General features: G+C 58.8%; 2 protein-coding genes and 1 long non-coding RNA gene across 4 annotated transcripts; all 3 read left to right on the top strand.

Moving 5' to 3' along the window:
* Window positions 1–6316: 6316 nt before the first annotated feature.
* LRRC27 (leucine rich repeat containing 27) lies at window positions 6317–34871 on the top strand. The gene is made up of 12 exons (XM_081268213.1): window positions 6317–6439; window positions 7360–7617; window positions 10485–10615; window positions 14798–14856; window positions 15544–15696; window positions 16981–17091; window positions 19867–20242; window positions 23011–23172; window positions 25090–25186; window positions 30572–30687; window positions 31690–31810; window positions 34615–34871. Exons 2-12 carry the CDS (start codon window positions 7408–7410, stop codon window positions 34741–34743), a joined length of 1665 nt encoding a protein of 554 aa, XP_081124339.1. The 5' UTR covers window positions 6317–6439; window positions 7360–7407; the 3' UTR covers window positions 34744–34871.
* An 11215-nt stretch (window positions 34872–46086) lies between these two features.
* On the top strand, window positions 46087–65208 carry PWWP2B (PWWP domain containing 2B). 2 transcript variants are annotated; one of them, XM_081267560.1, is made up of 3 exons: window positions 46087–46733; window positions 52875–54546; window positions 64272–65208. In XM_081267560.1, the coding sequence occupies exons 1-2, from the start codon at window positions 46609–46611 to the stop codon at window positions 54526–54528; spliced, it is 1779 nt and encodes a 592-aa protein (XP_081123686.1). In that variant the 5' UTR covers window positions 46087–46608; the 3' UTR covers window positions 54529–54546; window positions 64272–65208. The 2 variants fall into 2 exon arrangements, with proteins under 2 accessions (XP_081123686.1, XP_081123687.1); XM_081267561.1 differs by having other exon boundaries at window positions 46093–46733; window positions 52875–54241; window positions 64272–65202.
* Window positions 65209–65836: 628 nt separating this feature from the next.
* On the top strand, window positions 65837–78062 carry LOC308634010. The gene is made up of 4 exons (XR_014018947.1): window positions 65837–69617; window positions 70178–70262; window positions 71162–74776; window positions 74849–78062. It is a non-coding gene; the product is annotated as an uncharacterized lncRNA (long non-coding RNA).
* The last annotated feature ends 46509 nt before the right edge of the window (window positions 78063–124571 follow it).

Genomic DNA, 124571 nt, shown 5'->3' on the forward strand with positions numbered 1-124571 from the left:
GAGTTTTTAATTACCTGACCCCCCTGAGCTCAGCTTGTCTGCCCCCACCCCTTCACTCCTCTGCAGCCCTCTCCCTGCAAATCCAAGCTGAGCTCATGCTGGACTCTTCCTTACAGCAACAGAAACCACAGATTGACCCTGTACTGACCACCACTCTAACCATGCCTGGCCTTGCTCACCTTTGACAACATGAATAAGGGCACACAGCTCAGCCTGTCACACCCACCTGTGCACCCGCTCATCTCTTGCCTTCCCTCTCCTCAGCCTCGGGTTGTCTCCTTGATTTTTTTTTCTTCTTTATTTTTATTTAGTGTGGTCCTGGGGATGGAACCCGGGGCCTTGCATGTGCTAGGCAAGGGCTCTACCACTGAACCACATGTCCTGCCCGATTTTTTCATTTTAGAATTTTACAGTCAGACTTGCAATCTGTCATTTAATTCTGCTTGCCTTTAAACATCACCAAGATGGAGAGGTCTCTTGCAACCCGTCTTACTCTGCTGGTGCTATTTCTAAGATCCCTTCCAGACTGTCACTGCTGGTCACTGTAGGCTGTGAGAGGTGCCATCTTCTGACTGCGTATGGTTTACTTGCCCTTCTTCTTGTCCTAGCCCTTGCAGTTTGGTTTGGTTTTGGTTTTGACCAAAGTGCACAGCCTTGCTGTGGACACTCTTGCACCCATGCGCTAGTACATATCCCCCCGGCCTCTCCAGAAAAGAGTCAGGAGCCCAGTGGGGTCATCACCCCACCCAGGAGTTCCCACGGACCCCCCCTTCCAGCAGAGGGACTGCGGACTCACAGACACATGGGGATCATCGGCCTTCTTGTTTTGCCAAAAGAAAGTAAGCTCATGTCCCACTTTGGATAAAGTCAGATTTTCCTGGTAGCTGGTAAAGTAGAGCATCTATTTATGTATTTATTGGCTATTTCTTTATTTTCCTATTATGAGATTTTGGTTCCTATTTAAACGTATCTGTTATTTGATCATGTTGTAATGATTATAGGAGTTCTTTATATAATATTCTTTACTGGATTATATGTTCTGGATGTTAATCTTCATTGGATATAAGAACTGCCAATACCTGCTCTTGTTCTGGGCTGCCCTCTTCTTACAGCATCTCTTAGGTGAACAGGAGTACTTTTAGTGCAGTGATTTACCATATATGTTTTTAGTTATTGCTTGTACATCTTGTTAAAAAATTCTTTCTTACCCTAAGAACAAAATAAGATTTTCCTATGTTTTATTCCCCAAGAATATTTACAGAATAAGCTCTCATGTTGATGCACAACATGCCTCGTGTTAGACCAGGATGCAAAGAAAAGACCACTGACTCCAATTAAGACAAATTAAAGCAAGCTTATTGTTTCAACCAACCGGCCGGGCTGCCTCTCCCAACAAAAACCGTGGGAACAAGACAGCATTGCATCTTTCTTGCAGCCCAGCTTTAGAGCCCAGAAAGTTACACAAAGGGGGGTTACAGATAACAAAACTCTGAGGAGCATAACACAAAGGCTAGTTTATATTTTTGCTGGCCCCGACATCAGAATTTATGAAGGTCATTAGAGCCTCAGAGAGGGTCGTTATCTGGCCAGGGAAGGCCAAGATTGATGAGGCGTCACTAAAGTTTCAGAGAGGGCTGCTGTCTGGTCAGGCATGGGTGAGTTCAAGGCATGGGCAGGCATTCCAAGCAGGTTCAAAATCTGCAGTAATTTATAGTAAAGCCGAAATTTGCTTTTCATGTCTTTGTGGTGAGATGGCTCCCAATTTTAAGAGGGAATCAGACTGCATCTATCATCTAGAAGAGACTGCAGGCCACTGATGTGTATCTCAAAGGATTCACAGAGGGAATTCCCCTGTGTTACCAGGGGCAGGAGGCAGAGAACTGCCATCAGAGAAGCCCTGGGGACTTCTACACGCCAGCAGGCAGGGAGGGGCCCAGCAGCTGCAAAAGCCCTTCTGCCTGGTATGCAGGGACCTCTGAGCCTCTCTCTAGAGTCCTGGGGGTGGCTCCCAGAGCACCTGCACGACCCAGCCCTGCTGCCCTTGGCTCAGGGCCAGTGGGGCTGTGTACCCCTCTCTTGAACACAGTCACTAAATCCCAAAGAGCCTTCTTAGGAACCAGTGGACCCGTTGTATAGTTCTGGCTATAAAACGTAGTCCCTCTAAAGCACAGAGGCCAGGCAGAAGGCACACCTCTTTCCCAGCTCAAGGGCTACTCCATGTCCAGCTGACCACCCGTTCCTTCTGGGGACTAGGGTTCTTTATTTCCTACCATTTGCCCCTCCTGAACTCATAACTTTTTCAACTGCTTCATTCTGGTTATGTTTGGACCTTAAATGTCCCCCAGAAGCCTGGGCTGCCTGTGGTGGGAAGCAGTCAGCCTTTAAGAGGTGGGGCCCGGAGGGAGGAATTCAGTTCACAGAGGGATCCCCTGCAGGGATTTTGGGATCCCCGCAACTTCCTCTCTCCTTTTGCTTCCTTGGCCACGTGGCCCTGCTATGATGTGCTGTCTCAATGCAGGACCGTGGCTGGAGCCCGACTCTGTGAGCCAGATCCATCTTTCCTGCTTTTCAAGTCTGTGTCCCAGTGATGGAAAGCTAAACCAACGCTGTTCCATTATCCTTGTGGAACCTTTCTTACCCTTACCACAGACTCCACGGGTCATTTTCCACCTGTCAGCTCCTCCTAGCTCAAATGTGTCTAAGTGCAGACCTGACTCAGGTCTGGAAACCGGCCTGGGAGGGTGGTCCTGTTGGGGCACCTGTGCTGGGTTGCTGGGTTTCCTGTGGTGCAGGTGGGGCTGGGCCTCAGGGTTGGCACAGACTTCTTCCTGCTGTCCCCACAGGTAGGCCCACACTACCATCTCAGGCCCTTGCCTCCACTGCCACTGACCAGGGCAACTCCTGGGACAAAAGGAGCTCCTTTCTGAGGGGCAAGGGGACACCAGCTGGAGTGCACAAAATAACTGCTCCTCAGGCTCCATGTTCTGACCCCTCACACTGTGGCTGTCAGGTCACACGTGGCAGAAGGCACTCTGCTCATGTGATTAAGCTAAAGATGCTGGGAAGGAAAGAGAGGGCAAAGGAAATGAAGGCACATGGACATGGCACAGGGCGGGGTGAGAGCGGAGCTACACGGTCTGGCCCCAGTCTCCAGGCAGATGGGGACCAAGATCCGGGTGAATGAAGAGTCGCCCTTGGCAAATGAGTTCACTCTTGGGCTCACCGGAAAGATTTGCACAGTGTTAGCACACTCCTGGGAAGCTTCACCCAGGACACCAAAGCTGCAGCTCCTTTGGCCTTCGTACTCCGCCCACTTCCTGTTTCCTGAAACCACTGGAGTCTGTGCCCAGTCTGAGAGGATGGAAGGACAGACGTCTTTTCACTGGGGTCCTGGCTCTTTCTGAAGGAGGAGACAAAGTGTCCCAGCTGTCCTTCTGTGCCATGTTGGTCACTGTGAGCACAGCAGAGCTGTTTGGGGGGCTTTGACCATCTTCCAAAGAATATTTTCAGGACACACTGAATCTTTGAAATGTATCTAGAGATGCTTATTGTCCTTATGTTCAATTTTCCATAAAGTAGATTGCAAGTTGTTTTTTAATTAGTTGCTCTTTTTTTGATGTAGAAGAGTATTAATTGTTGGGAAAATACCAAGCATGACTACAGTAATTTGCTAAGAGATGTGAAGTGAGAACAGCACAGGTGAGTGAGACCCTTCTTCTCCACGGGGGGGGGGGGGGGGGGGCAGCATAAGAAGCCATGCTCAAGGGCCTTCCCATGGTCCCTCACCCATACAGACAATAGATAATTGTTAAAAACAAACAAACGAACAAAACCCCCCCAAAACAGCAACACTTCTACCAAAAGTAAACTAGAATCATAAAACAGAGGGAGGCCCAAAGGCCTTCAGGGCTCTGCAAATACAGGCAAAGGTGCCAGGGACGCTGTTCCTCAGGAGGGATGAGATCAAGTGCTCCAGGAGGAGCTGGTAACAACAGCCAGGAACTCTGCTCAAAACTAGGCTGGAAAGGAAGCCAAGAAAAAGCAACCTCTGTGCAGTTGCCTGAAGATCAAGCAGAGAAGGACCTCAGCCTAGCCCAGGGCCATGGGTGGGGCATGATTCCCTGCAGCCAGGCTGAGCATCCACCTGACCCTGCAGGGCACCTGCAGGACCTGGCACACAGCCAGGAGCACCCAGGAGGGAGACAATGCCAAACCCTGCCTGCCCTGCAGGCCTGCATTCCACTTGCAATCCTGAGAGGTAGGTAACAGGGCCAGTGGCCAGCAGATGAAATAAGCATAAGGCATCAGAGTTAGGGATGAGTATGTTCAGGAATCTCATGGTGGATAAAGAAAGAAAACATCAACAAAAATTAAAAAGAGATTATAAAATAAAACTGGAGGAGACAAAATAAAAACAAAAAAGAAAATTAGAACTGCAAAATGAGGTCACTAAAAAAACAAAACAAAACCCCAGAACCTCAGTAGATGAAACAAAGTCTGACTGGACACCAGAAGGGATGTTTAGTGAACAGTTCACCCAGAGCACAGACAGATAAGCTTGAGCAAGGTGGCTCTGAGACGCGGAGAACAGAGAGGCGTCCACCAACTTGAGAATCAAGGTCAGGGTGGATAGACGCCATGAAGGAAGGCCGAGAAGGGGCCAGAACTGAGGGCATGGATTCAGAAGGGTCACATCAAGTGCTAAGCAGCATCAAATGAATTTGTACTCAGAAACACTGTAATGAAATTGCAGAACAGGACACAGCAAGGGAAGGCAGATTCCCTGCACAAAAACGTGCAGGGAGCAGCAGCCAGGGACTAATGTCTTAAACGTTCTGATAGACGGTAGCTGTCAACAAGAAACTCTGCACCAGCTAAACAATCACTTAAGAATTAGATCAAAATGAGGACTTGGTACATTCACAAACTTAGAACCACCCACATCACATGTCAAAAGATGGACCAAAGGTGGCATTGCAACTGGAGAAAATGTGAGGACAGAAAATGGCAAAATGTTTCCACCTATAACTAATCATTGATTACAAAATGTCATGTAGTATTCTGTACCATGCCTGTGGGCTCCTTGGCGGACCACCTGGAGCCTGCCCACTTAACTGCAGGAGTCAAATATCTGATAAGTGCCTGTTGGCACAAACTTTGCAAACCTGTAACCAAAATATTCAGGGGTATACAACTGCTAGTATCTCTGCAATGTACATGGGGTGTGGGGAGGAGTGCTGGTAACAGTCAGTTGATCAATCAGTTTGGTAGACACATTCACTGGGTCCCTATGTCCCCAGTTTAGTACTCTCTTGCGTGCCAGTGGACATTGTCTCCTGCTCTGCTTTCCATTCCACAAGTGTCCCTTCAGTTCCGAGAGTTTGGATGCTGTTACTGTCCTGCAGTCCTGGAATTCCCCTCTGCTTCCTTCCGGCAGGCCAGGATCACCTTTGCTTCCACCACCTTACATACGCTGAACCATTGCCCTGAGCATGTTTGTGCGCTGGTCTCAGTATTTGGGCCACTGGTCAGTCTGTTTTCTGTGACCTTCCTGGGACCTGACCATGTGCTCACACTGCCCTGGGTATGACACAGAGCATATGAAGAGCTGTGGAACTTACTTAAGATCTCCAGTGATGTTCCCTTCTTCCTGTGTCCAGGACCATCTCGGTGCCATTGGGATCTGACTGGACCAGCAAGTGGCCTCAGAACATCAACTGAAGCTGTGGTCACTGGTCTCTTGACAGCCTCGCTCAGTAGTAGAGCCTTCTGACGTCTCTGCCAGTTAGGCGGTTGCTCATGCAGGAAAAGTGACCCCTACAGCCATGCTCGGCCTGATGGAATTACCTTTGTTTTTGTGTGTTCAACCTCTCCCGTTTCCCTGGGCGGCGTCCGCAAGGCCTCACCTGCCATCACAGCAGAAACCCGGCCACCGCCCGCAAAGCTGCCAACGCCTGGGGCTCCCGTGGCTGACCCGCTGGCCCTGGACCGGCCCCACCCTCGCCGCGCTGCCCCCACGCCCCCCGCCCTACCTGTCCCTTCAGAGCCCCGCCCCCGCCCCACCCCGGCCCCTCCCCGGCCCCTCCCCCGCCCCACCCCGGCCCCTCCCCCGCCCCGCCCTCCTCCCGAGCCCCGTCCCCGCCCCGCCCTCCTCCCGAGCCCCGCCCCTCCCCGCCCTCCTCCCAAGCCCCGCCCCCTCCCCGCCCTCCTCCCGAGCCCCGCCCCCGCCCCGCCCCGCCCCCCCTCCATCGCCCCTCACCGCCCTGTAGAAGACACGGCACGCGCAAGCGCAATATAGCGCCCTCTGCGGCTCGGCGCCCGCAGGCACCCCGTAGCGCGGCGTCTCCAGGGCGACCGCGGGCCCAAGCCGCCTCCATTGTTGGCGGCGCCCCCTACTCTCAGCGGCCGGGCTGCGGGCGTGCAGCAGCAGGGTCCGCAGGTAGGGCGGGCGCGAGGCGGGCGGGGCTGCAGGACGGGCGGGGCGGGGCGGAGGCCAGGGGACTCCAGACACAGGCGGGAGAAGGCGGGGCCGTCCGCTGCGGGGCGCGGGGTGGCTGCTGAGCGGGGTGTGGCTGCGGGATGTGGGGGGCGAGGGGCGGCTAGGGGCGGCTGCGGGGCGGCTGCGGGGCGGGGCGCGGTGTGCCGATGGGGCGGAGCTGCGGGGCGTGGTGTGCTTGCGGGGCGGGGCTGCGGGAGGTGTGGTGCCTGCGGGGCCGGGCGGGGCTTCTGGGCAGACTTGGGGGGGTTGTGCTGGCAGCGTGGCCTTCCGCAGGGGCTTCGGATAAGGCTGCGCCAGGCCCTGGTCTCCTTTCCTGCAGAGACCTCTTGGGCTGGGAACTTGAGACAATTCTCAACCAGGCCAAATGGGGAAAATAGAGGCGGGGCCATCCTTGCATATTTCAGTTGGGGTGTGGACGTTTTCCCTGTTGGGTCTGTAGCGGGCTGAGGCCTGCCCTTCTCTGCTAATCACCAACCACCTTCTGTGCAAAGGCCAGGATGTCCTGGGGAGCTCCTGTTTACCTTCATGCAGTCCTGGCTCCTCAATATGTGCGCGCCCTTGGGGCGGCTCCTTCACTGACTGGAACCCCTCCTCCTCCCTAAATGGGAGTGACATGAACACGTTTCAGTAACTGGGTCGTCCATTAGATATGCATGTAAGACCCATAAGCATTACAGAGTTGATTATCAATGCTGGACAAAGTGGAGCTGTGCCTCACCGCTGAGATTTGGGTGAGCCACAGTTCTTAAACTTGGTGTTATGCAAAGGTATTGCTGGACAATTAAGATCCAAGGTTCTAATTTCACATTCTGTGTCAGTGTGATTGGTTGTTGCTGGGTCTCCCCTGCCTGTGTTTGCAGGTGACTCCAGACTAAGGAGGATGAGCCGTGGCCGCTGGAGGGCTACAGATGGAGGGAAGCTGCACCTGTGGGGCTCCCGCTGGGGCTGCTGAGGATGCAGAGGAGGGTGCTAATGGAGTCAGTGGTTTGCCTGCCTCCCCTTCCAGAGATGTTCATAGGATTATTGAAGGAATCATCTTTTCTCCCTCACCAAGTTTGGACTTGAGTCAAAGTGGTCTGCATCACATGGGAGAGGTCTTCAAGATCCCCAACCTTCAAGTAAGTGGCAGTTCCTTGGGATGTTGTCACACAGGTGCTGTGCACATAAGTGGAGCACCCAGCCCTGCGCTTGCTTGCTAAGCATCTTGCTGTTTGGAGAATATTCTAGAAAGAGGCAAGGAAGGGTTAATTGGGCTTTCATATTGCTGATCACAACAGAGAGAAATCGAGATATGGGCCATGGCAAGGGCAGTGGTGCATCTGCTCACAAGTGGGAGCCCATCCTGCAGGCCATCACTCGCCACCAAGGCCCCATGGGGGAGGCGAGCACCCAAACATCTTTGGTCTCTTATTTAAAAAGCAAACTCCTCCAAAAACCTGAGCAGTGGAACAGCAGTTCACCCGGTGTCTCCCACTGCTCTCCCTGTTGCTGATGTGACAGCCATGGCCTTGGTGCTGGGCGCCTCCTGAGGGCAGTGCCTGGGAGTGCTTCTGGAACACCGCCTTCTTAGAGCACAGCCTTGATGCAGACCTTGCTCCCCCCAGCAGTGCCAGCCCGGCTGGAGTCACGGAGGGTCCCTGACTCATTTGACTTCATCTGGAGTCTGGGATTATTGTGAAGAGCAGCCATAATGTCCGTGAAGACAGTGGGTGGAACATTGTGATGTGAGTTGACATGCCCGGCGGTTTCATGGAAGCTGCACTTTGGCATTTTAGGTGGCGCCGGCACTGCTGAAGCCTGCTTGCCAGTTTGTGTTTACCTGTTTGCTGCCAGGGCCGGCGCTGCTCTTGCTGTTCTTTATTAGCACTGGCCTCTGAGGGCTTTGCCAGCACAGGGACCCACCTCATCCTGTGATGGGCTCCTGTGTGTGTCACTTGTGATGAAGCAGATGTCGAGCCCCGAGGTTCCCACTGACTCTGTGCCTACAGGAGAGGAGGAAATTCCAAGTCCTTCAGCTTAATAGAGAAGCGTCACGACTGTTTCCCTTTCGTAAGACAGATGATTTTATCGCCATGCCAACAAATCAGTAAGTGAGGTAACCACTCACAGTTGCAGACTCTTAGGGGTTACAGGCCACATTTTGTAGCTATAGAGCAATCCTTGGAATTGTAGGTCGCACTTCCAGAGATACTGGTACTCAGGGGACATGTGAAGAATGCTCCACCTTCACACTCCCAGGACGTTGAGGCAGGGAGAGGCCACACACTCTTCCACCCCACCAGCTTCACGTGGGGTAGTGCCTGCATTTCTGGGGGTGCTGGGAAGGAGTCCTCTTACTGGCCTTCAGGAGGACCTGTGGTTTTGGAGCTGAACACTAGAATTGGCTGGTACCAACAGGGCAAGCACAGACTAGAAGGGTTAATACTCTGCTCCAGCAGCTGACCTGGGAGGGTCCTGAATGGAGGCCTGTGTGTACATGCACAGCTGACCTGGAGGCACATACTGTGCACTGATGGCCACACTGCTTTCCAGAGAGCATGCCAGCTGCCAGCAGGCAGGGACAGGGGTTTTCTAATAGGCATATGATTTTCAATGCATTTATAAGGAGCGTGACTTTTCTAGTCAGTGTCTCGCAGAGGCCTGTAAATGGTTTGGATTTGGGGGCTTGTGGCGCTATGGTATACAAGGAATTGCCTGATTGCCCACTGAGTAGCAGACAGTGTAGTGGTAAAAGGCCAAGGATCACAGGCACTCCCTGATTGGGGCACACCCTGTGAGGTGGGGCCCAGCAGCTGTGGTGAGGACACTGGAACACAGAGGTTCCAGAACTTGGTCAAGGCCATACAGCTGATAGGTTTCAAGACTTAGCTTTGAGCCCATCCGTCTGGCTTCAAGGTCATGCTCTGAGCATCTCTCTCTGCCTCCTCAGTACACCTAGGTACAGGAGGAGATGGGTGTAATAATGCTAATTGCATGATGTTAAAAATTCCTTTCATCTGGCTATTCTGTGATTGTGCAATTAAATACTCCTTATTCCCCCCTTGTCCAGAAATATTAAGTAGAAAATTTGAGGAATAAATAACTCATAAGTTTTAATGACTTTTATGAACTGTACAATATGGCTAGATGGTTCTGTTATTTCTCTCTCTCTTTCTTGTAGTTGTAGATGGACAGATTGCCTTTGTTTTGATTATTCTTATGGGTGCTGAGGATCGAACCAGTGCCCCACACATGCCAGGCAAGCGCTCTCACTGGGCCACAGCCCAGCCCTGCTGTTGCTCTTGGTTGTGGCCCTCTTACATGCCTCTCCATGAGTCCCACCTTTCCTTAGGTGTGTGTGTATTGGGGGATGCACGCAGCACATATGCAGTACTTTTTGATGGTTTCATCCTCCCTGTGGATAGGTGGGGACAGTTGTGTGTAGGTTGTAGGTATACAAGCAGTCTTGCTGCCACCTGGTCTTATCCATGATGGTGACTTGGATGTTTCTGAGCTGATGTGCCACACTGTTCTGAAATGGCTTCTGAAGGGACTTCTGTGCATCCATCTATCATAAATAGTGCCATGGAAGACCCCTATGCCTCTGTCCAGCAGCTTTCCCTTAGCCATGAACTTGGGTGGATCCCCAGGACCCGCTCGTCAAGGGAACAGTTCACTGGGCTACCCAGAGTCATGACGCTGAGTGTGGAGCATAGGAGGGAGAAAATGGTCTGTGAAGTCCTGGGTGAGTTTGGTGTCAAAAGGTACCTCATTGAGAAAGCAAGGTACTTGGCATGGCACACAGAAGTCACTCTCAGCTCTGAAAAGAACTCTGCTCTGATTCTGTGTCAGCTGTTTAAATCTATAAGGGTAAAATGTCTTGTTACTTTTTAATGTGCCACACATGGTAGTTAGTATACTGTCTTTCTGAAAATGCTTTCTTGAATAAACCATGTTTTGAAATTGGGTTGGTTAATGAGACATTTTCTGTTCTTTTCTGTGAAAGCAATTACATCTTCAGAGGAATGCCCTCTGCATGATTCCTAGAGATTTCTTCCAGCTGCTGCCAAACCTGACTTGGCTCGACCTCCGGTACAACAGAATCAAGGCGCTTCCCTCTGGGATTGGCTCTCACAAGTGAGTCAGAGTTCCTGTTGCCATCTCTTTAAGCTGCATCCTGGGTTACTTTAGAATGGAGGTGTTAGATAATTTTAGAGCCAGTTGGAGGTGTGCTGTCCAAATGTGCCACACTCTCCTAGCTGTGACTATAACGCGACGCATGGAGGCCAGTGTGCAAATCAGAGCTGGGGGCGTAGTAAGGTCTGGAGCGTCACTGAGCTTGGAGCCTACAAGGTGGGATCTGGAGTGTCCCAGAGGCTCCTGTGTTGAGGCTTGGTCCCAGGCAGCAATGTCCAGAGGCAGGGCTTTGGGGAGGTAATTGAACCATACAGGCTGACCTTGTCAGTGACCAGCCCATCGATGGGGCATAGCTGAGTGGACACTGGGAGGTGGTAGACACTGTAGGAGGTGGGACCTCGTTGCAGGAAGTGGGCCAGTGGGGGTGTCCCTGGGAGAGTGTCTCCTGTCCCCTGCCCCTTCCTCCCTCTCTGCTTCTTGGATGCCAGGAGGGGAGCCCTTTTCTCCACATGCCCTGCCATCACCGCAGGCCTAAAAGCAATGTGCCAGCCGACTGTGGCCCTCAGCCTTTGACACTGTGAGCCCAAATGCTCCTTTAAATTGTTCTACTCGCGTATGCACCCCACAGTGGGGGCCAGCCCACAGAGCCCCTGTTTTCAACTCTCGGGTTCATTTAGGGAGAGCTGGGAAGTCCCAGGAGGGGTGAGTGCAGAGGAGCAGTGGGACTTGGCCTGAGCCACACCATGAGGGGAGGCTGCAGGGACAAGAGTGGAAGCAGGGGGATGGCTGGGAGGCCACTGCAGGCGTCCATGCCAGAGGCAGCACCTGGCCGCGCTTCGGGTGGGGTGGAGGTGGGGCTGGAGAGGAAGTGTCATGTCCTCCCGACTGAAACACCCAGGGTCACTCCAGGGTGTGAAGTGTCCACACAAGAGACAGACTTTTTTCTTTGAGTTCATGTGACAGCTCCTCTGACCTTAAGGGTCCCCAGAAAGAGAGCGAGCGAGCATGTGCTGAACCCTTTATTGAGGAGAAGCCATTCAAATGAGGCAAGGGGTCAGGTTTCAGGGGGTTGAGTCTTGCTTCCCGATGTCTTCCTGACATCTAGGAAGGTCATGCTCAAAGGCAGAGCAAGAGAAGGGGACACACAAGGGCATTTCCAGGGAACATTCTGTCCCAACAGGGCAAAGGGGTAACATCACAAAGGAACAGGTGAGGGTGGTTCAGTCCATGGGGCGACCGGCCTGCGTCTGAAGGCGTGTCCTCAAGCTTCCAGGACTGCAGCAATGTCCAGTCACTACGAGATGTGGTGAGGGTCAGAGCCTCTCGGGCTCAGGGAAGGAAAACACGAATCATTCAGACTCGCTCCCACAAGGAAGAGGGGCGTCTGGAGGTGACCCGAGTTCCCACACCATTGTGTCCCCAGTGACTGTGTCATGGAGGCTGCGGTGCAGCGCCAGGGTGAGGCTTTTGGAAGTAGTTTAAGGAGTGCTCTTGCTCCATGTGACCCTGAGGAGTGCCCGTCAGTCGCTAGCCCAGTCTGATGACAGGCTAGTACTGAAGCAGGTGGGGACGCCTGGAGCACTGGGGGGCGTCACGGGTGGACCCAAGAGGAGCCAGCATTTGAGGCAAGGCTGCCCAGCAGCCTCATGTGCCTCTGAGCTGGTGGCTTCTGCATTTGGGAAGGCTTCCTGCCTCACATGGCCATCAGCCTCTGTGTTTGGATGAGTGAGTGCTTTTTGTTCATAAATTATCTTAGCCTCAGCACTCAGTTCGGGTGAGTAATTGCTACACAAGAGTAAAAATAAACTAAAGCCTATTCCTACAAGTACACTTCTTCCTAAAATAAGCACACAGAGCTCAGAGTTTGGAATTCTTTGATTTTGCCAGCCAAAGCCTGCTGCTTCTTGTTGTTTAAGGTACACCTTGTTCTGTGATTTATGACCCATTATATGATTAAGATGGGATCAGTTTGCTGAAGAGCTAAGACATGTCAATTAGAAATCTTGAGTGATCGTAGACCTATTAAAAACCTTAGATTTTCCCCTTCTCAGTGACTTGGACATGTGAGTTTTCTAGCAGAGAGAAATTCTTAAAAAATAGATCCCAAGGCAAACAAGTCCAATTTTATATGTAGATTTGTATGTTCAATTGAGAATCATTGAAATGAAGTAATCCATGAGTGAAGGTTGAACTACTAGGACGTAAGGGACTGTGTTACAAGTTAGTCGTTTACAGTGTGTATGAGAACATTCTGGGGCAATGGTACATGGTAGGGGACTCTCCTGTGCTCTTGGGAAGCATCCCACCTCCCAAGAAGGAGCACTGCCGCGAGGGCCGAGCTCCCCGGGGCTTTGGCACTGGAGAAGAGGAGGCGAGCTGCCTCTGTCCTCTGCCGTCCTGGGTGTCTGGGGCCCTACTGGGAGAGACAGACGTCTCACAGGGAGAGACACCATCTTTGCTTCCTGGTAGCTGTGTCTGTGTGATGAGAGTGAAAGGGACCAAAACCAAGCAGCCAAGAGGGCAGCACTGGGATGGTCCACCTTGAGCACTGCAGGGAAGGATTCCCTCAGCAGTTTATTCCTTAAAAACCCCAATAGTAAGGAAGACCCAAGAGGGTAAAAGAAAACTGTCTAATCCTTCGGTAATCGGATTTTCCTCTGGATTGCAATCAGAAAATCCATTTTCATGACATACTGGCAGGAAGCCTCTGTCTTGTACCTGTGTCTTCGTCAGCTGCAATCTGGCCTCAAAAGATCACAGACATGCTGGCTCCCTCGCTGTGTCTTCAGCCTGAGGGTTTGGGGCCCTTCTCAAGGGCACCCTGGGAGAACAGGACTCCTGGTCACTGTCCACTGTCACCTGCTTACGCTGGCTTCACCAAGAGACAGTGCAGGAAGACGGTGCAAGCCCTGCCCTGCTTGGCCTCCCGGGCTGACCTGTAGCCCCGTTGGCCCTCCCTGCAGCAGCTCAGGCGGTGCTGAGCCAGGAGCACGGGCAGCAGGCAGCACCAGCCCCTACTGTGGCAGCATGTGCCTGAAAGAAGCTTGTGCCACGCTTCTGTTTGGGATGACCCTGGCTGGTAGAAGGCTGCACGGCTCCAGTGGCTCCAGCTGGGCAGTGCGGATGTGGCGTGGCTGGGGTGCAAGTCGGTGCAATCCACAGTGGCAGCTCTCCTTCCCTACACAGCTTCTCAGACCACCCCACATGGCAGAGTTGGCCACACTCACTTCCCCTACATGAGGCAGTGCCTGGGGGGGGGGGGGGGCTGTCTGAGTCTCATTTGCCTTGGGGGGTGAAAAAGTTCAGCCCACATCACAGCTGACCAAGATCTCAACGTCTTGAATACATAGTTGCACAGATGGACAGATGATACAGTCCTCAGAAGTAGATGTGAAAAATGAGCAGAAGAAGAAGTGCAAAATAAAGTTTAATGTAAAATACTGATTTTTTCCATCATGATTCAGTCAGTGAATTTTAGAGGCACCTTTTGTATACCCCGTCTGTCTGTGGCACATTTTGTCTTAATGCATGAGCTGTTAATAGGCACTACGTGAGAGAAGGCATCCAAGATCAAACACATCTAGAAGTCCCCTCTGGCCGTGCCTGCCTTGAGACTCCCCAGAAGCCCCGTGTGTGACTGCCTCTGATGGCGTGGGTGTGTCCTGCACAGCTGGGTCTCCAAACACTGCTGAAACTCCTTCTGGAGCCCAGGAAGCACCTGGACTGCTCACAGCGTGCCATGGGATAGGGGTCAAGGCGCAGTCCCGACGGGAAGAGGTGGAAAGCCCAGCGCAGGGCTTCTCGGCTGGTGGGTTTGTCCCAGAAGACTGTTGGCAGTGTCCAGAGACAGTGGGGCTGTCACAGCTGGAGGGAACCACACAGCATCTCTAGGGGGAGGCCCAGGATGCTGCTGAGTGCCCACAGTGCCTGGGCAGCACCCACAGTGCCTAGGCAGCACCCACAGTGGAGAGTGGCCTGGCCCCAGGTACAGGTGGTGCCGGGGCAGAGCCTTACGCTGACTGGGGCTGCCAGTGGCAGGTCAGTGCTGGAATCGGGGTTGGGATCTATGTTGCACTTACTTCTGAAAGAGAAGGAAAATGAAGAGATTTGATGGTATATTTTAGGTGTGGTCATTTTTAATTTTCTGCTTTTTAATTTTTAATTTTATTTTTTGCTTTAAAGGCATTTGAAAACTTTGCTTTTAGAAAGAAATCCTATCAAAGTGTTACCTGTGGAGCTGGGTAAGTGTTAGAACAATAAAACAAAAGATGATTTTAAATGCTGCTCTTTTGGGTTGCTGGAGCCTGTGGATGAACACAGCAGATATGGCTGGAGGGTGGGTGAGGTAGTATTTCCTTTGTTTTGGTATCAGGGATTGAACCCACAGGTGCTTAACCATTGAGTCATATCCCCCTCCCCCCAGCCCATTTTATGTTTTATTTTGAGACAGGGTCTCGCTAAGTTGCAGAGGATGGCTTTGAACTCACGACCCTCCTGCCTCAGCCTTCCAAGTGGCTGGGATTACAGGCGTGCGCCACCATGCCCGGCTGTCATGGCTGCTTTGAAGTCTGTCTGCTGGACCCAGCTTCTGGGACTGCCCAAAGGCAGTTCTGGGTGACTGCCCACTCCCCAAGGGCAGGACACATTTCCCCACCTCTGTGGGTCTGGTGCAGCTTTTATGCAGCAAATGGGTGTTGTGAGTGGTGCATGCAGGTGGCTTTTGCTGCTATTGTTTCATGTAGCCTGTTCTCAAATCTGTGGATTGTGTCTTTCCTGCAGCTTTTAAAGAGCAAGCTCAGGTGTCCTCCTCTGCTCTGACCCCAATACCAACTAGAGTCGTTTTAAATGCAAGACCAGCTGCTTTGATCTCGTCTGTGTCCCTGCAGCAGCATCTTGCAGAGCACTGACGTTTCTCTCCTCCATTGCAGGGAACGTGGCCACGCTGAAGGCACTGAACTTAAGACACTGCCCTCTGGAATTCCCTCCTCAGCTCATTGTGCAGAAAGGAGTGGTGGCCATCCTGACCTTCCTGCGGATCTGTGCGGTGGAGCACTCCTTCCCCAGAGAGTCAGCTGCTTCAGGTTTGTGGGCCGATGGCTGGGGATACAACTGATGACATCGTGCATGGAAGCTGGGGGTCAAGCTTTTCTAAGCCAGGGTGGAGCTCGTTCATCTCTTCTTGATGTCCTCCTGAAGATCTGGGCAGCTGCTGTCCTCTGTGGGTCCCAAGAGGACCAGCCACACCACCTCACTTGGCCTGTGCCCAGTGTGCATTACAGAGCCTATCTGGAGGTCACTGTGGAAACATAATGAAGCCAGCAGAGAGCAGAGGCTCAGGAGGCCCGTGCTCCATTAGAAGACCAAAATAAGCCTGCAGGTACAGGAGAGGAGCAGAGGGGCTCTGCCAGCGTGTTGGTCTTGTCAGCTCTGCAGCAGGCCCTTGCTAAGCTACTCCACCTTGTCAGCACATGACCAGAAGATGTTTTCAGGGCTCATGATCCCATCTGATCTCAAGTGGTCTTGTAGTTACTTACACTTAGAAAAAGTAAAGTGAAATAGAGATGAAGGAGAATCACCATGAAGCTCACCAAAACAGTAAACATTTTGAAACATTAACTTCACCGTGGTTAAAGTTGGACTAAGTCATATACTCTATACATAGGAACATGTGTGCATTTTTAATGATTAGCCAAGAAAGCCACATATATAATGTAAATTGCATATGTAAACAGTTGGCCTGTGGCAGTGACACGTGAGCTTGCACTTGTGGCCCAGGTGGCATGTACTTGGTAACAGCTTCCAGTGATCCCAAGCCCACAGCCGAGCCCGGGACATGCTCCTGAACTCCTTGGTGGAGGTGCCCTGGACAAGGAGACTTGCTTCTGGGCCTGTTGGGAGTTGCCTCCAGGCATGGCCACTGTGACTCTCCTGGGGTCTTCATCCGGTGGGAGCTCTCCAGGGAAGAGGCTGCAGGGCTTTGAAACAACAGAGGAGGAAGAAAAGCCTCTCTCCTTGGTGTGTTCATTGCACTTTATAAACAGAGACTTCCGGAGGGCTGTGGTTTTTGGTTTTCGTTTCTTGTTTGCTTATGTTTGGGGGTTTTTGGCCATTGTGATAAGCTTTCCAGATGCCTTCTAGGGGCTCCTGCAGTGAGTCCCTGCCTACAGCACCCTGTGCAGAGAGGTCTGCTGATGGGCTCAGAGGAGCTGGGCTTGGACTTGGCAGAGACAAGAGGAGCCTGGGGAGAGAGGAAGGAGCAAGAGCTTCATTCTCCTGATGGAATGTAGCATCCAGAAGCTGGTAGAAAAGCCTGGTCCAAGATGACCAGGCCTGTGCTTAATGCATCTGTCCTCGATCCATCGCAGATGGCCCGGATGCCTCGCTTCAGAGTGTTGGTCATACATGTGCCATGTCTAGGTTGAATCCTCGGAAGCAGCTCCAAGATCTGGATGCTCGAGCCAGTGGCTGGCTTGGAGGTGAACCCAGGAAACACTAGTGGAGGGCAGGGTACCATGAGCCAGAGGCTGAGAGCAGCTGGTGAGGACACCAGGTGCCAATCAGAAGACCCTCCAGGAATGTCTGCATAGGAAGACTTACAGAGTGGTAGTGCCAAGCCCAGGAAGCACTGCACCCTGGTGCCCTTGGCTCAGCACAGGGCGTCCCCTGGAGATGGTGTATGCTCTCCAGGCCTGCCATCCTGTGTGAGAGGCATGTGCAGTGGCATCAGAAGCTGCCACGAATCTTGTGACCTGGACTGGGAAAGGCAGATAGCCATTGTGATGCTAGAGACAGGTTGGTCGGGGACAGTGAAAATGGCACCCAGTGGAGGAGTACAAACACATTGACCAAGCTCCAGCTGGCGTCTCCTCCAGGAGGGAGTGCCCTAGCAGAGCGGCTGGCATCTCCTCCAGCCGAGAAAGCACCCAGCTTTTGATCATGTGTGGCGGTCAAGGGTGGGCTGTAATGCAGGAGTGTTTCTCACTGGCCCGATACCCTGGCCTTCAAGAGTGGGCAGTCAGCTTATCCTGGGAACTGCTGTAGTCTCTGTTGGCACTGCCATGCTGCACGGCACCTGACCTTGGCATGCTGAGAGCATGTGGGTGGTGTACTCTTAGCAGGCAGCAGGTCACAGGCCCATAGGTGTCCTTTGGGTTGTCCCCAACAGTCTCGTTCGGTTGGCTGGCTCCTTCTGGGGTGTATGGCAAAAGTGCCTGGCTTTTATGATGCTGATGGGTTGTGGGGAGTGGGAAGAATGAACAGTATGCCCGCGGTGGGGAAGAGTCTGCAAGTTGGGGTCTTGCACACATCTGCACCCCTTGGCTGTCTGACCTGGACTGCACTGTGGAGGGCAGTGGCACCTGGCTGGAGCATCAGGTAGCATGAGCCTGGGATGGCTGAGGAGAGGTAGGCATGAGGGCCTGGACTCTGCAGCTGGGAGGCTGCGTGAGGACAGGGGCCATTGGGCCTACCTGGGGGCCCAAGATGCAGTCTACTCAAGGATAGACCCCACGGACCCCATAGAGGGACATTGCACAGGACAGTCTGCACCCTTCACAAAGGAGCACACCAGGGAAGGGAATGGCCAGCAGGGTCTTTCCAGATTGGAGGAGACCAAAGGAGCAGGAAGCCATGAATGCTTGACCTGTTTGGAGAGAGATGGAAGAGGGCACTGTTGGGACACATAGAGGGTCTGCGGGTGGACAATGAGCCTTCAGTCTGACACCCCAGTTCTCAAGGCCGGGTGGCCCTTGCGGGAGAGTCCATCTGAGGCAGAAGCCATGTCTGAGAGGAAGGGCAGCGTGGACGCAGCTGTGGCCCTGGTGCCAGGTGCAACTCAGGCCCTCCACACCGTTCTTGCACTGTTCTTTAAGTTTGAGGCCATTTCAAACTAAAAAGCCCAAGATACATCAAATAGTTTGTCAAAAATGAATACCTGCTGCTTCTGTGTCTTCCCACGTCAGGGCTGGGCCCCCAGGTGGTTTCCAACGCGCTGTGCATGGTCTCTGGCCTCTCGTCCTTGCTGAGTGTGGCACCATCTTCCTCCAGGGGGCGCTCTCAGGAGTCTGCGTTTTCCACTCTGCCCCTAAATGGATTATCCACAGGCAAACTGGCCAAATGTGCATATTTCCAGTTGCTAAAATTACACCAGGGGAATTTCACAACTAATTAGGACTTTTAAAAGTGTGTCTTTGCCTATTTTGTGAGCCTTTTCTTTAATACTGCAAACCCCCAGCATGTAGCAGTCCGTGAGGTGCAGAGGTGGGGGACATGCTGTCCTGTGCAGTGCGAGTGTGGCACCTGTGTGAGTTCCCACTCGTTCACTGTGGTTTAGGCAGGGAGAGAGCATGTACAGTGATGACAGCTGGGTGGTGCCCCTTGGCACCTGCAGCCCCTTCCACGGAGTGTTTAGAGAAAGGCTCTGCTAAAAGGAGAACAATCTGTAAACTGCTAATTCTGAAAATACTTTTTATAATGAGTGCTTGAGTGTGCAGTTTCATTCAGTGTTCTTTCTCAACTACTTTCCACCCAATTGCAGTTTACGGAGCAGGCTGCAGCTGGAGCTGGGGTGGCCGTGCAGCTGACACGTGGCTGGCAGACAGACAATGGGCTGGACCTGAAAGTCTGACAGTGGTTGTATGCTTTACCAAAGAATAGCTCAGAGTGGTCACAGCTGTTTAAAATTTAAGAACAGAAGGTGCAGCAGTGACTAGAGTGAGACACTCCCTTTGGCCCCCATCCCTTAGCTGCTGCCCAGCCTGGCAGGGCCCCTGCTGCAGCCTCTGTCCTCCCGGCTCACAGTTCTGAGCACCTGTTTCCATCAACAGAAATGCAGTCTGGGTCCCAATTCCAAACACAGTGAGAAACACACCTGGGCTAGTTTTTCTCTTACGTGGCTGATGTGGATCCAAAGTCTCTGATAGTCAGCAGAGGCATGGCCACACAAGAGCAGCAGGCTAGCCTTAAGTTAAGTCAGGGCTCGAGGGCTCGAGGGTGGGAGCAGAGATGCCGACTGCATGTGGAGAGACCCCTCATGTGCACACGTCCTACCCGGGACAGTGACACTTGTGCAAAGAGATCTGGCCTCCTGGAGAGACGTCTGCTCCTGTCTGTGCAGCAGCTGCTGGGCTCTGAAGCAGCCTGCTGCATGGAGGTGAGGGGACGCCCTCCCACCTTCCCGGCATCTGGGCACGCACTGCTCTTGGAGGTGGCATTGATGTTCAGGCTGCTAAAATGGCATTTCCTTCTGTCAGAGGCTCCACCAGTTAAGAAGCTGGACCCGAGTGAGCTTCCAGACCCCCAGCTGGATTTGTCCCAGGACTGCATGCCTAATGAGAAATCCAGGAGCCCTTGGGACCTGAAGGCCACGCTGGGGGGACAGGAGGCGGACTTCTTCCCGCCTGTGGAAGGGCTCCACCTGAGCGAGTTCCGGAGGCCCTCCGACGCCACAGAGCACTGGGCAAGCGAGGAGGAGATCAGGCGCTTCTGGAAGCTGAGACAGGAGATCGTGGAGAACGAGAAGGCTGAGGTCCTGGAGCACCAGCTCCTGCCCATCGAGCTGCCCCCAAATCTCAAGGCAGCATTAAGCAGTAAGGGGAAAGAGCACCTAAAGCCACGGAGCCTACTCAGGTAAGGCTGGAAGCAACTGAAAGTGTTCGCAGAAGTGTGACCACAATTTACAGTGTGTGAGTGCCACGAGTACCACCTGGGTCAGGACCAGAGTGGGCAAGAGCCCCCAGGAGAAGGCGCTCAATGGGAGGTCACTGGAGAGAAGACCAGACATAGTTGGTTGTGTGTGCACCTGTGTGCACGTATGGATGTGTGATGTCACAGGAAGAAGACCAATCACAGGTGGTGTGTGTGTGTGTGCACACATGTGCACCTGTGTGCATATATGGATATGTGAGGTCATAAGGGAAAAGACCAATCACAGGTAGTGTGTGTGTGTGCACCTCTGTGCACATATGGATATGTGAGTTCACAGAGGAGATAGACTAATCACAGGTGGAGTGTGTGTGCACACCTGTGTGCATGTATGGATATGTGAGGTCACAAGGGAGAAGACCAATCACAGGTGATGTGTGTGTGCACACCTGTGTTTATGTATGGATAAGTGAGGTCACAAGGCAGTTAGACCAATCACAGGTGGTGTGTGTGTGCGCACCTATGTGCATGTATGGATATGTGATGTCACAGAGGAGATAGACCAATCACAGTTGGTGTGTGTGTGCACACATGTGTACCTGTGTGCCTGTATGGATATGTGAGGTCACAAGGGAGACAGATCAATCACAGGTGGAGTGTGTGTGCACACCTGTGTTTATGTATGGATAAGTGAGGTTACAAGGCAGTTAGACCAATCACAGGTGGAGTGTGTGTGCCCACCTGTGTGCATGTATGGATATGTGATGTCACAGAGGAGATAGACCAATCACAGGTGGAGTGTGTGTGCCCACCTGTGTGCATGTATGGATATGTGATGTCACAGAGGAGATAGACCAATCACAGGTGGAGTGTGTGTGCACACCTGTGTGCATGTATGGATATGTATGGTCACAGAGGATATAGACTAATCACAGTTGGTGTGTGTGTGTGCACACCTGTGTGCACGTATGGATATGTGAGGTCACAAGGGAGAAGACCAATCACAGGTGGTGTGTGTGTGTGTGCACCTGTGTTTATGTATGGATAAGTGAGGTCACAAGGCAGTTAGACCAATCACAGGTGGCGTGTGTGTGCACACATGTGTACCTGTGTGCATGTATGGATATGTGAGGTCACAGGGAGAAGACCAATCACAGTTGGTGTGTGTGTGCACACATGTGTACCTGTGTGCATGTATGGATATGTGAGGTCACAGGGAGAAGACCAATCACAGGTGGTGTGTGTGTGCCCACCTGTGTGCACATATGGATATGTGAGGTCACAAGGGAGATAGACTAATCACAGGTGGAGTGTGTGTGCCCACCTGTGTGCATGTGGATATGTGAGGTCACAGGGAGAAGACCAATCACAGGTGGTGTGTGTGTGCCCACCTGTGTGCACGTATGGATATGTGAGGTCACAAGGGAGATAGACTAATCACAGGTGGTGTGTGTATGCACCTGTGTGCATGTGGATATGTGAGGTCACAGAGGAGATAGACCAATCCCAGGTGGGGTGTGTGTGTGTACCTGTGTGCACGTATGGATATATGAGGTTACAGGTAGAAGACCAATCACAGAAGGTATGTGTATGCATCTGTGTGCATGTATGGATATGTGAGGTCACAGAGGAGATAGACCAGACACAGGTGGTTTTGTGTGTGTGTGTGTGTGTGTGTGTGTGTGTGTGTGTGTGTGTGTACCTGTGTGCATGTATGGATATGTGAGGTCACAGAGGAGATAGACCAGACACAGGTGGTGTGTGTGTGTGTGCACCTGTGTGCATGTATGGATATGTGAGGTCACAGAGGAGATAGACCAGACACAGGTGATGTGTGTGGACATGTGTATGTCTGTATGCACATATGGATACATGTATAGAGGAAAAATGTGTCAGAATAACAACTGAACCTAGATGATGTGTCCCCCAGAGCATCTCATCGCATCCAAGGGGACATGACTGGATCTTAGAGATGGGAACGTGACAGATATCTGTGGCCCTCCAGAGCCACCCCAGGAGCAGATGCACAGTGCACCTGTGGGGGTGCTGGGCCACATGCGCAGGAGCTGGGTGGCGTGAGGATAGGTGGAGAGGTGTGGGCTGCATGGGAGGGGACTAACGATGGGGGCACTGATCCTTCTCTGTCCTGGAGGTTGAACATTGTAAAGGTGTAGGGACCTTGAGCACTCTGACAGACAGTGACCTTGGCAGTGTGCAGTGGGTTTCCAGCCACAGCAAGGCCTAGGAGGCCCAAGCTCTTAGAGTGTTCTCCATCCCTGGGGATAGCAGTGTAGCCCGCCTCTCCCTCCCTCCTTCCCCTACTGTTAGGAATGATAATGATGCTTTTCCAAGTAAGTCGTGGCAAGCTTGTCCCGTTTAGATCCCAGCTCCAGCTGGGCGTGTGCTTGGCAGCGTGGGGCTGAGGCCGCCCAAGCCTGTGCCTTGACTCAGTCACATGCTGACGCTGCAGCCACTTCTTAGGGTGGTCTGGGGATGTCTTTTCCTGTGACTTCTGCTTCAGTAGCTGGCATTCAGTGGTGGTCAGTGGGGCACAGTGTCCCGCTGCAACCCATCATCCTGGTAACTGCTAAGATGAGCACAGGTCCCTGCTGTGGCTCTGGTGACCACGGTTGGTAGCTATCATGTCTCCCAAGGCAGCTGATTGGCAGGCCCTGCTCTTGGACTTTGAGGTGAGTTCACAATGCTGTCTGTGTGGGTGCGGAATGTGCAGTGGAGTGCACTTTGTGTTGTAGGAGGAAGACTACCTCCTTCAAGAGCATGTTACCCGACCTCTCGTTGCCGTACCAGTCGTCCCTGTACCAGACAGTGGCTCGAGTGAGAAGACTGGAGGAGAGTCAGGTCTTGGCCCTCAGGGACCTCCAGGAGAAGCAGGCTCTGGTGGAGCAGCGGAAAAGGTGTGTCTGCGGTGCAGGCGAGGCTCCCTACTGCTGCCGGGTGTGTGGACTGCGCAGGACTGAGGGCGGCAGCCGAGGAGCCTGGCCTGCTTCCTCCTCCCTGGCCAGGCTGCGGCTCTCTGAAGTGCCTGGCTCTCAATTCACAGCTCCTCGCTGCCTCCTCATGGGGCTGGCACAGGTGTGGCCACGTGTGCTCTTGTGGCCATTCTTGGCACAGTCCCCTGCTTGCCCTCTCACCACACTGCCTGCCTTCGGGTATCTCCCTCATTCCTTACTCTTTCTTGGTCCCTTCCTCCTCCCCTGTCCATCACTGACCCAACATCCTTTTCTGAGGAAGGGCATTTAGACACAGTATGGATGAGTTTACTCTCGTCCCCTGCCCCTGGCTCATGGTGACTGCTTGCTGTTGGCAGACCACCAGGCCCTGTCCTCAGTTTCTGCCCTGCTCTGCCCACCAGTGCTGCTGACCACCCAGTAGCACCCTGCTTCAGGACCAGGAGACTGGCTGGCGTGGACTGTGTCCACAGCCCCTGTGCTCCTTGCCTTCTGCTCAGGTTCACCAGTGAGGGCGCCCAGCAGGTGCTTGGGGAGACGGGGAGAGAAAGGGCAGACTTTCTGTCTCCCTGGCCTCTCCAGCCTCTCCCCAGGCTGGCTACTCCATCCCTGGTGTGCCTGTGGGCCTTGGGGTGACCTGGCCCAGGCAAGCCCAGGTGCCTGCACTGCCCCTGGATTCCTGCTCCCTCCCCTTCAAAGCCTGCTGAAGCTGCCCACAGGGATGCGTTTCTGTCTGCAGCCAAGGGGCGCCCAGCTTCTGCGGTGGTTGGCAGGCCCCACCCAGCACCCAGACCCCTGCACCTGGCTGTCCTCCAGCAGCAACTCAGGCTTTTCTATAAAAAAAAAAAATACCTTGAAGGCAGAAAGCAGGTCAGATCCTTGATGCCCTGCCTGGAGCCCAAGACCTGCGGGCCTCCTTGCTGAGCAGTTCCCAGAGGCCAGCATGTGGTTAGGCTCCATCATACCACCCATGGAGGGAGGTCACCCCCTTGTTTCCCAAGGGGAAAACAGGTCCCTCCTGTACTGTGTGACTGAGAGGCACAGACACTGCCTGGAGTCCCTTGGCTAGGAGATGGGAGGAGGTGGGGGTATTGCCAGCACACTGGGCTGGTCCAAGGTCCATCTAGGCAGGTGGCAGAGCCTCTCGTCACCCAGGAGGAGGTGCCAAGAAACACACAGACCTGTGCCCCGAGGGTAGAAGGCCTGGGGAGCGTGCAGCCAGGCTTGATGCCGCAGGGCCGCTGTGGTGGGCAGAGGGTCAGGAGGAGACGAGAGGCCAGTCTGGGGCATGAGGTGGAGGAGAGCCAACCAGGAACTGCCAGCAGACAGGAGCTGGTTCAGACAGGAAGGTGCACCTTGGGACTGCAGAGGAGGCTTCAGGGTGGATCAGCCCTCGGCTGGTGAGGGCTCTCAGAGGCCCATCCCATCCCCAGCCACAGGGGACAACTCAGAAAGTCTGCACTCCTTAAGGAGCCAAAACCCAGCTGCAGACTCTGGATGGCCTTGCTGGAGCGAGCTCACAGCCCCTTGGCATGGCCCTGCCCCAGGGAGGAGGCACTCTGCCCGAGGCCGGGGGAGACTGGAGGCACTCAGGTTCTAGAGAAAGCCACCTAGTGGGAAGTCTGCTTGTGAGTGGGTGGTCTTTGGAACCTTCATAGGCAAGGCCTGAAGGCTGCTGGCAGACCCTGTGGCTCTGGCTGGGCCCTTCCTGGAGGGCCCATGGGCCCCTGTGCTTCCCCTTGGGGACAGGCAGACAGGAAGAGAAGGCTGTTTGTATGCAGCTAAAAAGACAGAATTCTTTGTGAGCACTGCTTGAAGCTGCCTGTGGCTTGTGACATTGATACCACAACATGTTTTCTCCAGAGAAAAGAGAGCCCTGAAGGAGTGGAGGGAGCAGGCCCAGGTGATGAGGAAGAGGCAGGAGACGCTCAGTCAGCTGCTGCCCCTGCAGAGGAGCATGGTAGGCACAGCGTGGTGGGCAGGGCGGGCAGGGCACCTCCGCCTGGGCCAGCCCTACAGGGCAGGTGGGGCTGCACGTGGTCCCGCACAGCTGGGGCGTGAGACTGCGGGGTGGAGCTGGGCATCCTCTGGCCTGGCCTCTGGGACACCCTCTTAGCTGCTGCCCTGTAAGATCTGTCCAGTGGATCAGGTGCTTGCAGAGGGAAGGAGATAGGAGTTAAGGGGAAAAGGGGAGAAATGAAAATAAAACACCACCAGGTTCCACGTGTTTTCAGGTGTCTTCCTGGGACCCTTACTTTTCATCTCCGCCTCAGAGGCCGGGAAGCGGTGGCCTCAGTGACCTTGTCCTTGGCCCTGGGGTTGCCAGCTCTCAGGCTGGGTGGCATAAGTGCTGTGGGTGTAGCTCCTGTTCCCATATCCCCAAACCACTTGAGGTGCAGGTGACAGGAGGGTGCTGGGAGCCGGCCTCTCCTCCCAGCCTCGTCTGGTGCTCTGCTGTGAGCTGACTGCAGGTGTGCTGCTCCACTGGGCCACCCGGGTCTCTTGTCACTTCTTGAAGAGCTGTTTGTTGCATGATCCCGAGAAGCCAGGTGCCTCTGTGGTGCCCAGCACCACCCCGGGAGGTCCCCGAGGCCTTCGCCTGCACCCCAGCAGCAGCTGCAGTGCTGTGCGGCTGGCATCTTGATTTCACATCACACTGATTTCCGACTCACAGGAAGGTTGCAAAGCAGCACCAGAGTCTCGCACGCTCCTCACCCAGCTGGTGTTGACATCCCGTGTGACCTCAGAGCAGGGCTGGGGACTGATGTCCACGCAGGTGCTGCGCCAGGGCCCAGACAAAGACCACGTCTCACCAGCTTCTCCACCGATGGGTCGCCCTGTTCTGCTCAGGTGTCCCGTGGCTCACTGTCCTCACATCCCCCCAGGGACCTCCAGGAGAGGGTCAGTCTTCCTGTGTCCTTTGTGACCTTGTCGCCTCTGTTGTGCTGATCAGTTACTGTGCAAGCACCTGGGCCAGGACTTACCTGGCACTTCTCCCAGGGAGCCCCAGGTTTTCCACTGGGGGCAGGACCTCAGGAGTGACCTGTGTCTTCCTGGGTGCAGCACTGGTGGTAGTTGGCCTGGCCCCTGTCGCCTGGTCAAGGTGGTGTCTGTCTCTCCCTGTGGCCTCAAGGTCCTCCCCTCTGTAGCTGACCCGGCCTCACCTCCAGGAGACCTGGAGCCTTGCACGTACCTGTGGCTGTGGCTGCAGCTGGCAGGGCCTGTCTGCAGCATCTGGCCTGCTGCTGATGACCCTGGGAATCTCTGGGTTGACTTCTGCTCACCCTTTACCCTGCTGCAATGTCAGTGGGTCGGTACCACTGACCACAGTAGGGCCTTTGGGGCTCTGCTGTGGTTGGGGTCCTGGGTCCTGCCTGATGGTACGGGCTGCCTGCACCTGGCCTGGCACACCATGACAGCTATGCCAACTCCAAGCCGGCCTGCTCACACTCTAGATGGAGAGGTGGCCACATAGTGGGACTGCCTGCCGTTCAAGATGCTTTGGGTCCTCCCTTCAAACAGAACCTGTTGCTTCAAGTCAGAGGCATGTCCTACCCTAGAGATCTTTCTCAGGAGCAGAATCAGCGTTTGGCTTCAAGATGCCCGTGAAGCACTATCTTCTTGGGGGCTCAAAGGTGTCCCAGCCTGAAACCCCACATCTTCCTTTATTGTGGCAGAGTGCTGAGGCCACCGCAGCTGTCACTGTGTGGCTGTCTGTCCTGCTCAGCATTCGTGTCCATTTGCACACACTGAATGTTGTGGATAGACAACATGCTCTTTATTTCCTGACATATTAAAATTTTAGATATATATTACATTGCTTCTAGGATACACACACACAATGACACACCCTTAAGAATGCTTTCAGAGCTTGATTATAGAAAAAAATTGAAAATAACTTAAATGTCAGTAGGTAGATACGACTAAAGAAATGGTTACATCCAAACTATGGGTTATCAGCATAGCGTCAAAAACATTGAGTTAGATCTATTATCTACTGACTTGAAGATATCTTGAAGACAAGGTAAGCCAGGTGTAGTGGCACATACCTGTCATCCTGGTGACTCAGGAGGCTGAGGCAGGAGGATCCCAAATTCCAGCTCATCCTGAGCAACCTAACAAGACCCTGTCTCAAAATAAAAAATGAAAGGGGCAGGATGTAGCTTAGAGGTAGAGTGCCCCGGGTTCAACCCCCAGTATACCCCCCCAACAAAAAAACCCACCAAAATGGCTATAAGTTAAACCAACACGATTGCAGAACATGCACAGATCATATTAGAGCGTGGCTGGTAGTGGAGGAGGAATCAACACTTCAGGGCCCTTGCCAGGCCTGAGTTTGCATGCTTTGATCTTGAAGAAGGGAAAAGTGGGTTCTATAGAACCTCATCAGCGATAGACTGATTCAGACAGCAGGAGCCAGGACACGCCCTGAGCCCTCATCTCCTGCTGCAGCAGCACAGAGACAAGTGAGACGGTGGTGGCCCAGCAGGTCAGGGGCGTAGCGTGCAGGGAAGCAGCAGGCCTGGGGCAGGTGGCTGTTACTACTGGCTTTCCCACAAATCCTGAACCTCAGCATGTGGACATTGTGCCCCTCCCAGACCTGTGCCCACCCAGATACTGGAAAAATGTTTTGTATGGCTCCGAATACTATAATCAAGTCCAGAGATGACAACGTTTGTGACAAGGTGTTGGTATCTACTATGTGAAAATATTTAACAATCAGAGACTCCAAGAGAAGAGTGAGTGGAGGTCCCCACAGCCACACGTGCACACACAGAAACAGCTGCTCAGGAGACTGAGTGTCGCTCAGGTCAGCCCTCCATGGTCTGCGGCAGGACAGGGTGGGGGCTCAGGGAGGGGCTGCCGTCACTGTACAGCAGCTGCCAACATCATGACGGAGTGAAACAGTTAATTGTTGTGCTGGGGACTGCACCAGGGCATGTGCTCTACCACTGAGCTGACACCCAGTCCTTTTGAATTTTTTGAATTTTGAGACAGGTTCTAAGTTACTAAGGCTGGCCTTGAACTTATAGTCCCTTTGCCTCAGCCTCCCAAGTTACTGGGATTACCAGAAAGCCCGGCCTGGAAAATATCTCTTCAAGTTAAGAACAAGTATTTTTGAAAATGTCCAGGAGTCCCTCATGCCGAAGTAAAAGCGGTCGGGTCATGAGGCGAGTCCGCCTGAGTAAGCCCGGCCGTGCTACCTGTGACCAGGAGCTGGCTGCACCCGAGGTCTGTGCAGCAGGGTGAAGACAGCCTCCCAGCCTGTGCCTGCTCCTGCAGTCGGCCAGAGGACGCGAGAGGGCGCCAGGACCCTGCACATGGCCTGCAGCTGCTCCCTGGATCCTGGGCACTCAGCGGGAGTGCCCACGTGCTCGTCCACCTCAGGGGTTCTCAGTGTGCGGCCTGTGCAGGCGTGACAGGCAGGGGCTTGCTGTGGTGGCTGCAGGGAAGACCTCCGGCAGCTGGCAGGTGCTCCTGGATCCTGGCTCTGCCCAGAGCCTTCGTTTCTGTTTTTCAAGGTGCTGCCTTCAGCACCAGTGCCCCCCACACTCCCGCGTGAAAGGGGCCTTGGCGGCCACTGGCAGGCCCGCACCTTGGTCCCGAGTTTCCCACTCAGGTCTTCCCCACTCAGGTCTTCGTCAGAGAATCGGGTACTTTGTAAATATTCTTCCATGTTCGTGGAATGTGCCTGGGTGGGCTTTTTTTCCAAATGCTTTTAATATTTTAAAAAATTAAATTTCTGGCTTCAGAAGGAAAAAAAGCCTCCCGAATGGAGCTTTGTCATCTGTCTGTTGGAGTCACCTGTGAGACACTCCTAGCCAGTGGGCCTGTGCCGGTCCCCCGCCCAAGGCCAAGGCTGCTGTGGGGTGTTCCATGCAGACAGACCAGGTCCTGGCTCTGGCGGTCCACTCAGACGGGGGAACAGACCTCAGTCGGTCCTGCCAGACTGCAGCTGGGGAGCCCCTGGCAGGAAGCTCACCCGCCCATCCTCACACTCAGTACCCACTGCTCTGTCAGCCCTCCAGTCCTGGCACCCGAACAGACACACTCGTGCCTGCGGGCACACGCTCCTGCACACGCAGACCCAGAGGCCCCCCATCAGGCTCCACTGGAGGCCACAGTGAGCAGCGTCCTTGGTGTGTCCACCCCTGGTGTCCAGGTTGCACTCCTGAGTACGGAGGCCCCCAAGTCCCCAGCTCCGGTGCTGACGCTACAGGAGCAGCTCGGGACCCCTGTGTAGAGACACCGTCCCCTGGTCCTGGCAGTGAGCTAGCGGCTGCAGTGCAGGATGTGGGCAGGGACCAGCACAGCGCAGGTTACAGAAGCCAAGAGGAAGCTGGGCCCTGTTGGGCTACAGCCGAGAGAAGCAGAGGTGAGGGCACGGACGGCGGGCAGGGAGCAGAGCAGGACTGCAGGTGTGGAGTCTCGGGAAACCAGTGTGGCCCAGTGTGCCTGCTGGTGGGAGTGGGAGGGGCCGGCGCCCGCCAGGAGTCCAGCCAGCTTCCAGAGGTGACGTGTGGGAGAGGGGTGGGCCAGGGCAGTGGACAGGGAGTCGGGCGTTTTCCTACTGACCAGAGCAGGGTGAGAAAGCCCAGGTGACCTGAAGTCTGAGTGGTGTGTCAGGAAGAGGGAGCGTGGTCCAGTGGCGGTGTGGACCTTTGTGGCCATACACAGGTGTCGTTTCCCTGAGTCCAGCTGGTCTCTTGGTTTACAGACAGCCTGTTGGTCTCTGCCCTAGCTGGGCCACCCCTGCCTGGTCACTGTGCCCCTCTCCACATTCTGCTTCCCTGCCATCTCCCAAGTCCAGTAAAATCAGAAGTCGGTCTGATCCAGCAAAGCAGCCCTGGACTGGGGACTGCCCCTGAAAGCCCGTGGACAGCAGGGGCTGTGGGTGTGTTTGGGCCTAGCCCAGTGCTCCCTAGTGCAGTGAGGACAGCCTCCCAGCCAGGCAGGCCCGTTGGTCCATGTGCTCGGCTGGCGGCCAGCTGGCCTTGCCTCCTGGGCACAGGTGGCTCTGCCCAAGCTTCTGTGTGGAAGCCTGGGGCCCGTTTTGGGCAGCGGACATCATGTTCTCTCAGGTGACAGGATCTCAGGGCGACGGGGGCCAGCCTCGGCAGGCTCAGGGGCCACCCTGGGTCCCTCGCGCCACACCTTTCTCTGCACACACTGGGCCGTCCAGGAAACCTCCAGAAGCTGTCCAAACCCACATCCACGGTGGGGTGAGCCCACCCAAGGCCAGGATGGTGACCACGGGTATACAACACCCCCTGTGGACAGCAGGCCAGGTGCCAGGAGCCGCGTCTTCTCAGGTGCCTGAGAGCGTCTTGTTGCGTTTCCCTAGATGGCATGCAAGCACCCATTCGCCATGGATCTGGTGGACAGTGGGAAAGCCCCACCCAGTCCGTCTGGAAGAAGGAGACTCAGCAAAGAGAGGACGTCACACACAAGTGAGATCAGGTTGGTGACAGCAGCTGTCCTTGGCCCTCGGGGCTGTCTGCTCCTCAGCTGAGGCTGTGGCTCAGCCCACCAGGGGTGTGGGGAGAGCGGACCATCGTGCTGCCGCTCCCAGGGACCTCCTGCAGGCAGCCACAGCCCAGCCACCCCAGGACTGAGGCTCCAGGCCCTCTGCAGAGACTGCTGCCTCGCTGCCGCCCTGTTTGTCCCACTCCTTACAGGCCTAAGCTCTAACTCACTCTGCAGCCCTGGCTTCTTGGGCTGACCCTTGGGCCTCAGCTGCAGGAGACTGATGGCCGTGGGGCTGGGAGGCCGGTGCTAATTCAGGCGGAGGAGCAGCGACCCCAGGAAGGAACCGCTGGGTCAGGAGGCCACAGTGGGAGGCCACCGAGCAATTGTAGGATCTGAGTTTGGCTATGTGGTGGCCAGGCATCTCTCTCCAGGGGCCAGGCCATCTGGGCAACCATCTGGAGCTCAGGAAAGCAGAGAAGATATGGGGACATGTGGGGCCAATGAGGGAGAGGGGAGAGTGGGAACCTCTGGCTGCACCCTTGGGACAGCTTAGGGACAGCATGGTGTCGCAGAGCAAGGGGCTGAGGCTGAGGGACAGGAGGCCCACAGTTAGCAACAGGCCTTGGGCCTCTTCTGCCATCCCGAGTCCTTGTACTGACCATCAGGAATGGGAGTCTCAAGGCACTGCGTTCGGTGCTGATAGAAAGAGGTCTTTTCAAAACCCCGCTTGGTAGGACTTCCCACGGCTCTGTTTAAAGATCCAGCAAAACAAGACGTGCTACTCTCCTCTGTGTGCTCACGTGGTGGGGCGGTGTGCAACAGAGGACTGTCCTGTGGCTTTGGAGCTGGGGGGCCCAGGCACGGACAGTCCCTGCAGGAGGGGACAGGGAGCCAGGGACCACACATGGCCTGGAGAAGAAAGGAAGCTGTCTGGGTGGAGGGAGTGCCAGGACTCCGTGCCCAGGCCACGCTCTGTGGTGCCCTGTGTTCCAGTGGCGGTGCCAGCCTGGAGGAGCTAGTGAAGCCTCAGGAGCGGCCAGTGCGGGCACGCTGCAGCTCCAGAGGCGTAGCGCCACTGCCGGAGCCGAGGACCGCCACCCAGGACCTGGACTCTGTGAGTGTGCGCACACTGGGTCTGCTGAGCACGGGCCCCCAGCACGGTGGAGATGATGTGTCCTTTCAGAAATGTGGGGGGTGTTCCAGGATTGCCCTGGGTCACCCACTGCACGGTGAGCCTGGGTGTGCTGGGACCTGAGGGTGCAGCAGGAGGTGTCTGCCAGCAGCAGCCACAGCCCTGGATGGCAACTGTCCACTCCACACACCTGTCCACTCCACACTGGCCGGGGGGGGCACTGCAGCCAAGGGGGCTTGCCAGTGACCATGTGCCCAGCGTCTGATGCTCATGGGGTCCCCGCGCTTCTTGGGAGCCTCCTGAGCAGACCTGCCCCCAAGCCCCTTCAGAGGCTTTGACTTTTAACCTTGTCCCACCCAGCGCTGCCGGGGGGAGCCGCCCATGCTGAGCTAGTGGCCTGCGGGCACGGCACAGTGACAGGGAGGCCCTTTTCTGCCTGTGTGGCCCAAGGAAACTGCGGCCCTCCCAGCGAGCACCAGGCGCCTGTCCCCACCTTGCTCACCACGGGCCCAGCCTGGTCTCCGGGGGCACCCAAGCCTGACGGTGTCCTGAGCCCCCCTCTTCGTCAGGCTGGTGCTAGGCTGCCACCACACTGTCCAGACAGAAAGTCCCTGCTCCCCGTCCCCAAAGCCCATCTGTGGGCCCTGTCTCCATCATCTTCAGGTGACAGAAGGAAATGTTGAAAGGAAGCAGCCCACAGAGTTGGCCCTTGCAGGCTTCCTCAGGTCAGACCAGGTGCCAGGAGAGGAGGCTTCCCTGCCCTCTGCCCTGATAGAACCCTAAGCTTTAGCTGGGCACAGGCACCTCACAAAAGGCCCATTCCCTCCTTCTCCCACACGTCACTACTCTGGCCAGCAGGGTGAGACAGCTGTGTTCACTCCCCCTGAGCTTTGGCCTTCCCTTCCCCGATGCAGAATGCAAGCATGAGTGCAGGAGCTGGGCAGCCATCATGGGCCCCAGTGAAAGCCTGATGGAGGATACAGAGTAGCAGGCTGTAGGAGTGTCTACTCTCCAGTCCTGGGAGCTGGACCTTGGGCCTAGCAGCTGAGCCTGAATCCTGACACAGTCAAGGCCTTGTGGTTTTGCAAAATAAAAGCCACCTGCAGATGCAGTGTTAAGGGCCTACAGAGACAAATGCCAACAGGATCCAAGGTGGTTTGTTTCACAGAACCCAAAACACACAGGAACACAAACTAGGAACAGTGGGACTGAAAGCTGGGGAGGCCTGGGCTCAAGTGAGACCCAGCCCATTTCCTGGCACCACTTGGTCCACTGGCTCCACAGGCCTCCAGAAGGTTGTTGGGTTCCTCTCTAGAGAATGGAGCAACCTGGCATCGTAGGCGTGGTGACGGTGGCCATGGGCTGCCTTTGTGAATCCTGAGAAGAGATGAGTGCCAGCCTGTCTGGGACATGCCAGGAGCTTTCTCACCCCTCCTGTCCTCTCAGCTGCCAGGATGAGGCTGCAGGCCTTCTGAGTGACCCATGTGAAGGAGAGGCCTTGCAGACCAGGTGGACAGTGAGCTGGGAAACAGACCTCACTGAAGACAAGTAAAAATTACAATCCAGCTTTCCAAATCCTCCAGCAATAAAGAAGACACTGCACCACGAAACACAGCAAGGTGCTCCCCAAACAGGTGCTCGACTCCCAGGGAGGGCTCTTGGAGGTGGAGCAAAGATGTGGCAAAGATTTTAAAAGATTTAAATCAGTGGACGAGCTGAACAAACCCCCCGGGAAGTGAAAGAAGCAAGAGGAGTGGTGGAAATCAGAGAGGGGTGCGGTTTTAAGAGCCAAAGTAGAGGATTGATCCTGAGACTCAGCACCTGCTGTCTAGAGCAGGTGGAAGGAGTAACAGTCCTGAGGTCAGGGAGGACACGGCCAGCTCAGGCCTCTCAGGCTCGCTGCACTCAGATGTGAGATTTGGGGCTCAGCCTCTCTGGGGACCACCACGCAATGCTGGGGGCCAGCACATGTGCCAAGGTCTCTCTGGGGACAGGATTCGGCCAGGAGGAGAGGAGTGTCAAGAGCTGCCCAGTTTGGGAGACTGAATGGCAGGCAGGCATGCAGAAAAGGTGAGACTCCACAGGAGGCCATGGCCATGTCCACAGGGAGATGAAGGCCTGCTGGAGCACAGTGGCCAGTGTGCACTCACGGGGCCAGCAGGCAACAGTGCCTCCCTAGGCCCCACGACGTCCCCCTGGATGACCATCAAACCCACGACTGTGTCGCAGCTGCAGAGGGGAGGGCTGCAGGTGCAGGTCCAGTTGTGCCCCAGGGAGGCCAAAGGGAGGACTCCGGACTGCGTTTCTCAGGGTGGGGAGGTGGAGCACTGCGGGTGCCCCTGCTGCAGTGAGCCAGGACCTCCTCCTGTTGGGCCTTGCTCTGGCCTGCAGGCTGAGCTGGGAGCCTGGGAGCAGGGGTGTCGCTGACCACGGCGGGGGGGGGGGTGGTAAGGGGGTGTTGCAGGCTGGCCTGCTCTGGGTCTGTGGCTGTGGGTCTGCCTCCAACTGCAAGTCAGCAGTTCTCCAGCAAGCAGCCTGGGGGTGCCAGCTTTAGAGGGGCCCTCTGTTCACCCACTCATTCTACAGGACACTGGGTGGGGCCTGCTGGGGACACCAAGATGAGTAGCCCTTGCTATTGGTGTCCTTGCACAGAGGGACAGCACGGGAGCCCCGGGGGGGGGGGGGGAGGCTACACTATGGTGTGGAGGCAAAGCCCGGCTCTGCGGGGCTGCCTGACGGGGCGGGACTGCCCGTCTCACCTCCCCTCTCCTCTTCGCTTCCCAAAGGCCAAGAAGCTGCAGGAGGAAGCCGTGACACTGAGACTGGACTCGAGCTCCAGCAGAGCTCTCTCAGGGAGCCTTGCTCACCCATCAGCATCACAGCCTCAGAATGTATTTTTTAACAGGAAATATTAAGAGCCAGAAGATGTTACCGCACTGATGATGTGGGGAACTGGCTTTTGGCAGGGGGACTAATGTCAGGTGCTGGGTGTTGTCCTTGTGATTTATTTCACAGGCACCTGTTGATTTTAATAAACCTGAGTTTCTTTTCTGAGGCTGTAGGAGGCTTAAATTGCATTAAAAGGAGAGCACTGTGAACACCACGTGTTTTTCATCTCTTCCCTGTGTTTCTGCCAGTCTAGGTGACAGAGTGTTTGACTGGCAGCCAGCTGACACCCTGAGGGCAGCCTAGTGACAAATGTGACCACAGTTTGCAGGAACCTGTCTCCTGGTGGAGGGAAGGGCAGAGTCCCTGCAGTCTGAGCATTCACCCAGGTCCCTGCCCGGCAGAGGTTTGCCTTTGGCCTAGACATTGCCAGTGTGACTGTGGACTGTACATTACTCCTTTTAGTTAGGTTAGTTTTGCTGTATGTATTTTGGAACTGCGTTATTAGATGCCTACAGTTTATGTTGAGCAAACACTGTGGACTTTTCTCTACCTCTCCTTTTTACTCCTTACCTTGAAGTCTGCTTGTCTGATGCTAATATAAGCCTCCCACTGCTATTTTGTTGGCGTAAAACATCTTTCATTGTTCACTTTCAACCTTCCTGTCTTCATGTCTCAGTGCATCTGGTGGAAACCCATAGGGTGGGCCTGGTTTGGGGGATCGGGCCTGCCAATCTCCCTTTTAATTAGAGCAGATTCACTTACATTTAAGGCAGTAGTGAGTGAAGTCCACCATCTTTTTGTATATTATATATATTTTTTTGTATACTGTATGCTTTTGTTCCTTTATTCTCCCTTTACTGCTTTCTAAAAGATTGGTCAACATTTCTCTGACTCTCTCTGGCTCTTCTGTTAGAGAGTTAGTAGCACCTTTTTGTGCTGCTCTTCCTGGTTGGTGATGGTCGTAGCTCGTGTGCTTGGCTCTGGAGTCTCTTGGCTCCACCTTCCAGAAGCTGCATGGCCCTCCGTATTCTTGGAAGTTCGGCTCATGGTCTCTTGACATCTTTTCTTCATGGTCAACTTTATTTTCAAGATTATATATTTTGTCTTCATTGCCTGAAACTCTGTCTTCCATCTGTTGGTGATGCTTTCCGTTGAATTTTTAATTTGGTTTATTGATTCCTTCATTCTGAGAATTTCTTCTTGGGTGTTTTTTTTCAGAACCTCCATCTCTTTATTGAGGTGATCTTTCATGTCCTGCATTTCCTCGGATTTCTCTCCTCACAGCGTCCTTGACCTCGCAGGTGGCCCTGCAGAACCTAGTTGCACCCCACGCCCTGTGCTCTTCTGCGGGGTGTCTTCTTGCTGCGTCCTCTCCACGCTGACCCTGTGGGCTGCCCACTCCTCTTGCATCCTCACTCCAGGCAAGGGTGATTTCCGTTCGTCTACACAACTGAGTTAGCAATTAACTCACTCAGATTTTGTCTGAAAACAAATGCATTTGCCTTCATTTCTGCCGTCCTATCACCCCAGCCCTTTAGCAGTTGTCCCTCTGTCCTCTGTCCCCATGGGTTTGTCGAAACCCAGCTCTTATCCTTATGGTGGCTTCTTTGAAGATGATGTCTTTTTTCTCTGATTTTCTTAAATAATTTTTTATCTTGGTTTTCAGCCATCTGTGTTGTGCTTAGCTGCAGTTTTTACTTATCTTTAGAGAAGACAGAACTTCTTGAACCTGGGAGTCAATATCATTAATCAGTTTTGGGAAATTGTCAGCTTTTTTTCTTTTTTCCTTTTTCAATATTGTTTTCTCTGTTCTCACTCCTCCTTTCTGACCACAGTTCCATGATACCAACCTACCATGGGGCTGTGCCCTACACATATTTCTTGTTCTTTCCACTCTTTATTACTTGGCTATTTCCTGCAGATATAGTTTGAGATTTACTAATTTTGTCTTCTGCTTTGTCCTGCAAAAAACCAATGAGGTTTTTCTTCATCAAAAATACAGCTCAACTCACAATAGTTAAACTAAGGAACAAACCTAGGTGTCCTTCAACAGAAGAATGGATAAAGAAAATGTAGTATACATACACAATGGAATGTTATTCAGCCTTAAAGAAGAATGAGATTGTGGCATTTGCCAGTAAATGGATGGAGCTGGAGAATATCATGCTAAGCAAAGTCAGCCAATTCCCAAAACCCAAAGGCCAAATGTTGTCTCTGATGTGCAGATGCTAACCCACAATGTGGGGTGGAGTGGGGGGGGGGGCGCACTAGGGAAGAATGGAGTTACTTTGGAATAGGCAGAGGGGAGTAAAGGGAAGGGAGGGGGTTATGGAGGTAGGAAGGATAGTGGAATGAATCGGACATTATTACCCTATCTGCATACATGACTACATGACTGGTGTGATTCCACATCATGTACAACCAGTAGAATGAGAAGTTGTACTCCACTTATGTAGGATGTGTCAACGTGCATTCTACTGTCATGTGAACAAATAGAACAAGGAGAAAAATGTGCTACGGTTGGGCGCCCAGGCACAGTGGTGCAGGCCTGTAATCCCAGCAGCTCAGGGGGCTGAGGCAGGAGGATAGTGAGTTCAAAGCCAGCCTCAGCAACTTAGTGAGGCCCTCAACAATTCAGTGAGACCCTGCCTCTAAATAAAATATCAAAACGAGCTGGGATGTGGCTCAGTAGTTAAGGCTCCGGGATTCTATCCCTGGTAGAAAGAAAAGGAGGGAAGGAAGGAAGGAAGGAAGGAAGGAAGGAAGGAAGGAAGGAAAGAGGGAGGGAGGGAGGGGAGAGGGAGGGAAGGAGGGGAAGGAAGGAAGAAAGAAAAAAGAAAGAAAAGTATTCTGCAGGCTGGGGGTCCGCTCAGCAGAGTGTCCTTGTCGGCATGGGCTCTGGCCCCAGTGCTCACCCCTAAGAAAGGATAAAGGGAGGGATGAGTCAGGCCTTCCTGTAGGGAAGGGAGGAGACTCACACAGGCAGATCTGGGGGCAGAGGCCACGGCCCTCTGGGCACTCTGCGCTCTGCGTCCCCTGAGGCCTGCTGCAGTCCCTGGGCTGGCTGTCCCCCTCTCCCACTGGGTCCTCCAACACCGTCGTCATGAGGGTCGAGGGCTGGAGGCTCTAGGGTGTTCGTGGTAGTCGGCCATGGACGCCGTCCCCTGTTGACACCCTTTTCCTTCATCTTCTATAACTCACGCTGGTCTCAGGTTCGGCCTGTTAACTAGCCACCGTGGGGCTGGGCGAGGACATTTCTGGAGGAGGGGCTCCACTGCCCAGCCGGTGAGGGGTGAAGATCACACTGTCCACTTGGCTGGGCTGGTCCCCTGTGGGGAACTCTCCTCCACATGTGGGTGGCAGAGGTCACGCCCTCTTCCCAAGACCCTGCACCCTGAACATCCACGCCACCTGTGGAGCCCAGGTGCCACTCAGCTCACCCAGCCCTTCCCAGGCCTCCCAGCACGGGGGGCTCTGAAGCCCCTGGCTTCCCAGGCCTGGTCCTCGCAGGTGCTTGCCACTCATCCTGCGCAGAACCATCTCTGTTCCCAGGGTGCCTAAAGATCACTTTAAGTGCAGCTCCTACCCTGGCTGTGTTAAAACCACGCACGAGCAGAAGACGCGGCTGCCACTCACTTGGTGTGACCCCTGCCCTGCTCATGCCATGCCCTCCGCCCGTGTGTGTTGTGCTCCACTGCTGCCCCTTCTGTTAGCTCCTCGTCCATGGCAGGTTGCTCTGTTAATAGTTGCAATTCCCTTTCCCTTCCCTCATAACCAGGTGGCGATTCTCTATTACTTTTTTCTTTGGATTGAACTCAGGCACTCGGCCACTGAGCCACATCCACAGCCCCATCTTGTATTGTATTTGGAGACAGGGTCTCACTGAGTGGCTTAGCGCCTTGTCACTGCTGAGGCTGGCTTTGAACTTGTGATCCTCCTGCCTCCGCCTCCCAAACCACTGGGATTACCGAGGTGCACCACGCCCCTGGCTCTCTGTTCCATTGGGAGTCGACCCCCATCTGTTTTCTGAGCTTCCCACCCAACCTTTCACTTCCTTTTCTTCTCCCCAACCTCTCTCTCTGCCCCCCTGCCCCGTCTGGGTTTTCAATTGCCAAGTGACAGACCCCTTGAAAGGTGCTCCCAGCCTGGTTAGGGAGAACACTCTAGAAGCCCTGACCCTGTGACTCAGCCCCCAACCTGGCCTGCTCCCGACGAGGCCTGCGGTCAGCTGCTTTCCCACCTTGACCCCTGTGTCCCTGCATCCTTGGTGGCGAGTCAGGTTGGCAGCCTTGCTCCCTGTTGGCACCCAACAGGTGGCACCTGCTGCTGTGTCTCCTCTAGTGACGATACCAATCTGTCTCTGGTGCCCTGGGGCTTCTGTTTGCTGCCCCTGCTCACACTGTGAATGAGGCCCGTCCAGGGTGAAGGCCAGGACCCCAGCTATCAGCTGTGCTACAGGGGTGGTACCTGGGGTGGTGGCTGCAGCTGGGCCAGCCTCACAACAAGCAGCAGTGGCCAGTCCTTGAACGTATCAAGGGCGATTGGCAGAAAAGGCTGGGGACGAGTGGGTTTGCTGCCCACAGCCGCACTCCCGGACCCAGTTCCCTGTGGTGGCACCTCAAGGCAGGACGCTTGGTGAACCCATGCAGCTGCTGCAAGGGTGAGGAGCACAGGGCCCGAAAGGCAGCTGCCCTGCCCTTCCCCTGGGGACCGCCACACCAGGCCATGACCAGGTGGGCAGCACCTCAGGATGACAAGCATTCACGTGTCCATTCTCCCGACTTGGCCAGGGGAGCATGGCCCTTACCTGATGTCCTCAGGTTCCTCAGAGTCCTGCACTCAACATGAGCACCAGGAAGAAGGGCAGACACCAGCAGCTGTGGGCAGCCCAGCCCGGGGCAGGGCCTCTGGCATCTGTGTACCTTGCTCCACCCAAGTGTCAGAAGGACTCCCAGAGTAGAGCCTGGGTGGCCCTGGGACCTGTGGGTGGGGGTGGAGTCCAGGGTGGAGTTCTCCCCCACGCAGCTTCCCACACCCTGGCCAAGGACACCTTGCTCTTTGGGGGGAGGACCAGATGGGGTCAGGGCCCTCATGCTGACTGGGTGCCCAGTCTGTCTGGGGCAAGGCCCAGGGGCCACAGAGCTCCTGTGCTTCCGTCTCCAGCTGCCAGGCAGAGGCTGGTGCGATGCCGTCCCTGGCAGAGTGTGCACACAGAGTCGGCACAGTGTGAGCACGTCTGCCTGGTGCTTGCCACTCCTCCTGTGCAGAAGCCTGGGCTCAGGCTGCTGCTGCTGGATGCCAGGGGCCTGTGCCGGCCCCAGTGCAGAAAGGCATGTTTTCTGACTGAGAAGAGCCATTGCAGGGCTCCAGGCAGCCTGAGGCCTGGGGGCTGCAGCACTGAGTGGGGAGGCCTTGCCTGGGCATAAGACCACCAGCCTCTAATTTAAGGGCCCCCGCCCCTGTGAAAGGGCTATACCAGTCCTGGCCATGGGCCCCAGCCCTGAGGACCCTCCCTGCCCTGAGTCTGCGTCTTGCAGGAGGTGACTTGGCTTCAGCGGAGCAGCCTGGTGTGGTGGCAAGGTCCCCTGGTGTGAGCAGGCAAAGGAGCATCCCTCTGATGGTGGCAGCCGCCTCCAAGGCAGCCAGCACCCGGCAGGATCTGGCAAGGCCTCCCTGCAGCCGCTGGGTTACAGATAAGACAGGTGCAGAGCCAGCCCCAGGGCAGGAGGACTTAGGGGACCCCCTCCCAGGTAGGGGGACCCTGAGTGTGGACAGAAAGGAGGGTCTGCAGGGAGCCCTCTGGGGTCGTCTGGGCAAGGCTGCCATTCCCTGGCTTTCCACTCAACCTGGGGGAAGAAGCACAGGGTCTTTCCTAGCAACCATGCCCACTGCCCACCTGGCTCCTGGACACTGGCCAGGCGCCTGCTCTGGAAGTGGGAGTGGAGGCTGCGATCCAAGAGCAGGAGGTGACAGCACCCTCCAAAGCTGGAGTGTGGCTGTACTCAGCTGTTCCCAGAAGTGGGTCACAAACTAGTTTAATTGTGAAAGATCACCATGGTTTTAGGAAATGAAAGTCCCACTTTTTAGTATGAGGCTATTTAATACCATCAAGTAAAAAAACAAAACGAAAGTCCCAGGGCTGGGGATGTGGCTCAAGCCGTAGCGCGCTCGCCTGGCATGCGTGCGGCCCGGGTTCGATCCTCAGCACCACATACCGATGGGGATGTTGTGTCCGCCGAGAACTAGAAAATAAATATTAAAAATTCTCTCCTCTCTCACTCTCTCTTAAAAAAAAAAAAAAAGTCCCACATACAAGACTCCCGCCGAAGCCTGAGACATACCATGGAGACTGAGGGCCTCAGAAGGTCCTGGGCCCAGGTGGGTTTCATGCCCAGGTGTGCCCTTTGCTGCAGGAACCCATGCGTCTGGTGTTGCCAGCCGCAGGACTGGCAGGAGCAGGGCTGAGAACTGAAACCCCAACCTGGCCACCTGGGTGGGTGCAGCTCACTCCCAGGGTGAGTTTCGTGAGAATGTGAAACTCAGCTCAGTTGCCTCTTCCCCTTGGCCTCCATCCGTGCTCAGGCTGCCCAGAGCAGTCAGAGAATGCGATTCTCCAGAACTTTCCTTTCATGTATGAAAAGCGTGAGTGCTTGCTATGTTCAAGCACTGAGCCAGGTGCCAGGACCTCGGACTGGCGTCTCCCCCAGGGGTCCTGCTCCTGGTGTCTCCACGCGCACGTCCCACCAGGAGCCCCACAGGTTCTGGCCAAGGCTCATGGGCATTGCCACTAGGTGCCATGACCTCAGGTCTGAGCGGCTGGGTCAGGCGTTCTCCTGAGGAACTGCAGGCTTTGTACTATTGTCCCACCACAGGCCACTTCACACTGTCCTGGAGGTCTTCCCCAGAAATGTCACATTTTCCTCAATTGTTGGCTGTTGCAGCAAAGATCAGTTTCTGGTCAAGCAGACTGGGTCAACACAGGGGATTCCTCCTCTCTCCAATGCTGGGAGGTCAAGGGTTAGCTTCCAACCCAGGAAATAGGAATCTGGGCAGTGCACTGACCCTGGGGACATCTTCAAGAGGAGATTTCAAAATTCCCCCTGGAGTAAAGAAAGTTTTTTATGCCACCTGTCAGTTCTCCATGACCCAAAGCCAGTTTTGGATGCTCTGAGTTATGTTGTCACAGAAAACAGAATTATCTCAAGGAAGAAACAACCAGCTCATTCAAAAAAGAAGTTTAGTTTTGAAACTAAAGCAATAATTCAGGGAAGGGATCCACACCCTCAAAATACTCTTGCTCAGATGTCTGCCGCTGCTGGTCTCTCAGGCAGCCGCCTGTGAACATTCTTGTGCCTGCTGAGAGCCACTCTGGCCATGGGGCTGCCCAGCCACCCTGGTCATGGGGCAGCTCTCTGGAAGCACTCGCCTCCTGGGCTCCACTGCCCTGGCCAACTACCAGCAGGGGGAAATCCTGCACTTCTAGAGCATGTGGGAACACAGTTGGCTTCTCCTGCCCATCCCTGACCACATCCCAGGGCTCCAGGGAAGAACAATGATGGGGTGGTGATGGTGGGGTTGATGCTAGGAGTGGTTGTAGTGATGGTGATGACGGTGGTAGTGGTAATGGCGATAATGATGGTGGGGGTAGGGATGGGGAAGGGGATGGTGACTGTGGTGATGGTGATGATGGTCATGGTTGTAGTAATGGTGATAATGATGGTGGTGATGGTGAAGATGGTGGGGCTGTAATGGTGATGATGGTGGAGATGAGGATAGTGGTGATGATGATGATGGCAGTGATTATAGGGGTAACAATGGAGGTGGTGATGGTGATTATGGTGATAGTGATAAGGGTGAAAATTTTGGTAGTGGTGATGATGGTGATGGTAGTGATAATGATAGTGATGATGGAAAGGGTAGTTGACTCTAGTAGAGTCCCTGCTGGGGTTTGGTGCTCTGCTTGGTACATCATGAAAATCAACTTAATCAGTATTAAATACCTAAGTGGGAGGGAGAATCATTATTCCCATATTACAGAGGTGTACATTGAGCACAGGGAAGGTAGTCCCCAAGGCCCTACAGGTGATTCTGCAGTCTGATGCAGTCTATGCCTTTGCCAGCTCTCTGCACCATCTCCAGTTGAATTCAGACAGGTTCTGCTCCCAGCTGGGCCTTTGGGATGTTTCCTTGTGGGAAGCCCTGTAATAATCTTGATATTCCACAAGGCAGGGGGAGAACTTCAGACCAGATCCTGAATGATGATCAGACAGAACCAAACCAGTCTTGCAGATCCAAACTTCCCCTTCAAGAACTTCCTGACTGGAACAGAGAGAGCAAAACAAGGTTCTGTGACCTGCAGAGAGGTTTGGGTTCTCTGGCTACAAAAACTCCTTTGAGCCCCTGCCTTGGAAGATATCACATGCTGTTGTCCAGGTCAGCCTTGGGGAAGCTGGACTCACCCTAAAATGCCTTGGTGGGGAGGGGAGGGCTCGTGAGCTGATGCTCCCCACTCTACCCTGCATCAGATAGCTGCTTAAGAAATTGGACCCCGGGCTGGGGATGTGGCTCAAGCGGTAGCGCGCTCGCCTGGCAAGCGTGCGGCCCGGGTTCGATCCTCAGCACCACATACCAACAAAGATGTTGTGTCTGCCGAGAACTAAAAAAAATAAATATTAAAAAAAATTCTCTCTCTCTCTCTCTCTCTCTCTCTCTCTCCTCTCTCACTCTCTCTTTAAAAAAAAAAAAATTGGACCCCTCCCTCATCACTCTTCTCAACAGCCTCATCCTCTGCCCTCCCTTTCCACAGCTGCCTGAGTGTGAGGCCTGCCCCCAAGGAGACCTAACCCAGGCATCAGGACCCACCCCCTCTGACCTCTAGAAGCCAGCTTGAGAGGAATCTGTAGTCTCTGATGCACAGCTGTGGCCTGCACAGCCTCCACCAGAGCAGGCTCCTTTGATCCATATCAGAAGAGCCTGTTCTGACAAAGCCAGGCCATGCTACAGGAGACCAACCAGCTGGCCAGGGCCAGTGAGCCAGTGAGAAAGAGGAGGTAGAGGCAGGCCCAAGCATGTGATCACCAGCTGCCTGGCCTGGCAACCCTGAGACAGGCCAGTGGCCGTGTCAGCACGGTAAGGCTCAAGGAGAGGCCTCAGTGAGAGTCCTGTCTCCTGGAGAAGACTAAGGCTGACTACGTAGTGCAGTCGGTGAGATCTGAGGACCGTGCTAGGTGGTCTTGACGAGGAGGTCAGAGGCAGGGCCATTTGAGCCAGGGTCTAGGGAAGGGTGAGTCATCATGCAAGACAGAGGGGCAGGCATGGGGCTGGTGGTGGTGGAGGGTGAATGGTGCAGCACAGAGACCAGGACCCAAGGGAGGCGCCTTCAGCCCACTCTCCTCCTCTGCTGCCAACTGAAGTCAGCTCCACTGCCACCACCAAGCCTGCCATCCCTCCTGCCAACTTCGGTTCACCCAAGTGCAGCCCCAGTGAGAGCTCCAGACAGCCTCCTGTCTCCTCTTTACCCTCACTCTGCCTCATCTGACCTGTGGGGCCGGCACTGGGTGGGCCAGGCAAAGGGCTAGAACCTCCTACGCTCTGCCTAGGTGGAGGTGGTGCCTGCTGAAGACTTTAGGGTGTTTAAGGACTCAAGCCTCTTGAAGGCAAAGCCTGAAGACCCAGGGAGCAGTCGGCTCTGGATAGATACACCTGAGGCTTCTTTCTAGCCCCAACTAGGCAGCCCATGGTCAGCACAGCTGGCAACTGCACAAAGCCGGGGTATCCTGCCCCAGGCCTTCTTCCCAGCACCAGACCAACAGAGCAGGGCTTTAGGAATGCTCCCAGCAGGGACTAGGCAGGCCTGGCCAATGCAACTCAGGGTCAGAAAGGAGAACCAACAGGCTAGGTGCCCGCGACAGCTGGCTGAGGAGGCCAGAGGCCATACGCATTTTAATCAGGGACTCTGGTAGTTCCTACAGCCTTCTAGAAACAAGAGGGGGGAACCAGTAGGGAGCAGGTGGGGCACCTGAGACCGTGAAGGGGTGGGGGTATACCCTCCAAAGCCGACACTTAAATTGTAAAGCAATCTGTCTGCTGTCTTTCTGGATATTCCACCCAGTGCAGAACAGGGGTGGAGGTCTTTCAGGTTCACTTCAACATGCACAGTACAAACTGGGCAGGCAGAGGCAGGAGAGGTTCAGGGATGCTGGCTTCTCACTGCTCCCCCCTCTCAACCTGTGAGCAGCCAGCTGCATTCCTCTCCTCTTTGCCCCCATGCCCATCCAGGGCCCTCAGACTCCCACTGCTTCCACCTACCTGGCCCTTCCCAGAGGCAGCAAGTGCTCAGGTATGTCCCTGGCCACACCCCGGTGCTCTTCCTGCTGACACCTGGGAGTGACCAGTAGACTCACATCTTTTGGAGGCATCTTCCCTGTCCTCCCCAAACTCAGCACCTTGTGTTTGCCACCTGGGGCCCCTTTGGGAGGATGCCTGCCTGCTCAAGCAACGCTCTACACTCTTGGGTGGAGACCTCCTCCATATGCAGCCCCTCCCCTGAGTTGGTGGTGGTGCTATGGTCTGTGGTTCTGTGTCCAGTGCCCCAAAAGGCTGTGCCCACCAGGCATCTTCAACAAATGCTCAGTTTGCAGCCTCCAGCCAGTCCCTACCCACTGGAGGAAGCTGGGAAATGTCCTGGTTGCCTGGCATTTTGACTCCAAAGTCATCCTCACCCAGCTCTGGAGAGGTGCAGGTTGGGGAACCCCAGATTCTGGAGGAGAACAGGTGCTCCTAAAGTGCCTGAGGCCCTTAAGAGCTTCAGGACTGCTATGGCTCCCTGCGCCACCAGAGGGTGATGTCAAGCGGCGCCAACTGTCCCCGATGACGCTTGGTGTGTCCACCCCATGCAGGTCCCAGCGGAGTGGGAACACCATTCCAGGGCTGGAGGGTGGGGAACCAGCAGGCGAGTGGCCAGGACAGCTCGCTTCCCCACGCTGCTACGTGTTACAAGTCTGGTTTAAGGTCCCGGACCTTTGTGGACAGGGTCATTGCAACAGGCTGGGCCCTTGGGTGGCGCTTATGAGGTCCGGAGCCGGATGAGGACGCACAAGTGTTTAAGGAAGCCGACCGGCCCGGGGTGGAGGGCCAGGGTCCCTCTGCCACCGCCGAGAACACAAGTCGGCCCTAAGTCGGGCGTGCACCTCCGGTCGCCCAAGGAGGCGCAAGGGTACCCTGGGATGGCCCAGTGCCCCTGCCTCTCCCACGAGGCCAGGGCAACACTAAGCCATTGCCGGGTGCCTGCGGTGCCCTCTCTGTGTCCCGGGTCTCCTCTGTCCCGCCCTACCGGCTTCCTGCGCGCCGCCAGGGACTTCCTCCCTTCAGTGCTCGGCGGCCTCGGGAGCCGTTGCAGGGGCGCTGTCGGAGCCTCGGAGAGTCGGAGACTCGGGCGCAGACCCGAGGCAGGGGATCTCCGTGATACAGGAAAGGGAGGGGCCCAGGGCAGGGCCAAGGTGGGGAGGGCCTCAGGAATAGGACCCGGGGAAAGGGTCTGAGCCCTGCCAAGGGCCAGGCGAGTGTCCTCGTTGCCCCTCAGCTCCTGGCTCTCAGGGCCTCCCGGACCAGGGGACGCTGCTGGCCAGCGTGCGGAGACTATCGAGCCCCCGGCCCGCCCCGCGGGGCTCCGCAATGCGTTCTCAGCCCAGTTCCGCCAGTAGGCGCGGGCAGCCGGGCACACGCTACGGGCGGCTGGCCCGTGCCCGGGAGCCCAGCCCGCGGCCGCGCGCCCCGGCCGGCTCCGCCGTGGCGGCCGGCCGAGCGAGCTTTGTGACGTCAGGCGGCGTCACGCGGGGCTGACCCGGAGGCGGCGGCGGCGGGCGGGGGCGGCCTCGGGACGCGGCGGGAGCATGGAGCCGCGGGCCGGCTGCCGGCTGCCGGTGCGGGTGGAGCAGGTCGTCAACGGCGCGCTGGTGGTCACCGTGAGCTGCGGCGAGCGCAGCTTCGCCGGGATCCTGCTGGACTGCACGAAAAAGTGAGCGGGGCGGGGGCGCGGGCCCGGGACGCCCCGGAGTCCCCGGGGACACTCTATCGCCGGACCCGGGACCCGAGACCGGCTGGGGCGGGGCGGCGGGGCCGGCGCCGGCTTTCGGTTTCCGCCCGGCCAGGGTTTCGGGGCGCGCGAGCTGGCTGCCGCTGGGGGGCGGGGGGCAAAAGTGGCTGTCTCCCAAAGTCGCCGCGACTTTCGGGGCTGGAGAACGCGCGGCCGGGCGGAGGGGTCTGCGGGGCCAGGCCCGCCAGGGCGCACGCGGAGCGGGGCGAACTCCGCAGGTCTGCAGTAATTAACACACTTTTCTTTGTTCAGCCGCACTGTTGAATTTGGCTGTTTGCAGAATTGTAATCCTTCAAGAGGGATCAGTTGTGTGATGGCCTTGCCCGGTCGCTTAGGAGCCCCGGTCTTTGCGTGGGTCCCAAGGCTTGTAGGAGCGGCTGGTGGGGAGCAGCTGTGGCTGTGCCGGGTGTGAAACACTGCCGCGGCTCCCGGAGCCCGCGCGGAGGAGTAGAAGATATAAGTTATGGGGCCAGTGTCCCTGCCAGAGGGGCGGCCTGACTGCACAGGCACCTGTGCACTGGCTGCAGGGACTCCTGAGCACAGAAGAGCCTCCTGAATACCCGTCACGTGGTGGTGCGCTGTCATTGCCAGATAAATGATTAGGCATTAATCATCTCTTCTCTTGCTGGGCTTTATTTTGGAACTAGGAGCAGTGGATGCCCCTGATCTGAAAGGGTCAACTTTTTGCTTCCCCAAAGCCCAGGTCTTTCCAGTGGTGTGAACAGAGCAGAGATGGTCCTTCTTTGACAGTGATCCCGCTGACATTATCTCTTCATTAGATGTGCCAGAAGCCATTTATGCACAAGTCATGTGACTTAACATATGGCCTCCTGTGTGACTGTTGCCCTGCTCTGTGTTGGCTACCACTGGGAGTGCCTGACGAAGGAGTGACACTTAGGGGCTTCAGAACAGCCACCTGAGAGCTGCTATGAGCCAGGGGTTGGGGTGTCTGTGATCCCCCCCCCACCCATGGCTCCTTGTTCTTCTGGGGCCTGCTGCACACTGGTCTTTCCTACCTGGAGAGGGGCATTTGCAGCTGAGGTGCCCCATGAACTGGGCTCCCTGATTAGGAATGAGGTAGGCTGAAACACCCTCAGCTCACAGTGGAGATGTCTTATTGGCTGCAGAGCAGTGGGCGCCCCTCCCTGAGACCTGGGGCTGACTGTTTTACAAATCCATACCCCATCATGGAAAGAAGCAGAGCTGCTGAGGCCAGAACCTGGGAACTGGCAGCTGTAGAATGTGGGGGCATCAGTGCCACAGCCAGAGCCACCTTGAGCCAGGAGCTGGGTCTCAGTGGGTGCAGCTCTGCTCTGCCTGGGCTCTGTCTGATTTTGGCTGCCCCTGCATCTTTGTGGAGAACCCAAGGATAAACCTGGCTTTCCTTGCCCCTCTAGCCCTCCAAGGCTTGGTCCCAACACTGCCCCTGCTTCTGCCTTCCTTGGCCTCCCCTGTTTCTGTTTCCAGTTCTCTACCCACAATATTATGAGTTGCAACACTAATGTTTACCATCCTGCCTGTCAAGCAGGAACCGGATCACAGCTTATAAGCTGGTCCAGATGCTATGGGCAGTGGGGTGCTGTCCTCGTGCTTCAGGGTCCAGGTGCCTGCCCTCCCTGGGTGCCAGTGTCTCCTCAGTGCCTGGCCACTCTGCTATGGAAGCCCAGTTCCTGATCTGAGCTGCTGGTGCTCCAGTGATCCATGTTCACCCTTCTCAGAGGAGCCTGAGGGTCCTGGAGCAGCAAGGTGTCATGCAGGCTGTCTTCAGGGCAGATCACTATTTCTGGGTGCTGATGGTGTTGGTAACTATCAGAGCAGCTTCCCTGGCTCAGATGCTTACCTGGTGGCCTGGTTGATCACTGCATGTCCCCCTTGCTGGAGTTAAATGGTCAGGTGGGACAGGCTTCATTTCCACAGGCTCCTGGGTGGGAGGGCTGAAGCAGGGCCAGCTCGGGCGTTCTCTCCTTTGGTTCTCATCTCCTTTTTGCCGGCTTGGGCTCATGTCTTCACAGTGTGCGTTTGCATTTTGAATCTGCTGTCAGACTACAGTGTGGTCTGCAACAGCTCTCAGTTGCTCTGGGTCTGTCCACGCATTCATGGGTGCTCACTGAGCACCAACTGTGTTCAGGGACTGAGCCCAAGCTGCTCCTGCAGTCTACTTCCTGGCAAATCTGAGGATCCCTTCCACAGCTCTGATGACTGAGTTGTGTCTGAAGGTTGGAGTGGGCTGAGAACCTCAGGTGGTGAGTCCCTAGCTGAGGGGTGGCCTGAGGAGAGCAGATGTTCAGGGTGTGGTCTTATGAACAGAAGATAAAAGGGTTTCTACCCGTGGCCTGGTGACCCAGTGCCTCCAGTCTTGATATCTAAGCTAGTGTGAGTCACACACAGTGGATTGCCACACAGACCCATGGTCCTGTGTGCTGGGAAGATCAAGGTGCCATCCTGAGACTAGGACCCCAACTATTGCCTGTCCCCCATCAGAAGGGCATTGAGTCCTGGCCCATACTCCTCCGCTGTTCAGGACAGAGACTCAGCTGCCAGTGGATGCTCCCAGGATGGAATGCAGTGGTATGGCGATGTTCCCCTACCCCCAGGTAGCCGGAGGGACCGAGCATCAGGACTGGTGTGCAGGGGCCCTGCTGGCATGCTAGTCTTGGTAGCTTCTCCATGGGGTGCTGTCTGAGCAAGCAGGTGAGGAGACGTGGTGATTGAGGAGTGGAGGAGGGCCTCGCTTGTGCTGCTGGGGAGCCCAGAAGACTAGAGAAGGATGCTGATAGGTCTTGGAGTCCAGGATGCAGGGGGCTCCACTTGCTTCCCAGGATCTGCAGGACTTACGTGTTCATAGGGTGGGGCAGGTCCTAGTGTGTACCCTGGGGAAGGAGTTTTTGTGTCCAGGTTGCAGCTTGTCCTGCAAAACTGCTTGCCCCGACTCCCAGAGAAGAGGGGGCCTGGGAGGCCTCGAACTCCCGGCAGGTCTGGGCAGCCTGTCCTGCTTCCTGCAGGGCCTTTCTGCTCCTGGACTCTGTTGTGCCCTGGCCCTGCAGTTCTTTGTCTGCAGGGCTGCAGAAAGATTGTGGGTGCCCAGGTGGGCCTTGGAGTTGGATTCAGGCCATCCTCAGGCTCATGCTCCTGGCACCGCGACTTTGTGAAGGTTTCCATGGGCTCCTCGGCTTTGCACACCCCATGTTTACCGGCCCCTGCAGGCAGCAGGCAGCAGGCAGCAGGCAGCAGCAGGATGGCCTTCCCACAGAGGCTGGGAGGAAGTTCCAGGGCAGACGTGGGGAGAGAAGCAGCGGCTGCCACTAAGGTGTAGCAGCCTGTGTGTCCCGGGTCTGAGGACAGGCAGCGGGACGGGGGCAACCAGATGGAGACGGCCACAGGCTGGGGTACTCTGGAGTTCAGGCAGGCAGCCAGGGCTCTGCTCCTCCTGCCCATGGGCTGGCCTTGGCCTGGGCTATTGTGAGTGGACAGCTGTGCCAAGACCCTCAGGTTGGACCCTAGGGACACAGCTCAGCCATTGGAATCCTGCTGAGGACTTTGGGCCAGGCCACAATACCCCTGGCCTCATCCTTGCGGGACACCCTGCAGAGGGAGAGAACCTTGGTGACCCTAGAGAGCTCTGGGTTTCTTTCCCATTTCTTGCTTTTAGGTCTCTCCCCACTCCCCCAACTTGAGCCTCCTGAGCTTTTTATTCCTGCCTCAGTTTCCCCATCTTCCTCAAAACATGTTTTTCCCTCCCTGACTCTGAGCTGCCCAAGTTTTACTGTCTTGAAGGTTGCTTCTGGGTCCCTGCAGTTTTCTGCATGGAGACACTGGCTAGCCTTGTGTGGGCCCCCACCCTGGTGACTCACCATAGTCCCAGGGCCCCTCCCCATGTGCCTGCTTTCCATCTGAGTGCAGGGCTGTTGCTGTTAGATGGTGGTGTGATTGGGGTCCTCCATGGCTGCATCCACCTGGTGGGCCCTGTGACTCCAGGATGGATCCTGGCAGGCTTGATCTGGTTCCCGGGTGGCCCACTTCTATCACCCTCCAAGGCCTGCAGTGTCATCTGTGGGTACTGCCAGGCCAGGGAGCCTCTGTCCCTGGGACTGGGACAGTGCCAGCCATGCTGGGCCTTGTGGGTAGCCAAAGCTGCAGTGCTTGCTTCTGGGCCCAGGAAAGGCTGGGGTTCTTCCCAGACACCACCTTGTGCCAAGGCTGTCTCCATGCTTTGGAGGCCGTGGGCCCGGAGTCACGGGACCACTCGGCTGGGGCAGATTCTCTGATCAACCTCACTGTCCCATCCATCAACTGGGAATGGAGGCACTGGGCAATCTGTGGGCTGCTGAAGGGCCGAGGGAGCCCAAGTCCCTGTAAGCCAGTGCCGTGAGCTCTGCTGGGCCCCAGGTCTGCTCCAGCCTGGGGGCAGCCCTTCCCACTGTTTATCTGCCAGGCAGGGGTGGGTGTGGCCCTGGCAGGGCAGCAGCTCCAGGAAGGAAGCGTGGCTGCCTGCTGTGCCAGGGTCACTGCCATCTCTGCAGGGCCAGCTTCTCTTGTCCTGGGCTGTTGCTGTCAGATGGTGGTGTGATTTGGGGTCCTCAAGAGGATGGCGTGAGTCCTGGCTGTGGCGTCCCAGGGTGACCTGCTGGAAGGGACCAGCCCCTGGCCTATGTCTGGTAGGCAAGCCTGTGCCTGGGTTGGGGCCTGTGTCTCTGGCCAAGAGCTGTGTGTCCATCCTAAACATGCAGATGCCACCTGAGGGGACTGTGCCATGCATGGGCAGACTCGTAGAGCATGTGAGCTGCAGGGGTGACCCCACCCTGCCCAGCCTGCTGTGCAGATAGCAGGTGAGGAGGCTGCAGAACATGTTTGGGATCCTCCGGGAGAGAAGATGGAGGCCACTGCAGAGAGATGAGCTGGGACTTGGGTGGATGACTGGCCAAGGCTGCCCAGCAGTCGGGCTGTGTATCCCTGGGCCTGACTGGCAGGAAGGCTGCCTCAGAAGGATGGCCTGGGACATAGGCTGGTATTGGGGACCTGTGGGGAGGCTGTGGACAATGGACAGGGAGAACAGATGGGGAGGAGGATACCAGAGGAACCCCCACTTCACAGCCTGGGTGGCTGTGAAAGCCGGCAGGAACTGTGCTTTGGCAGGGGCCCTGGGAAGGACTCTGCCAGCCCTGAGTCCTTGCCCTGCAGCCTGCCTCCCTAGCAGCTGCAGGAACCCTGTTGTCCTAGCACATTCAACCCTGTGTGTTTGGGGTGCCATGCTCCCCACTCCCAGGGAGGGGTCTGCCCAGACTCCTGGGGGCTCACTGCCATCCAGACCTCCCAGAGCTCCCTGAGCCCCCCCACTAGGCTTCTGTTCAGAGCTCTGCTCCATGGGACTAGGGACTCTCACTTCGTCTTTCTCTAACACCCCCCACATTTGCAGCCCTGTGATGAGTTCTAGGGTGAGGGCTGGGGGCAGCAGTTAGGCAGCAAGGTCCTTCTAGGTCATGATGGCCAGGGAGGCTGGGTGACACAGCCCTGATGTCTGGTGGCTGCCGCTGTCCTCTCTGGGCTGCAGAGGCTGGGGCTGCAGCTCTGCACCTGGCCACCTGCAGCTCCCACCCCCCACTCCATGCACATCGGATGCCCAGGGCTTGGTTGCTCCAGGGGACAGGCCTAGGGACTTGGAGGCTGACCTGGGAATCCCCAGCCCCTCTGGAGAGGAGGGAGGGGAGCCAGTGAGCAAGGTCAGGTCAGGCCGTCCACATCTCTGAACACAGACCCTGCTCTGAGGCTTCCTGACAGAGCTCAGCTATGAGCTCTCCTCCCTGGTGGCCACAGCCCAAGATTCAGACGCTCTGATCAGAGAAGCAGCCTCCAGGCCACATGTCATGGGCCTGATGTGCCTGCGTCCACTTGCACACTAGGACAGATAGTTCACAGGGGCCTGCTTCTCAGTCACAGCCCAGGGATGCCACCCGGCGCTTGGCACACGCCGCCACTCAGCCTGCTGAGAGTGGGTCCAGGCAGCAGGGCAAGGGGCAGCTGGAGTCCTTCCCTGCTCACTCTCTCTCTCTCTGTCCCCCCTGCCAGGTCCGGTCTCTTTGGGCTGCCGCCGCTGGCTCCACTGTCCCTGGCTGACAATGCCCCTGAGGAGAGGGATGGAGAGACGATGCAGCTGGGCGCAGGCTCCCCAACTCCTCCCTGCAGGGACCAGCCCTCAGAGGACCAGCTCCCCAGGACGTCCGGCCCCGAGCCGCCCCCACCCCTGGTGCCTCCGCTGCCTGCTGGGAGCCTGCCCCCCTACCCGCCCTACTTTGAAGGCGCCCCCTTCCCTCACCCACTCTGGCTCAGGAACACTTACCAGCAATGGGTGCCACAGCCTCCGCCCAGGACCATCAAGCGGACCCGGCGGCGTCTATCCCGCAACCGTGACCCGGGCCGGCTCATCCTGAGCACCATCCGCCTGCGGCCTCGCCAGGTGCTCTGTGAGAAGTGCAAGAGCACCGTGAGTCCCCAGGAGGCCAGCCCTGGACCCCCTGCTGCCCCCAGGGCCCGCCGGAGGCTGGGCAGCGGCCCAGACAGGGAGCCTCGCAAGCCCGAGGATGGCGAGGATGGCGACCCGGTGGCTGCGGCCGCGGCGAGGAGGAGCAAGAGGGAGAAGCGGGAGGAGGAGCGGGCTCCAGGGGAGCAGGTCCCTCGGAGCCCCGTCATCAAGATCTCCTACAGCACTCCCCAGGGCAAGGGCGAGGTGGTCAAGATCCCCTCCCGTGTGCACGGCTCCCTGGAGCCCTTCTGCCCCCAGCAGGCCCTGCACAATGGCAGCCCGGACCCCGAGGCACCGCGGGACATGGAGCCCAGGGACGCTGGGGACCGCCTGCCCAGTGGGCCCTTGGCCTCCATCCCCAAGCTAAAGCTGACCCGTCCTGTGCCTGCTGGCTTGGACCTGCCTCCCCCCAAGATCCGCCTGAAGCCCCACCGCATGGGGGATGGCGAACAGGAGCCGCTGTACAGGGCTGAGCTGGTGGAGGAGCTGAGCGGCTGCCTGCGAGGTCCCCGGGCCAGCCCTCCGGCCCTCCTGGCGGACGGCTCTGCCCGTGGGCTGGAGGACTTGTCTTCTGGAAGTTCTGGTGAGGACGATGACTTCAAGAGGTGTCCCCAAGGTAAACAGGGACGTGAGGGGTTGGCTTTTCTTGTCAACTGCCCTGAAGGAAGGGCAGACTGCACCAGCGAGTCTGTGTGTAGCAGCGACAGCCTGGACGAGTCCAAGTCCTCCAGCTCCGAAGTCACGTCTGCAGACACAGGGGACCTCTCATCCGGCGACGGTGCATCCGTGCCTTCCTCCTCCAGGGACGCTAACCAGACAGTCCCACCCCTCACAGTCAGGCTGCACACTCAGAGCGTCTCCAAGTGCGTTACCGAAGACGGAAGGACGGTGGCCGTAGGGGACGTCGTGTGGGGTAAGATTCATGGTTTTCCTTGGTGGCCAGCACGTGTCCTTGACATCAGCCTTGGCCAGAAGGAGGATGGAGAGCCCTCTTGGCAAGAAGCAAAAGTCTCATGGTTTGGGTCTCCAACTACATCATTCTTATCTATTTCAAAACTCTCCCCTTTCTCTGAATTTTTCAAACTGAGATTTAACCGTAAGAAGAAGGGGATGTATCGGAAAGCTATAACCGAGGCTGCGAATGCCGCGCGACACGTGGCCCCAGAAATCAGGGAGCTCTTGACCCAGTTTGAAACATAACTTTGGCTCCCTGACCAGGTGAGTGTGTCTGCTGGCGCTGTCCTGAGCTCGTGTTCATCTGCATCGAGGTGCGCCCCAGCCCATGGCCTGCTGCTCTGAGGGGAGCCACCCTGGCTCTGTCACCTGAGGGCCAAGCTTTACTGGAGAGGTGCTTTGGAGTAGGCCAGTTTCGTAGCTCCTACTTCAGAGCGAGGTTGAGTCTTGCAGCCATTTTCCAAAAGAAGCCCCAGGAAGGGTTTCCGTATGCTTCTGAGGGACTGAAGGCAGGGGTGCTGCTGGACTGAGCGGGAAGCACTCTGGGGAATCGCCTGCACCCCTTCCCAAAGCCTGGAGCAGGGCCTGGCGCTCCTGCTGCCCCACACTGTGCCGCCCTGGCTTGACAGAGGAAGGAGGCGAGGTGCACTTCCTGCCTGGTCTTCCTCCCCGTGACAGCTGGGTGTAGTGGCTCTTGATTGGGGACCTGTGGTGGCCAGGTACTCCAGGTCCTAGGAGGTGCTCTGCCTGTTCCTGGAGTCAGGGTCTCATCCTCCTTGCCCACCCCCAGGAGGACCACGTCGGAGTCAACAGCGGTTCCTAAAGGGAGCCTGTGCCACTCGGGACCTCACCACATGGGAGGGGCAGAGGGTGTCACCATGTGGGGGACATCACCCCGACGGAGTTGGGGAGTCAGGGTGGCAAGTCTGTGCCCCCATATAAGGCATCTGGAAGGCACGGAGGGCTGCAGCCTACCCTGCACTTGTTTCTGGGTATGTTCCTGCCTGGCTGGTGGCTAGTACCAGACGCCCCCACTCCTGGCTGGCACACCCTCTATGCTTGTCTTCATGACTGAGGGTCAACTAATGCTCGTCCCCATAGGCACAGAGACTCAGCCAGGACAGGAGCTTCCGATAAACACCGGACAGGAGCTGTCCATCTACTGTCCCCGCTGCGCCTCTGCCCTGTCTTGGTGACCTTCAGTGACCACATCTGCCTCTGCCACCCGCCTGGAGTCCTGGCCTCCTGGGTGGCCATCCTTCAGGTCATAGCAGGGCTGACTGATGATTGGCTAGAGAAGGGTCCGGTGGGCTTCAAGCCCTGTCACTGCTCTGCCTTATGCATCGGGGTCCTAGGACAGGAGGTGGTGATGAGGGCCTGTCACAGGGGCTGGTTCTAAGGCTGCCTGGCTGTCCAGGCTCTGCCCTGGCCTTGTCCTCCCCGCCTGGACAGTGGGGTGCCTCTGCCTCCTTCCCAGGAGTCCAGACACAAATCAGGCCCATCTCCCGTCAGTTCTGGGCACTTTGTGGGAGCCTGGTGGGTGCACAGGCATGTGGGTGTGGGCGGTAGCCTCTGCACGCCTGCACATGTCTAGGGCGCTTGTCCTGAGCCATGAGCCCCCGTGGAGAGGGGAAAGAGGAAGGCCAGGTGACACTTCCCTGAGGGGTCCCTGCCGAGGCCTGGCCTGGTGGCTGACCTGCAGCACCTGTTCTTGCCTCGCCCTCTGCCCAGTCCTAGCCCCTACCTCCACGCTGGTCCTTGCTCTGACCTAGTCTGGAGTCAGCATGGAGGCTGCTGGCTCCTCTCAAACATGCCCCTTCTGGGTGCCATCAGCCCAGCTCCAGAGGAGGGTGGAGCCCAGCTCAGCCCTCACAACACGCCCTCTAGCTCCCAGTCACACTGGCTGTGGGGACTCAGTTACAGGGGACTCAGCCACCTGCAGGCTCGTCCAATGGACTGGTGGGCTCCGGGAAGCCCAGCAAGGGGAGGCTCTGGGTCAGAGAATCCAGCCCTGTAGGTTCAGGGCTGCCTATGTTTATCCGGAAGCAAAGGAAAAAATCTCACCCGACTGGTTTGCCTGCCACACAGGCTGCTTCTCCTGGGGCTGTGCCTGGGCCAGACATGCTGCCCAGCAGCCTGAGTGCTCTGGGGCCTGTGGGGTGCTTGGTCCCTTCAGTGTGGAGGTGCTCAGCCGTGGTTGCCTAATCTGTGTTTTGCTATTGTTTCCTAGGGATCAGGCTGGGAGCAAGGTCCCCATCGTCCAGGCCATTCACATGCTCAGCCCTGACCAGAGCTGGTGCCCACAGCCCCGGGCCTCCTGCTTGGTGTGGGTTGGTGGTCCCCTGGCAGACGTTTGCTATGAAGTGTCAGCAGTACTGCTGGGGGCAACCCTCGTCCTGCTCTTTGGAAGGGAACCTGGGGATCCCTTCCCTGAGCAGAGATGGATGGGGACCCGGGAGGGGCATGGTTGCTGGCATCTGGGCACCTTGGCACCTCTTGGGAAGAGGAGGGAGGGCAGGGAGGCCTGCGGGGAAGGTCCGCTGCAGCTGCCTGAAGATGGTGGTGGCTGGGGCACCAGCTCCCAGAGGTTCGGGGGTGGCACAGGCATGTCAGGAGAGTGACAGCAGATGAACAAGATCTCCACCCTCCCAGGGCACAGAGCACAACACCCATCCCTGAGAGACCCTTGCCAGGCTGGGCACGGGGGCAGGCTCCTGGGCCCTCAGTGGGGACCACCACCAGAAGGCAGTGTCCTTGCTGTGGTTGACTGGTGCTGCTCCTGGTGAGCCCTGGCCCAGGCCAGTGAGGCCACAACCTCGGGTGGAGGCACAGAGGCTGCAGCCCCCGGTGTCGTGGGGGTGACAGCAGCTCCTGCCTCATGCCTGAAGGAGCAGTGCCCATGTGCCATGCTCCATGGACAGTCATGGCCAGGCCAGGGGCTGTGAGTGACCCACCGGCAACCTCCCTTGAGGTGACCACTGCACCCTGTCTGGCTTGGCACAAGGGAGTGAGGTCAGAGGCTGTGCTGGGGATGGGAGTCTGGAAACCAGCTCCCAGGGGGTCCCTGTGCCTGGGGGCAGGGCGCACACTCCTGTGGACGGGCAGGCCCTTGGTGCTGCTTGGGGTCCTGCAGGAGCTGGCCAGCCGGCTCTCCCTAGAGACAGGAATGGGGACTCCCAGAGACCCCACCTCCCGGACCCGCTGTGCCCGGAGGGATTGGTCTGGGGGCTCGAGGCCCTGGCACTGGTCCTCACTGGCCTCACTCCTGTCTGCCTGCTCCGCCCAGTCCGCCCGCACCCCTGAGGGCAAACAAGGCCAGAAGTGGGCTAGAGAGTGGGCAGAGTCATGGAAGTCTGGGGTCACACACACAGACCTGCGGAGGAGGAGGCAGGAGGCCCTTGAGGCAGAGCAGCAGCAGGAGCCTCAGCCTGGACTGGGATCAAGAAGGCTTCCTGGAGGGGCAACAGGAGCTGAGACCCTAAATCGAGGGCCAGTTGGGAGCTTAGAGGGTGTGGGTGGTGCGCAAGGCAGAGGAACACCAGGGCACATTCTGAGGGTTGGCCCCACTCCAGGGGGCCTTGGGCCTGCTGGGCCCAGTCTTAGGCTCTGCCTGGCGAAATGCACACTGCCAGTGAGCAGCTCCTGTTTGTGCTGACACCCTGCTTTGAGCACAGGGTGTGACGGGCCAGTGCTGGGCCTGGAGAGGAGCAGCGGGTGTGCCGTGTTTGTTGCTGGAACTGGGGGTGCCAGCCCCTTGCCCATGAGGACAACCCAGACTGGAGTGGGTGCAGTTGGCTGGTGAGGGAGGTGTCCAGGGTCTGGCTGAGGCATCTCAGAGCCAAGAGCTCAGAGCTCGGTGCTTGGGGCTGGGGCAAGGTGTGGGCCCACATCCGGGGTAACTGGACAAGGACAGACCTGAAAAGGGGCAGGGGGAGCGCCACCCAGGGCTGCTGGAGGGGAGGGCCTTTGAAGCAAGAGAAGTGGGGAGGTCACAGGAGGGTAAGTGGCAGTTTGGGGGCAGGAAGAGGGTCTGGCAGAGAGCAGGCAGTGCTGGCCAGCCTGGGGAGAGGTGGCCCGTTGAGGACTAGAGGGACAGCCTTGGGGCTGATCTTGATTGGACGGGAACCTTGCTCATTGCATACTCAGCACCACAGAGGGCTGGGGTGCTGGGTGGGAAGTCACCCAGGACAAGCCCAGAGAGGCCAAGGTCTTCCCAAGGATTGGCCAGAGATAGCACACCTGCCCATGTGTGTTCTGGGAGCTGTGGGAGCCAATGGGGACCCTTCTGTGCTGTCCTGGGAGCCCAGACCCTTCCTGGGGCAGAGCTGCAGAGTGGGCCGGTGGCCAGGGCCCTGCACTGGGCTGTGGCTGTGGCTGGGGTGTGGGCTGGAAGCCACAGCTCCTCCCTGAGGGGGTGGAGGGCCGTCCCAGGCCCAGCCTCTCAGAGGCCCCAGCTCCCTCCCTGGCTGGTGGTGGGAGCTCCCTGGCTGGCTGGCAGGACGCCTCCCTCTCCCTCCAGCAGGTGCTCTTGCACTGGGGTCCATCAGGCTGCGGGCTTCCATCAGCCGGCTCCTTTGCATGAGCTTCCTGTGGCCACGGTAACAAACTGCCACACAGGGGGAACACTCATTCTCACATTCCTGGAAACCAAGTCTGACACCAAGGTGTGGTCAGGGCTGCCCAGCCTCAGAGACTCTGAGGAGGGTCCTTCCTGCCTCCCAGCACCTGGGGGCTCCAGCCCTCCCCCACCTGTGGCCACTGACCCCCAGTGTCTTTGCTGGCTCTTCCTCCTCCTCAGCACTGAATCTCCCTCCTCTCTTTTGTGAAGGCCCCCCAGTGGCATTTAGGGCTCCCTCGCAGAATTAGGATGATCCAGCCATCGCAAGACCCTCAGGACACCTGCAAAGATGCACCACTGCAGGTAGCACCCCTGCCAGGGGGAGGACTGACACAGGGCTCCCTCCCCTCACTCCTCCTCTCCAAGTTAAATTCCCCATGTGCTGCATGAATATCTGTGGGTGCTGGAGGTCCACATCAGCCTCAGGTCAGGTGCCGCACCTGCCTTGGGCTGCGGTGGAGCTCCTGCGCTGGAGGTTCTGCAGGGGTTTGTGCAGGAGGTAGAAAACCATGGTTCCAGAAGGATATGCGGGGGCTGGGAAAATCTGCTGGCAACCAGTCCTGGGAGCACCCCCACTCCCGCCTCCCGCTCCACAAGGTCGATTCCCCCAGGGAAATGAGGCTATAGATCAGGAGCCACTGGCTGAGTACGGCAGGTGCTGGTGGTGCACCTGCTAGGTGGGGGCAGAGCGTGACCCTAGACCAACATGCGCTGGGAGCCGGTTCTCCTGGGTGCCCTTGCGGCGAGTCCTGAGAACAGCACCTCGAGCTGAGTGCTGCGAGCCAGCTCCTCTTTCTTCCAGATCTAAATAAAATGTCCTCCTTCTGAGGACGGCTGTCAGCCGCCTTCCACGTTGCTTCCAGGGAGTTCAGGTCCTCCACGAAGGTTGTAATTATTTTGTTCCAGAAGGAAGCTAAAGCCTGTGATTCTGAGCCTGCTGTGGGGGCTCCATCTGTCCCACCCCAGCGTTTAGCAGCCTGTGCCTGCTGCCGCCTCTGGGCATCGGGTGGGCTCCTGTGGGCAGGTGGGGCAGGCAGTTCTGGGGTGCTCTTCTAGGAGCTGGGTTTCTGGGGCCCAGTTGTCTTGGTGTGTCCCCTGCCTGTCCCCTCCCCTCTCTCCAGTGAGATGCCCTAATGCCAAGTGTCTTGGTTGCTTCTTGGGTCCTCCCCACAATTATTGATTTTACACCTGTAAAAGTCCGTACGTGCACACCGTACATCATTTTAAAGAATGTCTATCAGTGTGGCATTATACTGTTATACTACACCGGGGAGGACCCCTCCAAAGCCAGCCAGAGGTTGTGAGAGCAGCCTAGCGGTTCCAGCAGGCCCTTCGTGCTGGGGCCTGGCCTTCCTGTCCCCCAAGTGAAGACATCTCACCATCTCACAGCTTTACTTTTGGTTGAATTCTGTTTTCATCTCTAAGATTTCTGGGTTCTGGAGATGTAGTGTGTTCTGTGCTTCTGTGGGCAGTCCTGTGGCCCTGGGCCAATCAGTCCCCTTCCGTGGCTCTGCATCCTGGTTTGTCCCTCAGCTTTCAGCAGAGCAGGTTCAGAGGGGCACTGGCCTGGGGGCCTGGGCAGTAGCCCACAGCTGCTCCCTGGGTAGGGAGCTGCTGGCCTCCGATGCCTAGGCACTGGTGTGGGTCTGAGGATCTACCCCAGAGCAGTTCTGTGAAGTCCTGGAGGCCTAGAGGCCTCTGCCCTCTGGGCAGCTAAGCTCAGCTCTGCAGCCCCAGCTGGGGTCCAGCCTGTGGGCATGGACTCTGCTCCTTTTACCAGGAGCGGGAAGGTCCTTCTGAAGGCCACTGTGGGGGGAGAGCCCGGGCCATCCTCTCAAGGCCTGCATTTTCCTAAGGAGGACTGCGGCTGAAGGACACCTGGCGTTTTCAGAGGCAGTGTGGCTGTCGGCGGGGACGTGCGGTGCGGTCTCTTTGCAGTGAAGCATAGCTGCCCTGATTTGGCCCCTTATAAATCCTAGAGTCCCCAGTAAGAAGGGGTGGGCGGAGCAGTTTCCAGGTATGACTGTCCCCCACACCCCCAGAGCCCACAGAGAGCCTACAGTGGTCAGACCTTGCCAGCAGCCCTGGTCATTCACAGGGGTTTGGAAGGGACACTCTGTAAGCTGGACACCTGCCCAGGGTGGGTGACTGTCCTCAGATGTGCTGCAGCCTGGGTGGGGCAGGGTAGGCCAGGAATGGTGTCCACAGATCTGGGGCCACTGTACCCGCCTCATGACCAGTCACGGATTTGGGAGGAGTCTGCAGATTCCTGGGGCTCACCCTTGCCTGTGAGGGATGTGTCTATGCCCAGGGGACAGTGCTGGTTGGTGACCAAGGAGGGAACAGTGAGGAGGTGGCGTGGCTGCAGGGAGGCATGCTGGGACTCACTGTGGACCCTGGCTGCAGGCCGTGGGGTGGACTGGTGGCCGAGACTAAACCAGGAGCAGTGGGGCATGTGCCCATCAGCCCCCGCAGCACCACAGAGCAGGCCAGCAGGGCACAGATGCCATGGCCGGAGTGCTGGCTGTGCTAGGCCCTGCTGGTCTGTGTCGTGGGCAGCAGCTCAGTCCAGGGGTGTGACCATGACCCTGAGAGAACAGACCTGTTGTGGGGTGCTGTGACCTTGACCTCTCCAGGGCTCAGCAGTGCGCGACTATTTTCCAAGGGATGATTTCTCAGGCCCCAAGTCAGGGCCTTAGCTGGCTAGGGTAGGGCTGCTGCCCAAGGTGGCCTTGGGGTGGGTGTGGGGCCTTGCTCAGGCCTGGGCCCTCCCACAGGGTCTGTGCTCTGGTTTGGACACAGCCTGCCCTCCCTGTAGAGAGATCAGGGAGGGGGTGGTCAGGCCTGGACTGAGGGGAATGGGCCATGTAACCATCTGACCCAGCAGTGGAGGCCTGGCCTCTTGGGGCACCTCTCCCAGATGCTCAGTCTGTCCAGTAGGTGCTGTGAGTCAGGCCTGCCCAAGCCGGGCCCAGGTCTAGAGAGGTCCAATCTCAAGCCGGGTCAGGCTTCAGAAGAAAGGACTTCCTATAGCAGTGTCCCAGACCAAGGGACCTATCCTGGCCTGCCCAGCTTTCCTAGAGGCATCCTGTCCCCCACCACTGTCCTCGGGTCGTTGCCATCCTCACTTCCTGGGAGCGCATGGGTGGCTGCTTCCCTCTACAGTCAAAGCCTGTGCCCCACCCTGCTCAGCACTGCGGGGGGGGGGGGGCCTGCAGTCATCACAAGCAGCACAGCTGGGCCAGGCATCCACCCCTGTCCTGGGCCCTGCAGAAGGTGGGTGCCGGCACTGGGTGGTGGTTGGAGAGCCTAGTCTGGCAGCAGTGGGTCTCCACACAGGCCGAGGCCTCTGTGGTTCCGCTCTTTGCAAACAGTGCAGGGTGACCTAGAAACCATGCTGCTGACCCATGCCCAGCCGGAGCTCCTGCAGTGTGCCCTACCCACCCACCAAGCCCCCAGTACAGAGGTGGCCCACTGTTGCCTGGAGGTCACTGCAAGGGGCTTTGCCCGCCTCACCCTGGTAGCTCTGCCATCAAGGCAGCCCACTCTCAGGTTGCTGAGTCCCTTGGCAGGGCTGTGTTTGGTGAGGGTCCAGCCCCTGCATCACCACGCCTGGGGCCTGGGGTGTGTGAAGTCAGTGTGTGTCACTTTCCAGAGTGCCTGGCCCACTTCACCAAGGCTGGGTGCTTCCTTGGACAGGGCCCTGGGATGGAGTTGTTCTGGATAAGGGTGGTCACCACGGCTCCCAGCAGCAGGAGGCCGCAGGCAGGAAATGGGGTCTGTCCTGCATGCCTCAAAGACTGCCCAGTGTGGCCAGGGCACCTCCTATCCCAGGACCCTGAGGAATGTCACCAAGCAGGGGTCTAACCCGACCTTGCCATCCGTTCTGCTGTGACCCTGCCTGGTGGACCTCTTCGGGACTGGAGTCTGGACTTGTGTAGACCTGGTGGGCACAGGTTTAGCCTCCTGGAGCTCTTGGACACGGAGATTGCTGTGCAGCCTTGAGTGTTCCCATGGTCTCCCTCACTCCTCTGCCCAGGGCCTGACCTGAGCCCCTAGAACCCGGGCAGGCACCGTCCACTCCTGCCTGGCTGTCTGGTGGCCAGTGAAGCCTTGTGAGGGAAGGTCTGGGGAGGCCAGGTGCCCCACTGGGGCTGGGCCTGTCTTCAGCAGAGGGTTCTTTTGGGTGGTAAGTCCCCCACCTATGGCCTGTCTGTCTGGAGAGGGGAATAGGGGTCCTGGGCAGCTGACCAGCCCCCCTGAGCAGTGAGCAAGGGGCCAGTGTGGGGGTCCTGGGAGATGCATGTTGGACTCTGTGGAAGACCCGTGGGCCTGCAGCACCTCTCCATACCTGGGTGGAAAAGCGTGGGCCTGGCCTCACGTGCAGGGAGCTCCTGGACACACTCAGTGCAGTTCTCTGGTACCGTGCCCAGTGCTGAGGACGTCTTCAGGTTTCTGAATGGCGGCTCCTGATTCTTGACTTTTCAGCTTAGATGATGTTGGTGACTCTGTAGCAGAGGAGGAGTTTGCATTCTTATGTCCCCTGCTCCCAGCCACACATGCACCTGTGCTGAGCAGGGATGCCTGCAGCTCGCCCCTGCCCAGGCAGCGGATGAACTTGGGCTCTCTACTCTCTGGGCTGATCCTGGCCTCGCCGCCTCCTGGTGGGCACTGTGGTCCTGCCCCTCCCTTGTCCCCAGCCTCGGTGCCCTCGCCCGTTAGGTTGGGGGCTTGTTTCCATTTGACGCTGTAGTGTTGAAGGCTTCCCCTCAACTGCTCCACACAGCTCCGGGTGGGTATGTCTCAGTTCTCGGCACCCGCTGGCCTACCATGTTGAGTGGGCCACGGCAGGCCTGCTCTCTCCCACCTGTGTCCCCCAGTGCCAGAGGGTTGTGTCCTGGTAGAGGGGGACCCTGGGACCCCTCCCCAGGCTCAGGTGCTGAGGGGCAGGTCCCTTCAGGGGTCATCAGTGCCCAGGAGGGTCCCAAGGAGACTCACTGGGCTCCCCTGCACAGTAGGCCTGCGGCTGGAAGAAGCCGGAAGAGTGGGCTGCTCCTCACACCCATGTGACTTTCTCTGTGCTGGACTTGGGCTAGCCCTGTGGTCCAGGCTGTCCAGCCATTGAAGACCCTCCCCTTTCCTCAGGCATAGCCAGACCCTGGGCACCCGAGGTCAAGGGCAGGCGGGACGCATGGACATGGAAAGGCTAGTGGGAGCTGGGGACCTCCAGGGGTCCCTGGAGAGCGACAGAGCCCAGGAGGGCTGGCTCAGAGACTGTGGCAGAGTCTCTGGGCTGGTGCTCTGGCCCCGAGGGGCCTGCCTCCCAGCCCGTGGGTCCACGGTAACCTGTGCCCCTTTCTGCTTCCCCAAGGTCACTGATGGTGAGGGCACGGCTGTCATCCTGGAGCTTCTGACTTCCATCCGAGGGACCTCTCGTGCCTTCTGGCCGGCTATGTGTGGAGACACTCTGGGCACAGTGGTCAGCCTGGTGCAAAGCCCCCAGAGCTGCAGGTGTGTCCAGGGAGGGGACAAGCCCAGGGCACGGCGGCTCCTCTCAGCTGAATGGACCTGTGGCTCAGGCTACAATATTCCTGGCTGGAAGTCCCAGGAACTCAATGACAAGCTTGCGGCTTCCTGTGTCAGGCCCAGATAGCTGCCGGGCTCAGGCATCCCTGTGCAGGAGCAGGGCCTTCCTCCCTGGCCAGTCTAGCCACTGGTGTGGGTGGCCATGTCCAGCCATGGAGCATTTTCCTGGCATGGCTGTCCTGGCTGCTCAGCTCTGGCTGCCCTGCAAGCTTGAGGAAAACCAAGTTGCACGTATGCCTGTCTTTCCCCAGCCCTTGGGTGCAGGGTCGCAGCGCAGCTGAGAGCTGGGGACCCGCCCACGTCTCCCCCACGTTCCTCCCAGAGCGCAGGTCTCCCGGGTGCCCAGCCCACCTGCAAGGCCACCTTGTCCTGGAGATGTTGCCACCAGCTCACTGCACGGTGAGGAGGAGGTGAAGGGCAGGCCTCAGAGACGGGCGCTGACGTTGCGAGGCGCCTCCGCGGTGCTGTGTACGAGCATTCCCTCCCCGTCACTGTAACGACCAAAAGGAAGAAGAAAAGGAAAAGAGGAAATCTGTCTCCTGCTTTTTCTTTGTTTAAATGTGAAAGAATAAAGTCTGTTGAGGTTCTACCTGAGCCACCCTGCGGTCGCCCGTGTGCCGCTGGCTGGACGGAGGCAGCCTGGAGCCCCCCGATGTGAGGAAGGGCCGTGCTCCTTGCATCAGGTGGGCCATACCACAGCTTCCAGGTGGGCCCGAGGGTCCAGCCTCCCCATCTTGCCCCCGCCACCTGGTCCCTGGTGGCCGCCTGGGTCTGGGGCAGAGGGACACCACTGTAGGTGGGTAGGTCAACATGCTTCTCTGCTGGTGACGCCTCTCCTCCGGCTTCTTGATTGGCTCCTGTCACAAATGATGGTGGTGGCCCTGCTTGTCCCTGGTTGTACAGGAACATTCTGCACCTCCAGGGAGCCACCCTCCTCGGGAAGGCCTGGTGGGGCAGTGGACGGACTCTGACCCGTCAGTCCACCGCTGCCTGCCCACAGCTGTCCCCTTGGTTTCTTGTGGCCCTGAGCCTACCCACAGGTGTGGAGGGCACGGCCCCCAGACCTTTCCTCAAGCAAAATCTCACAGAACAGTCTCCAGAAGGAGCTGGCTGTGGCTGCTTGACCCTGACATCGTCCAGGACCTTGGGGTCCTGGGAACCTTTGAAACTCCACAGGCAGGACAGGGGAGCTTGCGTGAGGGAGGGGACTTTGGAGGAAGGAGCCAGCCCCTGTGACGGCAAGGACTGAGACGCTCTGTCCTGGGCTCAGCCTCCCATATTCGCTCTGTGACTCGAGGTCCTGTGGAACAACAGGTAGGCTTTCACTTCAGAAGGAGCGGAGTCCCAGGGCAGCCAGACCCCACTGTGTGGTCACCCAGTGGTCACATTGGAACAGATCCTGAATGTCTGCGTTCTACCCAGGGTCCCGGGAAGGCCTGAGCTGGGAAAGAACTCTTCCCAGCCACTTGGGCCAAGGGAACTTTTCTATCGGGGGCCAGGACGGAGGCTGATGTCTTCCAGGCTGCTCTGCTGGGCAGAGGGGAGCCTGGTTTTCTCAGAAGCAAACACATCTGGGCAGCTGCACAGCCCCAGGTGCCTGCTTGGGGGTGAAATCTGCATCCTCAGGGATGTCCTCAGCCTGAGCAGGTGCTGTCACCTATCCAGGCCCGGGGTGGGGGGGTGTCTTCCTCCCCCAGGATGAAAGGAATGGGTGAGGCCATGTGAGCACCCCACCCTGGGTCCCCAGCAACAGCTTGGAAAGGCTGACCCTGCCCTCTGTCCATGGTCATTTGCAGCAACTGCACTCCTTAGCTCTAGGGCCTGGCAGTGACCATTGGGGACTGAGTGGGAGGGGCCTGCAGCAGGGAGGAGGTCCCCATGAGCCCTTGGCTCCAGGTGTCCCCTTTTAGCCCATCCTGCTGGGGCACTGCTCTAGGACTTGGGGTCTGGTCCCTCTCCTGGGGTGAGGGGAGCCCATAAGTAGCTGTCACTAGGCAGCTCCCCAGCCACACATGATTATCACAGGGCCAGAGGTTCTGAACCCCTAGACCAATGTCCTGGAGGTGGAGAGCAAATCCTCTGCATCTAGTCAGTCCGATGGCTGCTCCCAGAGCCGGTGGCACTGGGCCCCCAGTTGCTCCCACACCCTGGCCCTGGGAATGGGCAAGGCTGTCCTTGAGAAGTGGTGCCTCCCTGGTGCATCTGAAAGAGCAGTCCAGCCCCGACACCCACCCGGGAGATCCGAGTCTGCAGAGGAGGTCTGGGAGTCTCTGGCGCACTAGTCCTGTGAGCTGGTCCTGGAGTGCAGACTGAGGTGTGGGTGGTGTGCGTCTGGACACAGCAAGGCTGGGGCCGCTGCTCCTGACCCTTCCTGCTTGGCCCAACCTCTGTGAACCCCACCTGCAGAAGCCAATCCACTCAGAGCAGGGATGGGCTGGGCCACCCCCAAGTGTCCACCCGGTGTCCTCCTGCTTTCAAAGGCACTGAGGTGAGGGCAGGTATGAGTGGAACCCGATGGCAGCCAAGGTGCAACGGGGCTAGCACTTGCCCAGGCAGGGACACCCCAAGATCAGGCCACTCTCACCAGCCCCAGGGTCCTTGGGTGAACAGCTGTGACCCAACTCTGCCAGAATCCAGCTGTCTCTCTGGCCACCAGGGCTGGCCATCTGTCATACACCTGAGGCCAACTATCACCACTGTGCTATAGTGCAGGCTGGTTGGGGGCCTTGGGGCACAGCCCAAGCCTGTGCAGGGACTCAGCGTGTATCCCGCAGTCTCCTGGTCACCAGCCTAAGCCCCCTGCCTTCCTCTGAGGGACCCTCATCATCATGACTGTGCCTCCCACCGCCACTGCTCGCCCTGCGCCCTGCCAGGCTTTCCCAGCTCCTGCCTCTGTGCACCTGCAGTCCAGACCCCAGGTTGCTGCTCCCCGACCAGGTGCCTGCACATCAGGGCAATGGGAGAGAGGGACAGTGCCAGAGGCAGGAGACAGGGAAGGGGCAGAAGCGGAGGCCTCATTGTGGACTGGGCACTTGGCTACACAATGGACCTGTGGTGTAGGGTGCCAGGCTAGAGTGCCTGCATCTTACCACTGGAAAAACTGAGAGTTGGAGCCCCCAGCTTATTTCTGATCTCTGTCCACTGCGTTTCAGTGCCCCAGAGACCTGGACAATTGCAGATGGTGCTGGGTAACCAGCATCCCCACCAGGTTCCCCTCCTGTCTCTGCAGGGTCTTTTGGTTGGTTGGTTGGTTTGGAATCAAACTCAGGGCCTGGAGTGTGCTGGGCAAGCACTTTATCACTGAACCTCACCCCAGCCCTTTCTATTTTATTTTAAGATAGGGTCTTGCTAAATTGCTGAGGCTGGCCTCAAACTTGCAATCCTCCTGCTCTGCCTCCTGAGTAGCTAGGATTGCAGGTAGGACCCAGCTCTGCAGGGTCTGTTTCTCTGATTATAAGGTAACCCCTATTAGTAGGAAAGACGAATGAAGATAAAAAGTCTCCTGCAGTCTCCCACCCTCAGGGGGTCTCTGCGTGTGTCTTCCCAGGTGTGTTTCCTGGGTGTTAAGAGATGTTTGCACTGCCGACCTGGCACCCAGGAAGCTCTGTGCCCAGTGCACCCTTCCCTGGCTCCCATGACTTCCTGTGTCCTCGGGGCTCACCCTCTCCTTCCGGAACTAGCACTGGGGGACCAGGAGCTGCCTGGTGCTGGGCTTCTCACCCCTCTGGACACAGCAGGCTGCCTGGCTGGGGTTCAAGCTGGAGTAGCCCCTGCAGGAGCTGCTCCTTTCCCCGTTGTCAGAATGCGGAAGAGGGAGAACAGATGGGGCAGGGCTGGCCCTGATGGCTGGCTGGGAGTGGCCAGCATCTGCTGAGGGCTTAGCTGCTCGTACCCCAGAAACCTGAGGACATTTCAGGAGCTGACCAATGCCCAGCAGGACCACGGGCCATGCCGGGCTGCCTGCCAGTCTGATCCAGGGCTGACCTCCCCTCCTTGCCCAGCTCCTGTGGGTGCAGGCGTGGTCAGCTTGCCCCTCCTGCTGGGCCTGTGGGGCCTGGGCTTATGGCTTAGGCTGTCACCAGGGCCTGCCTCCCTTCCTGCCCCCGCCCCCGCGGAGGCACTGCAGCCACCAGCCTCTGCCCCAGCTGATTTATTTTTAGCTTCAGCCCCGCCTGACACCACCGTGAGCTTTGCACTGGGATCCGCAGAGAGGCGGGTGCGGCCTCAGGCTCCACCCAGGCCACCCAGCTCCAGCAACCATAGGTGACAGGGAGGGCTTCCCTCGAGTTTTATGGGGGAGGCAGCAGTAGGGGCGCCTTGCTTCCTAGTTATGGCTGTGGGTGTCAGGAGTGCCCAGGGGCCTGGAGCTTGGGGTCAGAGCCCAAGGAGCCCTGCAGCAGGGCCGGGTTAGTGTCCACAGCTAGAGCGTGGGTACGGGGACTGGTCCAAGAGGACCAGGAACTAGACACAGGGACAAGGCCTGGGCAGAGTGACAGAGGCGGGACCATGGAGGTCTGAGGGTGGGCATCTGGACAGGGAGGGGACACCTGTGCAGGGGGTGGGCTCATGGGCAAGAATTGTGGGAGATACAAAGCGAGAGTGGCCAGCGTGGCGAAGGACAGCTGGGCTCAGGGTGTGGGGTGGAGGGACTCTGTGATGCAGGGAGGGACAGGGCTGGGGCTGGGCTGCCCAGGGCTGCCCGAGTCCAGGAAAGGGCCTGGTCAGGCTCCCTGCACCTACAGAGTGCGGTGGGAGGCAGCTGCCCCAGGAAGAGCAGAGAGTGTCGGGGACCATGCAGTGCAGACCACAGCAGGGGGCCCACTTGGGGACAGACGGAAACAAGTCACCGAGGCTCTGCCCAGCCTTGTCCCACTCTGGCGGTCACTCAAGGGGTCATCAGGGAGGCATGTCCTTCTCCCTGAGGCTTGGGAGACCAGAGGGGACAGGACCCACAGTGGGCACAGTCAATGGGATGAGATGGCTGCAGGGCAGCTGCAGTGAGCTCACCAGCCCTCGGGTCCGCTCTGGAGACAGTTGGAAGTGTGAGGCTCTCCTGCTGGCAGCTGTGCCGCCCGAGAGCCAGCAGGTGTGGGCTCCCTTCTGAGGGATACAGAGCCCCAGGCGGGCTGTGGTGACTACGTGTGCGGACTGAGCGTCACGGGAGCATGGAGGCCTGAGCGGTGGGGCTCGATGGATCTGCTTTGCACAGGGCCCTGTCGTCTCTCCCAGAGCAGCACCAGCACCAGGCCTGCCTGCTCCCCTCGGGCTGCAGTGAGCGTGGACAGGGACATCCAGGCTGGCGGAGACGGGCACAAGAGTGGAGCGTGTGGGGCACATGCGTGTGCATGTTGTCCTGGGGGGTCCACGTGTGTGCAGCATCCCTGTGGGTCTCTGTGCCTGCGTGTTTGTGCTTTGGTGTGTGTGTGTCCTTGTGGGTGTGTGTATCTGACTGTGTGTGCTGTGTGTCCTGGGGCCTCTGTGGGTGTTCAGTGTGTCTCTGCAGGCGGGGGTGGGGGGCTGTGATGGGCAGCTTCGCCTGCCTTGCCCCAGGCTTGCTGGGTCAGCCAGAGGCCCCGGATCTCTGGAGAGGCCCTGGGCCTTCAGGGCCCTCTGTTAGCAGGTAGCGGAAGCGGGAGGCTCCGGGCACCTCAGCTGCACCACGTTTGTTCGTTCTGGTGTTCATTCCATCAGCCCCTGTGCCAGGACCCAGCTTCCCAGACAGCAGCCGTCTCCCTGGCACTCTGTCTCCTGGTCATCAGACGCAGGCCCTGTCAGGGTGAGCAGCTGGCAGGGACTCGTGTGGGTGTGGAGAGGACTGGCAGGGGCAGGGCCCTCTCTGCGCCTGGCCTGAGCTGGAGTGGGAGTCCTTAGAAGGGCAGGGGAGAAGGGAAGGAAGGATGCTGGGCAGGGGGACCGGGGCCCTGGCTGGGGGCAGCGACCATCTGGGAGGAGAATGGGCAGTGACTGACGATCAGGCAGCCCCTGCCCCGCCCCTGGTCCATGTGACTGCCCTGCCACCCCCCTCCCACCACTGTGCTCCTGTGTTCCTGGGGACAAGCCAGGTATGGGCCAGTCCCTTAGAGAGGCAAATTTGCACATTTGCAAGTTCGATCCCATATCTAGGTTTTCCCTTTTACGAATTGGAACATGTCTCCTTGGGGGAGAAGGAAAGAGGAATCAAAACATGGAAACTGTTCAGAGTTCACATTTAAACAAGAGCATTTCCCCCTTGAAGTGAATCTTAGAATAAAGACAAAATAAGAGAGATCAAAGGAAGATGAGGAGAAGGAGCCGTCTCCCAGTCAGTGCCACCTGAGGAACTCCATCCCCTGAGGCCCACAGGGGCAGCCAGGGTGCCCTCCATCACGCCAGCAGCAGTTGTCTGCCTGCTGCCCACCACCCCTCCCCTGTGCCCCACAGGACTTAGAAGGACCCTGGGGAGCGTTCTGCTGTCAGCTCTGCTGAAGGGCCTGCCAGACTTCCAGTGGCCATGCAGCAGCAGCTGGGGAGGGCCCTTGGTGGAGGCTGACTGGGCACTGCCCCGCCAGCCACAGCCCAGAGCTGTGCTCCGGAGGGATGGTCCAGGCAGATCATCATAGGTGCTCTGGGCACAGGTTGGGCACAGCAGTGGGCAGTGGGCCCTTGTCCAAATGATGCCTTGTCATACGCATGCAGTGTCCTAGAGAGGCGCCATGAGGGACCTGGAGGCAGTCGGTGGGGATGCCGTGGCTGACAGTCCACCATGCCCAGGACCCACTGAAGCCTGTCCTCACCACTCCTGCTGCTACAACGGACACTTCAGACTTGAAGGCTTGGAACACGTCCCTCAGGAGGCCATGGAGAGACCGCAAGCTCTGTGAGGTCCGCGGGAAAGTTAGACAGGACTCACTGGGCTGAAGTAGGTCTCAGGGTCTCACGGCGCCCCAGCGGGACACGCCACACTCAGGCCCCGTGCAGCCCCTGAGGCTGTCACATGCGCATAGGCGCACGCTCGCTCTGGACGTCTCTGTGCTGGCCCCTGAGAGGCCGTGCACACGCACACACGGGCCGGCTCCGTGCCGTGGATATCTCCGTGCTGGCCCCTGCTGCCCTGTCCAGGCTTCCGCCTCAGGCCTCAGGTGCTGGTGGCCACAGCTCCGCTGACTCCTATGTCCCCTTTCTGGAGAAACAGACCTGGAGGCCAGCCACGCAGGAGCCAGGCCTCGGGGCAGGAGGTGATTCTGGCCCAAGGCTGCTGGGCACCTCCCAGGCCACCCCTCCCCGTGAGCTGGTTTCTGGGTCAGCCCCCTCCCACCTGTGCAAGGCTGGGGCACTCCTGGATCTCGGCACTGAGGCAGCCGGTGGGGCCCCTGGAGCTGCCTCAGCGGCAGAGCCCGAGGCCGGGGAGAGCTTGGCTGCGGACACTCTTATCTCTCAGAAGCCCCTGCAGCCAGCCCTCTTGGGGGTGCCACCGATCAGGCAGTTTGACGCTGTGATCCCACGTGGGGCCTGGGCCAGCCCCTCTGTGTCTGGGCCTCACTGTCCCCATCTGTGGAAGAGGGGGGTCCCTCAGCCTCCCACGTGATCCTCAGCACCTCACTCCCACAACCAGCGGGAACCTTGACCTCAGGAGGGGCTCCATCATGGCTTTCATCCTGAGTGGGGGGGCTGGGGTCCTGCAGGGCCAGCTGCAAACTGTCCAGGCAGTTTGGTGGGTGATAGGCAGGGTCTGTGGCTGGAGGTCCCTCTACAGGCCCCTCTGCTCCCTGCGAGGGTTTCGACCTATGTCAGGGAACTGACGCCCTGTAAGGCCTTGGCCCTTCACCCTCTGTGGCCATCTTGGCCCAACAGAGAAATGGGGGCTGAGAAGGTGGGCTGGAAGGCGGTCCTGCCGGGTGGGGGAGGCTCACCAGGAGCACAGACCATGACAGTATCCTTGCTGCCCGGATGGTCATCAGCACCATCACCATCAGAGCAAGGGCTGGGCTCGGCACGAGTCGCAGGGAGCTGACGTCCCTCTTCTCCCACGGCTGCCTGCACCCCAAGCTGCGCAGGCGAAAGAGAGGGACTGGAGCCTCTGCCGCCCGAGCCTCAGTTATCAGAGCACAGAGTGAGCAGGTGTTCTAGGCTAAGAGACATCTTCCCACAGAGGGTCCTGGACGGGGGGGGGGGGGGGGGGGGGGGGGGGACCTTGCTGGGGCTTGGCCCTGGCCTGACACCATCTTCACCGGCCTGGGCCAGACTCCCTGGAAGCCCAGCAGGCCTGGTGTAGGGCTGATCCGGCCTCTCCTCAGGGCGCCTCCGTCCCAGGTGCAGGCTGAAGCCCTGGGCTGGCCCAGGCCCCCCACAGTGGGCCCTCAGCCGTTCCTGGGTCAGATGCTGGCCACAGTACCTTCCACATGGCCGGTTTTGTTGTTGTTGTTGTTTGTTTACCATGAACTCTATTCTGGCAGCAGAAGATGGTTTACAGAGGCTGGATGCAGCATGGCATAGACCCTTCTGTAATGCCAACACACAGAGTCCATGGCTGCCTGCGTAGACAGGCCAGGGGGACCACACGCGGATCTGTTTGACTTGGGCTGAGGCTCAGGGGCTGAATCATGCTGAAAGAGCAGGATGGAGGTTAATGATTCAGCAGCAGCTTCAGGAGAGGCTTCCAGTGGCCTTCCCTGGGGAAGGCACCCAGCCCCCTCTCTGGCCCTGCTGGCCAGGCTCAGCCCGAACTCCAGGCCAGAGGGCCAGCAGCTGCGAGGGGCTAGGGCCGTGGTCCTCGGGCTCCTGGCCTCCAGCTGCTGGAGTCATGGCCAAAGCCAGATGGTGCAGGACAGGCCTAAGGACATCAGACAGGAGGGTCACTCTGGCTAACTCAAGGGCCCCTCAAAACCAGCTGCCCCAGGGCTGCTTCGACCCCGTCCTGGGAACCCCTGTGGTTCAGTGGAGGGTGCCTTGTGGTCTCCGAAAGGCACACCTGGGTCCCCCGGGGCTCTGAACCAGAGCGCCTCCGTCCGTCAGCCTGGCACAAAAGTCCTACGACACCACAGGGAGAGGCCACCTCTTCCTGGAGACCTGGGACATCCCCAGGACCAGGGCTACCAGTGGGCTCACCTGTCTCAGGTCTCTGGTCACCCTGGAATCCAGCAGGGCACCCTGACTCTGGGGCTGGACAAGGAAGGCTTCTTGGTGGAGGGGGCTGGAGCAGCTGGAGGACAATTGGGGTGGGCCGGGTGTTGGGAAGGAGGCCCAGAGGAGGTGGGCATGTGGATCTGGGCAGGGGGAAGCACCCCAGCACCCAACCTGGCTCAACAATTGGGGTGCTGTCGAGGGAGATGTATCAGGAGCCCTGTGGGTTCCCGCCTCGCTGCTGGGCCAAGGACCTTCCCAGATGTCTGACTGTCCTGTGGCCACTGCAGAGCTCTGTGCTCAGCAAAAGCCCCTTGATCTGCCCTCAGGGAAGGTTGGGGCTGAGCCTAGCAGTGGCCAAAGGAGGGTATCCAGGCCACCTGAGTCCCAGGTCAACTCAGGCCTCCTCCAGAACTGCTCTCAGCTCACTGCCCAAGCAGCCCCAGCATGGGGACTGGGCCTGGGATGTCTCTGGGACATTAAGGCATTTCAGAAGGATGCATCCAGCTGAGAGAAGCCAAAGCTTGGGAGAGATGCAGCAGGTTCTGAGCAGGCCTAAGCCCCAGACTCCTCTGGAACAGAACCCTGAGACCCAGCTGCCGGAGGGGCCACTGTTCCCCCTAGGCCAGTCCTCCTGGGTGTCCCTGGCTCACCTGGGGATAGAGCAGGCTGCAAGAGGGCAGGGTAGACAGTGTCCTGTCTGACCCAGCTGTTCCGAGCAGGAGCCCACGGTCCCATCAGGCCTTCACTGAAGGGCTACAGGGCGGGCAGGCCCCTCCAGCAGGCCATCCTCCGACTCACCCCTGAGCTCCCCAGTGCCCCCTGGGCCGGCCCCAGGGCTCTCTCCAATGCCCGGATCAGCCCTGCACCCATTTCTCCACTCGTTCATTCACTTAGTACGTGCAGGGAGTACCAGTCTGTGCCAGGCATGGAGCCAGACTCTGCGGCTGGACCCTGCAGGGGTCGACTCAGCCACACCCAGGAGCAGGATGAGGGCGTGACTCCCAGGAAGGCGCCCTTTGCTCCCATCTCACCAAGAGGCAATGTCTGAGGACAGATGAAAGGTCTGCCAAGACCTGGGGAGGATGCCACAGGCAGGGACTGGGGTCCAGGCTCACATTGGGGGTGGAGGGGCAGTGGGAAGACTGGCACCAGGCCACACAGTCCCAGACTGCAACCCCGTGGGACCAGGTAAATGCCAACTCAGCCCCCACATGAGAGCACCAGGCCACACAGTCCCAGACTGCAACCCCGTGGGACCAGGTGAATGCCAACTCAGCCCCCACATGAGAGCATCCTGGAACTGGGGTGTCCAGGGTACCAGCTCACACCCTTTCCCTGCCAGGGACTTTGAGGTCTGGAGCCCACAGGGCTCTGATGCATCTCTCCCCCGAGGGAGAGGCCAGGGTACCACATGGTGCTGCAGTGAGGTGAGTCAGGACCCACTCCAGGGCCTGGGTCTTTCTGCCTTCCTGGGAGTCTGTCCACAGTGAGTCATTGCCTCGTGGTCACAGGGTGGCTGCCCGCTTCCAGCATGCCACCTGTATAGGAGGCAGAAAGAAGGGATGACCCAGGGCCAAGTCCTGCCTGCTGTCTGCCCCTCTTTGAGGTATCATCCTGCCATTCCACTCTGCAATCCCGCCAACACTGTCACCAGCTCTGCCAGTCACCCATCTGTGAGCAAGGCTGGGGACCTTTTCAGCTGGGCCCTCCCCACCAGCCGCACGTGGACAGACACGGTAAGCATGAAGGCCGTTGGGACCCCCAGCAGCTCTCTTGCTCTGTGGCAGATCTGTCAGGATCTCTCTGGCTCCAGGACACAGACCAGTGCTGTCACCCAAGAACTCTCCAACTCCTGCAGCAAACTCCTGCCCCAGGGCTCCGTCCCCAGCCGACTCCACACTGTCACATGGGTCGGGGGGCCACCTGCCCCTCCTGCCTGGGCTGGCAACAGTGGCCTGGAGGATGGGGAGGTGGGGAGGAGTGGTTCATGTGGGGCCTGGTGGGTGTCCTGGGTCACTTCCTGACCACCAGGCTCTGCTGCTGGTGATGAGGAAGGACTCCTTGGCCTCCAGGCCCGCAGCCCAAGAAGCTTCCCAGTGCTCTCTGCCTTAGCACAGGACCTGGGAGTGTGAGCCCAGAGGCCCAGGGTCATCTGCCCGTAGAGGTCCACTCCCAGGCCAGGTCCCACACTCACCCCGCCCCCACACCTCTGCTGAGGCACCCCCTAACTGGTTTCAACTGCCAGGACCCCTCCCCATGTCCTAAGAGGACACCCCAAAGCCAGAGGCACACAGCAGCCCTGCCCCAGAGCCTGTGTGGGGGACCCTGGGAGGGAATGGCCCTGTGTCCACAGCAGCTTCCCCTGGGCCTCCGGAGCAAGGAGGCCCAGGGAGGGTGGGAAGCACGGGGCGCGTGACCACCCCTGGGGGGGCAGGGTCAGCACAGGCCGAGGCTGCCCTGCCAGGGCTGGGCGGGGCTCTCAGGAGCCCCCTCCCCACTCCTCTGGTTCTCATTGAGCCCTGGAGACAAGGCGGTGGTGTGGAGGCCCTGCCACACAGGGCCATGGTACCAGGGGCTGAGGGAGGAGGTGGCAAGAGGTGACTTCTCCACAGAGCCCCCCAGGCACCAGGTGGAGTGAGCCCGGCCTGCGTGGAAGCAGAATGGCCCTGGTGTCCCAGCACGGAGCTGCAGGCTCCCGTCCGACAGTGCCCTGCTGGTCCTGGACCAGAGACCAGAGAGCAGCATAAGCCCAAAGGTGCCCAGCGGCTCTGCCCACCCTGGCCCAGGGAGGCAAGCAGGAGGGGAGGATGGGTGGGTTGAGCTCTGGGGGGTGTTCTGGGGAGAGCCAAAAGGGACAGACCCCTGGGAGCTGTGGACCACTGTCCCCATGGACTCTCCTCATCCACTGCACTGCAGGTCACAGCCGCCCTGCTCCCCACTAAGGAGGCTGGACTCTTCCTACAGTTCCTTCTAGAAGCTGCAAACTGCCTTTTGAGTCCCAGGAAACCCATGGCCCAGCTCCATATCCTCCTCTGCTGTTTGGTTCAGTGTAGTTCTGCGTCCCTGGGTTCCTCAGAGACAGCCCAGGATGCCTGTCTTCCACCTGCAAACCCGAGATGGCAATGAACGGCCGTGTCACCGGGAGCAGGCCAGGAGGACAGTGCAGGCTGAGAAGCCGGCTCCCCGGGACACAGCTGTGCTCCTGCATCTCTGTGCCTGGGGACTCAGAAGGGTTGCTGCAGAACAGGCTCTACCACGCGTGCAAGGCAGCTCCCTGGCTGGTAGCGCAGCAGGCCCCACTGCCATCTGGCTGCCCGTGGGTCAACCGTGGCACAGTCGGGGTAGGAGATGGGAGCCTCCCGGGATGGGGACCACTCTGCACCCTACCCCACCCCAGCCCTGTAGCTCTAAGAGTGTCCTGAATGCTGTCCCCACCTCCCCCAGGGACCCAGACCCAGGGTCTTCTTGGTGAGCCTTCCTGAGGGGTCCTCTCTTTGTGCCCGGGGCACTGCCCAGGTGCTTGCAGGACCCCTTCACCCTCCATCCTGCTCTGTTTCCGCCGCTGGCTGCCAGTGTAGACACATCTGGCTTTTCCCCATGTGAACATCCTTGTGAGTCCTGGGGACCCATCCCAGGAGGTGGCTCAGCCCGCAGTCACACAGCAGGCGAGGGTCCTTCGGAACTGACCTGTAGAGTGCTGCCTTCAGCAGTCCGGGGTGCCAAGCCAGGCCTGGGCCTGGGTGCTGCTGGAAGAACAGGACAAAGGGGCGAGGTCCTGCGAAGTGAACCTGGGTGCTGTACCACGGAGCCACACCCCAGCCCTGGTATTTCTTATTTTGAGAAAAGGTCTTGCAAGGTTGCTTAGGGCCAAACTATTGCTGAGGCCGGCCTCAAACAGATCCCCCTGCCTCGGCTTCCAGAGTCACGAGGATTTCCAATTCTAATTTCTGTCAAAAAATGCCTGTTGGCTTTCTTTTGCTGTGAGAAGAGACCTGAGATAATGAGCTTGAAGGAGGGAAAGTTTACTTTAGCTCAGAGTTTCAGGGGCTTCAGTCCATGGTCACTTGGTCCAGTCCTCAGCCAGCAGCCTCCTCCTCTGCCTGGTGAAGTCTGGTGGGCAGAGCTGTGGTGCCAGCTGCATGCCCACCGTGACTCCGGCCTCCAGTCTGTGCCTTTGGACGCCCCACTTTACAGATGGGGCCACGCTCCGTCCCAGCCCTCAGCCTCTCCTGGCAGGCAGCACCTTCTCTCTGGAGGGTTCTTGCCTAGTGCAGTCCCAGCCACCGGGAAGCACACAGGCATCCAGCAGCACATCGGAAGCGTGATTCACAGCGTGGGTCGCCAACAGCAGGTGCCAAAGGAGCAAACCCTAGAAAATGTGAACTGGGGATTGGAGAGTCACAGGAATGAGTAAGAAGATCATCAACTACCCCCCAAAGTCGAAGGCAGAAATGGAATTTAAAATAAAACTGGATAAACCCCCCAATCCTCCTCATCCCAGATTCTTTTTAAAGCCTTTTTTCTTACTTACAAATGTAATCCGTGTTTCACGCGGAATAATCACAAAGCATCGACAGCTAAAAATAGTGTCCGGGACCACCCCAACCGCCAGCACTCAGGGACCGTGTCAACCCTTATGTCACCTTGTAGGCAGGCCTGTGCCCCTGCATGTGTGCCTGTGTGTGGGCACATGTGGGCGCGTGTGCAGTCTCGTCCAGGCAAGTGGCAGCGGACATGCTGTAGCCAGATGTGACACCAGGCTCAGAGGGGAGCCTGCAGGGAAGATGGGGCAGGAGGCAGGAAGAGGGCAGGGAGACTTCAAGGCCACACCTGTGGGGACAGTGCCGGGCAGGGCGGCCCGGGAGGCCCCGTCTCCTCTTTGTGTGGGGTACCACATGCCATAATGAATGTTTAAAAGGGAGAAGGGGGGCCAGAACCAATCTGGAAAACTGGAAGAACCCCTTTGGGGACACTACAAGGTGCAGGGCGGCCCGTGGTGCCCCACCCCCAGGGCCGGTGCTCACTCCCTGTGCTTTCCTGACCCGCTTCCTCCCGCCATGCTCCTCCTCCAGGCCGGCAGCCAACAGGGAGAGGACTGCCCAGGGCTGTGGCTGCAGGCCTTGCTGGGGTGGGGCCCATGTCCCTGTGGCTTCCTGCTCAGTGTTTTGGACCTCATCCTTCAGCAGCTAAATCTTTTTCATAGAAAAATTATTTGCAAGTATCAGCCAGGAGTTAGCTCCTTAATGGGGCTTTAATTCTTAAATGAATATTTATGAGCTGTTGGGAGCTCAACGGAGCCAGTGTGGAGCCCTGGAGCCCGGAAGTCCCCGAGCAGAGCTCAGCAGTGATGGCTGCTTATCCCCCCAGGACCCCCGGGAAGGACCTGGCCCTATGCAGAGTGGCCCCTCCTTGTCCTGGGGCTCAGCAGTCCTGGAATCTGCCTGGCACCCAGCTCCCCGACTCAGCTCTCCCTGTGCCCGGCCCCCACCTCTTTGGTGAGCCTGCACCCCACACTGCTGGCCCCTGCACCAGCACAAGCCTTGCCACCCACATCTGGCCTGGACTTGGCCCCTCAGGGAGAAAGCTGTACTCCCCTCCTCTCCCCCAAGTTCTCAGGACTAAGACCAGGGAATGAGGTCAGCAAGACCTGGGCAGCTTTCTCCCCTCTGCCTAGACACTGCCCTCGCTGGGTGGGTGCAGCTCCCCAACACTGCCTGCCTCCTGAAAGCCTGGGTGGCCACCAGCCAAGAGAGGCTGAGGAGGAAGTGCCTGGGCTTGGTGGCCCCAGTGGTCTTTAGGGGGCAACCTCACTTCTGCAGGTCAGGTGGGCAGCAGGACCCCTGCCCAGAAGCCAGCTCTGAAGCCTCCCTAGGACTGGAACTTCTGAGTGGAGAGGTGGCACAGGGGGTCCCAGCCCAGGGGGAGGGGGTTGAGGGCCTCCAGGTGGGCCCTGGGAACCGTTGCCGGCAGAAGGGGTGGAGGAGGTTCCAGCTGCTTCCAGCTGGCCCACCGGAAAGCTAGACCTTGAGGGGCACAGCCCAGCCCTCCCTCTGCCTTTCAGGAACCAGGCCCAGCCCAACACCATATCCTGCTTTGCTGGGCTCAGTTGGAGGGGCCGCTGCTGAAAGGGACTGCCCAGTGGGGCCAGACACAGGCCCTGGTCCACCCAGCCGTGCAGCTGCCCCCTCTCCCTCTGAACCAATACTGCACAGGTAGGCTGAGGTGGGAGGGGCACGGCACTTCTCCAGGCACACATCAGGATGGATGGGCAAGACCTTCACACCTGCAAGAGCTGAGGTCAGGCGCAGAGCATTCTGGGAGCAAGAGGGCCTCGGGCTGACCCAATGAGATGGGTTGTCAGCTCCCTGCTGCCACACTCAGGGGGAGACAGGAAGAGCAGGGCAGGAGGAGGAACAGACAGGGAGGGAGGGGGGGACAGAGTGGGCCAGGAGGAGGACAGGAAGAGGAGGGGGAGAGGAAGAAGAGGAAGAGGAGGACTAGGAGGAGGAGCTGGGGCAGTGCCTTGGGCTTGGGGAGGAGGAGGTACATGCAGAGGTCTGTGCTGAGCAGGACCCTCCCAGGCAGCTCCTGAGGGCTGGGCATTAGGGGTGGGCAAACAGACCCAGGGATGGTAGGCGTCCCTTGGGAGAGTCCACATGAACCCCCATTGCCCAGCCCAGCCTGGATTTCTCCAAGCTGGACTTCCTAAAGGATTCACCTGAACTTTGATCAGTGGTCAGTGGGGCCTCCAGGATTAGCCAGCTGTTCTAGGAGGGCCTGGGGCCTTATCATCAGGAGACCCAGGAACTGGGCTGAGGCTTTCCCTGCAGCCTCACTGGGCCACCTACAGGCCCAGGGACCAGCCACCTGTCCTGAGCAGTGGTGGCCAATAGAGCCCACAGTGAGGCCCAGGGCTCAGTGGGCACAGGCGTGGCCAGCGCGGGGCACTGTGGGAGCCTGGCTGCCCCCACCTGCCCTACACAGTGCAGAGGCTGGCCTGGTTATGAGTTTCTTAGTGACCCAGGCAGGCCAGGGTGGAGCAAGGCCCTCCCCAGCTGGCAGTGGTGTGAGCTGCTGGGCTGTGCCACCCTCTGGCAGCCTTCCCACACCGTGGAGGAGCCCTAAGGGGCAGGCAGAGGGAGCAGACTCAGGGCCTGCTAAGCAGCAGCCGCCACCCCCCTCTGAATCAATACAGCAATCTCCCCAGATGAGGCATTCACAGGGTTCTTAGGTTCCTGTTCTTACATAAACCTCAGACAAGAAGCACATTTCCCATTTCTCTCCAAGGCCAGCCACAGACCACAGCTGAGCCTCCTCCTGGGCAGCCCCAGCACCCCACTGGGGCCCCTCAGCCTGCCCACCCCAGAGGCTGGGGCCTGGTAAGGCAGCTCCCCTGGCAGGAGAGCCAGTAGCTGGAAAAGCCGGTTTGGAGCAGGCTGCCTGCAAGGGGCCTGTAGGAACAGGTGGCCTTAGCAGGACTCCGAGGAATGCAGCTTGGGGAGACGGCAGCCTGGCAGTGCTCAGGGCAGCCCTGGGTGCCGGGAGGGGTGGCCCCCAGCCTGGGGGGGCTGGGCAGTGGCCCCTGGAGGGGACAGAAGGCTGTCATCCTCCCATCCACTCTCAGAGGCCGCGGGCCTCCTGGGGAAGGAGATGACGCATGGCTCCCCAGACTCCTCAGATGCTTGAAGGCCAGCAGGCAGGGTCCCCAGGGTCCCTGGGAGTGACAGGCCCTGAGCTCCAGGGGAAGGCAAAGGGCCCATTCCAGGTGGAGGCAGGAAACACAGGTTGTCAAAGCTCTACCTTCCAAAGTAATCTAAGTGAGAGCTCCCATTGGGAGGGGACAAGAACCAGCCCTGCCCAAGGCTCTGAGCCCTCTCAGGGACAGCAAGGAGCTATAACAGCCTCAACTGCCTCTGTCCAGGAGAGACCCAGGAGAGGCAGAGGGAGGCTCCAGGCCAGGGTCCCACCTTAACCCAGTGGGGCTCCCCCTCCCCTCCAGGACCCCAGTGTGACTCCCCCTCCCCTCCAGGACCCCAGTGTGACTCCCCCTCCCCTCCAGGACCCCAGTGTGACTCCCCCTCCCCTCCAGGAACCCAGTGTGACTCTCCCTCCCCTCCAGGACCCCAGTGTGACTCCCCCTCCCCTCCAGGACCCCAGTGTGACTCCCCCTCACCTCCAGGGCCCCAGTGTGACTCTCCCTCCCCTCCAGGGCCCCAGTGTGACAACCCCTCCCCTCCAGGACCCCAATGTGACTCTCCCTCCCCTCCAGGACCCCAGTGTGACTCCCCCTCCCCTCCAGGGCCCCAGTGTGACTCCCCCTCCCCTCCAGGACCCCAGTGTGACTCTCCCTCCCCTCCAGGACCCCAGTGTGACTCCCCCTCCCCTCCAGGACCCCAGTGTGACTCCCCCTCCCCTCCAGGACCCCAGTGTGACTCCCCCTCCCCTCCAGGACCCCAGTGTGACTCCCTCTCCCCTCCAGGACCCCAGTGTGACTCCCCCTCCCCTCCAGGACCCCAGTGTGACTCCCTCTCCCCTCCAGGACCCCAGTGTGACTCCCCCTCCCCTCCAGGACCCCAGTGTGACTCCCCCTCCCCTCCAGGGCCTCAGTGTGACTCCCCCTCCCCTCCAGGGCCCCAGTGTGACTCCCCCTCTCCTCCAGGGCCCCAGTGTGACTCCCCCTCCCCTCCAGGGCCCCAGTGTGACTCCCCCTCCCCTCCAGGGCCCCAGTGTGACTCCCCCTCCCCTCCAGGACCCCAGTGTGACTCCCCCTCCCCTCCAGGGCCTCAGTGTGACTCCCCCTCCCCTCCAGGACCCCAGTGTGACTCCCCCTCCCCTCCAGGGCCCCAGTGTGACTCCCCCTCCCCTCCAGGGCCCCAGTGTGACTCCCCCTCCCCTCCAGGGCCTCAGTGTGACTCCCCCTCCCCTCCAGGACCCCAGTGTGACTCCCCTCCCCTCCAGGGCCCCAGTGTGACTCCCCCTCGCCTCCAGGGCCCCAGTGTGACTCTCCCTCCCCTCCAGGGTCCCAGTGTGACTCCCCCTCCCCTCCAGGACCCCAGTGTGATTCTCCCTCCCCTCCAGGACCCCAGTGTGACTCCCCCTCCCCTCCAGGGCCCCAGTGTGACTCCCCCTCCCCTCCAGGACCCCAGTGTGACTCTACCTCCCCTCCAGGGCCCCAGTGTGACTCCCTCTCCCCTCCAGGACCCCAGTGTGACTCCCTCTCCCCTCCAGGACCCCAGTGTGACTCCCCCTCCCCTCCAGGACCCCAGTGTGACTCCCCCTCCCCTCCAGGACCCCAGTGTGACTCCCCCTCCCCTCCAGGACCCCAGTGTGACTCCCCCTCCCCTCCAGGGCCCCAGTGTGACTCCCCCTCCCCTCCAGGGCCCCAGTGTGACTCCCCCTCCCCTCCAGGACCCCAGTGTGACTCCCCCTCCCCTCCAGGACCCCAGTGTGACTCCCCCTCCCCTCCAGGGCCCCAGTGTGACTCCCCCTCCCCTCTAGGGCCCCAGTGTGACTCCCCCTCCCCTCCAGGGCCCCAGTGTGACTCCCCCTCCCCTCCAGGGCCCCAGTGTGACTCCCCCTCCCCTCCAGGGCCCCAGTGTGACTCTCCCTCCCCTCCAGGACCCCAGTGTGACTCTCCCTCCCCTCCAGGACCCCAGTGTGACTCTCCCTCCCCTCCAGGGCCCCAGTGTGACTCCACCTCCCCTCCAGGGCCCCAGTGTGACTCCCCCTCCCCTCCAGGACCCCAGTGTGACTCTCCCTCCCCTCCAGGGCCCCAGTGTGACTCCCCCTCCCCTCCAGGACCCCAGTGTGACTCTCCCTCCCCTCCAGGACCCCAGTGTGACTCCCCCTCCCCTCCAGGACCCCAGTGTGACTCTCCCTCCCCTCCAGGACCCCAGTGTGACTCCCCCTCCCCTCCAGGACCCCAGAGTGACTCTCCCTCCCCTCCAGGACCCCAGTGTGACTCCCCCTCCCCTCCAGGACCCCAGTGTGACTCTCCCTCCCCTCCAGGACCCAAGTGTGACTCCCCCTCCCCTCCAGGACCCCAGTGTGACTCTCCCTCCCCTCCAGGACCCCAGTGTGACTCCCCCTCCCCTCCAGGACCCCAGTGTGACTCCCCCTCCCCTCCAGGACCCCAGTGTGACTCCCCCTCCCCTCCAGGACCCCAGTGTGACTCCCCCTCCCCTCCAGGATCCCAGTGTGACTCCCCCTCCCCTCCAGGACCCCAGTGTGACTCCCCCTCCCCTCCAGGGCCCCAGTGTGACTCCCCCTCCCCTCCAGGGCCCCAGTGTGACTCCCCCTCCCCTCCAGGGCCCCAGTGTGACTCTCCCTCCCCTCCAGGACCCCAATGTGACTCCCCCTCCCCTCCAGGACACCAGTGTGACTCCCCCTCCCCTCCAGGACACCAGTGTGACTCCCCCTCCCCTCCAGGGCCCCAGTGTGACTCCCCCTCCCCTCCAGGGCCCCACTGTGACTCCCCCTCCCCTCCAGGACCCCAGTGTGACTCCCCCTCCCCTCCAGGGCCCCAGTGTGACTCTCCCTCCCCTCCAGGGCCCCAGTGTGACTCTCCCTCCCCTCCAGGACCCCAGTGTGACTCTCCCTCCCCTCCAGGGCCCCAGTGTGACTCCCCCTCCCCTCCAGGGCCCCAGTGTGACTCCCCCTCCCCTCCAGGACCCCAGTGTGACTCTCCCTCCGCTCCAGGGCCCCAGTGTGACTCCCCCTCCGCTCCAGGGCCCCAGTGTGATTCCCCCTCCGCTCCAGGGTCCCAGTGTGACTCTCCCTCCCCTCCAGGACCCCAGTGTGACTCTCCCTCCCCTCCAGGACCCCAGTGTGGCTCCCCTCCCCTCCAGGACCCCAGTGTGACTCTCCCTCCCCTCCAGGGCCCCAGTGTGACTCCCCCTCCCCTCCAGGGCCCCAGTGTGACTCTCCCTCCCCTCCAGGGCCCCAGTGTGACTCCCCCTCCCCTCCAGGGCCCCAGTGTGACTCCCCCAACCCTCCAGGACCCCAGTGGGGCTCCCCCTCCCCTCCAGGACCCCAGTGTGACTCTCCCTCCCCTCCAGGGCCCCAGTGTGACTCCCCCTCCCCTTTAGGGCCCCAGTGTGACTCTCCCTCCCCTCCAGGACCCCAGTGTGACTCCCCCTCCCCTCCAGGGCCCCAGTGTGACTCCCCCTCCCCTCCAGGGCCCCAGTGTGACTCCCCCTCCCCTCCAGGACCCCAGTGTGACTCTCCCAACCCTCCAGGACCCCAGTGTGGCTCCCCCTCCCCTCCGGGACCCCAGTGTGACTCTCCATCCCCTCCAGGGCCCCAGTGTGACTCCCCCTCCCCTCCGGGACCCCAGTGTGACTCTCCCTCCCCTCCAGGACCCCAGTGTGACTCCCCCTCCCCTCCAGGGCCCCAGTGTGACTCCCCCTCCCCTCCAGGACCCCAGTGTGACTCTCCCAACCCTCCAGGGCCCCAGTGTGGCTCCCCCTCCCCTCCGGGACCCCAGTGTGGCTCCCCCTCCCCTCCGGGACCCCAGTGTGACTCTCCCTCCCCTCCAGGGCCCCAGTGTGACTCTCCCTCCCCTCCAGGGCCCCAGTGTGACTCCCCCTCCCCTCCAGGACCCCAGTGTGACTCCCCCTCCCCTCCGGGGCCCCAGTGTGTCTCTCCCTCCCCTCCGGGACCCCAGTGTGTCTCTCCCTCCCCTCCGGGACCCCAGTGTGACTCTCCCTCCCCTCCAGGACCCCAGTGTGACTCCCCCTCCCCTCCGGGACCCCAGTGTGACTCTCCCTCCCCTCCAGGGCCCCAGTGTGACACCCCCTCCCCTCCAGGACCCCAGTGTGACTCTCCCTCCCCTCCAGGACCCCAATGTGACTCTCCCTCCCCTCCAGGACCCCAGTGTGACTCTCCCTCCCCTCCAGGACCCCAGTGTGACTCTCCCTCCCCTCCAGGACCCCAGTGTGACTCTCCCTCCCCTCCAGGACCCCAGTGTGACTCTCCCTCCCCTCCAGGACCCCAGTGTGACACCCCCTCCCCTCCAGGACCCCAGTGTGACTCCCCCTCCCCTCCAGGGCCCCAGTGTGACTCTCCCTCCCCTCCAGGGCCCCAGTGTGACTCTCCCTCCCCTCCAGGGCCCCAGTGTGACTCTCCCTCCCCTCCAGGACCCCAGTGTGACTCTCCCTCCCCTCCAGGACCCCAGTGTGACTCTCCCTCCCCTCCAGGACCCCAGTGTGACTCTCCCTCCCCTCCAGGACCCCAGTGTGACTCTCCCTCCCCTCCAGGACCCCAGTGTGACTCTCCCTCCCCTCCAGGACCCCAGTGTGACTCTCCCTCCCCTCCAGGGCCCCAGTGTGACTCCCCCTCCCCTCCAGGGCCCCAGTGTGACTCTCCCTCCCCACCAGGACCCCAGTGTGACTCTCTCTCCCCTCCAGGACCCTAGTGTGACTCCCCCTCCCCTCCAGGACCCCAGTGTGACTCTCCCTCCCCTCCAGGACCCCAGTGTGACTCCCCCTCCCCTCCAGGGCCCCAGTGTGACTCTCCCTCCCCTCCAGGGCCCCAGTGTGACTCTCCCTCCCCTCCAGGACCCCAGTGTGACTCTCCCTCCCCTCCAGGACCCCAGTGTGACTCCCCCTCCCCTCCAGGACCCCAGTGTGACTCCCCCTCCCCTCCAGGACCCCAGTGTGACTCCCCCTCCCCTCCAGGGCCCCAGTGTGACTCTCCCTCACCTCCAGGAACCCAATGTGACTCTCCCTCCCCTCCAGGACCCCAGTGTGACTCCCCCTCCCCTCCAGGGCCCCAGTGTGACTCCCCCTCCCCTCCAGGACCCCAGTGTGACTCCCCCTCCCCTCCTGGGCCCCAGTGTGACTCCCCCTCCCCTCCAGGACCCCAGTGTGATTCTCCCTCCCCTCCAGGACCCCAGTGTGACTCCCCCTCCCCTCCAGGACCCCAGTGTGACTCTCCCTCCCCTCCAGGACCCCAGTGTGACTCCCCCTCCCCTCCAGGACCCCAGTGTGACTCCCCCTCCCCTCCAGGGCCCCAGTGTGACTCCCCCTCCCCTTCAGGACCCCAGTGTGACTCCCCCTCCCCTTCAGGACCCCAGTGTGACTCTCCCTCCCCTCCAGGACCCCAGTGTGACTCCCCCTCCCCTCCAGGGCCCCAGTGTGACTCCCCCTCCCCTCCAGGACCCCAGTGTGACTCCCCCTCCCCTCCAGGGCAGCAGTGTGACTCCCCCTCTCCTCCAGGGCCCCAGTGTGACTCTCCCTCCCCTCCAGGACCCCAGTGTGACTCCCCCTCCCCTCCAGGACCCCAGTGTGACTCCCCCTCCCCTCCAGGGCCCCAGTGTGACTCCCCCTCCCCTCCTGGGCCCCAGTGTGACTCCCCCTCCCCTCCAGGACCCCAGTGTGACTCCCCCTCCCCTCCAGGACCCCAGTGTGACTCCCCCTCCCCTCCAGGACCCCAGTGTGACTCTCCCTCCCCTCCAGGACCCCAGTGTGACTCTCCCTCCCCTCCAGGACCCCAGTGTGACTCCCCCTCCCCTCCAGGGCCCCAGTGTGACTCCCCCTCCCCTTCAGGACCCCAGTGTGACTCCCCCTCCCCTCCAGGAACCCAGTGTGACTCTCCCTCCCCTCCAGGGCCCCAGTGTGACTCCCCCTCTCCTCCAGGGCCCCAGTGTGACTCCCCCTCCACTCCAGGGCCCCAGTGTGACTCCCCCTCCCCTCCAGGGCCCCAGTGTGACTCCCCCTCCCCTCCAGGGCCCCAGTGTGACTCCCCCTCCCCTCCAGGACTCCAGTGTGACTCCCCCTCCCCTCCAGGGCCCCAGTGTGACTCCCCCTCCCCTCCAGGGCCCCAGTGTGACTCCCCCTCCCTTCCAGGACCCCAGTGTGACTCCCCCTCCCCTCCAGGACCCCAGTGTGACTCCCCCTCCCCTCCAGGACCCCAGTGTGACTCTCCCTCCCCTCCAGGACCCCAGAGTGACTCTCCCTCCCCTCCAGGACCCCAGTGTGACTCCCCCTCCCCTCCAGGACCCCAGTGTGACTCCCCCTCCCCTCCAGGGCCCCAGTGTGACTCCCCCTCACCTCCAGGGCCCCAGTGTGACTCTCCCTCCCCTCCAGGGCCCCAGTGTGACTCCCCCTCCACTCCAGGGCCCCAGTGTGACTCCCCCTCCATTCCAGGGCCCCAGTGTGACTCTCCCTCCCCTCCAGGACCCCAGTGTGACTCTCCCTCCCCTCCAGGACCCCAGTGTGGCTCCCCTCCCCTCCAGGACCCCAGTGTGACTCTCCCTCCCCTCCAGGACCCCAGTGTGACTCCCCCTCCCCTCCAGGGCCCCAGTGTGACTCCCCCTCCCCTCCAGGGCCCCAGTGTGACTCTCCCTCCCCTCCAGGACCCCAGTGTGACTCCCCCTCCCCTCCAGGACCCCAGTGTGACTCCCCCTCCCCTCCAGGACCCCAGTGTGACTCTCCCAACCCTCCAGGACCCCAGTGGGGCTCCCCCTCCCCTCCAGGACCCCAGTGTGACTCTCCCTCCCCTCCAGGGCCCCAGTGTGACTCCCCCTCCCCTTTAGGGCCCCAGTGTGACTCCCCCTCCCCTCCAGGACCCCAGTGTGACTCCCCCTCCCCTCCAGGGCCCCAGTGTGACTCCCCCTCCCCTCCAGGGCCCCAGTGTGACTCCCCCTCCCCTCCAGGACCCCAGTGTGGCTCCCCCTCCCCTCCAGGACCCCAGTGTGGCTCCCCCTCCCCTCCGGGACCCCAGTGTGACTCTCCCTCCCCTCCAGGGCCCCAGTGTGACTCCCCCTCCCCTCCAGGGCCCCAGTGTGACTCTCCCTCCCCTCCAGGACCCCAGTGTGACTCCCCCTCCCCTCCAGGGCCCCAGTGTGTCTCTCCCTCCCCTCCAGGACCCCAGTGTGACTCCCCCTCCCCTCCAGGACCCCAGTGTGACTCCCCCTCCCCTCCAGGACCCCAGTGTGACTCCCCCTCCCCTCCAGGACACCAGTGTGACTCTCCCTCCCCTCCAGGGCCCCAGTGTGACACCCCCTCCCCTCCAGGACCCCAATGTGACTCCCCCTCCCCTCCAGGACCCCAATGTGACTCCCCCTCCCCTCCAGGACCCCAGTGTGACTCTCCCTCCCCTCCAGGACCCCAGTGTGACTCTCCCTCCCCTCCAGGACCCCACTGTGACTCTCCCTCCCCTCCAGGACCCCAGTGTGACTCTCCCTCCCCTCCAGGACCCCAGTGTGACACCCCCTCCCCTCCAGGACCCCAGTGTGACTCCCCCTCCCCTCCAGGACCCCAGTGTGACTCCCCCTCCCCTCCAGGGCCCCAGTGTGACTCTCCCTCCCCTCCAGGGCCCCAGTGTGACTCCCCCTCCCCTCCAGGGCCCCAGTGTGACTCTCCCTCCCCTCCAGGACCCCAGTGTGACTCTCCCTCCCCTCCAGGACCCCAGTGTGACTCTCCCTCCCCTCCAGGATCCCAGTGTGACTCTCCCTCCCCTCCAGGACCCCTGTGTGACTCTCCCTCCCCTCCAGGACCCCAGTGTGACTCTCCCTCCCCTCCAGGGCCCCAGTGTGACTCCCCCTCCCCTCCAGGGCCCCAGTGTGACTCTCCCTCCCCTCCAGGACCCCAGTGTGACTCTCTCTCCCCTCCAGGACCCCAGTGTGACTCTCCCTCCCCTCCAGGGCCCCAGTGTGACTCCCCCTCCCCTCCAGGGCCCCAGTGTGACTCCCCCTCCCCTCCAGGACCCCAGTGTGACTCCCCCTCCCCTCCAGGGCCCCAGTGTGACTCTCCCTCACCTCCAGGAACCCAATGTGACTCTCCCTCCCCTCCAGGATCCCAGTGTGACTCCCCCTCCCCTCCAGGGCCCCAGTGTGACTCCCCCTCCCCTCCAGGACCCCAGTGTGACTCCCCCTCCCCTCCAGGACCCCAGTGTGACTCTCCCTCCCCTCCAGGACCCCAGTGTGACTCTCCCTCCCCTCCAGGACCCCAGTGTGACTCCCCCTCCCCTCCAGGACCCCAGTGTGACTCCCCCTCCCCTCCAGGACCCCAGTGTGACTCCCCCTCCCCTCCAGGACCCCAGTGTGACTCCCCCTCCCCTCCAGGACCCCAGTGTGACTCTCCCTCCCCTCCAGGGCCCCAGTGTGACTCCCCCTCCCCTCCAGGACCCCAGTGTGATTCTCCCTCCCCTCCAGGACCCCAGTGTGACTCCCCCTCCCCTCCAGGGCCCCAGTGTGACTCTCCCTCCCCTCCAGGACCCCAGTGTGACTCTCCCTCCCCTCCAGGGCCCCAGTGTGACTCCCCCTCCCTTCCAGGACTCCAGTGTGACTCCCCCTTCCCTCCAGGACCCCAGTGTGACTCCCCCTCCCCTCCAGGACCCCAGTGTGACTCCCCCTCCCCTCCAGGGCCCCAGTGTGACTCTCCCTCCCCTCCAGGACCCCAGTGTGACTCCCCCTCCCCTCCAGGGCCCCAGTGTGACTCCCCCTCCCCTCCAGGGCCCCAGTGTGACTCCCCCTCCCCTCCAGGACCCCAGTGTGACTCCCCCTCCCCTCCAGGACCCCAGTGTGACTCCCCCTCCCCTCCAGGGCCCCAGTGTGACTCTCCCTCCCCTCCAGGACCCCAGTGTTACTCCCCCTCCCCTCCAGGGCCCCAGTGTGACTCTCCCTCCCCTCCAGGGCCCCAGTGGGGCTCCCTCTCCCCTCCAGGACCCCAGTGTGACTCTCCCTCCCCTCCAGGGCCCCAGTGTGACTCCCCCTCCCCTCCAGGACCCCAGTGTGACTCTCCCTCCCCTCCAGGGCCCCAGTGTGACTCCCCCTCCCCTCCAGGACCCCAGTGTGACTCTCCCTCCCCTCCAGGGCCCCAGTGTGACTCCCCCTCCCCTCCAGGACCCCAGTGTGACTCTCCCTCCCCTCCAGGACCCCAGTGTGACTCCCCCTCCCCTCCAGGACCCCAGTGTGACTCCCCCTCCCCTCCAGGACCCCAGTGTGACTCCCCCTCCCCTCCAGGGCCCCAGTGTGACTCTCCCTCCCCTCCAGGGCCCCAGTGGGCCTCCCTCTCCCCTCCAGGACCCCAGTGTGACTCCCCCTCCCCTCCAGGGCCCCAGTGTGACTCTCCCTCCCCTCCAGGGCCCCAGTGTGACTCCCCCTCCCCTCCAGGACCCCAGTGTGACTCCCCCTCCCCTCCAGCGCCCCAGTGTGACTCTCCCTCCCCTCCAGGACCCCAGTGTGACTCTCCCTCCCCTCCAGGTCCCCAGTGTGACTCCCCCTCCCCTCCAGGACCCCAGTGTGACTCCCCCTCCCCTCCAGGGCCCCAGTGTGACTCTCCCTCCCCTCCAGGGCCCCAGTGGGGCTCCCTCTCCCCTCCAGGACCCCAGTGTGACTCTCCCTCCCCTCCAGGGCCCCAGTATGACTCCCCCTCCCCTCCAGGACCCCAGTGTGACTCCCCCTCCCCTCCAGGGCCCCAGTGTGACTCTCCCTCCCCTCCAGGGCCCCAGTGGGGCTCCCTCTCCCCTCCAGGACCCCAGTGTGACTCTCCCTCCCCTCCAGGGCCCCAGTGTGACTCCCCCTCCCCTCCAGGACTCCAGTGTGACTCTCCCTCCCTTCCAGGACCCCAGTGTGACTCCCCCTCCCCTCCAGGACCCCAGTGTGAATCTCCCTCCCCTCCAGGACCCCAGTGTGACTCCCCCTCCCTTCCAGGACCCCAGTGTGACTCTCCCTCCCCTCCAGGACCCCAGTGTGACTCCCCCTCCCCTCCAGGACACCAGTGTGACTCCCCCTCCCCTCCAGGACCCCAGTGTGACTCCCCCTCCCCTCCAGGACCCCAGTGTGACTCCCCCTCCCCTCCAGGACCCCAGTGTGACTCCCCCTCCCTTCCAGGACCCCAGTGTGACTCTCCCTCCCCTCCAGGACCCCAGTGTGACTCCCCCTCCCCTCCAGGACACCAGTGTGACTCCCCCTCCCCTCCAGGACCCCAGTGTGACTCTCCCTCCCCTCCAGGACCCCAGTGTGACTCCCCCTCCCCTCCAGGGCCCCAGTGTGACTCCCCCTCCCTTCCAGGACCCCAGTGTGACTCTCCCTCCCCTCCAGGACCCCAGTGTGACTCTCCCTCCCCTCCAGGACCCCAGTGTGACTCCCCCTCCCCTCCAGGGCCCCAGTGTGACTCCCCCTCCCTTCCAGGACCCCAGTGTGACTCTCCCTCCCCTCCAGGACCCCAGTGTGACTCCCCCTCCCCTCCAGGACCCCAGTGTGACTCCCCCTCCCCTCCAGGATCCCAGTGTGACTCTCCCTCCCCTCCAGGGCCCCAGTGTGACTCCCCCTCCCTTCCAGGACCCCAGTGTGACTCCCCCTCCCCTCCAGGGCCCCAGTGTGACTCCCCCTCCCCTCCAGGACCCCAGTGTGACTCTCCCTCCCCTCCAGGACCCCAGTGTGACTCTCCCTCCCCTCCAGGACCCCAGTGTGACTCCCCCTCCCCTCCAGGACCCCAGTGTGACTCCCCCTCCCCTCCAGGACCCCAGTGTGACTCCCCCTCCCCTCCAGGACCCCAGTGTGACTCTCCCTCCCCTCCAGGACCCCAGTGTGACTCTCCCTCCCCTCCAGGACCCCAGTGTGACTCTCCCTCCCCTCCAGGACCCCAGTGTGACTCTCCCTCCCCTCCAGGACCCCAGTGTGACTCTCCCTCCCCTCCAGGACCCCAGTGTGACTCTCCCTCCCCTCCAGGGCCCCAGTGTGACTCCCTCTCCCCTCCAGGACCCCAGTGTGACTCCCCCTCCCCTCCAGGACCCCAGTGTGACTCTCCCTCCCCTCCAGGACCTCAGTGTGACTCCCCCTCCCCTCTAGGACCCCAGTGTGACTCTCCCTCCCCTCCAGGACCCCAGTGTGACTCCCCCTCCCCTCCAGGACCCCAGTGTGACTCTCCCTCCCCTCCAGGACCCCAGTGTGACTCTCCCTCCCCTCCAGGGCCCCAGTGGGGCTCCCTCTCCCCTCCAGGACCCCAGTGTGACTCTCCCTCCCCTCCAGGGCCCCAGTGTGACTCCCCCTCCCCTCCAGGACCCCAGTGTGACTCCCCCTCCCCTCCAGGACCCCAGTGTGACTCCCCCTCCCCTCCAGGGCCCCAGTGGGGCTCCCTCTCCCCTCCAGGACCCCAGTGTGACTCTCCCTCCCCTCCAGGGCCCCAGTGGGGCTCCCTCTCCCCTCCAGGACCCCAGTGTGACTCTCCCTCCCCTCCAGGGCCCCAGTGTGACTCCCTCTCCCCTCCAGGACCTCAGTGTGACTCCCCCTCCCCTCCAGGACCCCAGTGTGACTCTCCCTCCCCTCAAGGACCTCAGTGTGACTCCCCCTCCCCTCTAGGACCCCAGTGTGACTCTCCCTCCCCTCCAGGACCCCAGTGTGACTCCCCCTCCCCTCCAGGACCCCAGTGTGACTCTCCCTCCCCTCCAGGACCCCAGTGTGACTCCCTCTCCCCTCCAGGACCCCAGTGGGGCTCCCTCTCCCCTCCAGGACCCCAGTGTGACTCCCCCTCCCCTCCAGGACCCCAGTGTGACTCTCCCTCCCCTCCAGGACCCCAGTGTGACTCCCCCTCCCCTCCAGGACCCCAGTGTGACTCCCCTCCCCTCCAGGACCCCAGTGTGACTCTCCCTCCCCTCCAGGACCCCAGTGTGACTCCCCCTCCCCTCCAGGACCCCAGTGTGACTCCCCCTCCCCTCCAGGGCCCCAGTGTGACTCTCCCTCCCCTCCAGGACCCCAGTGTGACTCCCCCTCCCCTGCAGGGCCCCAGTGTGACTCTCCCTCCCCTCCAGGACCCCAGTGTGACTCTCCCTCCCCTCCAGGACCCCAGTGTGACTCTCCCTCCCCTCCAGGACCCCAGTGTGACTCTTCCTCCCCTCCAGGACCCCAGTGTGACTCCCCCTCCCCTCCAGGACCCCAGTTTGACTGTCCCTCCCCTCCAGGGCCCCAGTGGGGCTTCCTTTCCCCTCCAGGACCCCAGTGTGACTCTCCCTCCCCTCCAGGACCCCAGTGTGACTCTCCCTCCCCTCCAGGACCCCAGTGTGACTCTCCCTCCCCTCCAGGACCCCAGTGTGACTCCCTCTCCCCTCCAGGACCCCAGTGTGACTCTCCCTCCCCTCCAGGGCCCCAGTGGGGCTCCCTCTCCCCTCCAGGACCCCAGTGTGACTCCCCCTCCCCTCCAGGGCCCCAGTGTGACTCTCCCTCCCCTCCAGGACCCCAGTGTGACTCTCCCTCCCCTCCAGGACCCCAGTGTGACTCTCCCTTTCCTCCAGGACCCCAGTGTGACTCTCCCTCCCCTCCAGGGCCCCAGTGTGACTCCCCCTCCCCTCCAGGGCCCCAGTGTGACTCCCCCTCCCCTCCAGGACCCCAGTGTGACTCCCCCTCCCCTCCAGGACCCCAGTGTGACTCTCCTTCCCCTTCAGGGTTCAGCCAGTATGACTCCCAGACCTCTTCAAACCTCTCCAGATGGGGCTCCCACACTTCCCAGGCCCCCTTCCTGTCCTACCCACTGGGAAGACCCACCTGGGCTTGGTCATTCTTTTCTTTTTTGGGGCTGAAACTTGCATGCAAGGCAAGCACTCTACCATCTAGGCTATTTCCCCAGCCCTGGGCTTGGTCTTTCTGAAGTTCTTCTTCTAGGTTCTTTGGGCTTTGTCTTGGCTTTTTTTAATTATTATTATTATTAAAATTTTTAATTAAATAATGTATTAGAAAAGCTGTTGATTATATAAACATGAAAAATCTCCATGTGGAGAGAGAAATGGAGAATGGAGGCCAGGAGAATGAAGAAAGGGTGGAAGGTCAAGGAACGTTCCATTCTCCGCTGCAAGCGCAGCTTCCATTGGATGCCCTAGAACAGAAACTGCCCCAGAAGGCAGGTGCAGGGAGCCCTGCCATCCAATCAAGGCCTCTTCCTTGCATGGCCATGAGGACCTGTCTTCTTGCAAGGAGGGTCCATTGCTGCGAGGCCCAAGTCCACATGGCCAGGAGCCATGGCCAGGAGAGGCAGGTCAGCCATCAGGGTGGGGGACGGGCAGGAGGCGTTGGGACTGCCGCCCCAGGACATTCCCGTGGCTCAGGCCTTCCATGTGACGTGGACCAGGAAGGCCTTGTCCCCACAATGTGGGCCCCAATTTAAATGTGGCTGCACTTCGGTGTATAAAATAGTCACATTGTCTTTCTGAATACGTGAATTCTTGATGGTGCTGCCCATGAACTATTCATGTCTGACTTTGACTCTCAGCCAGCACATGTGAGTGACAGGCTGGCGTCCCCAGGTAGCAGGTGGGCTAACCCTGGGGACATGCCCGCATCTAGAGCCATGACACTCCTCTCAAGGAAACTCCAGTGTGCCTGGGCCTGCATCAGCTTCAGTGGCCCTTCCTGACCTACCTTCACCCGACCCTGGCCGGGCCGACAAGCAGGAGATGCCCAGGGATGCTGGGGGAGGGGAACTCATGTACTGTGCTGCCCACTGCACCATGCCAGGAGCCCAGTGAGCCACTGTCATTGCAGAAAACCATGAACCACAGAGGGAGAGGGGCAGCAGCAGGCAAGGACACAGCCCTGTACCAAACCTTCCTGGTCCCTGGACGTGGGGAAGAGGGCTCATCCAGGAGCCACAGGGCTGCAACCCAGAGGCACACAGGCTGGCCACCTAGGAGAGCCCTCTGCTGCCCTGAGACCTGGCCCTGTAGTCTCTGTGGCGTCTGCAGAGCATGAGAAGATAGGTGCCCTCTGCTGGCTGCTGTGCAGAAAGATATGGCTCACAGTCTCATCCAAGTGGTGTCCTTACAGCAGCAGGTCCCCACTGCTGCACCAGCACCCACGAAGCACCAGATCCCACACTGAACCAGCACCGACTCAGCACCAGAGGCCAAGCAGCACCAGCACCGAACTGCACCAGCACCCACACAGCACCAGCACCCCACACAGCACCAGGTCCCATGCTGCACTAGCACCCACACAGCACCAGGTCCCATGCTGCACCAGCACCCACACTGCACCACAACTCACACTACACCAGCACTCACGCTGCACCAGGTCCCATGCTGTGCAAGCACCCATGCAGCAACAGCACCCACCCTGCACCAGCACCCACACTGCACCAGGTCCCATGATGCACCAGCACCCATGCAGCACCAGCACCTACCCTGTATCAGGTCCCATGCTGCACCAGGTCCCATGCAGCACCAGCTCCTACCCTGCACCAGCACCCACCTTGTACCAGTACCCATGCTGCACCAGCTCCCACGCTGCACCAGATCCCACACTGCACTAAGTTTCATGCTGTACCAGCACCCACGCTGCACCAGCACCCACCCTGCACCACTACCCACACAGCACCAGGAGCCACGCAGTACCTGGCTCCCAAGCTGTCTGCAGCCTCCGCTGTGCACCCAGGGCCAGTGCCACCCAAGGACACACACTGTTCATAATCCAAGTAGTCTGCCCAGGAGAGACACACATCCATAACCTTGTTCATGCACCTCTGGACAGGCTGGCTTCTTGTTGGGGGAGACCATGGAGCAGGGAGAGAGAGACTGGAGGCTGATAGTTCCAAGTAGCCACACCTCCTGGAGACCAGGCCTCACCCCCTCCCCAGAGCATCAACCAGGCTTTTCTGCAGCGCTGCTCTGGGGACTGGGCTCCTGCCTAGGAACCTTGGCATTTCCAGCTCCCATCCCTGCTAATCCCAGCTGGTCAGACATGCCCAGCACTGTCCAGGAGGCCCATGGGACTGGGCTCCAAGGAACAGGTGCTGAGTGTGCACAGAACCACCTGGGGTCAATCCACCTTGGCACCAGGGTTAGTGGGGCCCTGGGAAAGACAGGGAGGGCTGGACTACTGGGTCCAGCCACTTTTGAGCACCAGATTTAGGGCAGGTAGCAACACACTTGCTTTCATTTCATTTCTGTACTGCAGGCTCATATTGCCACACACACTACTCCGCATGTAGTACATTCCAGGTGTGCAAAGCTTCTGTAAGCAGAGGGGTCCTGACCAAATCTCAGCTAGGCCCCTCCTGGGAAAATTCCACATGCAAGAACTTTCCAGGGGCTGAACCACAGGACAGGGTGCTGACCCCCTGCCAGCCCTGGAATCCAATGGATGAGCTGAGGAGGTGCAGGGCACCACCTGCTGCTGCTTCTCATGTGGCTTAGGGTTCCCAGAGCGTGGGCAGGGCTGCCTCTTCCTGAAGTTGGGGTCTCAGAGCTACACATTGGCCTGCCTTGCTAAGGCACTTGCTAAGCCCGAGCGGAGGAAGTTCTGGAAGAGTCCCCTGGGCACAGGGGCTTGGGCACTGGTGGAAGATGAAGAAATTGTGGGAAAGCAGGGGACCTCAGGGAGGAGGCCAGGACCCAGGGCTGGGATAGGGTGGTCAAGGAGGGCCCTGTGGAGGATTTGTCTTCATTATATCTGGTAGAGGATTTAAAACTGTTGGAGAAAAAATTACAAGATTAGTGCAAAGATGTAACTGGATGATGAGCTGGCCACTGAGCCTGGTTGGACTGATCACAGGTGCACATTGGGCAGTGCACCTCAGGGCTCTGTCCCAGGGGCCTCCAGGACAGTGCTGGGTGTCTGCCTAGCTGGGACTTCCTAGAGCTGGGTGCTATAAACATCAAGTCTCCTAGGTAGGAGAAGTCCTAGGGAAGAGGGCCAATCCATGGGGCCAGTCCCTCTCTTCCTGCTCCATGCTCTCCCAGAGGCCCTGACCCGGGAGCCAGCCTGCTTAGAGCTACGTGGAAGATCTGTTTTACAGAATGGGTGCCCCAGGAGTTGAGCAGAGGAGGGGCCTGAGGAAGAAACGAGCGGAGGAGGTGAAAAGGAGAGGTGACAAGCAGGCTGTCTTCTCCAGGAGACTTTCCTTGAGGGTCAAAGCAGAGGGCATGTCCCTAAGCCGGTGGCCTGGGCCCCTTCTGATCGGTGGCTGTGGATCTCCTGTTTTCTGGAGACAGGCCCTTTTCCAAGTTCAGCTGGCTTCTGTGGAACCCAGCTCCACGGCAGGACAGGCTTTCTTCTGGTTTGTCAGACCTGTCAGGCCTGGTTCAGCCTCCTCTGGGCAGGTCCTTCCACGAAGCCAGCCTGTCCACGAGTTTGTGGTCTGTCCTTCTACATGTGATCTGGGAAATGTCCAGGTTTTGGATAATGCTTGTTCCCATGTACAAACATAAATGCCTCCCTACATTTTAAACTCTACTTATTAATTCACTTGATTTTCTCCTTAAGTGACGATATTGCAAAATCATCAGCCACAAGATTGGTTGGTAGTAAACAATTCCTGCAAACCTGATAAATTTGTTAAAAGATAATTTTCAGAAAAAAGTGAGACAGCTGCTCAGACATATATACAGATGGAGGCACCCTGATGACTTCACTCACTCCTGATTCCAAGGGAGAGCGCGAGGCAGACCTCCCAAGCCATTCAGAGAGACTCTGAAACCAGACATTCGTAGTCCTGGAGAGAAAGCTGGCTTTTCCTGGGTTGGAAATGTGGGGTTCCTCGACCTTCAGGGACAGGACAGAATTTGCACAGCCACAGTGGAGAAGGCTTCTAGACCAGGAAAGCTGAAGGCTCAGCAGAGGACGCAGAGGCACGTGGTCTGTGTAAGGCAGGTTTCTACGGATTGAAAGCGTGGGAACTGGGCTGAGTGTCTGCCTGTACAGGTGCTCAATACTTAGTGCTCTCTCCACGTGCTTCAGATAGAAGTAGAAAAGTGGAGGCTGGGGTTGTGGTTCAGTGGTTGAACACTCGCCTAGCACATGTAAAGCACTGGGTTCGATTCTCAGCACCACATACAAATAAATAAAAAAAATAAAGGTATTGTGTCCATCTACAACTAAAAATATAAATTAAAAATATTGATGCTTTGGCCAAATTCCCAGCATGGCACAAAAGACCAAAGACGTACAGATGGATTCACAAGAACCTTGTGGCAGAGTGCGATATTCTTCCCCATTTCCGCAGTAATTCCAGCCAATCCTGAATAGGACAAGCCCCCACCCACCCACCTTGGCCACCATGGCAGGCGATAACCAGCTGGTGCTGGACCCTGGGGGGCAGAAACTCTGCGCCCTCCTCTCTGTGGCTGGGTGTTTGAGGTCTTGGGTGGAGAGGGAGCCTGGATCCCTTGGACAGCACTCAACCTCTTAGGAAATCTCACCCCATGAGCCACGGGACTGCCGGCTTCTTTTCCAACTCGTTCGTGTGTGTGTGTGTGTGTGTGTGTGTGTGTGTGTGTGTGTGTGTGTGTGTGATTTGTTGTAGATGGACACAATATCTTTATTTTTATTTATTTATTTTTATATGGTGCTGAGGATTGAACCAGGGCCTCATGCATGTGAGGTAAGTGCTCTGCGTTGAGCTACAGCCCCAGCCCAGGACCCAAATCCTAAAGGACTCCTGCTGCCTCCTCCCGGGCACCAGCACACACACTTTAAAATGAAGTGTCCATGGCTCTCAGGTTGTGGCCACTCTCAGGAGTCCTGTTAAGGGGTCAGTCTGGCTCCTGTGCCTGAGCCCTGGCCTCTCGGCAGCAGGCTGCTGCCAGCATTCAGGGTCACTTACAGGCTGCAGAGCTGGCCTCCCGGGCCCCTCCCCAGCAGGCCTGTTGGTGGAGAGTGGCTGCGTTGCAGGACCACATGAGCCAGCATGAGCTGGGGGCAGGGAGGCAAAGAGGTCAGTCCCCTCCCGCCTCCAACAGCAGTTCCAGGGCTGCTTAGGCCTGGAGACCCTGGCAAGCCTGGTCAAAAACCATCTGTCCAGAAGTTTAAAAGAACTATCCCAGATTTGACAGCCATTTGACAGGGTGCGAGAGCAGGCCGTGCTGAGTCACCTGGCTGGCTTGGTTGGCTCCTGTCTGCCCACCCCAATGACCCCAAGTGGGAAAGTCCTGAGCAGACACTCCATGGAACATGAAAGGTGGTGTCCTGGCCCTAGCAAGGGACCCAAAGCACAGTCCACTGGAGGACAAGGATGTGCAGCTGGGTGCGTCAGGCCATTTTGGTGGCAGGGGCCACAGGCAGCTATGAAGGGAACATCTTCAGCCAGGGCTGGACGGCTCAGAAGTCCCGGCTGAGACAGGACTCAGAATGGCTCACTTCAGGGGCCGGCAGGGGGACCCAGGAAACTCCAGAACTGTGCCCTCACTCCTGACACTGGCTGTTACATCGGTGGGGGGGTGTTATGTGTGTGGGCCTGGTTGATGGGGTGGGGGTCAATGATCTCTACCCTGCTCCCAGGCTGTCCCTCCACCCCACCCCCTTGGTGGGGATCTGGGGATGGTCCAGTTTGAAGCAGGGGTGGGGCTGGAAGTGGTGGGGACATGGCTGTCCTTTACTATGGAGAACTTGCTCCCTCTAAGAGAGCACTGGGCACAGTCCCTGGTGGGGTGGACACAGCCTTAGGGCTCCCTTTGCCTCACTTCCAGCCCCTCTGGCAACCTCCCCACGCTCTGTTTCAGGAGCGCCCTGATGGGTACAGGTGCGTACACCATGGCAGGGCATCCACACATCACTGCCTTTCCTGGAGAGTGCTGGCCCTGAACACTGGCTGCGGCTCCCCCAGGTACTGTGCTGGCTGAGGCGGCCCAGCAGGACAGACTTCACCGCAATGTCCGTGCTGGCTGTGCCATGGTGGCTGCCATTTGCCCGCCCACTCTTGGTCCTGAGGGCCCCTGTGGCTGTGCCACAGTTGGTGCATCTCTAGCAGGACAGGAGGGCTGTCCCTGGGGCTGCATGATGGGGCCTTGTCACAGCTGTCCCAGGTTCAGCACAGTGCAGCCTTGCTTGGCGGGACAAGGACAGCCTGAGAAGAGCTAAGATGAAGGGAAGCCCACACTGTCCTCTGCAGGTGCACAGATCCCTGGAGAGGATTGAGGTGATAGCTCTGCTTCCATGACAACCGCACGGCCTGGCAGGTGACAGCAATGCACGTGGGGAGCAGGCGAGAAGCCGCATCTCCTTGTGACAAGGAGCAGCTGTTTTCGGGGTCACAGCCTCCCACGAAAGAAGCTGCTTGGGATCTGGAGCCTGCCAGCCCACCTCCAGGCTCCGGTGCCTCCAGGCCTCTGCCCCAGGGCTGTGTTGCAGGGCCCTGACCAGAACCCAGAGCCATCTGTGCAGCATCCCGGGATCAGAGGCAGCCCCCAGCCCTGTGGGAAGCTAGTTTCTCCGTGGCCCTGGCCTGGCTGGCCATCCTGGTCTCTGGACTGTGTCTGGATGGCCACTGGTTCCTCCTCACCTCTCCACTCTCAGTACAAGCAGGAGCTGCACCCTTGCCCACCCAACATTAGAGGCCACAGTGCAAGGTGGGCTTCTCCCTGTGATGGATGGGGAAACTGAGGCACAGCTTCTTGTCAAGGACACACTGGAGCTCCTGATGCACTCCCTGGTGCAGTGCCTGTGACAAGTCCTTCCAACCCCCTGTCCCAACCCACACCCAACAACCACACCTAGCCACCCAGAGTGGGGCAGGCAGGGAGCCCAGTGGCCATGAGGTGCCTGCCCCTTGCCAGGCCAGGGCCCCTATAGGCCTGCTCCATGTCTGCATGCAGTGCTCACGCCAGCTGGGAGCAGGCCAGCATGCTGGACAGTAGAGAGCAAGGTGCCCAGGGAAGGGGGGTGTCCTCCCAGAAACGCCCCCCAGGCTCAGGAGGGGCCTACATGTTTACAGGTGCTGCTCCCCAGCACTGCAGGACACCCACCAGGACCGCCCTCTGCTCCCCAGCACTCTCCTCTAGATGCCGACCTCAGTTCCTCCTCCTCCTGGACGTGGTCCTTCGCTCTTGCTGACACGTGGTGGCTGCTGGGAAGGAGCAGCCTGGGGCATGGTGACTTCTGAGCCCCCTCCCCCACCACTTGACCCTCTGTGGTTCTCGTCCTCCACAAAGGACAACTCCAGGAGACCGTCATTCACGGGGCCTGAGCAGGCTCAGCACCTGCCTGGACATGGATGGAGATGCCCACCTGGTAGGAGGAGGCGTTTCCAAATTGGAGCCCATCACAGTGAGGCTGTGAGGGTGAGCGGCCTGGACATCAGTATCAGCTACAACTATGACTGTGGTTTCCAGCAGCGTCAGAACCCTAGAGGGCTGACCCGGGTTCTCAGAGGCAGAACCCCAGGTGTGTGTTCTGAGGGCTACCTGTTACCAAACATGAGACTCTGAGACCCCTCGTGGCATGGCTGCCCACTCAGTATGTGCCACTGTCATCCATGCCTGATGGAGGACTCTGTCCATTGGGGAAAGGCCAAAGTGGCCAGGGCTGTGATTTCCTGGTGGGTCCCCACCCCTCATGTACAAGAGCTCCAAAGAGAGCATGTCCCCAGGAGCCAGAAGGTGGGGGTGTCCCCTGGAGCAGCTGGAGAAGTGGGCCTGAGGGCGGCAGCCAGACCACGGGCCCCAGGCTGCTGTGGGGACTCAACAGTGCAGGGCATGGCTGGGGCCCAGTGGTGCCCCTGGTCCCAGCCCAGCTCTGCCCAGCATGGGCCCATGCCACTCCCACATCCGCCAGCAGAGGGCACCCCATGCTCATGTGAGCAGGTGCCCAGGCAAGCGGGCCTTTCCTTGCCCCACAGTGCCGGCCCAGGAGCTTCCTGGGCACTCCTTGTTCCCACACACTGGGGCCTGCACGTACCCCTCTTTAACTCAGGCTCCGCATCCTCATGCGATGTGCTGATGAGCGCCTCGCACCCTCATCCTGCGTGCGCTGCCAGCAGTGCCAGGATCGCCACTGTCATCACGGCCACCGGGCATCTGAGAGACTGGACCTGAACTGAGTGGGGGTGGTGTCCTTCCCGTACAGCCCAGAGGGGCCCACACCCTGACCCTGGAAGCAGCAGGCTGCGGCTTCTATACCAGGAGGGTTTGACCCCAGGACAGGACAGCCACAGGGCATGTCCCCCATTGACTTGGTCCCAGCACAGCCCCCAGTGACCCGAGTGACCACAGAAGGGCTGGAGTTCCTGCCTCAGAGGGAGCTCCCCTGCAGGGTGAGGCCTGGGCCCCACAGTTTCCAAGGGCTCCCGGGCTACGCGGTGCCGGTTCTGACCACAGAAAAGGCAAGTGGCAAACACTCAGGGTGGGAAGCACGCAGCCTGTGGTCTGTGGGTGGTCTCGGGCATGCTGCCGATAGCACAGGTGCTCCTGTGCTCTGCTCTGCTCATGAAGCCTCCAGGATGGAGGGTCACGGGCCTCCTGTGGCTGCTGTGACTGGCAAAACAGATTTAAGAAGACAGTGCAGGGGCTGGGGTGCAGCTCAGTGGCAGAGCACGTGCCCAGCATGTGCGGGTCCCGGGATTGAATCCAAAGCACCACACACAAAAGCAACCAAAAGCCAACATCTGCCTAGGCCAGCGTGGGTGTGGGCAAGCCTGGCTCTTTCTGGAGCCTCCAGGGCTCTGTCTTCTTGCCCCTTTCAGCTTCTGGACTATTCCTCAGCCTCCCCCCTGCTGCCAAGCCAGCCTGCTGTCACAGGTCCCCCTGGCCCTCCACACCCCACCCGCTCTGCCTTTTAGGACCCTGTGACCCAGCTGGAACTCCTGGGTAGCCAGGAAGCTTGGCTGGCTCCATCCACCACCTCAGTTCCCTTCTGCCATTTAAGGTGACAGAAGGCCATGGTTTAGACAGGCACCGTGGGCTTGCCCACCACACAGGTGTCTTCCATACAGGCCCTGCTCTAAGGAACCACCGAAAGTGCCCTGGTGCCCACCAGCCCCAGGCCTCCTGCCCAGAGTCCAGCTCCGGGTGACCTGGGGCAGCCAGCACAGGGTGGGGGCTGCAGAGGTGGTGGGGGAGTAGACCCTGGGGTCAGACCCGGGGCTCACCCTGCAGGGCAGGAGAGGACAGCCACAGGCAGTAACCACAGCCCCACTTGGCTGCCCCTCTGCAGCCCACCCTTCCACAGGTGCAGCCCGGAAGGTGTGGGAGGCCCTGGCCCTTCCCCCACAGTCCAGACCCTCCCTGGAGGAGACTGCTGCAGGATCAGGGTGGCCAGGGGCTGCCTGCCATGTTGCGAGGGCTCTGCTCCTTTGGGGCTTGGCCCCATTCAGACCCTCCCTCAGGGAGTCTTCAGGCTGCCTCTGTAGGACAGCAACTGATTCCTGTGTCTTTGGGGGCTCAGAAAACCATCATCCAGGTTGTCCCACCGCAGGACTCGTCCCGGACGCCATCTGCATCTGGTCCTCAGCCCTGGAGGATGGAGGTCGGGGGAGGTCGGCACAGCCTGCAGCAGGACCCATGGCAGGAGAGTTCATCCTGGCCTGGCCTCAGCCTGGCTGGTGCAGATGTGGACAGAACAGACTCTGTTCTCAACGGAGGCCCTGGCCCCACTGATAGGGTAGAGGCACCCACAGGCGGCAGCTGATCTTGGTGGGCTCTTCTTTCCCCGGTTGGTGAAGGACTTTCTGGGCTGGGCTTGTCCAGAGTGGCAGCTCCCAGGTCCCCATCCTTTGAACCTGGGGGGTGCACTGGGAGTGGACTCAGGAGGGAGGAATGGTGATTGCTAGAGCCTTGGCACTCTGCATGAGGTCCAGCCAGCTCCCAGCTTCTCCTGGCCCTGGGTCTCCTCCCTCTCTCCTCAGTCCCACCTGCCTACCCCCTCTACCCCTCCCTCTTCCCTCCTTCTTCCCTCCCACTTCCTCTTCCCTCCATCCCCTCCCACTCCCTCCCCACTGAATCCCCCCTCCCTCCTCCCTCCCCACTCCAACCTCTCCCTCTTCCCTCCCTCTTCCCTCCCTCCTCCCTCCCCACTGAATCCCCCCTCCCTCCTCCCTCCCCACTCCATCCCCCTCCCTCCTCCCTCCCCACTCCATCCCGCTCCCTCCTCCCTCCCCACTCCATCCCCCCTCCCTCCTCCCTCCCCACTCCATCCTCTCCCTCTTCCCTCCCTCTTCCCTCCCTCCTCCCTCCCCACTCCATCCCCCCTCCCACTCCCTTCCCACTCCATCCCCCCTCCCTCCTCCCTCCCCACTCCATCCCCCCTCCCTCCTCCCTCCCCACTCCATCCCCCTCCCTCCTCCCTCCCCACTCCATCCTCTCCCTCTTCCCTCCCTCTTCCCTCCCTCCTCCCTCCCCACTCCATCCCCCCTCCCACTCCCTCCCCACTCCATCCCCCCTCCCTCCTCCCTCCCCACTCCATCCCCCCTCCCTCCTCCCTCCCCACTCCATCCCCCCTCCCTCCTCCCTCCCCACTCCATCCCCCCTCCCTCCCTTTCTCCCACAGGAACACTCTCACCCTCTGGCCGCCCTCCTCTAAGGAGTATTCAGGAATGTGAGGTGGTGGAATGAGGGCCATCCCACACGTGGTCAGGAACTTACTGGCCACTGGGCCCCACCCAGGGCATTGCAGCTGGGCCATTGATCCCAGATAGGAGGCTTCCCTGCAGGGCCGTGAGCCTGGCAGTGGGCTGGCTTCCCAAGGCTGCGGACAGTGCTGTGGGGCCAGATCTTTCAGCCATAGTGGACCTTTTGGCTTGAGCCTTCTTTGACTGTAGAAGGGACCTGTGTGTCCATGCCTGTCCAAGAGATGCTGGTGGGCACTGCCTGCCCCTTGACACTGGTCCCAGGTGTTACCTAGCAGGATCCAGCAGCTGCCCTGCACTGGTCACCTGGTGCTCAAGCCCCACACCTGGTGCTCTGTTCAGGTGTGCATGGACTCAGGCTCTCTGCTCCTCCTTGAGGCCACAGGAGGCAGCCCCCAAAACCAGGACAGATGGCAATGCTTCTCTGGGGAGAGCTGAGAATTAGATCCATTAGGTTGTTTCTAAATTAGACCGAGGGATGATTGGACCCCAGGGGCCCCAGGAACTGTGTGAGTCGCATTCCCAGCATCACCAACAGGAAAAGGAAGTCGCGGCTTCTCAGAGGGCCACGCCACCGGTGTGTGCCCCAAATAAGGAGACACAGAGGGGACACAAAGGAAGGGGGGTCAGTTGGCAGCAGGGGGGAGAAAGGGGCCACTGGAGCAGGTGGAGAGGGAGTGGAGAGGAGCAGCTGTGGGTCAGAAGTCAGCCCGCTCCACACCCCCTTTCTCCTGGGGGAGGTCTGGGTCCATGACCTCAATGGCACTAAGTCATGCTGGCTCCACCACCAGTGAGGAGCACTGGGTATGACCAGAGACACCGGGACACTCACCAGCCACGCAGCGGGAGGAATGGTGACTGCCTGGTCACCACAAGGTCCAGACCTCATCTGCTGCCTTTGCCAGGAAGAGGCAACAGGAAGCGGAGCGAATCTCCAGGCCTTCCATGTCTGCTCCATGATCACGGCCCAGGGCTGGTCACGACCATCCTCTCACCTTCAGTGCATTGGGCTGAGCCTGGGCATGGGTCCCTGGGGCCCCTGGGACCCAATCGTCCCTCTGTCTTGTTTGGAAACAACTTAATGGAGCCCACGCCATAGGCATCCCCAGAGTCCACCCCGGAGGTGCCTGGTGCTTCCTTCCCTTGGTCTCCTCCCTCCTCCCCAACTTTGTCCTCTCCAAGACGTCAACAGCTTCCAGAAACCTGTGGGAGAGGGGTCTGGGGAAAAGGAAGTGGGCCTGGGGTGGTCACTGTGGCCCAGCTGGGGTCGGCTGCTGTCTCTGCTCCCAGGCAGGGTGTGATGGGAGGGAGAGGGCTACACGTGCAGTCCCTACTGCAGACCAGACCCCAGAACAGGGCTGGGACCCCACCCTGCTCTGCCAGCAGCTAATTGAGGCTGGGGTACCAGGACTCTGACCAGAGCTCCAGGCATCGATGAACATGGAAAGCCAGGTAGCCCGAGCAGCCCAGGGCAGCTTCCTCTGTAAGTGCCATGGGAGGGTCTCCATTAAGCTCTCCAGGGTCAGTCCAGGCTCCAGGTGGGGTCCTAAGACCTGACAGTGCCCTGGGGAGGTGACCTCTGGGGATCTGCCCCGACAAAGTTCAGGCACATTCAAATGGGAACAAATTGCCTGTGCCGCTGGCCACTGATCTTTTGTCCTGGCTGTGGCCATCAAGAGCCCCAGGAGCTTTTGTGGGCCTGATGGCCAGCAGCCCTGACCACCAATGGCCTGACAGTCTCAGGACAAGCACGGCTGCTCTCGGCCCCATAGACTGCCCAAGATGGGTCTCTTCCTGCACCTTTTCATGCTTGCAACTCGAGCCAACACCAGGAATCATAGTGGGCGGGTGGAATACCCCTGGTCACCAGTACCAATGGGCTTGGGCCCCTGCCTGCCAAGTTCACCTTAGCCTCGTCCACCCCTCCTGGCCCTGGACCACTGCCTCTGAGAGGGTCTTCTTGACTCTCCCCCTCCCAAATCCTGCAGCAGGCTGGTGATGTGTTCCCGGTCCCACTGGTTGTGCAGTGTGGCAGGGGCTGAGGGTGGCAGAGCCAGGCCTCCTGAGGGTGTTCTTCCACCATCTCAAAGTCCAGATCTGGGCCAGAACCCACCCAGGTCCTCCCTCCAAGGAGGCCCAGGGACAGGAAAGGCCCAGGTTCTGAGGGTCCAAGGCAGTGAGGATTTATTTCATTGGGGGCACAGGAAAGGCACTCCCTGGGGTTAATGGAGTCCTTTGGGATGGTGGGGACATCCTGCCCAGGTACCTGATGGCCGGTGACACCTCATGGCAAGTCACACATTCAGTGGGCTCAAGGAGGAGGGGAAATGACCACTTCCCCACCTGCCATGCAGGTGGCTTCCTCTCCAGTGAGCCTTCTCCCAACCCCCAGGATGTGGTCACCATCGGTCCTATTAGTGGGCATACTCTGCAGGGCCCTGGCCCCACAGGCCCAGCTCCAAGTGCTCCAAAGCAGGGGCTTCAGTGGCCCGGGAGCACCGTGCCCTGGCAAGGCCACCCCACCCCCAGGAGGCCCTGGTGAGAGAGCAGGACTGAGTTCCAGTGGTGATGGGGACAGCCCTGAATGCAGAGGGGGTGCCTTTGCTCTGGTGTGGGTGACCCGGGGGAGCTGATGGAGGAAACTGACAGAGCCCCAACTCCCCAGCCCATCCCAACCCCATCTCCAGGGAGGCGGAGCCCCTCACACACTCTCTGAAACTGTGCTGCCACGGCTGGGGGTGTGAGGCTGGGAGGCTGAGTCCCTGGCCCAGATCACAGCCTCAGGGGTGGCTCTGTGTTCAAACCTAGGCTCTCTGGCACTGCAACACCTCACCCCCCTGCAGCTCCAGGGTCTGCTCTGAACAGGAAACTGGAGGCGCAGTGGAATACCACCTGGGGCAGTGGGCCCCTCCCTGGTTGCCAGATGCCCCGCGGGCAGCACCCCCAACACCCCTGTGTACCCCTGGCAGCTGATGGGGAGCTGTGCTCAGAGCTGCCTGGTGCTGTCCACATGCTTGGAAGGGCTGCCGCAGGCTCTGCCAGGCCCTCGTGTTCTCTGGCCGAGGCGAGAGCCAGCTTGTTCTCCAAGCCTGGAAGCAACCCAGGCTCCCTGGCCGCCCCTTGGCCGGATGGAGCTGTCTCACGCTTAGTCCAGGAATGGCCCTTCTCCTCCGGCAAGTGTCCCCCCATCTGCTTTGCAGGCAGGGGCAGCTGGACAAGGGCAGGTGGGCACTGGGGAGGCCCGGGAGGGTCCATTCAGAGGAACTTGGCATTGTCAGTGAAGCCAGACTCCTGGGTGGGATATCAGTGCTGGTCAGGGTACAGAGGGACACTGATGCCTGTGGGTGTAGCCATTGGCCCTGGTGGCTGAGCTGGACCTGGCTCTCTGCCCCAGGCCGCCATGTCTCAAAAAGCTCATGGCCATGTTGGGCCCTGGGGCTTAGGGGGCTGCTCTCCCAGAGCAGGACAGACAAGCTGGGTGTCCCCATTTCTGCTGTGGGCACCAGGCCTTCTGGAGGCAGGACAGCTGCTGAGGTCATACTCTCAGGGCAGCACTCGATGCTGGCCCTGGCGGTGGGAAAGGAAGTGGCTGGGCCGGCTCTGAGCAAGCCCATCTGGTTTTCTCCTCTGGCCCGGGAGTCTGAGGAGCCTGGATGCTCTTCAGGCTAAGGCAGGCCCCATCCCCCACCAGACAGTGGGCGGGCACCCAGCCCAGGACCCAGCCAATTGCAGGGATGAGTGGGCCTGGCCTGCTGGGGGCTGGAGCCCACACTGACTCTCTGGGCCAGGCCTCATTTCTGTTGCTATGAGTTGTGACTCAGGACCAGGAGGATCCCATAAAGTGAGCCCTCGTCCGGGTGGCCCAGAGGGGCTCAGCTGTCTTGGCCATCCCTTTCTCCAGGGGCCACTGGTCTAGAGCTCCAGGGCCCTTCCTTCTGGCCCCAGCCTCTGGGACCCTCTGTTCAGGTCGGGCCGCATGGCTCTGTGTAGAGACCCAGGCCCCAAGCCCCCAGACCTTCCCAAGGGCCCAGCACAGAGCCTCCCTGTTTGGCCCTGCAGGCTCCCGGCCCTAATTTGCTTCCCAAAGGCCACCAGCCTTCTTAGCAGATGTGAAGCTGGGTTTTGCAGAGTCAGGGGCTAGACCCTGTCCTGCCCTGTCCACCCAGGGCACTGCCCCATGGCCACAGCCTCTGTGACCACTGCCACCAGGTGGAGCACCCCTCCCACACTTACACCACCCTATGTGTCTATGCTTGTGCACTGAGGAGGCCACGTATGTCCCCACCCCACTCCTCAAGACAGATCACCCTATGTCTCTATGCTTGTGCACTGAGGAGGCCACGTATGTCCCCACCCCACTCCTCAAGACAGACCACCCTATGTCTCTATGCTTGTGCACTGAGGAGGCCACGTATGTCCCCACCCCACTCCTCAAGACAGACCACCCTATGTCTCTATGCTTGTGCACTGCGGAGGCCACGTATGTCCCCACCCCACTCCTCAAGACAGACCACCCTATGTGTCTATGCTTGTGCACTGAGGAGGCCACGTATGTCCCCACCCCACTCCTCAAGACAGACCACCCTATGTGTCTATGCTTGTGCACTGAGGAGGCCACGTATGTCCCCACCCCACTCCTCAAGACAGACCACCCTATGTCTCTATGCTTGTGCACTGCGGAGGCCACGTATGTCCCCACCCCACTCCTCAAGACAGACCACCCTATGTGTCTATGCTTGTGCACTGAGGAGGCCACGTATGTCCCCACCCCACTCCTCAAGACAGACCACCCTATGTGTCTATGCTTGTGCACTGAGGAGGCCACGTATGTCCCCACCCCACTCCTCAAGACAGACCACCCTATGTCTCTATGCTTGTGCACTGCGGAGGCCACGTATGTCCCCACCCCACTCCTCAAGACAGACCACCCTATGTGTCTATGCTTGTGCACTGAGGAGGCCACGTATGTCCCCACCCCACTCCTCAAGACAGACCACCCTATGTGTCTATGCTTGTGCACTGAGGAGGCCACGTATGTCCCCACCCCACTCCTCAAGACAGACCACCCTATGTCTCTATGCTTGTGCACTGAGGAGGCCACGTATGTCCCCACCCCACTCCTCAAGACAGACCCCCATAGGAAGTCGGTCACCACTGAGCAGCCCTGTGCCCTTCCAGTGCTCAGGGGTGTGTCAGCACAGTTGCCCCTGAAGACTTGGCCCCCACCCGGGCTCAGCTCCCATTACAGCTCCCCCTAGGACCATTCCAGCTGGGGACATCTGGCCTTCCAGACCCTGTGTGCGCAGGACAGTAGGAGCCAAGCTGGGCTGTGGTGGAGAGCATGTGCCCTTATAACTGGACATTGCTACCCCAGTGAGGGGCAGCAGAAGCACACATGGGCTGAGGCCTGCAGGCTCAGAGTCTTCCTGGTGGGAACCCCAGGGAGCAGGACACTCCATCCAGGGCTATGGAGAGCCCAACCTGGCAGAAGCACAAGGACCATGAAAGCTGTGCCCACTGAGGCCTCCTAGGTGCTGGCCGGGACGAAGCACCCCTGGGCGTCCTCCCTGTGACCCTTCAGAAGCCCACATAAAGTCAGGGTCACCATGCCCCTTCTACACCTGGGGAAGCCAAGGCTCAGGGGGATGCAGATGCACCAGGGGCTGGGCTTTCATCCAGAGAGGGGCCACCTGGTCATACAGGGTCTTACAGGAGTGAGAAAAGACCTAGGGCCCACAGAGTTGTGGAGGTGGGTCCCCTACCCAGGAGGCCTTGTCCTGGGCTCTGAGTGGGGGCAGGGGGTGGCAGGGCAGGGATGGGCTGGGGCAGCAAGGGATGGGCTCAGCCTCACCTCTCCTAGAACCAGCACCACCGCCTTCTCTGCCTGCTCCAGTCAGACCGCCCCAAATCTGAACCATGCCAGCAATGGCTGGGGTTGAGGGCCACCTGGCAGGGGTCAGAGGTGGTGCCCACACTGGGCTCCAGCTCAGAGCTGCCAGTCTCTGCTCTGGGTGTATGACTCCACCCTAGACCAGACCTGCCAGGGCCTGCATCTCAAGGCCTTCTTGGATTCCCTGCAAGGAGCTAAGCGAGACCTCTGGATGCTCTGTGCTGAGGGAGAACAGTGCCCCCCATGCGTAACTCGGAGTAAAAACAGAACTCAGCCATAAAATACGTGAGAGAGGGTCAAAGTTCTGCTCTTTCCCACAGTGGCGACTTGGATGCCTTTCTGAAATAACAAATATCAAATCCTTTCTAAAAGAGGCCAGTGTCCCCCCCCCATGGTGCCCAAGGCCATGCCCTGCCCAGCACTGGGCAGCCCACAAGCTGACCTTCCAGAAGACTCCCTTCTGGCCAAGGCCACTGATCTCCCTCACCAGGGTGGGAACCTGTGGCCCTGGGCTTTGCCAGTTCCTCTCCCAGAGATGCCTCCAGGCTCAGCCCTGGCCCCCAAACCAACCTTGCCTCTGTCACCTCTCTCTACTCTGCCCCTGGGCAGTTGAGGCAGTGCCAGAAGGACACACCCTGCAGGAACTGAGACCTGAGAAGGACAGCCTCACCCAAATGCCCACTTGGGTTCCAACCCAATCTGGGCCAATGGGGACAGACCATGGCGCCTGTATTTAGAACAGGCCCCCACTGGACAGAGGTCCTGTCCCAGCAAGGAGGGAACACAGCAGGCACAAGAAACCCTGGGTCCCCGACAGAGCCTTCAGACCTTGGGTGGAGACCACACGTCACTCCCCATACCACCGGGTCCTGGAGGTGAACGTGGTCCTCTGAACATGTCCAGACAGGCGGGGCAGGGCTTGGGGCTGCTCCTGGCCTCGCTGGACCAGCCCCCCAGTGCCCTTGGGAACACTGATGCCAGAGAGATTCACCCCGCGAGACCCAGCTACTGGGGGCCCAAGTTCCTGAGCAGAAAGAGTCCTTCAGGTGGCCTCGTCCACTGCCAGTCCACCAAGGTCATGAGTCAACCACTGAGCTAGGGACTCCCTTCAAGCAGAGGTAGGTAGGCTCACTGCAGGTGGCACCCCAGTGACATCTGATAGGTGGGGGCAGTGTCCCTGTACCTCTGCCTAAGGAACCTACGACTCTCCAGGGGGAAGTGGCTGAGCAGAGGGGAGGGGCTGCAGGCTGGTGGCCTCAGGGCTCAGGCACTTGGGGTGAGGAAGGACTGGCATGGCTGGGTGTGAGCCAGCTGGCCACACCCAGAGCCCGAGCCAGAGGCATGTCGGTCATCCTCAGGATGGGGTCTCGGGAAACTTCTCAGAAGTGTGCAGAGACCCTGGGGGCCAGCCCCTCCCTGCAGGCCATTCCACTACCCTTGCCCCAGATTTGCTTCTGGAAATACATTTACAATTAACTCCGAAGGCCCACAGAGCTGCGCGCAGAGGAGAGATGAGTGGTTATGCAACGTCTCATTACTGCACTCCCCGCGGCCCAGGAAGACGCTGAGAGCCCGTGGTCCAGCCTGCTGCAGCCTCCATGCCAAATGGCCTCGTGGCCAGGATGTGGGCCAGGCCACCTGGGAGGGGACCTGCAGCAGCCCGTACATCCCTCAAGTCTTCAAGGTGGAGGGGATACCTCCCAGGCTGGCTATGGACTGGTGCACAGGGGGAAGATTCCCTCAAGGCCGAGAGAGGAGCTTTTTGTGTGGCAAGGGGCTGCCCTCCCCAGGGTACCCCCCAACAGAACCCCCAGAGTAGAGGGTCAGGAGTGACTGGGACTCAGTAGGGTGAATGGGCATGCAGGGTGGGTAGCCCGAGAGGCAGGGTGAGGTGCTTGGCAGGAGCAACCCAGGGGTGAGCAGAGAGCTAGTCAGTGAGGGGTGCGTCCGTCCACATTCCATCCCCCAGAGGGGAGGAGTGGGTTCTTTGTGCCATCTTTTACCCCCTTGTGTCTGCACTGTAAGAAGGAGGGCAGGGAGGAGAGGGGGAAGAGAAGGAGGGAGGGAGGAGGAGAGCTTCAGCAGCCCTTGTAGACCTGAGGGTCTGCTGCAGAGCAGCTCTGGGTGGGGGACTCTGTGGCCTGCTGACCCTCACCCCACCCCCTGCTCCTGTGCACAGTGGAAGTGTGGCTGGGGCAGGGAATACGTATGACCCCTTGGCCAGGAGACGTCAGGTCAGGCTCTAATCCATGCCCAAGGCAGGCAGAATCACCAGAGCCCCTCAAAGCCCCTCGGCTTGCCCACCTCAGGCTGGGCTCTGTCCCCTTTCTTTGTTAGGCATTTGCTAAGATGAAAACACAGTGTGCTTTTTAAATTTTCTTTTAGAATAGTGTTCCTGACTTATTTAATGATAAACTGATTTAACAGTATTGTGGAAAGTTTGTAAAGTAGGCGGAAACTACAGTGGCACTCAAAACTCCAGAGCTGGAGGGCACGGCCGAGTGGGGTGGCCCTGACCTTCCAGCCTGCCCTGGCATACTTATTGTTCAGGGCCCTTTAGCCAGGTTGGGGCAGCCCAGCAGGCAGTGATGGGGTAGACAAGGTCCCTATCATTTCTACCATGCCCAGACCTGACAGGGAACCCAGAGCAAAGCAGCAAACAGGTGAGGTCAGCCACCAGCACTGCCCCTGGAGGCGGAGACAGGTGGTAAGGAGAGCCAGGCTGGTGGTAGGGAGAGACGACCTGATAGAACCGAGGGGCAGTGGGGGCCTCAGGAGACTGCTCAGGCAGAGGAGGAGGCTCGTGTGAAGGCCCTGAAGCAGAAAGGGCTGGACGACGGCAGGAGCCGGGGAGCCGCGAGAGCCGGAGCTGCAGCGTGGGTCGGGCAGGAGCTGGAGGGCTCTCTGCAGGGCCCATAGGCCAAGCCAGGCGGACAGTCTGGGGTAGGCAGAGGACCAGAGAGAGCCAAGCAGGGCTTCCCCATCTAAAGGACAGCTTGGCCCCCAACCTGGCGTGTGTTCTGCCTCCCCGGGTCTCCTCACTCTGAGTGAGTCATCCAGGGACAGCTGCGTACTTGTTTGAGGAAACTTGTTCACGGGCCTTTTGTTTCTGAGGAAAATCCCACACACAGTCTGGGACAGGAATGGGAACAGGCCTCCGAGGAGGGGCGTCCCAGTGGTGCAGGAGCTGCTCACAGCTAAGGAGGGTTTGAGACTAGGACTTGGGCAGGGAGAGAGCCCGGCCGTTGACAAACTGCACCTAGCTTTACTGCAAGTTTTCTGACAACTACAGAGGTCAAGATGTTTGCTTTAGGCATCTGATTCATTTTGTTTTATCTTAGTTGTGTCAGTCAGCTCTCCACTGCTGTGACCAAAATACCTGACATAAACAACGTAAGGGAGGAGAGATTCATTTGGGCCCACAGTTTCGGAGGTCTCAGCCTTGGTTAGCCGGCTCCACTGCTTTGTGCCTGAGGTGAAGCAGAATGCCCTGGTGGAAGGACCAGGCGGAGGAAGGCTGTCCACTCATGGTAGCCAGGAGGTGGAGAGAGACAAAGGGGACAGAGAGAGAGAAAGGGGACGGAGGCACGAGGAACCCCTCGGGGGCCCCCTCAGTGACCCTCGTCCTCCAACAGGGCCCTCCCAGCGCTGTTCAGCTGTTGGTGGGGCATTCCCCAGTGAGGTCCTGCATGTCCTACCTCTGGGCACCGCTGCACTGGGCACGGAGCCCTCAACACAGCATCCTTTGGGGGATGCTCCAGGCCCCACCCATCTTTCTCCATTTTGCATTGGGATATTTGCATTTTTATTAGTCTTGGAGCCTTCATCTGTTGCAAATATTTTTCCTGTTTACCAATTTGCTTTTAAGTTATTTAAGGAGTGTGTATGTGTATGTGTTAGAATCATAGGCACTTAAATACATCCATATTTCCTTTGATGATTCTCTTGTAGGTTTATGCTTAGTAAGTTTGTATCAAATTCAAAACTGGTACAATAATTACGGATGAATGCAGCTTGCTTTATAGCATGACTTTTTTATTCTTTAATCTGTCTGAACTTGATTTATATGACTATTTGGGTAAGGATATAGCTATATTAAGGAATTACCCTGCATTGCTGGCTGCTTGACTGGGGCTTGATACTCCAATGGCCTTCACAGAGGGCTGCTCCAAAGCCTGGGTGGTGCCAGGAGAAGGGATCCCCAGGGCAAGGCAGTCCAGGGTGTGGAGCTGGGCCCCTGCGGCCTGAGGGTTTTCCACAGTGTTCAACAATGATAAACCAGCATTGGGCACCGGAGAGGCAAGAATCCAGACTAATCACAGAGAAAAACAGAAGCTGCCCCACCTGTAAACCCAGCAACTCAGGAGGATCACGAGGCCAGCCTAGGCAACCCTGTCTCAAAATAAAAAATAAAAAAGACTGGGGATGTAGTTCAGTGGTACAGCATCCCTGGGTTCAATCCCTATCCCCCCCCCAAAAGCCACCACCACAACAAAAACCCCAAACCAAAAAAACCTCTAGAGGCAAACCCAGTGGAGATCCAGATATCAGAGTGGCCAGATTCAGACTTTTAAAAAAATACCTTTTTAAAATTAATTAATTAATTAATTAATTTAATGTGGTGCTGAGGATCAAACCCAGTGCCTGACGCGTGCTTGGCAAGCACTCTGCCACTGGGCCACAACACTACCCCAGATGAGGAGTTTAAATGAATATGTTGTAAATAGTGGAAGAAAAGTTGGGTTAAGTTAAATAAAAGATGGAAAATTTCTGAAGATAAATTAAATCTTAAAATCATATCATTTAAATTGAAACCAAATGGATGTCCTGCGACTCTATCATTCAATACTTGAAATTAACAATTAGATCAATGGCTTGATAGCAGATGGACACAGCAGGACACAAGACAGGGGAACTGGAAAATCTGTTACTAGAAAACACCCACATGGAAGTCCAGGGAGATGTGCTAGAGACGGGGAACTCGTGGGTTCAGCTCCAGAAGGGCAGAAACAAACCAACCAGAAGGAAATGATTTTCATACTCCATGGAGGCTTCTTATTCATCCCCTGGTTTTCCAAGCCCATCTATTCTTCAGTCTGATGAAAGTCCCAAGCAGACACTTTAAAAGTAAACTTTTCTGTTAGAAGGTGTTTTCCACCTTCATGTTTGTTTTGTTCTCTTCAATGGTGGGTGATCTTTGCGAGGTGCAGTGGGTTTCTGTGCACACACCCGTGAATGTGTACTGTGTGGGTGTGAGCATGTGAATGGCTGTTGCTCGGGTTGTGCATGCTGGTGTTTGTAAATGCAGCTGCAGACAGTGTGCGTGCTGGCGTGTGCGTGCAGGACTGGCCCCCAGTTCCTGTGCATCCTGGAAGTGGGAGACCTGCACCTGATGAGGTGCTCGAGTCCATGCTTCTTGGTCCCTCACGCCATTTGAAACCTGGTTTTCACCCAGCCCCGGGCCACCCTGACATGGGCCGGCCTTTCCTCATGCAGATTTCCTGGTCTTTCACAGGGTCTTTGTGCCTCTTGATAATTCAACACAGGTGTCTTCCTTCCAGGAAAGACTGAGGGCCGGGACCTGGGAAGAACCCCGTGGTTGCTGCCATGCAGCACCAGCTATAGACCAAACCCCCAGGCACAAAGCATCCTCTCCAGCTGGGGCCGTGTCCTGAGAACCTGGGTCCCAGGATGGTGGTAGACCATGGAGCCCCTTGGACCTCCTCCTGAGTGTCCTGAGCCCAAACTGGACATGGGAGGAGACCATGAGTGACTGGCCCCAGCCTGTCTCTGCCTCCCGGCACCACAAGGTGAACACCAGCTGTCTGCTGTCATACAGTCTGGCCCTTAGAGGATGTGCTGTGCTCTTTTGATTTCCGTGAGCTCCTACCAGTGATCAATAAGCCATTTGCAGCTGCAGACAGAGGCAGCACGTGTCTGACGGCCCCGTGGCATTTCGCTAGAGAAGAATCAATCAGCAGCAACCTTTGCGTCTGTCAGCAGCCGGCTCATGCTGTGCTCCGAAGACCAGGGCTCTGGCCGACGTTAGCTCTCGGCAGCGCTCAGGTCCTCATCAGCAGGAAGGGCTTGGGTGGGGGCTGCCTCCATTCCTTCTGTTTCTCAAGGCTGCCCCCCCCCCCGCCCAGCCCAGGCATGCAGCAGAGATGGTGGTCACAAGAGCAGTCCTAGGGACTTGTGGGGCACGTGGGCTCTCCCACAGCCTGGGGAGCTGCTAGCAGGGCCAGGAGCCCCTCACCACCCATGTGTTGCTGGACTCCCAAGACTTACCTGCTCTTCCTCCCCACGGGGGGCCATGGGGAGAGAGCAAATGCACTGGGTGTAGTACACTGCGCCAGCCAGAATGCACACCTGGGTCTGCTTCCTGAGCCATCCGGCCCTGTGTGGCTGACCCGTACCCAAAGAAGCAGCTGGAGAGCCCTCCTTCTTCCTGGGCCCAAAGCACCAAGAGAAAGATCACTAGCCCAGACACCCACTTTCCAGACGTCTACTGCCAGAGGCCACCCCAGCCCGTGTTTGGGACACCCGTCGGCTGCAGGATGAGCCTGCCCAGCCCCCCACCCTCAGAATGCTGCACAGGAGGCAGCCATCAGCTGGGCCATGGGGGACAGCCCTGTGTCAGGCCACATCAGGGTCCGCCCTTCCCTGATGCCCTGAGGTGGCCTGGGTGGAGGTTGCTGAAGACCAGCTTGGCAACGGCTGCCAAAGCCACGAGCGCCCCGCAGGAGCACGCCCACGCTCCACAGCTGTCCTGGCTATATTTAGGCCTGGAGTGTTCTGGCAGTGCCTCTGCCTTGTGTGGTGGCTGGGGCCCTGGGACACCCCTGCTTCCTGCTTCCTTAGCCAGCAGTAGGCGATCCCCCTTGAGCCTGCTCAGTCTCCAGGCCCAGAGGGAGGGGATCCCAAACACTGAGGCTGGACAGAGGAGCCTGGACTAGAAAGTGGACCCTGCCCCATGTCCCCACTCAAGGGCCCCTGACATCCAGCAGAAGAGACGTTAGTCCTCCAGCCAGCTCTGAGGCGCCCAGAGAGGGAGGCGGTGCTGGGTGTGCAGGTTCCCGCCAGCTGCCCCTCTACAGTAGCCACCCAGCCCAGGCTGTGTGGGGAAAGGGCCCTGGGGGGTTCTTGGTAGCTTTTGACCCTGGACTTTTTTAGAACCATGAGCCCCTGCTGAGGAAGGTCGGAGAGGTAGTGGGTGCCCTAACTTGAAGCCACCAGGTCCCAAGGTCTTTCAGCCAGCCTCCTGGGCCTCCTGGTCCCAGCCCCTGCTGTAGGTATGGAGCCCTGGGGGAGCAAGAAGGGCCTGGAGAGATGTCCTGAATGGCACCCTCCACCTCCAGGACCTTGGGCTGCAAAGCTGGACCCCAGGCATCACAGCTGGGGCAAAGGCTGCTATGGAAGCCCAGGACTGAGCAAGGCCTATAGACCCCATGGGGTGGGCACAGTCCTCCCTCCCACAGACTTCAGCCTCAGCCACCCCTGTGCTGAACCCTCACCAAGTCCTCATAGAACTGGGGGTGGGCCCAGTCTCAGACAGATAGAGCCCTCCTCATTAGCCCCCAGCACCAACATGCCTGCCCTGGGGAATCACATACCCTGGGGCTTGGCCCTGAGCACTCAAGGGTGGCTGCTTAGTGGCTTGAACCTTGTAGAACCCTGGTCAGGCAGCCCGTCCAAGGCTGGGCAGAGAGGTGTGGTGCCCCCCACCTGCCTGGATTCTAAAGGGCCTTTCCATTTGAACCCTAAACACAGATGAGGACCCAACCTTACTTATAAAGAAAGACCAGCTCCTCACCATGATGTCATTTGGGTTGAAGATGAGCTCCCCGTGGAAGAGGCTGCAGCCATTGCTTCCAAACATACTGTTCTGTGTGGCAAGTGCCAGCAGCTGCTCTGGTATCTCCCTCTGCCCACCTGGTCCCACAGGTTGGTGCCACTCACACCCAACTGGGAACCAGCAGCCATGCCTGAGCTCTTGGTTCTTTCCTGATCTGCCAGAGGAGATGTCATCACACGGGACATGGTCCTCTGGTCACAGGTAGGACAAAAAACCTTTACACACATGGCCTTCCCAGCACTGTGACACATGTGCTGACAATGTGCAGGACGAGCTGACCATGGCCACCAGCCTGGGGACACTGGCCACTAATAGTGGGGCTGGGGCAGTGGGCCCAATGACCAAGGGGCTACACAGACCCACAGCAAATGCACACCTCCTTCCTCCCAGGTGCTGCCAATCTCTTGCCTGCTTGCCCCCTCCAGACCCGGGCTGCACCCAGATTCTTTCCCTGGCTTCCGATATCCCTGGGCAGCCAGGGAGGCCATCCCCCCAGAAACACAGATTCCTGCCCTGGGGTCTCGGCTGTGCTGCACCTTCTCTGCACAGTGTGAGTAAGAAGAGCTGAGGTTCGGCCACAGGGGAGTGAGATCCTAGGGGACTGTCCTACAGTGCTGCCTGCCCATACCCAGGGACGCGTTCCTCTCTCCCTCGCGGTTCTGCCAGGTGCATCTAGGATTCCCTGAAGACGTGCGAGACAGCCTGCCAGGGTAGATGTGATCCATGGCTCTCTGCTGGTGGTAATTAAGGGGTGTGAGTCTTTAGTGGAGGAGGGGGCCAAGAGCTCTGCCACCTGGCAGAGACCCCCTCAGAGCTGTCCCTGAGTGGCGCTCCAGTGGCCTCTGGGGCGTCTCGCCTCTCACACACCATGCTGGGCCTTCCACCCTGTGTCCACTGTCAGCAGGGAGCCCACATCTTCACCTGGCCTGTGAGGCCCTCACTGGCCCAGCTTCTGAGGGACCCTCCTGGCCTGGGGCTCTGCAGGGCCCGGCTGCAGCTTCCGTCCAGGCCCCGAGTTCTCCTCCACCTCCTCTTCACCTTGCTGTCCCACTGCCCCAGGGAAGGGCTTCCCCCGCCCCCCAGACTCAGGGTCCATCCTGCTTGAGGCTCTGTCCAGGAGGAGTGAGCAGGGGGCCTGTGTGTCTTGAAGGTAGGCTTCATCAGAGGAGCCCAGGGCTCAGGGAACCCTCTGGGTACCTCTCTTGGGGCCCAGGGGCCTTTTGGAGCAGCCCCCACACAAAATCTGTGGCCCCTGTCCTCAGCACATGGCCCAGTGGCTGCAGAAGGCCCCTGCCAGGAGCCCTAGTGTCACTGTCACCTTCATTGTTGACTGGCCACCCTCAGCTCCTCAGAGCACCGAGAGCCCAGACAGGCCTAGAGTCACAGGCTGAGCCTCATCATGGGCAAATCTGTGGCCAAGTGGCCCTGAGGGGCTGCGTCACGTGCCATGTGTGTCCGGCTCCGGGCAGAGCATTGTCCTGGGGCCCCACAGTGAGGTCTGAGAAAGGGGAAGCACTCTTCATGGCAAATTCGATTCTGGGGCTCACCCCACTGATGTGAGACATGGAGCTGGTAGCTTCAAGCCCAGAGGGTGCGGGAGGCCGGGTGACTCAGCACCTTCTTGGAGAGGCGTATGTTGGAAGGGCGTTCTCCCTGGTGTCCACCTGTGAACCCAGCTTGGGTAATCTCTAGCAAACTTCTTTGCCTGTGTAGTGGGGTGGGGCAGAGAGGGGGCTATCCTCTGTGGCGGGTCAGCACCTGGACACAGCCGGCAGACCCAGTGTCCAGGTTCAGCCCCACGGAAGAGTCTGGCCTGTCTCTGGCAGACAGGAGCTAGAGGGTCCCACCCACCCAGACTCAACCAGCCATTTCAGTCTCAGAGGTGACCCAAGGAGCAAAGGGTGACAGCCCAGTCTACATAGGCCCCAGCACCACCTCTAGGCCCCTGAGACAAGGATTAGCTTGTGCTGTGGGATCCAGGGCTCAGGGGCATGTGAGAGACACAGTCCTGGGTTGGGTTCCCCTAGCATCCTCACCCTTCATCAGGAGTTGGGAGTGAGAATAATGGCCCCTTCCCTGGGGCCTGGGGCTTCTGACCATGGCCTGTCCCCTCTTCCCCTGTTTCCTGTGCTGGTCAGGGCTGAAGACAAAGTCAGACCGGAGCTGCCAAGCTGGATGCTTGGAGCCCAGACCCACTCTCCAGCCAGGGAGGAGAGCAGGGTGTGGGAGTGAGGCCGGAGCCTGCTCTGCCCCCAAGGAGGTCACTCTTCCAGCTAACTGTGAAGCAACGATGCCCGCGTCTTATCCTACAGGCAGACAGGGACCAGAACATGCCCCCCAGCCTGAGAAGGGCAAGCCTCGCCAGGGCCAGCTTCCTCTGAGGCTTCCAGGAAAGGACGTTTGCAGAGGCCGCAGGGCGGCAACTCTGAAGCAACGGCCTGATGAAGCAGTGGCTTGAGGCCACCTTGAGCAAGGGCACAGGCAGAGGCCAGAGCTTCCTGGGAGGGGCGAGTTCCTCCACCTGCTCACTCCCACCCACCCGCCAGACTGAGAAGGCCAGAGGGTGGGCAGGTTTAGGTAGGGTTTGTGTGGCTACATGGACAAGGAGAACGATCCCTTCCAGCTTTTGGCTTTGGGTGGCCTAAGTACCTTGAGGGACCTTCCTGCTCTTAAATGCACAGGGAACATTTACAAAAATAACTGCACATTCCTACATGAAATTGGCCAGCAATCTCAATGAATTGGTTCCATACAAACTATGTTTTCTGACCGAAATGCAATTAATTTGAAGACAGACAAGATTTTACAAATAACTTCAATAATTTAAGATAATGGAACCTTTACAAATTACAGTTTTTTTTTAAATAGAATAAGTACTTTTAAATGACATGTGAGTTTAAGAATAATGCATAATGGAAATTAGAAATACTTAGAACTGGGCTACACTGAATATGCTACTCACCACATACCTAGTGTGTGGAAATTGATACATATGTTGCACAGTGCTTGTTGTGGTTTAAATGTCTCTTAGAACTGTGGCAAGGGGCTGGGTGCAACTCAAGGGTAGAGTGCTTGCCTAGCCTGTGTGTGGCCCTGAGCTCAATTCCCACCATGGAGGGAAAAAAAATAAGTGGCGTTGAAGTGTAATTGCCATTGTAGTTGTTAAGTGTTTGAGAGGTGGGTCTTTTAACACTTTAACAGTGAGGAGGGAAATCGCCCCCAATTATTCAGAGGCCCTTATCACCTTTAAAACAAGCCAGATGGGAAGAGCACAAGAAAGGCTAGTCCCGTCTCCCTCTCCAACAAGGGTGTAGAGGTGCTGGAGACATCCTTAGCAAACTCAGCCTGGGCATGCTTCCAAACGTGCTGATCCTCAGGACGAAGTTGGGGGCCTGTGGGGGAAGCGGGGGCAGAGGTGGGGCAGGGGCCACAGTTGCCTAGCAGCTTCCACCAGCCCTATCACCACCTCCTTGTGTCCAGCTTCTGGGTGTTGAGAGCCACAGCCAAATGGGCCCCAGCAAACTTCCAGCTGCCAGCAAACTTCCAGCTGCCGGCTGTTGACTGGCTCACAGCGGCCCCAGCAACATCTAGCTGATTGGCTCCTCTGCGGTGATGTTCATTGGGCTGTTTCCCCGCCCTTCAGACTGCCAGCTGATGATTGGCTCACAGCGGCCCCAGCAACATCTAGCTGATTGGCTCCTCCACGGAGCTGCTCATTAGGGGACTTCTTTGGCTCTGCCCACGCGACCCAGCCAATCAGCCTCAAGAGCAGGAGGATTGTGGGAGGTGGTGAGGTTTGTGTGGGGGTGAGAGGCTTGGGGAAGCCGGTGGTGGCAGTTGGGCTCTGAGGGTTTTTTCCTGAGGAGCTGTTTTGTTTGGCGTTTGTAGTTCTAAAAATAAAGTTAGTTTCTTTTGACAAGTGGCTCCTGAATTGTGCCCAACCAGACTGCGGCATTTGGGAAGGGGTATATATTCCCCAAAGATAAACTTAAAATAACCCTTTTTACTCTAAACTTTTTAAATTTGGATTCATCAGGACTTAGTGCTGCAGAAAGGCATATGTGTCCAAAAAATGTACATAAGCCCAAGGTACTTTGGAAAGATATTCTAACAGGACAATGGAAAGGTCCTGACCCAGTAATTGTCTGGAGTTGGGGGTCTGTTTGTGTGTTTCCACAGGAAGAACAGCAGCCGATTTGGATTCCGGAGAGATTAACTAAAGTCCTGACCCAGTGATTGTCTGGAGTCGGGGGCCTGTTTGTGTATTTCCACAGGGAGAACAGCAGCCGATTTGGATTCCAGAGAGATTAACTAAAGCGATTTCTACAGACCAAAAAGAAGATGATTTGGCTCAAATCCATAACAGCTGATATCCAAAACTCCAATTTGGCTATCCTTACATCTGCGACAGAACCAGGATGCTTTTTTCAATATCTATTTTATTATTGCCCTTTCCCATATCATGAAGTTCTATTTTGTTTTTTGAGCTCATACAGACCTAGGTTAATGTTTTGCTGATCAGTTCTATTTTTTTTTTTTTGACTATAGAGTTTTTAAACATTGCAATGGAGATTTCACCTGTAAAAAGTTATAAGGCCTTTACTATTATGTTATGTGTTGTATGTATTATATTATGTGTGCACACTTGTGTTTTGTGTTATATGTTTGAATGTATGTATGTCCATATATCATATATGATGAGCGCTCATGAAAAAATGGATCCAATTTTTTTTTTATTCACATGATTTAAATGGTTTAATTTAAATTGGGTAAATAACTGTTAAGAATTGTTTTAATATGTAAAAAAAAGAAGGTTAACAGATCTGTTTGTTTACTTTCACCTTTCCTTTTCATTATATTTAATAATTCTCTTCAAGATAATGTAAATTGTTAAGAAAATTGTTTTCTTTTCTCTTCAAGATAATGTAAATTGTTAAGAAAATTGTTTTCTTTTAGTGCCTTCTGGAATGTTACATAATTTTTTCTTTAGCCATTATTGCTAGAATTCCTATCTTCATCCCAGTGCTGGTGAAGACAAAGATAAAACTAATCTACAGTTTCTGCAATAGCCATCACTGAACTGCTTGCAGAACTTGCCTAAACTATGTGTCACTTGTATGCATTGTGAACTCACTTGTATGCATTGTGAACTATCTGTTGGTGCAGTGACTTGTGGTAGTGTTGGAGTATTTTTACTGATGATGTCATCGGTTATACAATTTTTCCAACAAGAGCCGTCAATTGGCTTGGTGTATCTTCCTCCCTTCTGCTTGTCATGACAAAGACCTCTCCACAGGTGTGGTTGTATACTGGACCGGTAGTCAATGACGGGTAAGATCCAATTACAATGGTACCAACCTAAGACAGGAGGCTGATGCCCTGAGGTCAGCTCATCCAAAGACGGGTAAGGACCATATGTAGTATTGGACAACCGAAGGCAGGCACAGTCCCCAAGCCACATGCTTGTTGTTTAAACAGAGAGGGGGAGATGTTGAGAGCCACAGCCAAAGGGGCCCCAGCAAACTTCCAGCTGCCAGCAAACTTCCAGCTGCCGGCTGATGATTGGTTCACAGCGGCCCCAGCAACATCTAGCTGATTGGCTCCTCTGCAGTGATGTTCATTGGGCTGTTTCCCTGCCCTTCAGACTGCCAGCTGATGATTGGCTCACAGCGGCCCCAGCAACATCTAGCTGATTGGCTCCTCCACGGAGCTGCTCATTAGGGGACTTCTTTGGCTCCGCCCACGCGACCCAGCCAATCAGCCTCAAGAGCAGGAGGATTGTGGGAGGTGGTGAGGTTTGTGTGGGGGTGAGAGGCTTGGGGAAGCCGGTGGTGGCAGTTGGGCTCTGAGGGTTTTTTCCTGAGGAGCTGTTTTGTTTGGCGTTTGTAATTCTAAAAATAAAGTTAGTTTCTTTTGACAAGTGGCTCCTGAATTGTGCCCAACCAGACTGCGGCATCTGGGACTCTTTCA

This window comes from Spermophilus citellus (genome assembly GCF_964194105.1).
Source record: "Spermophilus citellus genome assembly, chromosome: 15".
NCBI lineage: Eukaryota > Metazoa > Chordata > Mammalia > Rodentia > Sciuridae > Spermophilus > Spermophilus citellus.

Excerpts from the sequence above, each read along its gene's own strand:
- LRRC27 (XM_081268213.1), top strand. The coding sequence starts at position 7,408 with ATGGAGGGAAGCTGCACCTGTGGGGCTCCCGCTGGGGCTGCTGAGGAT. Across the intron at positions 20,243-23,010 it reads AAGCCACGGAGCCTACTCAG|GAGGAAGACTACCTCCTTCA; the intron begins GTAAGGCTGGAA and ends TTTGTGTTGTAG. Across the intron at positions 25,187-30,571 it reads TGCCCCTGCAGAGGAGCATG|ATGGCATGCAAGCACCCATT; the intron begins GTAGGCACAGCG and ends GCGTTTCCCTAG.
- PWWP2B (XM_081267560.1), top strand. The coding sequence starts at position 46,609 with ATGGAGCCGCGGGCCGGCTGCCGGCTGCCGGTGCGGGTGGAGCAGGTC. Across the intron at positions 46,734-52,874 it reads CTGCTGGACTGCACGAAAAA|GTCCGGTCTCTTTGGGCTGC; the intron begins GTGAGCGGGGCG and ends CCCCCCTGCCAG.